The sequence below is a fragment of the Lygodium microphyllum genome, chromosome 22 (assembly GCF_053477565.2).
Source record: "Lygodium microphyllum isolate KBCC chromosome 22, Lygodium_microphyllum_v1.1.10, whole genome shotgun sequence".
In the NCBI taxonomy this organism is placed as follows: Eukaryota; Viridiplantae; Streptophyta; class Polypodiopsida; order Schizaeales; family Lygodiaceae; genus Lygodium; species Lygodium microphyllum.
The window spans coordinates 9,395,810-9,539,988 of record NC_141156.1 but is presented as its reverse complement, the minus strand read 5'-3'; the positions used below and the strand labels follow the sequence as shown (position 1 = coordinate 9,539,988).

The following is a 144,179-nucleotide window of genomic DNA, read 5'->3' as shown; positions in this document are numbered from 1 at the left end:
GATGGTGCAGCAGTGCATCCCGCCTTGTGTCGGCATACAGTGCAAGAAGGAAGGCTAGGGGGCCTTATGATGCAATGCACATGAACAGATCGTGCATTGTGCATTGAGAGGCCCATCCCGTGCATGTAATACTCTGTTCACACATCTCACCTCTCATTTGATTTGAAGGGTAAAACTTGTCACTCACCCCACCCTCTGTCTCACTCTCTTATAGATACAGAGGGCAGCCCATACACACGTCCCCATCGTGTTAGGATGAAAGCTCACATCACTCAAGGGATTGGTGATGAAGATCGTGTCAACTATTGTTATCATCAGGATATTGAAGACGAGGCGTACCCAGGGAGGCAACCAACAAGTCTGGTACTTCAATGATTTGTAAGAAAGATCGTCTGTTAAGAAGGGCAGACGAACTGATATTGCAGAGACAGTGCACCAAGGGAGGTGGCTTCAAATTACTTGTTGGAAGGTTCTGCTGATGAATCAACTATCCTGAACTGCGGGGTGTTACCACCTTTTTCACAGTCAGCTTCCCGCCCAAGGGTGTTTCCACCTTTTCTTAGAATGAGTCCTGTTATAACATGGAATTTCTTCATTTTCTCCCATAATAGTTTTGTCTTCTTTTCTCTCTCTCTCTCTCTTTTTTCGTTAAAAAAGAGAATGATAGAAATACCATGTGTTAGGACCAACCTCTCCACCGTTGATGGATCAAATGAGAAGAGAACAAGGTAGGGTTGAGAGATATCTGTTGAGGGGCTAGCAGAATGAGACTGCCTCATGAGGAGAATCATAAGGGCTATCAGAAGCACGAAGAGAATGACAGTGTGATGCCCAAAACGAAAAGGGTAGGTTTACTGTGATTGTCAAGATCCCAAGGGAGGGAAGTACTTCTTCAGGCAATAGCCATTGATTAGAAAAGGATCATCAGAGGCATCAACGGTCTGCACCTAAATAGAGCCATTATGATTGACAGCAAGTACCTTGTAAGGGCCCATCCACCATTGTTAAAGCTTGCCAGGAAACTTGCCAAATCTCGAATCATAGGCTAGGACAAGGTCACCTTTTTGAAACTCCTTGTGCTTGATGAAACTGTCATGATAGGCCTTGCGTCGCACTTAAGTGGTTTCCATACACTATAGGGCAATCCACCGTATCTCATCCAAACATTCCAAGTGTAGGAGGTGGCGTTGCAATGACTCATCATCTCCCAAGCGTTGTTTAAATTCCACTCGCAAAGACGGCAATTCCAGCTCAACAAGGAAGACGGCCTCTATACCATACACTAGCTGGAAAGGGGTCTGCCCTGTAGTTGCCTTATGGGAGCATCTATATGCCTAGGGGGCCTCTGTAAATCGATCGTCCCAATCGCGACGATGTGCGGTAATAATTCTTATCAGGATCGAGTAGAGGATGCGATTGGTGACTTATATTTGGCCGTTGGCTCTGGGATAGTAAGGAGTGGACTTGCAATGGCGGATCTTATATAGCTCCGTCAGATCCTCCATGATTTTGTTAAGGAAATGAGTACCTCCGTCACTTACCACCTCGAGGGGACTGCCAAAATAGGTGATAGTATTCTCGTACATAAACAGGGCTACGATGTTACCATCTTCATGCTTCAGAGCTTTAGCTTCACACCACTTTGTGACATAATCCGTACATACTAAGATATATCTCTTCTGCTTCCATTTGGTGGGTGGATCAATGGGACCCACAAAATCAATCCCCCACTTCTTGAACAGATTTAGGGGAAGAATGGGTTGCAATGGCATGTCACTTGTTTTTGTGGGTTTTCCCATTCGCTGACAAGCATCACATCTCTTACAATAGTCATATGCATCCTTGTGGAGGGTTGGCCCACCAGTATCCCACCAACAGAGCCTTAAGTGGCTGTAGCTTCTCCTACAAAGTGTCCACCACATGATTCATCATGGCATGCTTTCAATACTATACCGATTTCATCTCATGCAACACATCTTCTCAGCACTTCATCTTTGCCTCTCTTGTACAGTGCACCGCCTAGCAAAGTGTAGGGGGCTGATTCTAATAGAAGCTTCTTCTTCTCACGGCTTGAGATGCTAGGAGGATACTGTTGAGTTACCAAGAGGTTGGCTATGTCTGCATACCAGGGAGTAACTGTTTCAACTAGAAATAAGGAAGCATTAGGAAGGTCTAGACAATCATGTTCCTCTCTTGCAGTTTGAGGGATTCGTGATAGATGATCAGCTAGGACATGGAAACGGCCAGGATTAGTGACCACTTCAAAATCGAACTCTTGGAATAGGAGTAACCATCTCATCAATCGTCCTTTAACATATGCTTTGTTCATCAAGAAGGACGGGGCTTCATGATCCACGTAGAACTTGAAATGCGTTGACAATAGATAGTGTTGAAACTTCTCTAGTGCAAACACCATTGCCAAGCACTCAAGCTCTGTCACTATGTAGTTTCGTTCCCTATCAGTGACCTTTCGACTTGCATAATATATTGGTTGATCTAATTTATAGGGGCCCTTTTGACATAGGACAACACCTAGCCCTTCAACTGATGCATCTATGGGCACATGGAACTCCTTCATCCAATTAGGAGGCTGTAAGATAGGTGCTTGGATAAGGCACTATTTTAGGGTATTAAAGGCTTCTTCACAGTCTCATCAGTCCAAAGAAAATCTGCATCTTTCCTTAGAAGCTTGTGCAGAGGGGCTGCATTGGTTGCAAAATGTGCAATAAACCTTCTATAGTAGCCCACATGGCCAGGGAATCCTCTCAATTGCTTGAGGTTTGTTGGTGGTGTTAAGGCAAAAATCTTCTCAATCTTTGTCGGGTCTGTTGCAATCCCTTGTGCATAGAAAATATGGCCCAAAAGAACTCTCAATGAGAGACCAAAGACACATTTGTCAGGGTTGAGAGAAATCCCATACTCTCAGCATCTGTCAAAACATTGCTCTAGGTGTCCCAGTGCTCAAGTATTAAGCTATAGACACAGAAGTCATCAAGATATACCTCAATGAAATCATGCAAATGATTTTGGAAGGCAACCATCATTACTCGTTGGAAGGTGGAAGGAGCATTATAGAATCCAAATGACATCACTCTATAGGCATAGGACCCCATTCTGTGGTAAAGGTTGTTTTGGATTGGTCCTCCTCTACGATTTGGACTTAGTTATATCTGCTAAATCCATCCAAGAGGGAATGCAGCTCATGGCCTGCCACTGTGTCCAACAGTTGGTCTATAAAAGGAATAGGGAAATGATCATTCTTCATCTTCCAATTGAGCTTTCGAAAGTCCACATATATTTGAAGTTTCCCGTTCTTCTTTAGTACAACCACAATGGGCGAAACCCGTTCACTGTTAGCCACATGATAAATAAACTCAGCTTCAAGAAGCTTCAATAATTCGGCCTTCACCAGAGCTGAATAATTAGGATTCATACATCTTTGTCTTTGCTTCATAGGTTTGGCATCAAGCTCTAGGTCAATGTGATGTTGGCATACTATGGGGTCAATCCCCTTTAGGTCTTTGTACGACCAAGCAAACATGTCTAAGTTCTCCTTTAATAGATCTCGCAGGACCACTAGTTCTTCTGGAAGATTGAGACCCACTTTCAAGTGACGTTCAGTACCACCAGTATCCAGGAACATCACTTGTCTTTCATCTTCCACTTGGCGAATAAATGTCCCACGGATTGCTTCTGGATAGAGGTCTAACTCTTTCAAGGGAGTAGTGTCCTCGTCTGATGTTCCACTAGAACTAGTGTCCTCCTTCTGAAGAGATGACTCATTTGTCTGTTTAGATTGCTGGAAGGATATTAGAGCTTTGTTTGCTTTTGTGTGAGTGGTGCTTTTTTCTGGACTTAGGGATTCATCTGCAGAGGATGCGTCTAGGAATGTCACATAGCACGGACCTTCTAAAAGCCATGGCTCTGATGGCTTTGGCTTCTATTGGCACGGGGCATCATCATCATCTTTTCTTCGGACTAAATGGTCAAGGCGACATGAGCCACCGGTGAACTTAATTTTTATGCCTTTGGTCCATTTCTTATGCAGATTCTGCATACTTTGTGGTCCATTGGTCAACCCAAATGGAAACATGGTCATTCCCTCCAACACCTCGAGATCTTCGGCCTTTGAGGTCTCTGTAGGGACATCAACAAGATCATCCACTATCAAAGGATCTTCTTCAATTGCAGTTTCATAACCTACTTCGTTTTCTTCCTCATCATTTTCATCCTCTTCCTCTGGAGGCTTTGTCCCTGCTTCTGTAGAGGCTTTGTAGGAGAAGAACAGATCTTCTGCCTCTGTGTCTGTTTCTGCTTCTGCTTTTGTCTCTGGCTCTGTCTCTGCGACTGCCATGTAACAGGGAGAACAGTACATCCATGCTTCTATTTCACTATCAGAGGTGATTTCAAAAGTTAATTCTAGTTGAGGCAGGAGGTATTCTCCCATGGACAAAGACTTTGCTTCCTTTAGTAGTTGGCTTATAGTGCCCACTGTTAGGGACTGTGCATTTGTTTTCTTAGGAAAGATCTGTTAAACAACCTCTTCGTCTCCTGATGTACCATCTGTTACCTCATTGGAGGAGTTAGTTATGACTTTGATGGATGTGGATCCATTGTCTTTTTGCGATCCATACAATTTCAACACCACTTTGTTGGTCCTCTGTCTAGGGTTAGGGTTCCTTTGAACCAGTCTTGTCCTGGCTCTCGCTTCAAAAAGCCAAGGTCTTAACAACATCAAAGGGTATGAGTTCCCATAATAATTTGGTTTAACTACCAGATAGGTCAGCCAGTAATCTTTTCCTGCAAGGGTTATTTTTACGTATGGGAGGATGCCCAACGGTTTAATTCTGCTTTGGTCTACCAATCTGATAAGCCACTGTGTAGGTTGAATTCCTTACAACCCTAAGTCCTTCATTTTCATATCCATCATTATGTTTACTGATGAGCCTCCATCAATCAATGCATTTGAAATAAAGCATCATTCTATCCATACACTAATCTCTGGGGTTCCAGGATCTAAGAAGGCGTTAGCCACATCTACTTCCTTTACAGGCTTCGGGGCCATATTGGTCTTGGTCGCTATTGAAGGAGCAATCATTAGTCCACGTCTTCTTGTCAAGATGCTTTTGAATTTCTTTCGACAGCTAGGAGACAGCATCAACAACTGTCGAAATCCTAGGTTTGGTTTAAAGATGTCTAGGTCTTTTACCAAGTCATATTCTTTGATAGGATCCATGGGCTTTTCTAGCCTGCTGGGGAATGGAGCTACACCCTTTTTCATTTTTCCTTTTTCTTTTAGCAATGGCAACATTGGCACTTCTTCTGTTTCTGGAGATGCTTCTGCATCGTCTATCTCCTAGACCTCTGGTCCTATTTTTGGGACTGTCTCTGTGACTCTCTATGGAACTGCAGTGCTCTGGTACATCACTATTCTCTCTCGTACTGCTCTATCCCTTTGTTGGCAAGTTGAACTTCACAATCTTGGTAGGGGAATTGTTCTCTTTTTGGACAACTGGTTCCTTCTTCTTGGCGCGTGTGATAGTGGCAACTTCCAACTCCACCAAATTGGACGCAGACTCTTATATCTTCTGTTTGCTATCAGGGGCATTGGCCTTAACAAGGGCTGGACTTGGATAGTCCTTTGCAGTGTGGCCTTTTCCTTTGCATCGGCTGCATAAGGACTTGTAATCCACAGATCGTCTGGGGTTTGGACAATTCGGGGAGATATGACCCTTTTCTCTACACCTATAACATTCCACCTCTGATCTCTAACCACCGCCAGATTGTCGACTTCTGTAACTTTGAGAGGAAAACCTCCTTGGACCAAAATTAGGACCAAACTCCCTAGGCTTTGGTCCAATATCGTGTGTTGTCATTTTGGATTCTAGCAAGTTGAATCTTGCATTTTCATCCTTCTATCTTCAATAGCCTTTGTATGGTTCTTCTACAAACAGTAGGAATAGAAGTCTCTAGGAATTGTTGGTTTTTGGGTAAACTCAGTGGCTAAATGTCCCACGTGATGGCACTTTCCACACCATGTATTAGAATGCATCACATCTCTTCGAGCTCCCGCGGGAGTAGATATATTGGTGGTATTCACCTTCAAAGTCTGTAGCTACTCTGTAATCACATCCATAAGCTCTTTCTTGATACTTGCAACTGAGTTGGATAAGTAGTCCTTTAGATTTTCACCTCCTGAAGTCCTTGTAGTAGGGTTTTGGGAAGCTTCTATAATTACTGCATACACTGGTTGGGTTGATCCAGAGGGTCCTCTGTTCTGATTCTGATTCAGAGCTCCTATTGAGACTTGGGGTTGTTTATTCCAATTAGTAGGGTTCCACTGTTGTTGAGTCACCATTGGAGGAACTGTTTGAGGCCACTGTTGTTGTGGTTGAACCATCATTTGAGGCACTGTCGTCTATGGTGACCACAGTGGATTAGGTGCACTATACTATGGCACCATTTGCATTTGGGGATAGGGATAGGAAACTGTCCCTGGAACTACATTTGGTGGGTATACCATTCTTGGCATGGGAGGAGGTAAGACTCCTCTTCTTGGAGTCATTGACAACCTTGCTTCAACTTCGTCATACTATCTTGCACCTTCTACTACAGCTTGCAGATTGACTGGTCTTCTCAATTCCACAAACTTGCAAACTTCTGGTTGTAGGCCTCTGAGAAACACTCCTTTCTGGATACCTTCGTCCAAATGATGGTTAGTCCATCTCTTCAGCATGGATTCCATTCACGAGACATAAGCTTCTACTCTTTCTCTAGAGGACTGACTTAGGCTCATGAACTCCTCTCGCATCCGCTCTTCAAAACCTTCATGCCTAAATTTAGTGAAAAAGGCCAACTTCAGGTTGTCCCATGTGCCAAAAATTCCTGTTGCTTGTCTCTCATACCACTGAAACGCCGTGCCCTTGAAAGTGGCAGGGAATATCGCTAACCAATGCTCAGGGGTTCTAGCATTGTTAGCCACACATGCTACCATAAACTCTGCTACATGAAGATCAGGGTCTTCATTATACTCTCCCTTAAAAATTGGCAATGGGACTACATTTGTTGGCCTGTCATCAATATTTCCAGGACGAATTTGACTAGGAAGGGGACCTTGAGTCGCCATGGGGACGTCTGTAAAGAGTGCTTTTAGGGCGTCAAAGGAGGCTTCTATTACAAGCTTGTTCTCAGTCTTGATTATTGCCTTCTCTCTTCTCACGTACATCTGTACTCGTTCTAATGCTTGCCTCTTGATTGGGTCATTCATCAAGGGCTTGGCTCCAACCAATTGTTCAGTACTCAACAGAATAGAATTAGAGAGGGCTTCAATCTCTGGGGGATTCTCTGGCCAATGTATCCTCTACTTCCTTCTTTTCAACATCTCTGAATTCGGCTTTCAAACCACTACAGAGGGGAATATATTCCGTTTTGAAAATATCAAAACCCATTCTTCTTAGGATTGTTGTTGTGCCATCATTATAATAATGTCAACTTCTGAGGGTCTCAATAGTATATGTTGTGAAAAACAATCTGTCTACAAACTTCCAGTGGGTTGCTAATTGGACAAATAGAAGATTTTCAGGGCACCAAGCATCCCACGTATCTTGTTGTTGAGCATCCACGAACAAATTCCAACTCCTTGTTTTCGTGAACTTCCACTGACCATGACTCCTGAAGCTTCTTCACGATCTCCCACTTGATGATGTCTGGAAACTCCACAATGAATGCTAAATCTTCCATGGATAGTCATTCTCTCTGCTTCTGCTCTTCAATTTGTTCCCAAACAATTTGCCACCAAGATGGAAGTTTCTATTGCTTCAACAGGAAGAGGAAACAATCCACCACATAGAGCTTGTATCATGATGGTAATATGTTTTGGCCAATGTGGAATGAACTTCTTGTGGAAAGTGGCTTTGATAATAAGAATCTCCAACTCTTTAGTGGAAGAAGGAACTTTGCAAACATCCATTGAATTCTCCTCTTCCTTGCAATGTCATTTCCTTCATTTTCAGTCTCTTCTTATGCTTGTTGTTGGCAAGTTTCCCCGAATGCGAACCAAAAACTTGGAGCTCCAAGAGAGACACCAAGGAAAAGGGGATTCTACTGCAAGAAAAACTATCTTGTAACATTAACAAGCTTTTATTTCATTCTTTTGATGACCAAAACAAAGAAAACAACAAATCTTCACGCAGAATCATAGTAGATATCTCCCACAAATTTGATAGAATCAACCATGATCTTCAACGTCTTCATAAAATCCATCAATAAAACAAAGAACATAAAATAATACACCATTTTTTAATGAAAATCAATCACACAGTATTCATCTTCAATGTTTTCATAGTTTTCTTTCTCAATCTCTCATATACAGATACACTGTTTTGATGGAATTTGCTATCTCTAGCTCTCTCTCTTTCTATCAATAATACATCATCTCCTCACTACAATACTCAATAATGACTCTCAATAATCCTTCTTAGGTCATGGATGCACCTCCCAAGAGGTATGGGAGGTATGAAAGGGCACCAAAGCCACTACCATGTCTCTTCATAGCTCACTACTGTCACTGTCACTTCAGTCTTCAGCAGTTGCTTTTTCTATTTGTTTTAGCTCTTTTGAACTTAGATTCGTCCTTTCCAAAAGTTAGAAAACTTCTCCAAAGTCACACATACATTCTACAAAACACCTGCAGAAGATCTACATAACAAAACAGAGCAGAGACAGAACAGAGACAAAGGCTCTACACAGAAGGTTTATAGAGGGTTACAGAAGATCATCAGAGAATAGCAGATCCTCATAACTCATACTAAAACCATTCCAAACTATCAAAAACTTTTCAATAAGTCTCCAAAATATTTCAACCTTCATCAATCATCAAGCCATGCTTCATAGATAAGAAAATCAGAACAAAACAGAAGCTATACAGAAGGTATCATAACCAATCAGAACCTCAACAGAACCTATCAGAACATCACAAAGTCTCATATTTCTATAGAGAATCATCATGAAATTCCACAACATAATCAATATAATCCAAAACACTCTCAAACACTTCCATTAACAACCATACATCACTCTAAATCCATAAAAAATCAACCATTCAGACCTCAAAAACAATAAAAATCAGTCAAATTTTCAGTCTTCTTCCACTCTCAACACTACCACAATTAGCACAAGGTCGTGACACTCAGTTGGCAAGTGGTTTTTGCCACAATGCACACATTGGACGTGTGGGTGGGTTGGTCATCTCATCATCTCCTGTAGTTTGGTTATGTCCATCCTAATCTGTGCTAGCTCTTGTCCCGACTCAGTGCCCTTCTCTCTTTGTCCTGAGTGCTTGAGTCTACTCTCTCACTCAGCGTTGAGGCTCTCTTGGAACTCCTGGCAATGGACTCTTCTTGATTCAAGCCTCTGGAGCCTATTTCCTTGAGCTGGTCATCCACTCTAATAGCTTCTTCAAAGACCCTTGCCACCAGTGCATCTCGTTGCAAGCTTGAGTTGCCGGCCAAGGCTTTGTAGAGCTCTTCACTTCGTATTCTATTGATGAATACCATGGATACTGTCCTTTTAGTTGGTCTCTCACCCATCGGAATTCTCTTGAAGAGGCTCCTCATGTGGGTCACATAATCTTGAATATTCTCTCTCTTTCTACTTGACATTCATAAGTCACACCAACATGTTATCGAAGTATCTAGGTTCGAAAAATCTCTTAATGAAGAGATTTTTCAAGCCATTGAAATCGGTATGCTCCACAATATTTAGACTCATGTACCAAGTCTGACCCTTATCGCCTAAGCACAATCCGAAGGCTTGGGAGCATTGAGTAGAATCACTGAGGCCGCTGGCCTCACAAACCTACTCAAACTACTCCACAAAGCTGTATGGGTCGCCAGTTGCTTGGTATTCATCCAACTGCTTTGCTACCACAGGGATTTTCGATCGGCTCCTAGAGCCTTGGTTGACTCCCAACCCTATCAGTAGTGATGTTGCCAGAGCTGTGGCACTTTGTTCTGCAACCCTATTATCTAGCAGGTGTTTTTTCAAGAGTTTGCTCAGCATGAGGTCTCCTTCTAGTGCTCTCTTGCTTTTTGATCGATTTCAGACTACTAGGGCTAGCACTCTCTAGATTTCTCACATTTCTAAACTCTGGCGTAAAATCCTAGTTTGTTGATCCTGGTTGTATATAGCTAGGTCTTGTAGAGCTCTACAAGTCAATTTTCTTTCCTCCTCTCTATTTGCCATGATGTCCTTGACTGGTCTACCATGGTGTTCTAGTCGGGTTTGAGCATTGTATTTGTACACTAATTGTTGAACAACCTCATGAAAGTCTCCTAAGTTAAGCCCCTCGTTGCTTCTATGGCATGAGCTTCCTTCTTCCATATCTAGGACTTCTTTTTCATCCAAGTTGTTTATCAAGTTGATAAGGCCGGGAAAATCCACTTCCACGGTATTATCTATCCTTGTTGTATTTAGATTTTTGGTCGTGTTCTCCACTTGGTCCTACATTTGGGGATTCTCCCTTCTATGTATTTGGGTCTTCTCTTAATGGTGGGTTCCTTCAAGTTCTTAAATCCAGGTGTGTTCCTTATTACTTACAATCAGTCCTCCTCAACTTACCCTCAATTTGTGCATATGTGCATGTGTGTGCTCTTTTCTGTGCATTGTGCAAAATCAAGCTTTTAGCTTTTCTTAATTATGCTTCTGTGGGAACTTTCACTCAACCGCCAAGACCCACGGACCGCTTATTGTTTCAAGCGTTCCAAGCCGAGCACTAATGGCTACCTCTCACATAGCCGATGCGCCATCCATACAGGTGTAGTGAGCTTACCTCTATGCCGTTCGAGTTACCTCCTCTCCCGCGCACTCCGGTAGCTCCACGATCCAAGTGCAAGCTCCATCTTCAAGCTCCACACTCCAAGCTCCATTGCCACGAGCATGACAAGAGAAGAGAAGAGAATAGAAGAAGAGAGGAGAAGATGGAGAGCTTCTCCTCCTCGGTCCCTCGCCCTCACACACTCACTCCCTCACACTCTCACACTCCCTCTATCAAGCACAAGCTCAAGCAAGCAAGAAGAAGAAGAAGAAGAAGAAGAAGAGGAGAGCTGCTTTTGGCCACACACAAGAATGAGCTTCTCATTCACTTTTCAACTTTATATACAAAACCCTAAATCCCTTATGGGCAGTCATCCCCTTTTTTACATGGCCGGCCGTAGCCTAGGCCCTTTTTCCCATTGTCCTTCTATCTTCCTAGCTTCCTTTCCACCGCCCGTCTACATTTACAAATTGCACGGGTGAGAGCCCGGCGCTCCTTGAATTAAACCATGATGTGCTTGCGCTCTTTTACAAAAGTTTTGACTTGCACTTTTCCTTGTGCGCCTTTCTCCCTTATTTAGGACTCTTCTCCTTGTGCGTCTTTGTCTTCCATTTCTCTTTGCCTTGGCCTTTGTCTTTGTCTTCTGCTTTAGCTTTTCCGGATTTTCCACCTTTGTTCGTTTGAGGGTTAACAGCTTCGAGTGCTGGAAATCAGAGTGAGTGAAAAAACAAAGTGCATGTAGCTCCGGTGCTCTTGTCTACAAGTTGGCTTGATAGGGTCGTGTGTTTGGTTCCTAACTATTCTTGCCAACTTCTAGGGTTTTTTGCTACGCTATCTCGTTCAACTCTCGATTTGGGTCGAATTGGGGTCTTGCAATCACCCCACAACACCATACACCCTTTCAGACTGTTTCACCACAATCTCTAGGTTTGTAACTACCTGTGAGGCATTCAGTGGGTTCATCTGGCGCGGGTCACACTCCTCATTAGCTGGGATTCATAAAATTCCTAGGTTTTCCTTCTCAGATTGTGTCTGATTGTGAAAATCGGGCGTTCAATCTACTAGTGTTTGATTCTAGGAGTTGGATAGGGTCAAGTCCAATTGTCACAATCGGCGTGTGTGTATCCGATCGGACAACTTGAGTTGGTCTAGTTCTAGTGGTCTGATTTTTGTATGTCTATTGGGAGTCCGATCCTAGGGATCGGACGTCCAATGCAATAGTGTCTGACGGTCCAATGATTGCGGGGTGTCCAATTTCTAGAATCGGATAAGGTGGAGCGTCTGATCGAGGTATGTCCGATTCTTAGAATCGGATGGGTCGAGCATCTGATTGGATGAAGTGGTGTCCAATTTCTTCTCATCTGGTTCTTGAAATCGAATGGAAGCGGTATGTCTGATTCTCGAAATCAACCAAGATCGAGCATCCGATCGGACGGGTGTGCGTCCAATTTGGAATTAGTCCGATTTTCAAAACCGAACAGGGTGTCTGATAATCGGACCAAGTGGATTTGTCCAAGTCTGTTTCTGGGAATCGGACAGTTTACTCAGTTCGATTTTGGGAATTGGATAGGCCGCTCAATTCGATTCTGGGAATTGGACACTGTGGCTTGCGTCCGATTCCGTCGATCGAAACGCATGTCGATCACTTATTTGCCAAAAATCTAAACATAGATGTTGCCTCTACCCATAACAACAATCAAGAATCAAGAAGAGGTGTGGGCCAAGGGCATCCTATACCTGAATCTTGCACAAAGTCCCGATATGCTCCGATTGATCTGACGTATGCAAGCTCTCTCTCTCTCTCTCTCTCTCTCTCTCTCTGTCTCTCTCTCTCTCTCTCTCTCTCTCTCTCTCTCTCTCTCAAGGCCAGAACTGTAAATGAGGTTCTCCCTAGTCACTGAGGACCTTAAACCTTTGCTGGTCAGCACCTTGGCCTTCTCAATCACCTCCCTACTACCTGAGACCTATGAGCCCTCTCTTTTTCCCATTTTGCCCTATTATTGCCCTGTACAGCGCTATTTTACAACCGTGAACTGTAAACTTCCCACTCTGATGTCTCCTTCCTATCTGTTGAGATTCAAGCTCATAGTTCTACCTTAGTTGAATAAGGTTAAGTCCCACAACTTAACCATGATTAGATCTAGGTCTGTTGATCTTTGTATGTGTGTTGTACACATAGTTGACTTTTTGTGAGTGTGTTGAAGAAATGGGATGAACAAGGAGCATGTCTGCTACCCTACTTGCATGTGCTTTTGTCCATCTTTCTCTTGTTTTCTAATATGGTATCAGAGCAAGAGTTTTAAATGTTTGATTGACAGAAGGCACAATTGCCAATTCGACTAGAATCAGTAATGCCTCAGCACTGCGATTACACGATGAAGAAGACCCATAGCCACAAGCACATGTCTTACATGGCACCACTGAATTGTTGTTGCAGGTAGAGAGAAAGAGATGCATCACTTGGGAAGACTGGTTGGAGTTTGAGTGATGTTGCATGTAACTTGCCATCTCATAATTGTTGATTCAGTTTGCATTGCACTGGCAGAATTAGGAAAGTATGTTGGCTAAACGAGTTGTGGTTGGCCACATTTATAATCAACATCCCTACGATTAACAGCAAAACGATGTCTTTGGCATCATCAATAGCATCGATTGCTACAGCAGTAATAGCATCGATGCTTGCATAATCGACATCATGAGCATCTAAATGAGTGGTTTGGTGCATGCATCAGTGAAGAGAATCGGCAGTAAGAAGGCCCTTGTTGTTTTCTAGATTGATGTAGTAGGCATTGTCAAAATGAGTGCTTCTTAGTGCATCCAAGGGAATTGTTGCACTCTCCAGAGAAACACCCGCTGCCATTGATGGGCATGTTGCTTCCAAGGACTATTCGATCCAATGTTGGGTCAGCCACCATGGTGCCATTGTTGCTACCAAAATGATCACCAAAGGCACCACATCGAGCTGCCCCAATCGTGTGACCTCTCAAAAGAACCACTAAGACAGTGTGAGACAAGCCATTCCCTTCAAACACAGCAAGCAGATGATCCAGGCTAGAAGAGGGATCATGGATGTTGTTGGAGACCTCTAAAGACACTGAAATAAGTCCATCCAAACACCCAATAGACATGTTGAAATTCGGCCCTCCGAAAGGAACAATGGCATCTCTGACTAAGCAGTGCTCAATTTGACACTTCGAATACGGATACTAGCAAACCCTTGCACACAATCCCAAGCTTGTCAGTGGAGATGACCCAATTTTCCATAGTAATATATGCAGGTGCACTGGCTATAGACCCATTGTTGATGCATGTAAAAGCTTTGCTAGAGACAATTTTTGTAGATCATGTTTACCTTTTGTACAATAGGTTCTGAGTATTAACTTCAAGGATACACCCATTGTTGATGCATGTAAAAGCTTTGCTAGAGACAATTTCTGCAGATCATGTTACCTTTTCTACAATAGGTCCTGAGTATTAACTTCAAGGATACAATTGGCATCCTAGAATACCATTTGAAGCTTGTATTTGTCTTAGTTTTGTAGCAGTAGTGAACGTATCAAGCAGGCTTGAAGTGCACTAAGTCTAGCGTGAAATGTACTTGATTCTCTCTTATGCACTAGTAGTTGATTAATGGCAGCCATTGCTGATGAATGGCATACTTGTGGAGAGTATGACGACTGACTAAAGCTCTCATGGATAGGTCAGAAATGCTATGACAAATATGAATGTATCTGAGCAATCAGTTGAAGAATTTTTTAAGGGTCTATTTGCTGCATGTATTGGATCTTATGCAGTCATATAAACTAAAATTTGTGCAATTTCATAATTGAATGTCTTTGTGGAGTTCAGGGGTGCTGATTACAGATTATTGTTCGTCATTGAATGCTACATATGCCTACATGTCTACTCATCGGACAATGCTACTTGGTTGGAATGTTATTACATTTAGGTGCTTTGCACATGTTTGGAAATATATGATATTTTTGTGAACTAAAATCTACTAGTTTTGCAAAGTTGTTGGAGGCAGTGTAACTGTAGTTACATGGGAACAAAAGACATGTACTGCCTGAAAATGCAATAGTGGTTATTGCTGCAAGTTTACAATAAAAACTGGTTGCACTACAGGTCACTAAAGTATATTGCCTAACTACTGGCATTTTGAGATGACTGGTTTTGCAAAGCTAAAGACTTTGAAATGGCAAATACAAGAGAGAAGGACACTATCACTCAAATAGTTGGTGAGAAGCTGGACTACAACAATTTTGTTCCATGGAAATTCAAAATCCCTAGTTTCTTAATTGGAAGAGGCTATTGGGACCTAGTCACAGGTCATGAAGATGAACCCAAGCTACCGGAGGATAGACCTCCAACACAGGATCAATTAAAGGCACACTAGACTTGGTTGGAAAAGGCTAGCAAGGTCTTACATTGGCTGTCATTATGTGTGTCTAATACAAAAGCTATACAAACTGCAAACTGTACTTCACCAAAAGCTGCTTGGGACTTATTGATGAAGACTTATGGGCACATCACTCATGCGAGAAAGACACAACTGAAGCAAAAATTCAGCCACATATCCAGGATCGGAAGGTCTATTGAAGACTATGTGAGTGAGATAAGAACCATTGGAGAACAACTAGGCTCAATTGGAGTTGAAGTTGAGGATGATGATTTGGTGGCTACTACCCTCCATGGACTTGGACAGGAATATAAGCAGTTTGACACTTACATTTCAGTGCATCAGGAGCAGCCTAACTTTGATGAACTTGTTGCACTTCTATTGCATGAAGAAGTGAAACTTGGACTCAATACAAGTTCCAGTGGGTCTAAAAATATCATGGACAGCATCTTCTACTCAAATCAAAGAGGTAGAGGTGGAAGAGGAAAATCAAACTTTAGAGGAAGAGGTGTTAGAAATGCATATGCAACCCGTGGACAACAAGCTACTGAATGGCAAAATAAGCAACCTCAAGCAAATAGAGGTGCCTCAAATGCTCGTGGAAGAGGGGGTTATTCAACTAGAGGAAGAAGCACTTGGCAGCAGCCTCAAATGAGTCATGGACAACAATCAAATGCAAATAAGGATTATCATTAATGTGGCAAACAAGGGCATGTAGCTAAGGTTTACTACAAGAATCACAATGATTAGAGAGCAAGAGGGAGGCAACATGGTAATAATGCTTCTTTTAGTGATATGCAAGAGGATGATAGGTTGTTTGCTATGCAACTGTGAAGAAAGGATCGCCTACACAAGACAAAGCAAATGATGTATGGTATACAGACTCAGGGGCATCTAACCACATGACTCCTCATGGAGAGTGGTTTGACACATTGGTACAAGGTTCTCATGGATATATTTGCACAGGGGATGATACGCAACATGACATTATGCATATAGGTATTGTTCCCTTGATGATGCATGGTGATAGGAAAAAGAGTCTCTATGATGTGTTACATGTACCCTCCAACCAAAAACTTACTTTTTGTGGGACAAATGGCTAAACATAATCTACAAGTTAGATTCAATAGAGATGGATGCTACATTGAAGAGTATGATCAAGGATGCAAACTCATTTCTAAAGGCAAAAGAAATGGCAGGATGTTTACATTGGATACAAAAATTCTAGCATTGAATGCTGTTATGTACTCACATGACAATGTTGCAATAAGGGACATTGAGATATGGCATAAAAGGATTGGTCATGTAAATGTTCAAAAGATGAAGAATATGCAGCATAAGCAAGTAGTAATTGGACTTCCTAAATTCAAGCATATGGAGTTGGGACATGTATGTCAATCTTGTGAGTTTGGGAAGCAATCAAGGCTTCCATTTATGTTGCATGTAAGCACTACTACTAGACCATTACAGTTTGTACATTCTGATGTATGGGGACCCTCACAAAATGCATCTCTTGGGGGATAACATTACTATGTGTCATTCATAGATGACTATAGTAGGTACACATGGTTGTATGTGCTGAAGCAAAAGAGTGATGTCATGGATGCTTTTCAAGACTTCAAGAGACATGTGGAGAAAGAATTGACTTGCTACATCTCATGCTTCCTACATCTCATATGGAGAAAGAATTGGCTTGCTACATCTCATGCTTGAGATCTAATAGTGGTGGAGAATATGTCTCTAAAGAATTTGATCACTTCTTGACAGCCCATGGGATCAAAAGACAATTGACATGCACGTACACACCACAACAAAATGGTGTGGCAGAATGGAAAAACAGGGTGATCATGGAATCGGCTAGAGCCATGTTGAATGAGAAGAGCCTACCAAATGCATATTGGACAGAGGCTGTAATGACTATAGTGTATGTCATGAATCGTACACCAACAACAGGTATACATGAGGTGACTCCTCATGAGAGGCTTTATGGGATAAAGCCAGACATTAGCCATCTTAAGGTTTTTGGATGCTTGGCATATGTGCATGTTCCAAATGAAAAGAGGGAGAAGCTTGATCCAAAAGCAGAAAAGGCCATCTTTATTGGGTATGCACAAGATAGGAAAGCATATAAATGCTACAATCCTTCTACTCATGAAACATTGGTCTTAAGAGATGTAGTATTTGATGAGCTGAAATCATGGCATGAGAAGAAGATCACTTTGATGAATGATGATGATGTTTTTCAAGAGACTTATGTACATGCAGGTACAAATGAAAATGCAAAAAATTTTGGGCCTTCTTCTAAAGATGCTAGTACATCATTGACAAGTAGATTGAGGAATTTAGCATCTTTGTCCACTAGCATGGGTATGTTAGTGAGGGGGAGAAATGTGGATAAAGGCAAAGGCAAACTTGGTGATGTTATAGGGCCACTCACTTGTGGTTATGATTCACCTAGCACTGACATCTTGGATACTGAGTTTGGTATTCCATCAGTTGTGACTCCTGGTGTGAGACATAGATACGTACCACCTCATGAGAGAGGAGAGTCTCATACTGCACCCCTCAATTGAGAAGATCAGAAAGAGCCAGGAAGCCTCTGGATAGGCTTATATATAGTGGTTATACAGTGAAGCACTATGCATACATGGCAAAAGTCACTAGCTTCAAGGAACCCACAAAGTTTTTTGAAGCTATTTTGGATGATCATTAGTGTAAGGCAATGGATGAGGAATATTCAGCATTGGCTAAAAATGACACTTGGGATTTGGTTGATTTGCCTGAAGGCAAAATGGCTATTGGTTGCAAATGGGTATACAAAGTGAAGTGCAAATTAGATGGCACATTGGAAAGATACAAGGCAAGACTTGTGGCAAAAGGGTGTGCACAACAATATGGTCTTGATTATGAGGAGACATTCAGTCATGTTGCTAAAATGGCAACCGTGAGAACAGTGATTGCATTGGCAGCAACTAGAGGATGGAGTATGTATCAGATGGATGTGAAGAATGCTTTTCTCAATGGTGATTTGGTTGAGGAAGTCTACATGGATCATCAACCCGAGGGCTATATACATCCAGATTTTCCTACATGTGTGTAGATTAAAGAAACCATTATATGGGCCGAAGCAAGCACCTAGAGCTTGGAATGCTAAGATAAGTGCATGTTACAGAAACTTGGTTTCACTATGGGCAAGGCTAATCATAGCCTATTCACAAAGAAGACAAGGGCTGGTTATGTGATATTAATCATCTATGTGGATGATTTGATCATTACAGGTGATGATGTCACATGAATTGGAGAGATGAAGGAAATGTTGTATGCTGAATTTCAAGTCAAAGATTTGGGTGAATTGAAGTATTTCCTTTGGATTGAGGTTGTCTCTACACCTCATGGTACTTGGTTGTTATAGAAGTAGTGTGTACAAGCCATGTTAACCAAGTATGGTATGTTGGATTGCAAGTCATTGAGCACTCCATTGAAGCAAAATGGTAAGTTACTTGTAGATGTTGGACATGAGATTGAGAATGTCACTATGTATAGACAAATGGTGGGTAGCTTAATTTACCTTACCATTACTAGACCGGATCTTAGCTATTCAATTGGATTGATTAGTTAATTCATGCAGAAGCCTATGAAGCTACACTTGGATGTAGTGAGGAGGATCTTGAGATATGTGAATGCTACATCAAATTATGGTCTATTCTATGAGCATGGTAAGCCTTTGGAGCTTACAAGATATACAGCTACTGACTAGGCAGGAAGCACCTATGACAAGATATCTACTAGTGGGTATGCATTTTCCCTTGGTAGTAGTATGGTAAACTGGAGCAGTAAGAAGCAACCTATAGTTGCACTCTCTAGTACTGAGGCAGGGTATAGAGGTGCTGCATTAGCTACATGTAAGGTAGCATGGCTCATGAAGCTTCTTGATGATTTGGAAATGTTGGAAGTCAGGCATGTCACACTCTAATGTGACAACATGAGTAGTGTGCTCGTAGCCAGTAATCCTATCTATCATGCTAGGACTAAGCACATTGAGGTACACTATCACTTTCTCAGAGAAAAAGTGATTGCACATGACATTGATTTGGTCCATGTGAGGACAGAAGACGAAGTTGCAAATATCTTTATCAAGTCATTGGGTAAAGATAAGTTTGTGCATTTCAAATGACTTAATCATGATTAGTGATGACACTCAAAAGAAGCAAAAAAACAAGGCACAAAAAAATCCAAGCATGCATCATATTTTCATTTTTTGTCAAGAGAATAATACTACATTGTTACAAAATCACCAAAAAGAGATAGAGATATGAGGGAACCACATCCACATCCACACCATAATAAATAAATGGTATACACAAAAGTGTTACGTGCATGCATTTGTGAAAGGTAGGAATACTCAAAATTAAAGGCCAAAGGTCTTATAATATCAAATGTATCAAAAAAATCAAAGAAATAATAAAAATAAGAAGGGGTGTGCTTTTTGGGGAAGAGTGGGGTGGAGTGCACAAGTGGTTATGTGCCTCTTTACCTTCTCCCTCTCTTGTCCAATTGCATATTTCCTTTTTGGTGGTGCAAAAAGTTGTTCTCTCTCCTCTCTCCTCTGTCTTTTTCCTTTTGTTCTTGTATAATGGTTGAAGCTATGGATGAAGATGATGAAGATAACGAATCGGTTCATTATTAAGTGGAAGATTTATGGTTTCTTTTCAGTTTTGAGATTAATGGCTCAGCCATGTGCATAGATTTTGCATGCTTCTACCTTGGTTTCATATTCATTTCCTGCCGTGGGAGGGTTGTTATCATTTTGGTGCACAGCTGGGGAACAAGCTGATCTCAAATCTGAGTTGGAATGTGAAGGAGAAGAAGAAATGACAGTGGTAGAGAGAAAGAGAGAGAGAAGTAGGGCTTGTGAAGGCATTGAAGGAGAATTAGGAAAGAAAGAAGCAACCATAGTAGCACAAGATCAAGTATGTGCCATCAAGCTCATGGCATCCTTAATATCGAAGATCCTCCTTCCTTCTGGTCATGTCTGCTGAAGAAGAAAAAGTATTCAGAATCAAAAAGAAAATGCTGAGTAGAAAGAGTAGAAGTTTGAAGCAAGCCCTACCATGCTGCATTGCTGCATATTGTTACTTTAAGAGAGAGATGCAAATATGAATTGCACTTGCAACAAATGTCAAAGCCACAAGACCAAGAAGAAGAAGAGTAGCGATAAGGAAGCCAGCAGAAGAGTAGCGATAAGGAAGCCAGCAGACAACAAAATGTCAAGACGAGTAAAAGAAGAAACACAGGAAAAGAAAAGAGGGGTTCACCTGCGGTAGCAGAAGCAGTAGCAATTGGCCCCATGGGAGAAGGGGAATGAAGTCCTGGAGGAGAGGATGGCGAAGCCAAGCTTTCGAATAGTGCAGCCATGCCCCTCTGCAAGATTGCACTGAAAGAACTGGGGGGTGACAGAATACCGGCCTGAGTAAAGGCCGAGGATTTTTGGCTCTCCATGAGTCAGCCAACAATGGGAGTCAACAAGTGATGCCTTCGCTTGCGCCCTAGGAGTCTTGGAGCTAAAATTGTCTGGTCATGCTAACAAATTCTTGCTAGAAGCACCATGGAAACACACAGGGACCTTGTAAGCAGCCATTAAATTCTCTGCATATCAGCAGAGCAGCAGAGCTGAGAAGCAAAGAATCCTTGTTGCTAGGTGAGAGGCGGACCGTCCAGTGTGAGACACATGTACTCAAGTAATGTTGTGCCCCCTAATCTGAGGGGATGCCAGAATGGGAAGAAAGGCGGCAATGCCAAAAGAAGAAGAAAGAGAAGGGATGTATATCTGTGTGCATGTCTCGAACCACCAGTCTAAGCCCACTTAGGGCTCCTCCTTCCCCCAGGATCGTCAGATTTCCCCGTCAAATACTCCCATGCCACTGCCAGCTACATCGGGTTGCTCTTCAAATACTTCATTGCCCACTTTGGCAAGTCCTACGGTTATTCCCAGGAGCATTCCCAATGCCAGGAGCAAGACGATTCAGGGATAGAAGAACAAAAGACAGAGAGAGGCAGTCGCGGAAGAAGAGAGTGTGTACCAGAAACACAGATCATAGACATTTCTGCAAGAGAGAGACAGAGTGTGTGTGTGTGTGTGCGCGCGCGCACGTGCACCCCATTTTCCACAGGCTATGCTGGTGAAGTTGTAGTGCTCAGCTGGAGTTGCAGGTGCCTGGGCTGCCGACTTCGATCTTGCAGAATCTCAACAGAAGCAACCGTTGGTGTTTTCCAATGACACAGCTTTCCCATCCCTGGGAGAGGCCGTCTCCACCAAAATTCCCAAGAAGAAAAAGGGCCAAACCCTAAGCCTGTTTGAGTTCACCGCCGGTGTGTATGTGGGTAGACGCAGCGACGACTCAACAACAAAGCAAACGAGCGAGACAGAGAGAGAGAGAATCAGGCGGAGAGGAAAATCCTAAAGTCAAAGGAAAATCTTCGGACGTGACGTAGATAGGAATCCATGGCCTCCGGCTGCTCATTGACCACAACGATTTGGCTCCTAATGAAGACCTGCAACAATAGCATGATTAAGAGGAGACAAATTAACAATCGTTATCTACAGCACGAACATTGATTTGTGCCCAAGTGTTTCAAAACTTTGGTCTTGGATTCCAACTGTGAGGCAAACACCATGGCATCTACAATGTTTAGCCATAAGAAGAACGAAGCAGAAGAGAGAGATGGAAAGCTGTAGTAGATCATGAAGATGCATATGAGGAACGGAGAGGCAAGAGAGAAAGAATGTGCAGCAGTGGTGATGCACCTGCCCCAAACACGTCCTGCTCCCCTATTTTTGCCATCATCCCCTGTTCCTATCATAATAGTCACATAGGCGCATACCGTAGAGGAAGAAGGGCAAGAGAATAAAATTCCCCTCTTCATCGACCTCATCTTGGTGCATTCGCTAGGCCTGGTCGGATCTCTGATAATGCCTTACCTTCCGGCTATGCATCATCACCATAGCATTTTGCTATGAGATTATGCATGGCATTTTTTAGCAGGTCACAATTCTAGGTAGCAGGCTCACCAAGCTTCTCGCCACCTCTCATATCTCCCTTCTGAATGTGCATGGCGATCCTCATGCCTATCCTTCCTATCTCCCTATGGGTTTACCTAAATGTTGCTATCGTCGGCCTCAAATCCCAGTAGCTCACCCATTCTAACCTTCGCTTATCCTCTCCATGCGGCGTCTTGTTTCCCCTAACCCTAAGGCTTTCACCTAAACAAAAAGATAATTGGTAATATTTGTCTATTTTATTCAATAAACCACCTTTGAAAAAGGGAGGCCCTTTTGTAGCCCCACATTTGGCCATCAAACGAATTCCCTAGAGTACACATCTCAACAACCACAACCTATCACCTTACTTAGAATCCCCAATATCTTCCCCCTTTCATTCTCTCCAAATTCCCTTGTCCCCCACCATTCCTAGCTTTCCCTTTTCTTCATCTCACATTGGCAACAACCACAAGGAAGTGCAAGAAAAGGTTTGATAAAGAATAACTCTTTTAAAAACACACTCTTCCAAAAACCAAAAAAAAAAAATCTCAAGAGGAACAACCAAGCCCTATTCCCAATGTATCCTTGGGGCTACATGATCGAGTCTTATTTATTTCCCTATTGGGATGGAGTTGTGCTCATGATTCCTTGTGAAAGATAGAACCCTATCTTTTGGAGACTATACAAACTTTTCAGTGTGGGAGTATAGTGGAGGCAGGAGTTCCTTTACTCTGGTGGTCGTGGATTTGGAGTCCCATACCCTACTATGGCTAGGCCTCATCCTTGTGATTGAAGTTGTTTTACTAACAATTTTGGAAGTTGTTTATATTAGACAATGGTTCTTCATTGACAAGGTTCGCGAGGACGCTTCACATTTCAGTGTGGGAGGAATATGATGACGCTCAAAAGAAGCATAAAAACAAGGCACACAAGAATCCAAGCATTCATCATATTTTCATTTTTTGTCAAGAGAATAATACTACATTGTTACAAAATCACCAAAAAGAGATAGAGATATGAGGGAGCCACATCCACATCCACACCATAATAAATAAATGGTATACACAAAAGTGTTACGTGCATGTATTTGTGAAGGGTAGGAATACTCAAAATTAAAGGCCAAAGGTCTTATAATATCAAATGTATCAAAAAAATCAAAGAAATAATAAAAATACGAAGGGGTATGCTTTTTGGGGAAGAGGTGGGGTGGAGTGCACGAGTGGAAATGTGCATCTTTACCTTCTCCCTCTCTTGTCCAATTGCATATTTCCTTTTTGGTGGTGCAAAAGTTGTTCTCTCTCCTCTCTCCTCTGTCTTTTGTGCAAAAATTCCTCTTTTTCCTTTTGTTCTTGTATAATGGTTGAAGCTATGGATGAAGATGATGAAGATAACGAATCGGTTCATTATTAAGTGGAAGATTTATGGTTTCTTTTCAGTTTTGAGATTAATGGCTCAGCCATGTGCATAGATTTTGCATGCTTCTACCTTGGTTTCATGTTCATTTCCTGCTGTGGGAGGGTTGCTGTCAATTAGATCTAGGTCTATTGATCTTTGTATGTGTGTTGTACACATAGTTGACTTTTTGTGAGTGTGTTGAAGAAATGAGATGAACAAAGAGCATGTCTGCTACCCTTCCTGCCTGTGCTTTTGTCCATCTTTCTCTCATTTTCTAATACTATCCTATTCTAAATTTGACAAAGATCAAAAGCAGGGTACTGAATGGATTTCTCCTACTCAACCAATCATCAAAAACCAAAAATGCTTACTCATAACATGGATTAAAACCCAAAACCTTCTATCTATCTCAAGCTCCAACTCAAGGATGAAACCTTTACTTCGATACTCGATTTGAAGCGTGCAAGTGCTCAAGTTTGAATCCGTTTGTCCCAACAACGAAACCAAAATATAGTGGCGATCTCAAGCTCACCATCAAGACCCACGGATTGCTTATTGTTCAAGTATTTCAAGCGAGCACTAATGGCTACCTCTCACATAGTCGATGTGCTATCCTTCTCTACGAGTGTAGTGAGCTTATCTTGATGACCTGATTGAGTTTCTTCCTCTCTCAAGCACTCCGATAGCTCCATGATTCTTAATGCAAGCTCAAGCATTCTCAAGCCTCCATCTCCAAGCTCCATCCTCCATAGCCGCACGCGAGACAAGAGAAGAGAAGAGAAGAGAAGAGAAGAGAAGAGAAGAAGAAGAGAGGAGCTGGTCGAGAGCTTCACCTCCTTGATCCCTCACCCTCACACACTTACTCTCTTCCTCAAGCACACACAAGGAAGCAAACAGAAGAGAAGAAGAAAAGAAGAGAGAGTCCACTTTGCCACACATCAAAAGAATGAGCTCTCATTCGCTTTTTGAACTTTTTATACAAAGCCCTAAATCCCTTTTGGACGGTCATCCCCTTTTTACATGGTCGGCCATAGCCTAGGCCCTTTTTTCCATTGTTCTCCTATCTTCCTAGCTTCCATCCTATCGCCCATCTACATTTACAATTTGCACGGGTTGGCCAACGCTCTTAAAATAAATCATGGTGCACCTTGTGCTCTTTTAAAAAAGTATTGACTTGTGCATTTTCTTGTGCGCCTCTCCTTGATTTAGGACTTTTTTACACTTCTTGTGTTTCCCGATTTTTCTTGGCGTGCCTTCGTTCTCCATTCCGCTTTTGCCTTGGCCTTGTCTTCTGCTTTAGATTTTTTGAATTTCCCACCTTGTATGTCAACAATAACTAAAAGGATGATTGTATCAATATCCCATTACTTGGGTAGATGGACTACAATTGTAAAGTATCACCAAAATGATATGTTGATGCGCGTACCAACTACATTAGTTATACGAGTGCGAAAACATTCATCCAAATATGTGAGTGTCAACTTGTGTCAAGCTTAACATCTCAACATTGCATAGTATACTCTCTTGATGTATAGGCTAGATGCTAGATATAAAGGGTTTGCCTATAGTTGTAGACATCCAATTCTCACTTAATTTAGTTCTTATTTTCATAGCCTTAAAATTTGAGATTGTCCACTAAGTCTTCTTTGGTCTACACATAAATAAGTATCTTGATCTCTTTGAATAAAAGAATTGATGTAGATAAGGATAGCTTATCTTTTAGGCCTTTCATATCATTATAGCTGATGGCTATTGTAGTACTACTGAGAATGAATTTCAAGTACAAATTCTACTACATGGTTGCGGTGTTCTTGTAGACTATACCTTGCACACTAAGTGAGCTCTTTTCAAGTATTGTTTTGACTAAATCTAGATCAAATCTTGCCTTTGTCTCATGCACTTTATCTTCTACATTCTTTGTGATACATCATTCAATGCACTCCCAATCATGGTTTGTAGCTCTATGAAGAGTTGAGATGTCAAGCTCTACATGAGTTGGCATCCACTACGTACGTGCCTTGCTAATGTGGTAGCATATTATTCCTTGGCATGTTAGGTGGCTGACATGAGGATACGCAAATGATTCTACAGCTAGACTATACCCACATAGTCCATCCTTGGTTATGGGACATTCATTATGTCACCTCTTCTTTTATTAGTAGGGTTCGCACTTAGTGACCACATGTGTATATGTGTGGTACTTTTATACTAGTCTTTTATCATGTTATAAACTTAGTTCTTTTGAGTGGAAGAAGAAGGAAGAAGAAGAAGAAGAAGATTTTAGCCATGTCTCTCTATGTGCTCAAGTCTCCATTGTTTTATATGTGTGCTCTTGGTTTCATCGTCTCTCTCTCCTTTTGCCTATTTTCATGGTATTATAGTCACCCCATAGCTACACGAAGTTTGATTGAAGGCTAAGGTGAAGCCATTGGAGCATGAAAGTAAGAAAGTAAGCAACGAATAAGAAGTTCTTCCACCTTGATAGATTCTCCTTGGGTTATAGTTGTATGAGGCTCCTAAAGCTGGCAAGGCTATAGTCTCCAATGCATTGAAACTTAATGAGGTAGGGAGAACAATGTATATACTACATTTTAACCCTTTAAAAAATTTTCTCTAATTATTTTTGGCAATCTGAGGTCATTTTGACCTCCATTCTAGACCTATAAGTGTCCAATAGCAGTTTTTAGGTATACTACAATTTCTCTTGTATTATTCGTTTACAAGTGCATAAGTTATAGATTTTAAGTCTGTAAGGTTTCACACATTTGTTTGATTACAAACATAGAAGGCATTTGCATACAAATTGCAAATTGCAATTATTGTTATGTAATCAAGAAAAAAGGTTGCATATTTAGTTGTGGTGCACATTGTATTAGCTTACTTGTAGATTGAGGTTTTTTGCAAGGTTTCTGTTTTGTCAAAATGTTTGACAAATTCAACCAAATTGTCAACAATGAGAAGCTTGATAATAACAGTTGTCCTACATGGAAGTTGAAGATGATAAATTTCTTAAAGAGAAAAGGTGTTTGGAATAACATTAAAGGAGACATGGTAGCAGCATCCGAAGTTCTTGTGCAAAATACTAGTGCAGAACATGTAAAGGCTAAGAAAGATTGGAAGTAGATACAAAGTAAAGTCATGTATTGGCTATCTATCGATGTCACATATAGCATGATGGACTATTTGCAAATTTAAAATCCCCGCTATTGCATTGAAGAATTTTGCAAGGCTATTCGAAATAAACACAAAGGCCGAAAAGGTGCAACTCAAGTCAAAGCTGAACCAAGTGAAAAGAGTGACTATTAATTAATCATTATTCCTTGAAGATTAAGAGTATTGTGGGAGCTCTTGGATCTATTAGTGTAGCAATTGATGGTGATAATGTTGTGTGTGTATGCTTAGATGGACCTAAAGATGAATATAAGAGCTTCAAGTCATCTATGAATATGAGGGATGATATCCCTAATTTTGCAACTTGATTTCTATGCTAATACTTGAGAAGTATGACCTTGGCTTGCATTCCTCTACCTCTCAAAGAAAAAATAAGTCTAGATAGGTATTTTACTCTAGTAGCAAAGATAGAGGTCATGGTCGCAAAGGCCAAGGTAGTAATCATGGTCAAGGTTATTATGCACATCAAAATAAAGGAGGACAGTCCCAAGAAAGGGGGAGTCAAAGAGAAAAATTTGCATATTCTAATAGGCAACATAATTATAGTGATAGCAAAGAGTGTTGGCATTGTGGTTAGAAAGGCCACATTTTGAAAATTTGCTTCAAAAACAAGGCTAAATTTAGAAATTTAAAAAAAAATAAGATAATTAAACATCCAACAACAGAAAAAATGATGACAAAAGTGAACAATTATTTATTATGTAACACTTTGTGAATACTATGACTACTGATGGTTCATCAAGGATGATGTGTGATTTATAGACTCAGGTGCCCCTTACCACATGACTTGTCATGGATAGTAGTTTAGATATATGTGCAATCTAGAGTCTCCACAGGATATGTGGAGATGACAAGGGATGATATAGCTCGCCCCATTACTAATGTTAGAAATGTTCCTTTGAGTATACAGGATAGTAAAGCTAAGTACTTTGTTGATGTATTGTATGTACCAAATATTACAAAAATATTCGTTTCTATTGGTCAAATGGTAGAACAGGGATTGTAGATTTGGTTCACATCTGATAGCTGCTATATAGAATAGCTCAAAAAATTTTATAAGTTGATTGCAAAAGAAAAACATGCTCACAAATTATTTGCTCTTTATGTAAGTCTATCTAAAATGGATGCTGCCATGTTTCCATAAGGTTCAAGTGGTGGTTAATATTAAAAATTGACATAAGAGAATTAGTCAATGAATGTGCAGCACGGCTTGAAAGACATGTAGTTAAAATAGATTGTGAATGGCTTGCCTAAGCTTAGAGTTTATGGGATGCATAAAGTAGGTGAAGCATGTCAATTTGGAAAGCAACCACGCCATGCATTTTCACATGAAAAGCATGTATGCAAGAAGACACTTGAACTAATACATTCTTATGTGTGGGTTCCTACAAAGACTACAACCTTGAGTGGTTGCAAGTATTATGTTTCATTCATTGATGATCATACTCAAAAAGTATGGGTTTACTTTATGGGTGAGAAAAGTGAGACATTCACTCACTTCAAAAGCTTTAAGGCTTTGGTTGTGAGACAAGGTTGCATATTTTTAAAATATCAAATAGAGGGGGGAAAGATCTCTCCAATGAGTTTCTAATTTCTAAAAGAAAATGGTATACAAAGAAAGTATACATGTAAACACAATATTAGTAAGTTTGGAAATCTCCCAATTCCCATTTTTGGAATACTAAAAAGGTGGCATCCGGATAACATGTCCATAAGTTTCTCAAAACCATATAATGTGACCTATCATTGGAAAGCGCTTGAAAAATGGAATGTATTGAGCTACAGAGCGCTTTATTTGGAGTTACAGTGTTCAAGTTATGACAAATCCAAAAATTTGACCACTTGTCCCAAACTTATGGGAAATTCCCATATTTCCCAATATGATGTTTTACATGTACTCCGCAACAAAATGGAGTTTTTGAGCCAAAAGATAGGCATATTACAGAGGTGGCTTGTGCATTGATGTCACAAAGAAGCTTACCTCATTACTATTGGAATGAAGTAGTTGCTATTGTTGTATACATTATGAATAAGATACCCATTGTTGATCTTATAAATGGTGTGATATCTGAAGAGAAGTTTATGGGTAAAAAGCCAAATATGCCCCATCTAAAAGTATTTTGATATATTGCTTATGTGCATATTATTGATGAATTGCACAGTAAATTAAATTTTAAAGTAGAAAAATGTGTATTTGTTGGATATTCTCTTCAGCAGAGGGAATATAGATATTATAACCCTATTATACATGAGCTAGGAGTTAGTAGAGATATTGTTTTTTATGAAATACTGTGCAGAATACAGTTGGGTTTTATGAGCATGAGAGTGTGGCTTTGTATATAAAACAAGTCAACAGTCACAAACACTAAGTGAACCACAAGATTTTATTGATAGACCTTGGAGTGGTAGATTAAGGTCCTAGATTACTCCACCAAGTACATCATATATGTCAAGAAAAGATAAAGAGAAACTTGGAGACTTATCTATTATAGCAAATATATCATCATGTTTCTCTCGTGTTGATGCTGATTCAAATGGTTCTAAGCAAAGCTTGGATGAGGAATTTGAGATTCTATCTTTTAAAACACCTAATGTATAGAAGGCATAAGAGGATGCTAAAGCACTTGGTAGTGAACCAAGTCCACACAAGTCAAGTAGAGTAAGAAAGCCAACACAGGAATTGGAATATGATAGCTATGTAGTTCATCCGTATGCATACATGGCTAAGGTTATGTAGGATGTGGAGCCCACTTGTTTTGAGGATACATTGGGTAATGAGTATTGGAATCATGCTATGGATAACGAAATGGTTGCACTTATGGATAATGACACATGGGAGTTAGTGCATGTACCTAAAGGCAAGAAAGCTATTGGTAGCAAATGCGTTTACAAGGTCAAAAGCACAAGTTTGATGGATCTATTGAGTGCTATAAGGCATGACTGGTTTGCTAAGGATATGTGTAGACTCATGATATTAATTATGAGGAGACTTTTCCTTCAATGGATAAAATAGCCACTATAAGGGATGTCATAGCAATGGCTACACTAAAGGGTTGGATCATGCATCAAATGGATATAAAGAATGTTTTTTTATAGGGGGACCGCAAGAGGAAGTTTATGTGGAGGAACCACCTAGATGAGAGCTATCCAGATTATATATGCATGCTTCATAAGGCATTTTACGGGTTGAAACAAGCACCCATGGCATGGCATGACAAGATTGCAGAATACCTTGCCAACATTGGATTTTGTAGAGCACAAGGGTTGACCACTCACTCTATGTCTATGAGAGTGATGCAAGTATTGTGGTTATTACTATATATGTGGATGATTTGATCATTATGGGTAATAGGGAGATAGAGATTAACCATGTAAAGGGTCTCCTCAAGACTGAATTTGAGATAAAGGATTTGGGAGAGATACGTTATTTTCTTGGCATAAAGATAATCAAGACTCCAGAGGGTATATGGTTGTCATAGAGATAGTATGCATTGGATCCATTGAAGAAGTATGGTATGGTTGATTGCAAGCCTATTTCTATACCTTTGGATGTCAACATTAAGCTTAATGCACATGAGGGTGACTTGATTGACGATGTCACTATGTATTGAAAGATTGTGGACAACCTTATCTATTTGGTGATCACTAGGCTAGACCTTAGTAACATTATTTTGTATGTGGTGTCAATTTTGTTGTTGAAGAGTCCTACAATCAAGACTAAGATATTGAGAAATGATGAAAGTTTCAATTAATATTTTGGTGATGCAATGAGACCTTAGATGCATAAGAGCATTTGGAAAAGAAGAAGTTTGAAGGAAACTTAAAGAGACTTTATCTGAGCATGGAAAATGCACTCTCATCTACATGGGATTTGAAAGTTGGATCTACAAAGGGGGATACCCACTATCACAAGGTAAGACATTTTTTTATTGTGGTTTTTTGTCTTATGGATGAGTCCCTATGTGAATAGGGGTTTGGAGATTTAAAAGATTAATTTTTTAAAGCCTTAGTAAAGCTTATATGGATAGAATGAGCTATCTTAGTAGTGTGACATAGAGGGGAGGATTCAAGATGCACACAAATAGCAAATATGTCAATTTGGCTTACTGAAGAAGTTTGAGGACGAGATGAAAATGAGAGAAATTGATAGCTCAATTGTGACACAGGGTCCTTGCATGAACAACATGTGGTAATCCCATTCTAAGCACTACTATGATTGAGAAAGAAAAAAAAAAACTATATAAATGATGTATTCTATTGATGGTGGGGGTGTGGTGGAAGCTTGCAATGATGACTGAGCTGCTCAACGAGGGCAAGAACTACCACTTGAAGTGAAATATGAAGGTGTCTAAGGAAGCTTCTTGGAGCACAATAGAATGGTAGAAGACCCGAGTAAATTGTGGCATGAGATTTTAAGTCTTATACAGCTCAACTCTTTCCAAGATTATATTCAACTTTTCGTGCCAAGATTTGGGGAGAGAGTAGCCTCATTAGATGCTTAAAAGAGATAGATTTACTATAGAGCTTTAAGGATCCCTCAAGATCAAGTTAGAACTAAGACCAATTCCAACCTATGAAGAGGTAGTGAATCTAGCTAAAGAAAAACATTGGAAAATTACTCGCTTTGAACTACTTATAACAGAGGTACAAACAATGCTCCAAAGAAAGCACAAGGGATGCTCTTGGCTTCTGCTCCTTTTAGTCTAAATTAAGGTCCCTCCGACTAAGAAAGAAAATACATGAGTTGCTGATATGTTTAAAATTTTGATTCTTAACATTTTAGGTTCTATAGGTCAAGTAAGGTCAAGAGAATGGAAACTGGCCCATCCAAGATAAGGTCAAGAGCAAGGAAAGCCAAGAAGAGATTAAGGACCTACACTAGGAGGCTATCAGCAATGATTACCTTACTAGTTCTTCAATAGTTGGGTGTGGAGCCATACATAATCCAACTCTGATAAACCATCTCAAAGGAGAGGTAAAATGTTTCCTCTCCCAAACAACCTTACCAAACCATGCAAATGGTTATAACACTAGCAACAAAGATAAGCCCAATTTGAGTAGATTTACCCCTAGACAAAAACGAAAGCAAAAGATGGATGAAGCTCATCCAAATATCTCACCCATTCATCTAGAAGAACCCAAGGTGATGCCAAACAAGGGCCATATATAAGTGTGATGGAAATGAAACAAGTCAAGCAAAGAAGGGGAAGTAGCAAGAGTACCCATCAACTAGTAAAAAGAGAAGCAAACCTTGAAGACATTTTTCAACTAAATACTTACCTTTACGAGATGGCCGACTAGATTCTTATTTGCACATTGATCTTAATGGTTGAAAGGATGATATCATCTATGGTTGATTGATGGAGCTCTATTTGCATCTAAGGAGAGATTAGAAAAGACTTGTTTGTTCTCCTAAGGCAAAGAGAGGAAGACGGATTGTTAAGTCACATTCTATAGTAGACTTGCTAGAAATTTGCACTATCATAGATGCTTGGCATGAAGGGAATTTTATTTTTGAACAATGTACATAGAGTGGAGCTCAAGTATGGAAAGATTAGGGCTTGAGTGAAATGGGAAATTAGATTATAAAATTTTCTTGTCTAACTATTCCAAAGTAAAATGATTGGGTGTCTTAGAATGGTTGCAAGTTAGAGTCTTGGGTATAAGTACCAAAATAGATTATCATGTAATGCCCTAGGTTGGCCACTCATTTTGGGGAGGCCTTAGTTAAGGGAAGTGAGATATAGGTAAGATTGAAACAAGGAGATAATTACCTTTGTGGATAGAGAGGAGGGTTACAAAAATTCAATATGATTACAAAGAGCCTTGTTAAAGGTGAGGGGGAACAAGAAGAATAAGAACATAGAAGGGATTACTCATATAGACGAGGGAAGTAGTGAGGAAGAGGATAGCAGATCAAGCAATAGTAGTGAAGTCTCTATAATGCTCTTGGAAAAGGATGAGAGAAAAGATATTGGGTAGATAGAAGTACCTAAAAAAGGGACCATGAAATAAATGGAGTCTTTCTTACAACCAACAACAACTGATTCACAAGAAGATATTGAAAAAATCTTACCTATTAACTTGTCTTTTGTTGAACAAGAGCTTTCTCAAAGATGATATCTAAGTATCCTAAGCTATACATCACCTCATATGAGGAGGTTCAAGGATTCAAAGGTGAGGATCTTTGCATCAAATTGAAAGAAGGGACCAAGCTTGTTTGTCAAAGATTATGGCATTTTAGTATGGAGCAACAACTTGCATTAAGGAAAGAAATTGAAAAGCTATTGTTAACCCTCTCTAGAGCGAGCACAAGGACAAAAACATCTACCAATGATGGGCAGTAAACTTTTCCAACACAAATGCCATAACATGTTGCAAATTTATTTTTTCAAAAGATGTTATCAATGTGAAGTAGAGGGTTGAGGGCTCACTCTTGTGCAAATTGTAACTATTTTTATTGAAGTTGAGTGAATATCATCTAAAGCCTAAAGTGCATGCAATGTAAGGCGACTATAATAGTGGGATGGATGCCTTAAAAGGGTTGCTTATCTTTTCATGCACTTGAGAGACTAAAGGTGAGAGAGGCAAAGAGTGAGTGTGCTAGTGAGGAACATAGTGTTGAGAAGCTCTTGCATTCATTCTCTTGCTCTCCATCCCATCCTTTTGGTGAGTTGTGAGTGTAAGTGAGAGTGTACAAAGTTGAGTGAGGGAGTGAAGGAGCGAGGGACATGATACGTGAAGCTTTTTTCACTTATCCTCTTCACGTTTATTCTTAATGACTCCTCTTGTGTGTGGGCAACAACAAGGGTAAGAAAGTGAGAAAGTTAGCGTGCATGTGAATCATGGAACAAAGCTCAACAATTTACATAAAGTAACATGAACTCAACTACAAAACACAAATGACTTGGCATGTTATGGATGGTTGAGAAATTTTTCACTACCTCCTTGCCACTCCTTTCACTTTCTTTGTAGACAATCAAGCCTTGCTATATTTAGTGAATAAGTCGTGCACCACAAGACGTATCTCGAGATGGCTACTACTACTACTAGAATTTGATTTTAACATGGTTGTGAGAAAAAGAAATCAACACTATGTTGTAGGCCACATCTCAAGAGTGACAAGTAGAGAAAAAGCAACTAGGATTGACAATAATCCCCCAGATTCATAGTCGTTTATTCTACAATAGGAGACTCGATTGTTCAAAGATGACCTAATATGGTATTGGGTTATTGATATCAAAGATATTTTGACAAATGGATTACTTGAGGGCTCAATAAAAAAGGATCAACTTGCACACCCACTCATGCTATCAACTTATAACAAGAAAGTTGTGTAAGTTAGGAAAAGATGGATGGTTGAGAAGGTGCATATGCAATTGCAAGATAGAAGATGTGCTACTAGAAGCACATGTAGGAATAGCTAGAGGCCATTTTTATGCAACAAGCATGGCATGAAAGATTTTGCAATCCCAACTTTAGTGGCAAACACTATTTAAGGACACACCACAATTGTAAAACATTATGATGAATTCCAACTCATGAAGTTTCCCATCAAGAAAGACAAAATGGAGCTTGTGCTAGTTCTAGCCCATTAACATTTTGAGGAATGGAGAATTGACTTCATGGGACCTATCGAACATGTTATGCATATTTCCAAGCTAAATAAATCACATTATCCAATGGCTACATGCTGAAACAAGCTAAGGCATGAGCACAAGAAATAATGATCTCCTATGGGAATAGGTAATATCCAGATTTGGATGCCCAATAGAAATTGTAAGTGATTCAGGAGTTTTATAAATGTAGTGGAGCATCTACTCTCTACATTCCAAACATTCACCAAAAGTCAGAACCCTATTATCCTCCATAAGAAAATAACCAAATTGAACTAATGAACAAGACCTTGATCAATATACTAACTAAGACAATGTCTAGGTCATGGTCAAATTGGGATAACAAACTTATGCCAACATTATGGGCATATTGTGGTACATAAGATGGAATGCCTTTCAAATTACCTATGGCACTAATGCCATCGTGCTCTTTGAGTCTTTGATTCCCAACCTATGCATTGCAATAATGCAAGAACATTGGGAAGGAAACAACACCTAGACTCAACACCTCACAGAGTTACAAGTGCTGATGGAAACATGACACTTAGTAGCTACCCATGCACTCATTATAGAAAAAATCCATATGAACTCTTGGTTTAACAAGCACGTGTAGCAACATAGGGAGACATAGTTCTCCTTTATTCGCTCAAGGGACAATCAAAAATTGAAGCTTAGAATATTAGGACCCTATGGCATTCATGCCATCAACTGAACCAAAAATGTGAAGCTCAAGTCTCTTGACAAAAAGGGGATTTTTCACTTTAATGGAAGCCACATCAAAAAATATTACTCTCCTAGACATCTTGGATATAAAAAGCCTACAATACCCACCACCAGTGGAGGTGATCAAAACAAAATGATAAGACCCTTACAACAAGACCATAACAAACCACTGCAACAAAATTTTCAAGTCTGAGTAATCATAATAAGTAACATGAACAATGAAGAAGAGATGGCTACACCATCAACATATTTTCACCTTAAACTTACTACTTTGAAAGAAGTCCTAGTCAATGCTTTCACTAACAAAGGCTGAAACTAGAACACCTTGTTGTATAAGTTTTGGCATCAAGTAGGATATATGCCTCTACCCTATTGACCCACCCTAACCTTGCCCATGTTTGTACTACTCCTACCCACAAAAACATCTCTGCACACCTGAAATACAAAGGAAAAAACTAAGATTAAAACAATCGTCAGAGTTATTGCAGGGGGGGGGGGGGGGGGGCACATGGTCAATGCCACACTTGAAGAAGAGAGGATGAGACAAGCAAGGTGGTTGAATGTGAGGGTAAATGGTCTACCTAACAAGAAGGCTCATCATGGAGGATAGCAAGAATGTGTGCATACACCTTGGATACAAAGATGAAGATCCACTTCCCTTTACCAAAGCCTAGAGAGTTGGGAAAGAATTACCAAATCATTTAGAGGATTTGAGATTATATGGAGAGGATGGCCTTTGTGAGAAAGAAGTCCATACTAGATGGAAGACAACATACAGAGATAGCCAAGTCATCATTAATAGCAAGGCAATTGAAGAGGGATGTGTGGCCTATGAGACAGACACCCCTAGAGATATAAATGATGGTGTGGAATTGTGACGGCTCGCTTTGAACACACCCAAGGAGGATAGAGGAGGTGATGGAGAACCATGATGTAATGTTGATCATAGATGTAGATATCAACAACGGGGGTGCTTTGAATTCGAAAATGGGAAGAGAGGATGCTTGGGAAGAAAGGGGTTTAAGACATGTGGTTGAGAGGGAGGAGAGAAGGGGTTTAAGACATGTGGTTGAGGGGAAGAGGGGAGGAGAGAAGGGGGAGAATGCATATGGAGGGGGAGGGCTGAGTTTAAAGATGGGGAGGGGACAATAGTTGAAGCTAGTCCCCCCATCTCTTTATTTCTTTGCTTTTTCTTTCTTTCTTTCTTTCTTTCTTTCCTTTTTTGTTTGGATATGTCACATGTGAGGGGGCAAAACATGCTGGGGTGGGGGGATCATGGCAGGGTATCATTATAGTTCGTTGGTTGTTTTGGTACATATTATCTATTGATTTTAGGTGTGATCTTTGAGGATTATCAATGATTTCTATGGAGTGGATGAATCTCTCATTATGGTAGCTTGGTGTGTTTTAATCTCTAGTAGCTAAAACATATGATATGTTGAGTTTGACATAATGGGATAAATTCGTAAAATGCATGTCTATCTTTCCCAAAAGATAATGTAGTCTCTACACTTGCATGCTATTACAATACAAAATCTACTAACAAGGAAATGAAGACTTTCTTTGGTCACCTTTGACACAATATGGATGCTTTTGTAAGAACTTTGCATTGCGTGAATGAACCTGGTGGCTTTATTGCACCAAGTGTTTACTAGTATAGTGATTATCATCTTACAAAATTTTACATTGGTAATACACGGACTAACAATAATGTGCTTGGTTACTTGAAACGTATTGACAATTCACATTGCCACTTCATGGACTAATAACAATGTGCTTGCTTACTTGGAATGTATCTACGATTCGCATTGCCACTACATAGAGTAACAATAGTATGCTTGGTTTCTTGGAAACATATATGGATACTTGTACATTGATAGTTCATGGAGTAATAACAATGTGCTTCATTGCTTGGAAACATGTATGAATAACTACACATTGATAATACATGCAGTGGCAATAGAATGCTTGGTTATTATATCGGTCATGCATATACTATATTGGATCTTGATTGCATGCAATCATGCTACTATGAAGTGTTTCAAGATGGGGAGATATGTAACTAGAATGAGAGCTAATTCTAGTATCCCTTGCCCTTGCCATAGTAATCATTGCACCAATAGCAAAGGATTTAACATTGGACATGCAATGGACTAGTGCACATACTATGTGGTAGAAGGACAAGGCAAAAGAAACTCAGGAAATGTACAATTTCCAAAGAAACCTAGAAAATATGTGGCTTTTCTAAGGTTTAATGATCATTCATGCAATGGACTAGTGCACATACTATGTGGTACAAGGACAAGGCAAAAAGAAACTCGGGAAATGTACAATTTCCAAAGAAATCTAGAAAATATGTGGTTTTTCTAAGGTTTAATGATCATTTATAAGTTTCACCCTATGAGCAACTCAAGTTATAAAGCAAGTCTCTTTTTTACATTTTGTCTAGTGAGTAGCTCACTTAAGATCAATCATCCATTGATTAATTAACCCTTAATCAAATTCAAGCCTTTACTAAAAAGAAATTGCTCACTCATTGTTGACTTTAGCTATTTGGGGTTTCTTTCACTCATTTGAGTGGCCCAAGTTTAGAGATAGACATTCTTTTCTTCTTTATTACATAAAAATTGTAGGTTTTAGTCATTAAACATGAGCTGATAATGTGTATGGAGTGAAGATAGTCCATTGGGTAGGTTTATAGCTCCCTTTACAACAAGGTATGTAAGTTCAACACAAAGAAACTGAAATTCTCACAGTTTCATTGTGCAAAAAAACTCATTGTTTATGAGAGGAAAAATGTTGGATTGCATGGGGGCTATGTAGGATAATTGTCAGAGCAAATGCTCCTTAAAATTGGGTTGAATTGTGAGCTGTCATTTTTTGGGTTTGGCAGGTTGAAGTATTCATGTGCATTTATGAACGCTTAAAAGTTAGTTGGAGACCAACATGAAGGTGACAAGATCATTGAGCAAATATGGATTGGTCGTGTTGCATGAAATTGTTGAAGGTACCATCACTTGCAATATTTTGGAGCATTCAGAAGTGAGATTCTAGCTCTTCTATTGCAAGAAATGCATGAGAAAATTAGAAAATGCAAGGGATAACCTAATGGAGTGCATAATTAGAGTACTTGCCATTTTTTTAAAAGCATGAAGTGGATAATGGTTGGCTATGGAAACAATGAATTTTGAAGTGAAGGTCTAAATTCACTTATTTTGATAGTAAATTGTATGTGGCAAGGTTAGGGCAAAGCACTTAAATTGATTCACAATGAGAGATAAGGTTTGTATCATTTTTTAATTCAGAATTATATGTAAAATAGATTATTCCTAAAAATTGTGGACTTACATAGCTCAATCAAGTTTCTCCCAAGTGTCAATATCAAGGTCTTTTGGCTTTATGCTTTTGCATGTCAATGGCTTAACGTGCTTCTTTTGAACAAGACTAGCCAATTTTGTGTCTTCTAGTAGTTAAAATTGTTGTCATCTAACTTGTCAATGTGTTCATATGCATAACTATTGTTTTTGGGTACTCACAAAGCCAAATTAGACCTTGTACGCTTGATGTTATAAAATAGTGGAATGCCTTCAAATCTATTGTAATTTCTTATATTTACCACAATAGGACTTCATATATATCTTATTTCTTCATGTACATAGCTAGAGATTTCTACTCAAATCAAGTTTGTAATAGCAAGTCATTGCTAAGAATATTTAGATTTGTAAAGGAGGAAGAGATGAACACCAATCGCTAGAAGAGTGGAAGTGTTACATCCTCGTTGAGTATCAAGTGGTACTATGGATCCCTTGCTCTATTAAACCTAAATGAGTTTGATCCAATATTGACTCCAACTGAAATATATTAAGGTAAAGCTACAAGAACTCAAGATGATCCACCAAGTCACCCTTTTCTATCCATTTTAATCCATAGATGAATAATTCCAAAACTTCATCTAGTAGTGTTTGAAACTTTGAACTTCCTTTTCTTATATGCCAAGATCTACTTTGATGCCAAAACCTCATCTAATTCCTCAACCTCATGCTAGATTTTGATAATTTCTAAAAAGCACAAAGTGCATACACTTATAACCTTAGCTTGAGCGAGGGTTCTAGTCTTAAATCAATGAGAACTCCAAGTTTGGATCACCCACCATAGCAAGAGGTGTGTTTCTTGCTCCACCATAGAAAGAGATGGGTATCTTACTAGTTTTTATTCCTTTTTCCAATTGTACCCCCCAAACATCATTCAAGCGCCGTATTTTGCAAGAGATGCATTCTTCACTATTAGCGTGCCATCATAGGTTGTTCAAGACATTTGACAACATCCATAAGAGTATTTATTTTGGAAGGGCATTTAGTGGGATGTCAAAGATTATATCATATAATGTTTACCATATCAACAAAATAAAGATTTCACACTCCTACCCAGTGGTTTACTTCAACGATTACCCATTTCCTAAGGAAAGTGAAATGATAGAAGTATGAATTTTATCCGAAGATTGCTTACTATGAAGCATGGTTGAAATAGCATTTATGTGGTTGTGGACTAGTTAACTAAATTATCCCATTTCATCCCAACAAAGGCCCAATTTTCATGCAAAAAAAGTTGCCATCAATTCATGGAGGGTGTCTTCAAGCTTTATGGAATACCATTGAAGAACATTTTCAATCATGATATCAAGTTCATGGGAAACTTTTGGCAAAGCTTATTGACTTTTATGAGATTAATTTTGACTAGTGCAACCTATCACCCCCAAATGATGAGTAAATAGAGCACATCAACAAGTGGTTGGAAGTCTATCTTTGGCACTTTTGTCATGATAGGCCTTGTGGGACTAATGGCCACATCTTGCTAAATTTTGTTACAGCAGTCATCATACACATTGGCATGTCACCATTTGAAATGTTTTATCAATACAAAGTGCATCTACCCTTTGCCCTTTTCCATAAAGGCTTGAATCCACAAGACAAGGCTAAACTTGAGATGATGTAAGCATTGATGAATCAATGTAAGGAAAACATTTGCAAAGCACAAGATGTCATGAAAGCTTATGTGGATGAGAGAGGAAGACATTTGGAGTTTGAAGAAGGTGATTGGATTTTCCTAAAGGTACCTAAGTCTAGGTACAATTCTTTTAAAGGAGGCCATAACAAGCTAGCTCATAGATTCTACGAGCCATATCAAATCCCTAGGCAAGTTGGCCACCTTGCATACCAACTAAATTTACCTTCTTCAACACAAATCCAAGATTTCTATGTTTCCCAACTAAAAAAGTATGTGGATCCAACAATTCAAGTTTCAAGGGAGTTCCGTCTTATGGATGAAGGTGATCTCATTTATGAGCCCGAGAATATCATTGGAAATAGAGAAAAAATTTCGAGAAATCGATCAATGTTGAAATACCCTATCGAATGGCAAGGTTTACCTATGTAAGAGGCCACTTGAAAGCCATTGTTATATCTTGAATCTTTTCCTTGGCTTTTACATGAGGAAGAGTGAATTCATGAACATGGTACCATGTATAACAGTTGTCCTAACTTAATCAAAATGCAACTTTTATGATTGGAAGAGCTACCATACATTGTCTATTATATTGACACTTCATCTGCTGAAATTGTCATGTTTCTCAAAAGTTTGATGGCAATTTTCCATATGACAACCTTGTTTGAACAATTATAGCACTTCACAAATATTCATCACTCATAACTTAATAATTCAAGGGGATCTTCTTCAACATGAATACTTCTATTTCAGTGTGGATCTACATCATTCAAAGCTTTCCTTGTAAACTCACATTGAAATGCTTCCTAAAATTACAAAGCTTTAAGGGCAAAGCTTCTTTAGGCTGAATAGGCATATAATAAAGCACATAATGCATATACTTATAACCTTAGCTTAAGTGAGAAGTCTAAGTCTTAAAGCTAGGGTTTAGCACAAAAGCTTGAGATGTAAAGATGTGCGCATTTTTTTTCCACATTAATCAAACTATCATTGAGGTCTCGAAGTTTGGATCTCCCATCATGGCAAGAGGGATGTTTCTTGCTCCACCATAACAAGAGATGGATATCTTGCAAGTTTCCATTCATTTTTCAATTGGATTTCTCTTACATGATAATGACCTTCAAAGTTATGGTCACCTTGGCTATAGCTATTTCAAGGTTTCTTTGTGCACTTTGAATATCTATTAGTTCTAAGAACAGTCTTCTTTACACAAATACATCCTTTGGCACATCCCCGTGAAAAGGGTCTCAATAAACTTGTAATAGGAGTGTTCCTTACCTTTTATATTTTTTACCCTTGCTTTCCCAAAATACAACACCCAATCACCTTTTTGACAACTCTAATGCACCTCTACGACAACATCTTTGGAGTGCATGTTTAACATTTATCAAGATCAAGTATCTTATCCTTGGTTTGCAAGATAGGTGGAACTTTCTTTCCACTTCTCACAATCTCAAATGGAGCCTTAGAAGTGGAACTAAGCACAATGTTGTTGTATATAAAGTCAACCAATGGCAAGTATTGTTCCCACTATGTCTTATGCTTTATTACCTCAAGAGATTGAAATTTGTAAAATTTAGCCCCTTTGACTACCTATTTATTTATGGATGAAATGAAGATGTGAATTTCATTACAATACATATATTCTCAAATGGATCTCTATCATTGACAATAGATTTTAACGTGCAATGATACTTAAACACCTAATGTATAAAAATGTATGCCATGTGATCTCAACCGTGATATTCTTACAGGCAAGGATAAAATGTGCCTCTATTAAACCTATAAATGATAGTCTAAATCCCATCATTGCTTGTAAATGTCCTCGAAAATCCATAATAATGCTCTATTAAGGCCTATCAGGAATAGGCAAAGGATGCAACCGCTTTAGAACCTTTTGCCCATCACATTTGACATAATATACAATACATATATGAACAAACTCCTCAATGTCATGCATAAAATCTTGCCAAAAAAAAGTATTCAATTGCCTTGATTATAGCATCCATATCTCTATATCTTGCATAAGGAAAGGCATGATTTTCAATCAGCACTTTTTGACCTTACCTTCCCTATGACACACAACCAACCATGCATCATAAGAAAGTCATCTCTAAGAGTATATGCAAAGCTAATCATACACATTTAGGAAGGCTGAATTAGTAGCATATTGTTTATTCATGATATTCAACTCACTAATAAGCCATGGCAAGTACTTAATTTTGGGCTTCCTCAAAACTGTAGTCATGAATTTTTCTTGCCCTCAATATGGGTAATCTAAAAATGAAACATTGAGACTTTTCCCATCTCTGATGCTTCTCAAAGAACTTCATTTGAGTAAGAAAAATGTCTGTAAGTCTACTTATAAATTGCATGGTGAAATCAACCCCCCAAAGATGGTGTTCCTATATGAAAAGGCCATGAATAATAGCAAGTAATTCCCTCATGAACCTACAAATCCCCAAGAAGATAGTATGCCTCACCACAAACTCAAGAAATGTATTTAAAAGTTTCAAACTTCCTATGTTAACGAAGCACAATCCCTTACAAAATGTGGAACATTTTGCTACCCCAATGAGTCATAATAATTATCCCCAATCTACTCCTTGATTTTGGTCACTCGTGGACCCAAATAATGCCTTCAACCTTCCAAGAAAAATCGCTTTTATTATTGATGGTTGAATGTCTTTGATTGTGTTATCATTTCTCAAATTTACAGTGATAAGACATAATGCCTATCTCATTTCTTCATGCATACACCCAAGATAGGCTACTACTAATAGAAGTTGGGTTTACAACAATTATTAAAATTTGCAAAGGATGAAGAGATGGGCAAATGATGAGGAAGCAATCTTTGAATCCAAGCATAAGAGCATAAACAACAATTGCACACCATCCAATAGCACCAATATTAGATTGCATGCACCAATTGATAGCTAAAATGTTGTCGCCTACAACCTAGGCACTCATAGATCAGGTTTCCATCAACATAATCTTCATTAGCACGCTCCAATCTCTCTAGCACCATCATTCTCCACACCCGAAATGGTGTCCCTTGCTTCTCCAACCAACCTAAGCTGACTCCCCACAAGCTGCCCCAACCTTGCACAACATGTTCTCTCCCCCGAGTGCCAAGTAGCAAACATGTGCATTTATAACTCACGCTCTAGAAAGTAATTTCCAACCAATAATTGTGAAAACTAAAAATTCAATCGGCCCACTACCCAACCTCATTTTTGATTCCTAAGCACTTTGAGCACAGTGTTCAAACACTTATTAACCTTAGTCCAAGCATTTAATGTTTTAATTATCTAACCCCCATGACACCAAGATTGAGACTAGGCACCCGCTAGCAATTGTCCACCACTTGTGCCAATGTCCCCTACTATCCAAGCTAGGGCTTGTTGGTGACCATATCTCATACTTCAAAATAATCTTCCCATGTGCAAAACTTAAATTGTTCCAACGAAATAAGTTCAAAAGTTGCATCCCCACGACCACCGCTGTGAAACAATGCTCCATCACCTGGTCTCGTTCAACCATCAAAGCCAATAGCCATTCGCCAAAGTGGAAAGACTAGAAGTTTTTTGACCCATCCCAAGGAACCAATCGGTGTACCTTGCCATTCCAAGACTTGCAAACCTTAAATATCTCCACATGTCATGGGTGGAAGAACTCGCACCTCTCATATATGACCAAGGTCTACATCAATAAAAGTTCCGTGGTAAAAGTTGGGTATGGCAGGGAAAGATACAACCCGCTGCAGGAGTGGCAGTAGGGTCACTCAAATACTATCGAGAAGAAGCCATGGGGCTGTAGGGCTCATGAATGCCCTCCTCCCACCGGTCTTTCATTTCTTGGCATGGAAAAGTAAGCAATTAAGGTGAGGAAGTCCTAGTTACCGAAGTTATTCGCCACAATAGCCGAACCTTCCATCTGGCCAATAAAATGTCTGCAATCTAGTTTTCAAATAAGTACACAAGGTGCATGCGTATAAGAAAGCTAAAGATACAAAAACCAGACTGATTCAACAAAGCAAAGCCGAAGAAGCCTGCCTCTCTGACCAGCCACTCCATTAACACACAGACAATATGCTTCATTGTGAACACTCCTGTCACCCTATTTCACAAGAATTGTATGACAGTTTTACCAAGTTCCAATGTCTAATCTGTCGAGAACTATGATGAGCCGAACGGCATCATGATTGCTTACTAAAGTTTTGATAGTTACAGCCGTTTCTACTTAGTATATTTCTGCTTCAAAAATACATAAAAACTTAAAAGTCATGCCATGAGATTTGAAGAATAGATAAATGGTGAAATGAGCAGACATTCTTATCACATGACCGCTGGGATGCACAGAAAAGAGTAAAAACTAATACGTATTATCATACATTCTTATCTAGCAAGAAATCCAATACCTTCCTGTATCTACAAGCCGTCTAGCTTCTTCCCCTGCCCTGCCTTGGTTGTTCATGTGTTGAAATGGTTCAACACGTCTAGGACGTGCACAGACAGTGGACCTCAAACAGAAGTTATTCTTCTTCAAGGTATTAGAATTTGCCTTGAGTTGTCCACATATGTTGAAAAGGTTCACCACTTCTAGGACATCACAAACAGTGGCCTGAAACAGAAGTTATTCTTCTTCAAGGTATTAACCTTTGCCTTTGAAATGGTTTCCAAACAAGAACAGGGATTCAGCCATCTCTAGCTGTGTAAGAGCGGATTTTGAATATCATTTGACCTCTGCCTGTGAAGACAGTTATTCTCAACAATAGCAGCCACTTTGCTTGTAGCAATTCTCAACCTCAGCTGAAACAAATATCTAATGTCAAATGTCACATAAGAATTCGAAGTAGACCAAGCCCAACAGCAGTCAATGAGACGATCGTTCCTAGAAAGACACAAGTCACACCTCAATACATGTGAGCTGTATTCATCACCCTCATTTCACAAGTTCAGAGGGCAAAAATTACCAAAACAATAGGTTTACTTCTAGACTTACCAATGCCATACTTGATGACTTCATACTTGGCGGCCTCAACTTGAGTTTTCAAAGAATGGATTTCCTGATTGATGCAACCCATACAGTGATAAGCACAAGGACATCCTCGGGTTTAACAGAAAGCTTTCAGCTCACTACATTTTCTTACCCTGTCAAGCTTGTTTGTCAACTCTGATGTCTCAGCACTTTGTTGTGATATAGCTTCTCGAGTCCGCCTGTGGAAAACTTACATTAAAAATGGTTTCTAGCTCAACAGGAACAACCTAGCACACCTGCTCCAAAAAAATGGACTTTTTACAATTTTCCAAACAGCAATCAACAAAGTTAGCTTACCCCCTTTCTAGATTGATGTCCAGCCGTTGGTTTGCTGTAACCTTGTCAACTTCATACCTGCACCCTCAAACATAAAAACTTTCAAAAAACCTGCACAGGTAAAACATCAAAGGTTCCAAGTCCATAATCACACAAACTTTTATTCCATCATCACAAGCGAACTTAACCCAACTTTTGCTGTCCATAAGTCAATCCATCGCATGTCCCTCACATCATCTTATTATCTTTTGTGAAGTAAACAAGTAGCTCATTTTTTTCTAAGGCTACTATTATGAAGAGAACCCATTACAAGCCCCAGTACGAAAAGAACCCAACTTAAACATTTAAATTGTATACTGCATGAATCCATTAGGGGTTGCAACTGGCACAGATAATGCTGAAGAAAGATGCTGTGCTGTGGCAAAGCTGAAGTTTATGCAATGCTGAGGTTAGTGCAGCGATTCCTAAGAACTTGCATGAACCAAAGGAGCACTAAACATTTTCAGTTTTACTTTGACCCTGAGCTTGGATAAGATGCTAGAGAAAGATATGGAGCAGAGTGTCACGGCAAGGCAGCTCTCAAGGCTGAATATGTGTGAAGTGAGTGCAGCAATTTCCAAGTGTGCACCACCCAGAGGAGGCCAGATTCACTGGCATAACACACCCTCACTACAAATTATATTTCCTTTAACCAGCTATAGCTCAACAAAACAAGTGATTCGTAATTCAGAAAACCAAGCTCTGTCCTTCCTTTTGGATAAGATTCAGTACCTAAGTTGCTATTGGCACATTACAGCATGAAGCTGCTTTTTCTCTTAATGACATCTTCATAGTTATCTTGAAAGGTTGGTTGACAATGCCACTCTCTACAAACCTTAAATCACTACGCAATTTTTCAACATCCGTTCGTATCTTTTCAACATCACGCTGCAGCAGTGATACTTTATTTTCCTGCCACAATTACCAACATGCAATCCAAGTTAGACTTTATCTGAGTAAATAAATCAGAAAACCTTCAAGGTTTTGTGTAAAGGAACTCCCTCCCTCCACAAACATGAACAGCACAGGTGGGGGACTAGCTGAGTGCACGCACACAGGCACACACTCGTTTATTTATTTATGTATGTATATGTACATAAAAATAAGTAATTTATGCTAAACAAAGCATCTCAAACCAAACATTCTCCATATGTGGTATATGGATTGTTAGTGGTGGCACCAACAACAATAGAAGAAATCCAAATAAAATACGAAGTATTCAAACCAAATTCATGACTGGGCAGTTAGTTGAAATACTGGATCTAGATTGAGAGTGAGTCCTTCCCATAGTGCACAGCATGTATTCCTTATCGCAAGTTGAAAATGATCTGAAAGGGGGAATCCTAGGTCCACATGCAGATGCACGAGAGAGAGAGAGAGAGAGAGAGAGAGAGAGAGAGAGAGATTTTGTGCATGTGCATGTTATGTCCTTCAGATAGGTTCGGCACTACTTTCATGTTCCCTAAGGCTACCGCAACTTACACCATCTCCACCTCTTTATGGGCCATGCAACCTCTCCCCTCTTTGGACAAGGAAACCCCTTGGCAGAATTGGATGATTAATGGTTGGTCCTTTTGGGTCATGCTTCAGTAACTTGCTGATTCGTGATAAGGACTGGCTTGTTCAAAAAGGCAATACCACCTAGGGTCCCTAGAAAAGCCGAGTGTGGTGGAAATCTATGTTAAAGACAGGCTGGATTAACAAAACACCTTTCCAATCCAAGGTCTTCATTTGGCAAATGTTGATTGGTTTTCAACCCCTGCTATCGATTCCTCACTTGCCCAGTTGCCCCAAAGGTTTGGTCACTACTATTGGCTGTTTGGTTTCGAGTGGTTGGGCTATCAATGTCTCTAAAGGACTAGATCTTTGGACATCCCAAGTTTGTGGGCCACATGAACACTGACAAGAAATTGCTCTTTCCTTTCTTACGCTTCTGGGGTTATTGGCATATATGGACCATGAGGAATGCATTTATCTTTTATGCTTCATCAGGCATGCTGAGTCATTGGCAGCTAGACTTGATTGAGTTAACAGATATTCTAGGGCTTGGCACACTGCACATTTTGTAATCATGTAATCTTGTACTTTTTTTGTAATTAATACACCTTTTACAGGGAAAAAAAGAGATTTTGTGCATGTGCATGTGCATGTGTGTGCGCGCGCACATGTGTGTGTGGACTTTCCTGGGCTGGAAACATCATCTCCTCCATCGGTTTGGTGTGCTCTTTTCAGTCCTGCTGCCATTTGGGGCTGTCATGCCTGCTGCTGTGTCTTTGAGCCTATGTTCTAACTTCTGCTGCATTCTTGATTGCTTCGACTGTCACCATTCCTTTCTCCTTTGCTCTCCTTTTCAACTTCTGTCCTACTCTCACTTCTCTCTCTGTTCAATCCATTTCTTATGTTGCTGCTGTAAAAATTGTTTGTTGGAGATCAATGCTCCACCCTCAGATAACTATGAAGGTAATTGCTAAATCTATTTTTGTCAGCCCCCCATATGAGGAGAATGCATTTAAGAGCAGGATATTTACCTCATATGTCCAGTTTCAACACCGGATGGTGGCCAAATTTAGCCAGCTAGCTAGAGACAAACCCTAGAAGGGGTTGGCACATCGCCAACCTGGTTATATGTGATCCTCCAAAAACCCTAATTGGCTCCTACCAGCCTTGCATGGCATGTTCTCTCTGCACCTGCTGAGAGGCACACCTGCTAATGCAACTCTCAGCCTCTTAAAGTGAATTTCCCGCAATTATGAATTGTACAAATTCTGAAAGTTCACTTGGCCCTGGCCACAAATTGGCCACTACCCATCCACAAGTTAAAATGCTAGGTCCTTTGAACTTGAAACTCTTTTCATTGACCTTAGTTCTAAGCATCAAATGTTTACTTTTCTCAAGCCCAATGACATCACAAGTCATTTCCAAGAGCACATCTAATGCCTAGAGCCAAGACTATCACCAAGTACACAACATAACTTATCACAACTTTTGCCAATGCCCCCCACTGCCCAACTAGGGTTTTGGACTATCACCGTGCCCAATTTAACTTGCATTCACATGTATACCTTGCATGTGTGGAGCTAATTTATGCCAAGGCAATAAAATAAAAAAATTCACCTCCCAATGACACTAACAATGCAAAATGTCCACCTCTCCTGCTTCAAATTCATTGCTCTCAGCTTGCATGCAGTCAACTGCTTCCATCGCTCACATGCACCAAGAAATGGCCAGAAACTAACCCAAAATGGCTGCCCCAAATCACAGATGGAATGCAGCCCTGAATAGAGAGAACTGGATGAAAATGGCAGTTTTCAACTTCCAAACAGCCATGCTAAAATATTCCACATTTTTGCCTCATTCATTAAAATTTGGGACTGCCCAAAAGTTTCATTGTTTTAATCTTAGAAACCCACTTTTCAAAGGTTCTAAGTCTCTTCTTTGGTCCTGTCCTTGTGCCACAAGCCCTGGACTTTGCCCATTGCATGTCCAATGCCGAGATCCTCCACTTCCAATCACTTATTTGCTCATTTTCTGAGAGTTGGCTCTGACACCAACTATAACATGCTAGGTCTTGCATGCACAACTCAAAAAAATGATAAGAGAACCCAAAGGCACAAATGATCATGTAATATATACCTCTCATATATTACAGTAGTCTTATGGATATGTAAAAGGCATTGGCCCCCAACAGCATATCCACACTATGTTCCAGACCCGTGGAGTATCCAATACACTACTGGTGCTCTATATTCGCGAAGTATAGCAGTCCCCAGACTCCAATCCACATTCCTGCCCAATCAGTGGCAATCAGCCTTCACTTGTGCTCATGCAGTCATGCTATCCAGCACTCAAGATCTTGCAGAAGACTCATTGAAAGAAGACCATGATCAGTCAAAATCACAATTTCTACTGTAATCCAGGGCATGGGCATGATCCATGATGATGAGAAACACGACCCAACCACAACTTAAATAGCATGTGTGCCCTAAACTGTTGGACAAATATTATCTTGTTGCACTTTTAAATCAAACTACCAATGTTTTACAATTTTGTTTTGCCATGTCAACAAGACGGTGATCAACTGCCTAAATATTGCAGCCTACAAATCTGCTTTCACATGACCACTCACTCATTATTGGCAACTTGGTCCCAACAAGTCCACCATGCCACAGGTGCTTGACTAACCACATCATCAAGTGCCCTACAAATGGAAATCTCCAAGCTGGGATGGTCTCACAATGAAAATCTATTTGCCTTTTTAAAATGATGCGAGCACTATCTTGTTGATGTTGATAAATTATGCTTGGTAGCAAGCACAAACAATTACAAGCACAATGAAACATTGTTTGGTCAAATTGACCTCAATGAGGTAATTATGTGAAACTTTCAATGACTGGCTACTAATGACACTTCCAGTTGTGATATGCAAGTCCATTGCTGAAATGATAATTCACAGGAGGCATTTTGCATTGAGGGTCGCATCCAAACAGTTTTGCTCCAAGGAAGCAAATAAATGATGACACAGTGAACCCCCTTAATACCATTGTGGATGCAAAATAGAAGCAGCAACCTGTGTTGAATATGCAGGTGAATGTGGCGAAGGCATTAAATACAATCCAATGGGATTTTATATCCCAAGCCATGATGAAAGGGACTTGTCAATGCCTTGGAAGTTGGCTAGATCCGTGAGACCCTTGAGTACAATACTGTATCTATTGCTACACACCTTTGTTGTTTTTTATGGGCAGGCTCACAAATGCCGGATTGTTGTATGGGCTGTGATTGCATGACATAAAATTTTGTTTATGCTTGCTCTTTTTACGTGCCCGAAAATGGCTCTCTTTACTTGCATCTTTTGACTGAACTGCAAAAGATATAAATCTCTTCTCTGTCTCAAGCAATGGAGCGTTAAGAAAGACTCATAACATAGGAAAGCTCAGCACGTGTTAACGACATATTTATCTATACTCCAGAGACGCATGGAAATCTTGATACAATTGAGAGTTCACAAGCATTTGCTAGCAAGGAAGACCACTTTGCTGGCTATTTTCTTTCAGTGTTGGACAATCAAAGATTCCTTCCAACACAACCAAATAGAAACAATACTAATTACTTAAAGGAAGACTCATGACATAAAAAAGCTTAGCACATGCTAAAGGTAGCCTTTACCTGTACTCCTGAGATAAATAAAAAATATTAATGCATTTGAATGTTATCTAGCATTTGCTTGCAAGGAAAGCCACTTTGCTGGCTATTTTCTTCGAGCAAAAACAACCTCTGACGATAAAACAGCCTTGCACAATGAAAGATTCCTTCCAACACACTGACCAAATAGAAGCAATGATTATGGCATCAAGAAGAAGGAAAGACCCAGTGATAACATTGTAACAACCAACCAAGTTCGAGCAGACTAACTCCAAAAGAGTGAGGCAAAGCAATGTAAGTCTAATCCAAGCAAATAAAGTTCCTCAACAATTGTGTGTCCACTCCCTATTGAAGAAGCAGATATAGTGCTAGTAAAAAGGAATTGGGAGAAGGAATGCAATTTTGAATCCAGTAGAGCAAAATGATGGAAGCAACTGAAAGAGCCTTCTCCTTCAAGAAGAAGTCTAAAACCTGAGATACACTAGCAGGCTCTGGATCTTTCTCTTGGTTATTGCTAGGGTAACTATATGCTTCTTTTTTTGGCAAGTAAAATGCGGCTGATTATATTACTCAAAAAGACTGATTACAACAGAGTGCTCATGCTCAACAGACTAGCCGTAGCTGATGAAAGTCACAAATACATCATGTATACAAGCCTCTCAAGGCGGTCTGGGGGGGATGGGGGTAAGAACTTAGAAGCCATGGAGGGGGGGTGTATCGCCATCTGGGGCTGCCTGCCTGCATCACGAAAAATAGGTCCTGGCCCCCCCAAGTGCGCATGAAATGACGTCGGAGCTCCTGACGAGCCAATCGGCCGTAGAGGGAGTGGATAATGGAGGTCCAAAGCTCTACTAAGGTCGCCAGTGCTGAAAGTCTCTCTGCCGAAAGCCTCCTGACACCGTGCCTTCCAAATATGCCAACCACTAAGACTTCTTATGATCTCCCATACCTCAAAGCGGGCGGTCTGCTATGGGCTCCAGTACCTAGCGGATGGGTAGAACCTCCAAACCGACCACTGCGCATTACCCTACCTCGATAATGAATATCGTGTCCTACATCCCGGCCTCATACAGAAGGTGACAGCCCTGGCTGACTGCCTGCCAACAAAAGGCTCCCCATGAGATACATCCAAGGTTGGGAGCTATACGGCGAAGGATGCGGCATGCTCCTCTCCACACGAGCTCCGCTGCCTCACACAACCAAAGGCAGTGCTTTGGGGTTTCCAGAGGCTGTTGTGTGCAGCGCTTACAACCTCCCTCCTTCTGCATCTGGGCAAGCCAACTTTCCACCGCCAAGCCTCCATGTGCCAACAGCCATAACAAATACAATATCCTCCTTAGCCTCCAGCTATCCCGTAGGTGGCGCCAGAAGGTCCGTCGAAAAGGCTCCATGATATTGTGCTCCGCCCAGTGCTTGCTACGTGACGATGCCCAATCCATATCCTCCTGCATTAGTACATGTCTGCCAATCCTGGCAGTGTACTCCACGAACCTCAGTGGCTTCTTAGCGAACACAATGGCTAGCCATAGCCACTCTCCCAGATCCCACTCCAACTCATCAAGTGGCTTGCCCTCCCAGATCTAGAGGCGCCACTCCTTGAGCTCCGTCCAAAAGACAAAAGGGTCCAATTGCCATGTCTTCCCCTGCAAGCCAATCACCTGAATCCTCCTTCATGAAAGGACAGCTATCCCCTCATCTTGCTATCCTCTGTCAAGAGCCAGACGCCCCTCCTCCTGTACAGTGAAGGCCCCTGGTGGAGCACCGCCCACTCTGCCTGCCACCTGTAGGGGGATGCCTGCTAGTGAAAACCTAGCGGCCGATACCTCCCCGGCCCTATCGGCTCTTGTGTCTATCTCCCTTCTCCTCAACTCCACTCCTCTTTGATAGCCTGATACTCGCTGCAACACCTCCTCGTCCACCATTCTATACACTCCCACCATGTCCTGATGGTACTACCCGGGCCGGTCTCCCAACCAGCCCACTAGATGTGGGGGCGCTCGCCAATCTATGCTCCTGAAAGCCTAGGGGGCTTTGGATTAGGGCCTTACGAAGTCCTTGCTACACATGGAGTAAGCTGCGTAGGAAAGGTGATCTTGGGGGGGGGGGGGGGGGGAGGGGGGGTCTGGGCTGAACGTGAAGATCCATCTCAAGGACGGCCTCCATTCACCGCCGACCCTCAGTCTACAATCCTAAAGACCCTCCTACAATAGAACCTTCCAGGTCTATCCTCCTGGTGTGAGACCGCAGATAACTAGCTTGCCTAAGAGGGCCATACTCTGATACTCTGGGTTTATGATCCCAAGCCCTCCCTCTGACTGATGCAGTATGATGGTCGCCCACACCACCTTGGCCCTAGAATCCCTGGAGCCATCTGAGCCAGACCAAAGAAAATTCCACACTAGACGATGGAGCTGCACTACGTAGGATGAGGAGAAGCACCAACATGAGGCGATGTACCAAGCTATTGCTAGGAGGACCTGGTTAACTACCAGGACTCGGCCTGCTAGTGAGAGATGTGCCCTGCTCCAATAGGTCAACCTCCTCCGGATAGAATCGAGAACTGGAAGAAAGTATTGGGTGGGAGTGATGTCGAGTTCCACCTGGAACCCTAGGTAATGGAAGGTCTACCCTCTGCTCACCCATCTAAATCCTAGGTGGACACCCCAATCCATGCTAGAGTCCGGATCTGTGAGAAAACCAACCGACTTTCGCCAGTTGATTTTCGCTCCCTTTGCAAAACAGAACACCTCAAGAGCCATCATCACTCTCTCCAACATCAACTCATCATCCTCTATGTAGAGTGTTGTATCATCTACATACTTTGAGTCTAGCAACTCAGTCTCCTCTCTCACTGGAAGTCGAAGGCTACGTAATCCACTCACATGTGACCTGAGGAAGTGAGACATCGTCTCTGCAAAGAGTAGGAACAAGTACGGGCCAAGGGGCAGCCCTGTCAGATCGATCTCTCCAGCCAAAACTCCTCCCCTCGCCTACCGCCTATGAGAACGTTGCTAGTGACCGATCTATAAAGTGCCGAGACCCCGCGAACCCAAGCCTGGGGGAGACCCAATCTCACCATGGTGCCCTCTAGGAAATTCCAATCCACCCTGTCATAAGCTTTCTCGAAATCTAAAAGTAGTACACCCAATCTCTGCCCACTGTGTTGAGCCCACTCTGTCGCCTCAAAGAAGGTGAATACATTGTCTAGGAAGCTTCTATCCTAGACAAAGCCTGTCTATGCATCATGAATGATGTCTAGAAACACAGGGCATAGTCGCCTACCAATCATCTTTGCCAGTGCCTTATAGGCCACTGACAATAAGATGATCGGTCTCCATTGGGAAAGCTCCAACTCGTCTCCCCCTTTGGAGAGAATATTGATAAGGCCTGCCGAAAGACTCCTTGGCATCTGTCCTGAAGTGAAAATCTCCTGGAAGGCCATCAGTAGAGAGTTCTTTACCACTCCCCATAGGTAGTGAAGAAGACCTTAGAGAGGCCATCCTCTCCCAGGAATTTTTGTCCGTCCTGTGTCTGAAAAGCCTTCTTTAATTCCTTATTTGTGAAGGGAGCTAGGAGGGAGCATTCCATCTCCTCTATGACGAGGGACGGGATGTGATCCTAGACCTACTGCCAGCAACGCTATCCTCTAGTTGAGGCTATCTCCTGCTGGAAAAGACGTCTGTAATAGTCGGTAGCAATCTCCATCACCTCATCTGGGCTAAAGCGAATCCTCCCATACTGATCTCGAAGGCTGCGTATCTGCTCTCCCAAGGTGTGGGGCTCGTGTGCTTGAAAGAACTCCCTGCACATCGTGTACCCCTTCCACGCCCAAAGGGCTGCTGAGGTGCAGAATGAAAACTCCAAGCGCCTGTCCTCTAGGCCGGCGATGGCTGCTCGTGCACACACCTCCTGTGCGTGGAGGATGGGATCCCCTGGTGTCTCCTATAATAATCTCTGTGTGGCTACTAGATCCTGCCGCAGTGCTCTCTCCTCCTCCCAGCACTATTGCCTGGCCTGTAGGGCTTCCTCATGGCAAATATTGCTCGACACGGCTAGGACCTCTACAACCTCCTCAGGGATCTAGTCCCTTCTACCCCACTCCCTAGTCCAAATATACTCAAGCTAACTCTTCACCTCCTATAGATCACATCAGGGATCCGATAGGATCGTGTGTCTAGGGCAGATTCTCAAGGATCAAGTGTTAGGAGAACCGGGCAATGATCGGGGACAACATGGTGCATGCCAACTGCCCACCTGGCCTCCACGAGAGCATCCCCACTCTCCTACATAGAATCTGTCCAACTGCTCCAACAAGACTCCACCTAGCCACTTGTAACCCCAAGAGAAGTCCAACGACCTCTCCCTCCTGTGGAAGGCTGGGTAGCATCGGGTGCTCCTACTGCCAGTAGAAAGACCTCCCATGTCTCCTACTCCTCCCCAACCATACCTTGGTAGTTTCTACCTCTGCCCTACTAGTCCTCTAAAGCCTCCAAGTTGTTGAAGTTTCCTCCGACAATCTAGGAGTCCACCATTAAGAGTCCTTCCACGATCTCCACCCAAAACTTGCTGCGTGCCCTAACCTCAGTAGGGGCATAGACATTGAGGACTCCCATGCACGAGTCCCCAATATCCAATCTAATCCATAGAACCCTCCCTGCCACTATTGTCCCATGGTCTCGTACATAGGCCGTGAGACTCAGGCCAATAAAGGTGCAAACACCCCCACTCCTACCATGGGCACCGATGGCATGCTCCCGGTAAGTGTGAGCTGCCCAGGAGTACCTACCCTGCCCGCTGGGCTTGGGCGGGAGTGAGCTTGTGCTCCTGTAGAAGTAGAATGTAAATCTGTCCGACAAGGGCAGTTTGCAGCTCCTGCCGGGCAATCAACTTCCTAGAACCACATGCCCCACTATAGTGGAGACTATTCACATTCCATGACGCAAGGTGTAAACTCGTGGGGAAACCTATGACTGACAGAACACTACTAACGAAGAAGACGAACTATGAGGCATGCGTATACGCTTCACTGTCGGCCTAGAAGGTGAACTCCATTCCCCCATGGTGGCCCTCGGGCGGTCCATAGGGGTGATGGATGCGCTTGGTGAAACCACCAAGGCATCTATCAACCATGCTGAGAGCGAGACTCCACACACTAATAGAAACGGGCCACCTGTACCAAGGGCCACTCAATCACATCCATCAACACTCTCCATTGTGGAGGGGCTCGAAAGATAATGCTAAGATAAGGTATGTCAGCCCCAGCCCACCAGTTAATGTCCATCATGCAACCTGGCCACTGCTGGGAGAAAAGTGCTAGTCCACCTTTTCCCATCCGCTGGGAGATGTGGTCTGCCACCTAGCTCTTCACCTCCTGTGCTAGTCCTTTGCATAGCTAGATGGCGGGGTGATGGTGGGGAGAGGGAGAATCTAGGGATGGTGGGATGGTCAGATGCACCCGGCAGGGGGGTGGATGTGTGGGCATGTGGTCCTGCCGGGGGGCGACGAGGAAGGGGCCGCATGGTGCTCTGCTGAGGGGGTGACGCTCGCCCTCTTGCACCCTGTTGTCGTGGCTGTATCTAAGGGACTGGCTGCGGCCCCTCCTATCATCTCCCTCTTTGTTGTCTCTAGACCCATGTAAAGCCGTCCGCATCCACCTGTGAGTCTGTCGACGAAGCCGCCTTAGCTCCGAAGCATGTACACTCTGCTGCCATATGCCCAAAGTCATGGCAACATAGACACTGTCTTGGCTGCCCAATCACAATGACCTGCTGCCTGAAGGAGTATCTGTCTGCCTCAATCTCTAGAAACTGTGGTATATTCTTTGTCTCTTTCACTGCCACCCGTACCTTTGAGACTCCTGCGCCTGTCATTGCGTCCGCGAAAGAGGCTGGAAGGACCGTGCCGAAGAGCCATCCGAAGTCTTCCATAAGCTAGCAATACTTTATCGCCAATCCGGAGAATAGTAGGGTCACCGAGTGTCTAAGAAAACTATTGTGGAGCACGAATGCCTCCACTGTGAAGCCATTGTACCAAGGGACCATACGTATGACCCCCTCATGGAGGCATAGGGTGAGCTAGCCAGTAGCTCACGTGCTGCGTCCACTAAGGTGAGTCGTACCATGAAGATCCCTTGACCCATTAGAACTACCTCCGCTATCTGCGTTGTGTTGATACGCAACGTGGAGTGAAGCCAATCCCAAAGCTGAGCCCTTGATGGGAAATATCCTACTACCTTACCAAAGATTGTTTTTTCTTTAACCTCCAGCTCAAATAGGACGACGCACAAGGTGTTTGACTCGAGGGCACTCGTAGAATGCATTGACGTCTGACCAGAGGTTTCCATTGCGTGTTCCTACTAAGGACCTTGACGTCTAACCAGAGGTTTCCATTGCGTGTTCCTACTAAGGACCTACCAATCTCGCTGCTATGCTACCGAGGAAGGAAAGGGGGTACTCGGCCGACGGGGCAATGGTGAGGGAGACGGAGGTGGCGCTGGACAAGGGAGCCATTGAAGCAACAGGTGGTGTGGCCAATACTCGGCCGGCGAGGCAGTGGTGAGGGAGATGAAGGTGGCGTTGGACGAGGGAGCCGTTGAAGCAATAGGGGGGGGGGGGGGGGGGGGGCACGGATAGTTGGTGAGGGCGAACACAAGCGATGGCGGAGGCATAGCCCAACATAGCACACGCGACGGTAGGAGCAGACAAGGTAACAATATGCTAAAGGAGAACCTGCTTAACAAGGTGGACATCACAGTTGCCTTGGGCAATGGACATCACTTATGACCAAATCATGCAGCTGTGTCCTCAATTGTGAAGGGAATGGAACAACCTAGTCAACCCACTAAAACAAAGAACAAGGTAAAGTGTATAGTCATGGTGGTTCTCAAGCTTGTGTGATTAGTTAGACTATGTGAAACGGCTCAATCTTCACATTGCTTGTGCGTAAGATTTTAGAAATCCATCCTGCAAAACATGCTTAAGTAGAGTGTTTGATATAATTTTAAAAACTTTGAAAATTACAGTATTGGGATGTCTATGGGGTTGAGTGCTTTCCCTCTTATAGTAGGGAGACAACAATGCAAATTTTGAAAGGTCTGTTTTTGAATTAATGCTAGAATATACTTTCAGCCCTCAAGGAATTTGAGTTCTCATTTGCCATTGTGAATTGAAAAAGCAGTAATTATTTGAGCATATCCATGCCTCTTCTCTCCCATTTACCACAGGATTTCCAGTACTGTATGCTTGTTATATATATATATATATAGAGAGAGAGAGAGAGAGAGTACTTTATGGGTGCTATTGCTGAGAAACCCAAGTTTTCACATGTATGAGAATTGGATTAAGCTTCATAAACTTTTAAACGTGAAGACTGTTTATACTCTTTTGACATTAATCTATCATTAGAATAGAATCTCAAAGTATGATGCATCAAGCATAAGCGTGTAATAATCACCACTATTGTCTGTTTGTGACCCTCAAGAGCTTGAAAACTTAACATTGCAAGAGATCAATTGATTAAATAGTTTACCTGGACATTCTGAATTTCTGATTTAACTTTTGCCAAGGCAGCTTCTTGGGTCATTTCAATCTGCAAAATTAGCAAATTAAAAATTAAGAAAGCATATTTCTACATAGTGCTTCTAGAATCTATCTCCCATCCTCCAATCCATAATGAGAAGTGTTATGGACTGAGATTTATGAAATACTGAGCACCAACAAGAGAGAGGAGGAAAGATCTGTAAGCATCTACTAGAAACCAAACTGGTCTATGATACAAATTAGTATGTAGCAGGTCCATGTCTAGAGTATCATGTAAAAATTGAAAACAACCAAAAGCCAGCCAAATGCATCCCACGTCTAGTCCTTGTCTAGCATGCTATAAGAGTCAACTGTGATGAATCATAAGTAATCTATAGACAAAATGTAATATATTGTAAATCGGGCAAGGAGCAAAGAGGGCCATCATATCCAATCGTCTTATCGCATTTGATCAATGTATGTATGCTATGGGCATGTGATCTGCATCTAGGTAGTCCAGGACCCTGGGTCTCTTGGTGACCCTAATATCTAAGGCTCTCTATATTGCAAGCCTCCCCTACCAGTGGATGAGATGGGAGAAGGCACTATGGTGAGCTGGTGCACCTGAAGAAGATGATCTATGACTGCAGTCTCTGGCTTCGCCTGTGAAGAAGTCCCTCTTGATGCCTCTAGAGCTTCAGGCCAAGCCACATTTGATCAAGGCAGTTTACCAATTCACTAAGCGAGCCAAAACTGTCTCTAAACAAACAACAGTATCGCCCCCAATATCATAGTATACTAACATCTGCAGATATACTGCCTTCTCTGCCTCTAGCTCTCGAAGGCAAAGCCTACATATCCTACCCCCTTTGACCATCCATGTTGCTCTGCTTACCTCAATCTCATGAAGAATGTGATGATATTCTCATCTAGAAACCTCATAGATGCAGCTCGGTGCATTTGATAAGGTCATATTCTGTAAATTTGAGAAAGTGGTCTCTGTAGTATTGAATCCTGGTGGATAGGGGGCCCCACTAAGTCTCATAGCAAGGTGGTAATCTCTCCATGCCCAGCCCATAGAGTACTAAAAAATACCAAGACAGTGGCAGCCATGCATAGCAATACTCTACAATGTCTCTAGTGCTCTGTGTGGCAGCATATCTCACATCATGGATCTCATAAGGATGATATAGGTGATGGTCTGGAATAGAGTGTCCACTAGCATGGGGGTGCTACAAGCTATGCAATCTCATGTGGTATCAAATCTTTACTACGAATGATTGTGGAAATCATAAGGATATGAGATCTCTTGCGATGGTCTCAAGACTCAAATAAAGCCTGCACTAGCACGGGTGCTACAAGCTATGCTTCAATCTCATGTGGCATTGAAGCTTTACTATAATTCCTTGTGGAGATCATAAGGATATGAGATCTCTCCATTTATCTCCAATCATATGCAGAGAGGCTAGGAGCCTGTATAATTGCTACATAGATCAAAGCAAGACAAACTAATATACCAATCCCTCATACTTTTGTGTAACCAACCTTCTACGTATCAACTATTGCCATGCTGTGGAGCCCATATAATTGCTACATAAATCAAAGCAAAACAAACTAATATACCAATCCATCATACTTTTGTGTAACCAACCTTCTACATATCAACTATTGCCATCATGTATTGGCTCAATGATCAAACCAACTTCATGCTCCCAGAACTTGAAATATGATTTGTATATTCTTTTGAGTATTTAAAAATGGTTATATCCTCACATTTTCATTCAAGGATGAGCTTAGTTGGGTGGTCAGATTGACCAAAAAGCCCAGCCAACTAAGACTTTATCACTTGGTAGTCACATTGATTACCATCCTACGTAATGTTGAGTGGTCAGATTGACCAAAAAGCCCAGCTGACTAAGACTTCATCACTTGGATGGTCACATTGATTACAATCCTGCATAATGTGCAATTTCAAGAGGCAAAGCTAGATGCTCATGATCAAAGCAACAAACCATGAACCAACACAAGGTTGCATTCCATGTGCGTACGGAACATCCATACAATACCCTTCTGTATATTCATTCCATATGGTTCTATACAATACTCATGCATTCGTGCAGTTGACCATTTAAATTGACCGTTGTGCCCTGATTTAAAAATGTGGCCGTTCCTGAAGTGATCTAACTATTTATTCCAACATTTTTTCTCTTCCTCCTACCCACTCCTACTGTTCTAAACTTATCTTCTAAGTTCCACTTCTCATTCAAACTTCTAGTCTGCTCCCTCACCTCAACCCTTATAAAAGGGCAGCCCTCTTTTCATCTCATCAACACAAATCAGCCTTCATCTTCTTCAATATTTCTCTCTTGAGGTCAAGCCTCATCCACCTTCCATTCAAGCTTCATCTACACTTTAACCTATTCTCCCTCTCCCTCTCCCTTTCTGTGAGAGCGTGCAATGGAAGAAGGCACATGAACACAGAGAGAAGAAGACAGCAGGAAGATGGAAGGAAGACATCTGCACCGACTAAAATAAATGTTGAATACAAACAGGACTGATCAGTCCCTGCACGCAGCCTGAAGTGTTAGTGAGGCCACCAGATTTTGCTGGGAATGATGACAGCAGCAGCAACACCGGAGACAGAGGAGTATGCCCGGAGTCGGAGGAGCAGCCTGCAAAGGATGATGGCCAAAGTGGGGAGGGACCAGCTATAAATAGTTGAAGTCCCCCAAATCTGGCCAATCTAATTGGGCCATAAATACGGCTGACCAGCCAAAATAGACCATAGGACTGCAATAAATGCAGTTTGACAGCATTTAAAATGCCAAAATAAGGTCATGGCGTACTGGACAGTCTATGACCAGCAAGAGGTGCAAACCGACTGACTGACATAGGAAAAAGGGCCTAAAACGAGAGAAATGTATGCTAAAATGCCAAAGCTCCCATGTCTCCATCAAACTCCAATAGGAGCTCACAACCAGGAGATGACAGACTGACAACACTAAAAATAACATGCTAACACCACCTCTCAAATCCTGGGAGTGTGTGTAAAGGCCCAACAATCTCATGTGATGAAGCATAGAAGCCTAGGGCAAAGGCTTCGTGAAGGCCACTACTAACTTGGAATCCACGATCTACAATCCACTATCTTAAACACTCGATTCTTCACCAAGAGCAAGGGCACTCTTAATTGTCCACATGCAACTCTATAGATCCTATCTGAAAAAAGCCAATTTGTGCCAACAAGCGACAAAGCCAAACAAGCTCCATAGCAGTAGAACGAGGGCACGATACTCAGCCTATGAAGATGAAAAAGCCACAGTAGGCTACTTCTTACTACTCCAAGCGATAGCTCCTAATCCAAGAGAGAAGGCATAACCAGTAGTGGACCATAACGAATCCATATCACCTGCCCAATCAAAATCACTTCACACTAAAAAAGTAGTCCCCCTCTCCATACATGATCCCGTAGGATCAAATCCTTTGTTAGATAGCGCAAAACACACAAAGTGGCTCACCAATGAGCCTAAGTATAAGTCTTCCCAAAAGAAGACAACAAAGCCACCACAAAAGAGATGTCTCATCGAGTGTGGATCAACCAAATCAAAGAGCCAACAAGGCACCTATAATAGATGGCTTCACTAAGGAGATCTCCTATAGCCAAAAGCTTGGACTGTGGGTCCATGAGGCAAGTAGGCCGACACTCGACCATACCAAACTCCGAAAGAAGCTCAGAGATTACATGTGCTAGGAAATAAAAATGCCATGTGCCATCTGATAGATCTCCAATCCAAGGAAGAAATGTAGGATCCCAAGATCCGTCATGTCAAACTACTAGCCCAATATTTGCCAAGTATAATCAACCTCTTGTGTGCCACTCCATGTAATAATGAGATCATCAACACACAAGTTGGCCATGACGCACCTGTCCTAGGCTTGTAATAAAAATTGGGGTCATGATCGGATCGATGAAAGCCATTGTCCAGGAAGAATCGATCAATCCGCTAATACCAAACCCTAGGAGTTCTCCAAGACACCATTCAAAAAGGCCGACTTCACGTCCATCTGATAAACGGGCCAATGGTGATGGGTGGCCAAAGCCACGATAACTCGAATAGTAGACAGCCGAGCTATCCGTGCAAAAGTCTCAAAATAATCCAAAATTGCCCACGCCGAGCGAATCCCTTGACAACAAGCCATACCTTATACTTGTCCAAGGTCCCATCTGCAAGATACTTGGTCTTGAAGACCTACTTCACATCAATCACCTTTCACTTTTGCAGATGAGGAACCAACTCCCAAGTCTGGTTTTGCTCAATAAAATCGAGCTCAGCCTTAATAGCACTGCGCTAAACATCCTGAGCCTCATCAACAGTAGTAGGCTCCTGGTCCTAAAGAATCTAAGACATAAGAGCATAGTTCACACAAAGTGAACTATCCCTTCAGGCTTGTAACCTAGTTAACATGTATGGGCTAAGAGGTGTCTCACGGAACTCAGTAATCCTTGAATCTTGCATGAGCCACTGATACCACGAAAGAATGGTAATAGGCTCATCCTAGGTGAAGGAGACCGAGAAGCCTCCAATACTTGTAAAGCACCTATCTATGGAAGGGACTCCCCCTCACTAAGGGAAGGTGGATTCTCCTCACCCGATGAAGAAGACTCCTCCTCAAAAGGATAAATCTCCCCAGAGGAAACCTAAGGGGACAGAGAAAGGGTAGTAATACCCAATAACAAAGGAGTAGATGAAGGAGCCATCAAGGGTGGAAGGGGAGAAGGTAAGGGAGAAGGGAAAAGACGGGGAGGAGTCACAGACAAAGAAGGGATGCCAAGGGATAACTTGGAAGGAAGAGAAGGGGTTGATGGTAGGGAAGTCAATTGAAGATGAAGAACCACATGTAATTAAAAGTGAGAAACTAAAGGCCTCTTCCCAAAGAAGGCTTAGTAGAGAGTCATATCCTGCAATGCCAACGTAGGTGACCTATTACAGATATGGATAGCAATAGCCACTACCTCACCCCATGAGGGTTGGGAAAAACTCTTATGCTTCGACATCAATCAAGCCATCTCAAGCATGGTTTGATTGGCACGTTTCACCACACCATTTACAAATGGTGTATTTAGACGGAAATATTCCACCTTAATATCTTGATCCTTGCAAAACTCAAAAATAAGGTTAAAACAAAACTCACTACCATGATCAACTCGAACATTGCAAACTTTAAAGAAGGTTTGCTTCTCCGCAAACACCTTCCACTCGTAAAAACAGAAGCAAGGTAACAGAAGTATACCTTGCTCTTGTACTCCAAGAAATAGGGCCATGCATAACAACTAAAGTCATCAATAATCAACATAAGGCTACTTTCTTGCTATGCACTTTGCTTAAAAGTTGGGATACTTTTAGGACATCTTTGAGTAACTTGAATGCTCAGCTGTTATATTCTGATGTGGAGAGTTCTTTGCTAATGGAAGAATTCAATAGGCAAAATAATGCAACAAACAAGTCTTCTAATGCATTGCACACTAGAGACAGATTTCAACAAAAGAGCAGTTCTGAAAATAGAGCACGCAACAAGTCTCGTGGCAAAAATGTGGAGTGCCATCATTGTGGCAAAAAAGGGCACTACAAATGGGACTGTTTTCAATTGAAGAAAGAGAAAGGCAAAAACAAAAACATTGAAGACAGCAAGGCTAAGAAAAAGAACGACCAATCTGTAAAGAAGAGCAATGTAAAAATAGAAGAGGTCAATGTAATCACTCATGAGAATGACAACGACGATAATGTACTTCTTGCTTTTTTTTTTAGTACACGTACATTGATTGCAGATTCTGAGGATGACATGCATACTTGGATACTTGATTCAAGTGCATCCTTTTATGTCACACCGCATCATGAGTGGTTTTTTTATTACAATGGTAGTGCACATGTTGTTCTTCACTTGGGGGAATTATGTATGTAAAATTGCAGGCATTGACAGTGTGAAATTGGAATTTCAACGTAGCTCCGTGTTTGTTTCGCATAGTGTGAGACATGTACCTCAGCTCAGGAAGAGCTTAATAAGCACAAGGCAGCTAGATGATGAAGGCTATCACACCACCTTTGGGAATAGTAAATGGAAAATTTGTAAGGGCTCCAAAAGTGATACATTGTATCCTTTGCATGTATCTAGTATGCCCAACCATGTAGTCGCCATAACCGAGCAGCCAAGTGTTTCTTTGTGGCATAGTCAGATGGGACACATGAGTCAAACAAGAATGAAAGTGCTTTCTCGCTTGGGTTATTTGCCATCTTTGAGGTATACTAATTTTGAACAATGTGATCATTGTATTTAATTTTATGGTAAACATGCTCAAACGTCACATAAAAAATCTCTTTCTCTAAAGTCTTCACCCTTAGAGTTGGTACATTCAGATATATGTCAAATGCCAAGATTAACTCTAGGGAAAAAGAAGTATTCCATTACCTTTGTTGATGATGCCATACGTAAAGTGTGGATTTATCCAATCCATCGCAAGATGAGACCTTGGATAAATTTTAAAAATTCCTGACACTTACTAAAAATCAGGCCAACAAGACATTAAAGTGTCTTCGCTCTGACAATGGTAGGGAATATATGTCCAAAGCCTTTCAAGAGTTTTGTGGCAGCAAAGGGATTAAAAGGAAACTCGCCACTCCTCATAATCCACCCCAAAATGGTGTTGCAGAGCGTATGAATAGGACCATTCAAGACAAGGTCCATACAATGTTGTAACATGTTGCTTTCTTCCAAGAAGATCGCATGCACAAACAACCCGAAAAGACAGAGAAGGTCACAAGGGTTGTATTCTAAGAGGATATACCGATTGGACAGCAAAGAATGCCCGTTAGACAGCAACAGATACCTACTGTAAATGTCCCTGAAAATACATGGAATGATGCTGAAAATGATCAATAAGATCTTGCCCATGATGTACCACAAATTCAGTAAGAACAGACGCCTTTGGAACAACTAGAACCAGCTGTACGGCATGCTGAACCTGCAGAACAGCAAGCTGTTAATGCAAATCTGCAAGCTGAACAACCAGTAAAACTTGACCATTCGGTCCGTAAGTCGACCAAAGTGCAAAGGCAGCCAAATAGGTTTGTTCTTGGTGTCAATTATGGGGCTGATTATGTCATGTTGACAAATTATGGTGAGCCTCATGCTTCCAGGAAGCAATAGACTGAAAAGATAGCAAGAAATGGCATAAGGCTACATTGTCAGAGATGGAATCTCTCATGAAAAATTGCACTTGGGATTCAGTGCATTTGCCTAAAGGGCAAAAAGTCCTACCATGCAAATAGGTTTACAAAATGAAAGTCACTTCTGGTTCTTTGCCAAAGTACAAGGCCCGACTGGTTGCTAAAGGATACAAGCAAGAACATGGAATTGATTGTGATGAAATCTTATCTCCTGTAGTCAAAATGACTACGTTGCGAACCATCTTGGACTTAGTTGCATCTAAAGATATGGAGCTCATACAGATGGATATGAAAACCGCTTTCTTACATGGTGATCTGCATGAGGAGATCTATATGCAGCAACCTAAGGGTTTTACTACACAAGGAAAAGAGCACATGGTATATAAGCTCAACAAGAGTTTGTATGGGCTAAAGCAAGCACCACGAGAATGGTATCATAAATTTGATACATTCATGCAATCTCAAGGATTTCATGGCTCTCAAGTTGATCACTGCTTATACACCAAGAAGATAGCAGATGGCAATCTTCTTCTCTTGGTTTTGTATGTGGATGACATGCCGATTGCAAGCAAGGATGTTGATGCCCTGGACTCCTTGAAATAGAGTCTACACAATAGCTTTGATATGAAGGATCTTGGTGAGGCCAATCACATTCTTGGCATGCGTATACTCAACGACAAATTGAAGGGTCTTCTTTATCTGTCACGGCAAGAGTATGTCACTAAGGCAATGGGAGTGGTTAACAGATACATGGCATATCCTAGCAAAAAGCATTGAAAAGTAGTAAAGGGTATCATGAGATACCCTTGAAGTAGAGTCTACACAATAGCTTTGATATGAAGGATCTTGGTGAGGCCAATCACATTCTTGGCATGCGTATACTCAACGACAAATTGAAGGGTCTTCTTTATCTGTCACGGCAAGAGTATGTCACTAAGGCAATGGGAGTGGTTAACAGATACATGGCATATCCTAGCAAAAAGCATTGAAAAGTAGTAAAGGGTATCATGAGATACCCTTGAAGTAGAGTCTACACAATAGCTTTGATATGAGGGATCTTGGTGAGGCCAATCACATTCTTGGCATGCGTATACTCAACGACAAATTGAAGGGTCTTCTTTATCTGTCACAGCAAGAGTATATCACTAAGACAATGGAAGTGGTTAAGAGATACATGGCATATCCTAGCAAAAAGCATTGGGAAGTAGTAAAGGGTATCATGAGATATCTTAAGGGCACCAAGGATTTGTGCATTTGCTTTGGTAAGCAAAAATCATTTGTTGTTGGTTCACAGATACAGAACACGATGTGTGTGTGGTTCTCTTGCAATGACATCACTATCAATTGATTCAAGGTCCACTCCACAAGCTCATGGATTTAGAGAGAGAAGAGATTGATTCTCACTCATTGTCAATCTTTGACTCATTAGCCCTATTCACTATACCAATCCTCCCCATGCTTCTCTCTTTTTTTCGTAAAACCCATCTCTCTCTCTCTCTCTCTCTCTCTCTCTCTCTCTCTCTCTCTCTCTCATACACCTCACTCTATACATTTGCAGATACTTCTTCATGTGTGAGACCGCAAAGAGAACATGACACTAGTGGGATGCCCTTTGTTATTTGTTTATCTCTCCCTCATAGATTAGCAACTCTAGACCTGAATGATGTGGGGATCTTGCAAGCAGGATCATGGGCTAGTCAAGTGTGTCCTCTATTGGTCATCCTGACTACAAGAAGTCTACTTCAAGATATGTGTTCATGTTTATAGATGGAGCAGTCTCTTGGACATCCAGGCTGCAAAAGTGTGTTGCATTGTCCACTATAAAGGCAGAGTATGTGACTACCACTCAGGCATGCAAAGAAGCCTTATGGCTTTCACATCTGGTGAGAGAGCTTGGTGTTGCAAAGGTTCCTATCCTCCATTATGACAATCAAAGTGCTATCATGCTAGCACAGAATCCTATCTTTCACACAAAGACAAACCACATATAAGTGAAGTATCATTTTATCAAGGATGTACTTGATAGCAAGAGCATTGAGCTTGTCAAGGTACATACAGATGATAACCCTACAGATCTTCTCACAAAGGGTCTTCCAACAGAGCAGTTTGTTCATTGCCGTCAAATGATGGGGGTTGGATAGTATATGTGCATTTCAACTTTGTACATACATAGACCTAGTTGATTCTTTCCTCTACCTTCAGGCACGTTGCCTTTAGGTGGGAGGTTCTTGGGAATAAAGGCTCATTGTGCCTTTTACAATGTTCGGGTGTGAATGCACCCTTACACTCTTGTACTTCATATATTATCTAAACCTAAAGTGGTACACCCGACATTGTACCAAATACTAATTGTGTCATGCTCTCACTCCTATTGGTCACTCTTTCTACTCTTCTTTCAACACTCAATCTATATAGCACTCCATCTTGATCCTAGCTAGGCTATCATGAACCAACTCAAGCAGTGTAGATGCCCTTTGAGTAGCAACTTGTGAATGAGGTTGCCTTACTGCTTGCCTCTCAAGTAGCTAGGGCATAGTATGTGAATGGGAGGGAAATCTGGAAGGGCCTCAACTATCTTCCTTCTCAAAACCTGCCAAATAGCATCAAGATTCAAATGCCCATAACGAGCTCGCCAAACCAGTACAAGCTCGTGGAAAGACATGCATCTAGGGCTATGAGTGTGTAAAGTCTACCATGTGATGTAACTATCCAAAGAGCAGCTCCTGAAGATGTATCCTCCACCGTTACTGCATCCTGGGTAAAGATGACTCAGGTACCTAGCTATATAAGACCATAAACAAACAGAAAGTTAAAGCCCAAATCTAATACATAGAAAACTTTGGTTAAAGAAAAATGTTGATTGGACAATAAGGGAATGGTCCCTACTCCCCACACAAGAACTAAAGAGTTGTCACCAATGGTGACAAATCCCTCTCAGGATCACATATCCAAAAGCCAATACTGGTCATGTATCATGCGGGAAGAGGCCCCACTATCCATGAGCCAAGGATTTTTCTCAAAAGAATAAGCACGAGCTGTATCCTTCAACTTAAACAAGTGTACGAAGATAGACTCAATGGTAGCAGGTGTAGCCTTTGGATCCTTGGACACCTCCTTAGGTTTCAAATGGGGGTACTTCTGCCATCACTTCTCCTCATGATGAGTGCCCTTCCCATACTGTGGACACTTGGGCTTCTTCTTCTTCTCATCCTTGAAATCGTCCTTCTTATCCTCCTATTTCTTAGCCTACGGCTTCCCTTCCTTCTTCCCGCCCCCAAAACCTACAATGAAAGCCTTCGTGGAGCCGGAGCCACTAATCCCCACCTGTTTGAGACGCTCATCATGCTCCAAGTCAAGCAGTAAAAGCTCCTCCCAAAGAAGCGTATCTTGGATCCTTGAAGTCAAAAGGCTAGTGTAGAAGATATCATACTTAGGAGATGGTAGCTGAGTCAACAGAATCATCGCCATATCCTCCAAAGATATTATACTTCCGAGGGACGCAAGCTCGTCCCACATATCCTCTAGTTTGTTGATGTGATCCTTCATAGAAGGAGATGTTGAAAAATGATAGCCAGCTATGGAGGAGAGAAAAGAGAGACAATGAGAGTGTACTGAAGCAAAAGAGTAGAGTGTACTTGTTGAACTGAAAGAATAAGGATAAAAGGTACAAGATAGGTCTAAGATAGACCTAGCTCTAACTCAATTAGAGTTAACTAACTCTAACTCTAACTCTAACTCTAAGTCTAAGAGTGGTGACACAAGTTATAGCTTTAGTTGTGTTCATACAAAAAACTGAAAACAAACTAAAGACTAAAACATTGGGCATTGCTCATAGAATTGGCAAATTTTAACACCCACCTGCAGTGCTAATGTGGTAAAGTACACGAATAATCAATCACCAAAGGGTAGCAAGTTTAAGTACTTGCGAAAAGCCTTTAACTTCTCACAAGGTAGTGCCTTGGCAAAAATGGATGCTACATTTTCCTATGTAGGAATATACATCAAGCCAATCTCTCCTGTATAGCATCTCTCTCTAACATAATGGTAATGCACCCCAATATATTTCATGCAAGCATGAAACATAGGATTTCATGCCACTACCATAGTACTCTGCTTGTTAGAAAGAATGGGTGTAGAACCCTCCAATGGTAAATGTAGATCAGGCAACAATCTGCACAACCGTACAAATTCCACTGTTGTTGTGAAGCTTGCCCTCTACTCAACCTCACAGGACGAGGTAGCCATTGTAGATTATTTCTTGCTTGGCCATGAAATGCATGAATGGCCTAGAAAGAAACAGTATCCAATAGTAGACTAGCTAGTGTCTACATCATCAGCCCAATCTGAATCACTGTAAGCCTGTAATTACAAGTCTCCCCCTTGGGAAATAATAATGTATGTGACTGAGTACCTTGCAAGTATCTGAAGATCCGCTTAACAACTTGCCAATGTATAATCCGTGGGCTATGCATATACCTACTCACTTGAGATACTACATACCAAATGTCAAGGTGTGTGTTGCAAAAATAAGTAAGACAACCAACAACCTGGCTATAAATTGCAACATCAGACATCTCTTCACCATCATACATAGACAACTTTAAGCATGGCCTCCATAGGAGTACACATAGGTTTATAATCTTGCATATTAAACCTATGTAATAGTTTATCCACATATTGTGACTATGACATGATGATACCATGCTGATTTTGCATGAACCGAATCCCCAAATAATAGTGTAGACAGCCCATATCTAATATAGCAAATGCATGTTTTAATTCAGCCTTGAAATCTGCAATTTTTGCTTCTGAAGGTCCACCGCGCAACATGTCATCTACATAAAGAATGATAATCAACAAGTCCCCCCCTTCATTCTTAATGTACAAAGTGGGAGAAATTGAACTGTTTTTGAACCCTTTGCTAGCCAAATATGCAACAATTTTAGAGTACCATGCATGAGGAGATTGTTTAAGACCATAAAGAGCTTTGTTTAGTCTGCGTACCATGTGCTCTTTCCCCTTTACCACAAACGCTGGAGATTGTGGCACAAACATCCTCATGCAAATCCCAATTCAAGAATGCTATCTTAATGTCCAACGGATGTACCTTCCAACCATAATTTGCAACCATAGCAATTACACATCTCACCATACTCATACGAGATGTAGGAGCAAAAATCTCTTCATAATCTATGCCCTTCTTATGTGCGTAGCCTTTTGCTACCAATCGGGCTTTGTACCTATTAATGGTACTATCAGCCTTGCATTTGAGTTTAGAAACCAATTTTATGCCAATGGCCTTCTTGCCGAGTAGTAAATCCACAAGATCCCATGTAAAGTTAGTGGCAATAGAGTCTAACTCATCCTACATGGCCTACATCCAATGTACATCTTACTAAGCTTCGTCCAAGGAAGTAGGCTCATTACCATCCAATAGTGAGCTCATAAATACATGCTTATCACAATCATCTACTTCCACCAAGAAACCCAAGGTTGACTACTTTTGCATGTTTGGTTGAATAGCCTATGCACATGTTCCGAAAGAGCTTCATGGAAAGCTTAATAACAAGGCTGTAAAATGCATAATTACTAGCTACAATTCGAAAAGCAAGGGCTATCGCTTGTATGATTCATGCACAAAGAAAGTTTTTGTCAGTGGGGATGTCATTTGCTGAAAATGCTGCATTTTCACATTATTAGTCTGAAATGTCAACCACCCATGACATTGGTGATGTCTTTGAGGGTCTCTTGTCACTTTCTTTGGAGTACGAGCCTAGTGTAAATGGCCAAACAAACATAATACAACAAGTTGTTGCTGCATCATATGTGTCTGAACAGCAAGGTATTGATGATGGTTTGCCACATGCAGTGGAAGATGCAATACAACATGAAAGGGCTGTTGTAAATGCAGCAAAAATAGTCTTGAGATGGCTGTTACAAACTCTCGAGGAGAGTAAAATGGATGCTCCTTTAGCTCAACACACTAGAAGGGTTGCTAGACATGCAACACATGATTTACACACTGAAGGCCTTTTAACCAAAATTTATGAGACAGCCCCTTGCTTTTGAGCATACAACGAGTCATCTCCATAAGAGTGTGATTCTTCCTTTCGGCAACACCATTCTACTAACGAGTCATTCTAACAGTGACTTGATGAGTAATGCCATGATTAGGCAAATAAGTCTCAAAAGCTCGAGACATGTACTCCCCCCCCCCCCCCCCCACCTCTATCCATGTGAAGGGTCCACACTTTCAAGCCAGTTTCAACCTTAAGCTTTGCAACAAGATGTTTAAAATACATAAACACATCAAATTTTGCTTTCAATCCATACACCCATATGTACTAAGAGTAGTCATCAATAAATGTAACAAAGTAAAGATGACCTCCAAGTGTGTGTGCCCTCATGAGACCACAAACATCAGCGTGAATAGGTTGCAATTTTTGGGCAGCACACATTGCACCATTCTTTTTTAAGGCAATATGTGCATCATGCCCAAAATACATCCCTCGCATGCATGAGGAGGTGGAGTCTCCATTAGAGGCAATGCATCTACCATATGATATCTCCGAAGGGTCATCCAACTCCCAAAACTCATATGTCCATAGCGGGTATGCCATGGCTCCGCAATCTATACAGCAGGTGACATAGTGACTGCCAAAGCATCATAAGACTATGTACTATAGGTATACAAGGTCCTAGACAACCTGAGTACATAATCCATCTCCCTGTCTCTAACAATGCATTTGTCATCCTCAAAGATAACCTGAAAGCCATGCTTGTTAAAAACAAAGATAGACAACAAGTTATTTGTAATGCCAAGGCACAAATAAGACATCTAAAAGCATGAAGTTAAAACCATCTGCAACAGTAATAGTGACTATCCCAATGCCACAAGCATCATAGCCGTTGCTATTCGTACATGTAACACACTTTCCAACAAGGACTGAATGCAAAGAGAAAAATAAATATTTCCTAGAAGTGATGTGCTTTGAAGCTCCACTGTCAAAATACCATGTTTGCTGCATTTCGACAGCATTAAGTGTTGAATCAGCCATTGAAGAATCACAACTACAAGTCAAAAATGCATAGTCCTCCTCCACAAATTTGGCTGAAGCATCACCATCAGTAGATTTGCAAGCTGATGTCTCTCGGACAGCCAAACTTTTTGAGTTAGACATTCCCCGAACATGCAGTAGATATAGCAGGTTTTCTAGGCAACGATTGGTACAAGAGTGCCTCGTGGCAGCTGCCACATGTCAAGCGACAGCAGCATACAAGCTAGACAACTGGTTGGCCGATTTGCTAACCAATCGATTGCATTTAAATCAGTCAACCTACTATTTTTTGGGTCCTTTTGGCTGGCCCATTTATTGGCCTTGGTTTTTGCAATCTTAATTAGTTGTGCTCGCAGTTCTTAGATTGCAAACCATGGAGACTGCCCTCAAGGCTAACGAAGATTGAGATCCTTTTGATGGTAAGATGTACAAGTTGAGGAAGGCTCTCTATGGCCTTAAGCACATTCCCCATGCTTGGAATGAGAAGATTGACTCATTTCTCCAAGCGAAATTGAGTTACTTGCATTCCAAAGCCGGCCCCTAACTTTATGTACACACCTCAAGTGGAGGTCAAGTGTTGTTTGTCCTTTATGTGGATGACTTGATTGTGACAGGTGACTATACTCAAATGGTCGAGCAGACTAAGGCAGCACTTCATGAGAAGTTCGAGATGACAGATATGGGACTTCTTCACTTCTTTCTAGGTCATGAGATCTACCAGACTCCGAGAGGGATCTTTATTTCCCAGCACTGGTATATATAGGAGCTCTTGACTACATGTGAGATGGAGGGATGCAAGTCTCTTACAACTCCTATGGACCCGAATTGAAAGGCTACAACTCATTCTGATTCTCCTTTGGCGGATGCTACCCGTTATAGGCAATTGGTTGGCTCCTTGATCTGGCTCCTTAATACTCGTGTTGTTATGCTGTAGGTGTGTTGGCCGGGTTCATGAGTGAGCCCAAGATTGTGCATTTGCAGGCTATTCAAAGGATTTTGTGATTCCTACAAGGGACTCCTGATCTTGGGATCTATTAGCTGGTACATGTGCTACCAACTTGGTACTTACAGGATAGAGTGATTCAAATCGGGCTAGTAATATGGATCATCAGAGGTCTACGACAGGTTGTTGTTTTACCTTAGGTGTTAGTGTTGTTTCATGGAGTAGCAAGAAGCAACCCACGGTTGCCCTATCTTCGACAGTGGCGAAGTATCAGGCAGCGCTTTATACTACATGTGAGATAGTGTGGCTTGCTTGGCTGCCCACAAAGAGGTTCTATTGTTCTCCGATGTGACAATGAGAGTTGCATTGCCTTGGCCAACGATCCTGTGTTTTATGCTTGGACAAAACATATTGAGATTCTATACCATTTTATTCAGGAGAAGATTCTGAATGAGACCATTTTCTTGGTCTATTGCAAGACACAGGACAACCTTGCAGATCTGTTTACCAAGGCACTTTCTCAGGCTTTACTTCGACAACAATCCAAATCCCTTAGCCTTCTGTTGTGTCCAAGGTCTGAGAAGAGGGGGTGATAGAGTTGGAAATTCCCCGGACAAGCAACAACAAGTGTAGCAGGTTTTCTAAGCAACAACTGGTACAGGAGTGCCATGTGGCAACTGCCACTTATCAGGTGACAACAGCATGCAAGTCGGACAGCTAGACGGCTAGTTTGCTAACCAATCGGCTGCATTTAGTGCAATGACCTACTATTTTTGGGTCTTTTTGATTGGTCTATTTATTGGCCTCGGTTTTAGCAATCTTCATTATTTGTGCTCCCAGTTTTCAAGCTGCAAACCGTGGAGACTACCCTCGAGGCTGACGGAGATTGAGATCTTCAAGGTGGAGACATACATAGATATTCTCTCTGCACCCATATATACTTATGCATTGTGACATTAATGTAACATTAAATGTGATATTTAATGTCACATTCCATATTTATGACCTTAATGTGACATTAAATATCACATTTAATGTCACATTACGCCGCGTGAGTACCAGGCGCCGTGAAAACGCGACGGGCCGTGAAGAAAAATAAAAGGGAGAAGCGCCACGTCACATTAATGTGACACGTTACGTTACGGGCAGGGAAAAACAATTAGACAAGAGGCGTGGAACCAGACCAGGCGTGGGGTCGCGAGGATCAAACGTGGGGTCATGAGAAAACGTGACTCTGTCACGACTGCTGTTGACGGGTAACTGCGACTGCTCCTGAGATGGACATGACTGCGACTGCTGTGAGAGGGGGACAGAAGAATGTCATATACGACTGAAGTCAGGAAATTGAATTTCCAGCATGATTACTTCACTGTTCTAATTCGGGAAGATACAATCTGTTTCTTACTCTTCGAGTTTCTTTCCAAATCAACAGCCACTGCTTGCCATTAAAAATCAGGGAAGTATTTTACTTGTATGCAAATTTCTTATTTTTGCTTTCCAATTCCAGTGTATTAATGGCAGAAAAAGGGAAAGAAAGGATAATGGAAAGTTCTAGTTCCGGGGATCAACCTATGGTAGATCCCCATGAACCAGACATACAAGAAGAACTTCTCATTTGGAACACTTACAATTAGTATTCCAACTGTTAAGAACACATTTCCTTTATGCGAAGAAAACTAAATGTGAATTCTTTGCACAAGAGGTCAAATATCTAGGGCATATTATCTCGAAAGAGGGAATCAACATGGATCCAGAAAAAGTAAGGGCAATTATTGAATGGCCACCTCCAAGGAACCTGGAAGAGCTGCAGATCTTCCTAGGTTTATCTGGATTTTATCGTAGATTCATTCGAGATTATGCCAAAATAGCTGTTCCAATGACAGACCAACTTAAAGGGAAAGGGAAAAGTTTTAATTGGGGAACAGATCAAAATGAAAGTTTTCAAAAACTTAAGGTAGCCATTGCTACAGCTCCAGTATTATTAATAGTGGATCCCAACAAACCATTTGTGGTTGAAGCTGATGCCAGTGATAAGGCAATAGGCGCGGTCTTATTACAAGAAGGTCGACCAGTTGCTTTTGAAAGCAAGAAATTAGATCGTGCAAAACAGAATTATTCTGTTTATGAGAGGGAGCTATATGCAATAGTACATGCAATGAAGAAATGGAGGCACTATTTGTATGGTGCCAAACTTTTGATTTTATCAGATCATGAAAGCATTAAGTGGCTTGATGATCAACCAGATTTACACGGGCGTAAAGCCAGATGGGCCGAACTCCTCCAAGAGTTCGACTATGAGATCAGATATAGAAAAGGAAAATATAATATAGTAGCTGATGCACTCAGCAAAATGCCCATCATTAATGAATTGAGTTTTACTCAGTTCACTTCCAACTTGCTTGAATCTTTAAAAGGGAAATGCCAGGTTGATCCGGTATATTCTAACATATGGGAAGCAATAAAAAATGGGGATCCAACTGAAAAGTGCTTCTACTGAGGAAGGAATATCTGAGGATGTTCAACAAGGAAATGGAGCATCAGGGGTTGCTCAAACTGGATTCAAGTGGAAGAATTTTACCATTGATAATGGTTATTTACTCTACAAGGGTAGGGTATGTGTCCCAAAAGATACAGAAATAAGGCGCCAGATACTCTTTGAGTGTCATGATACCCCTAGTGCGGGACATCCAGGAGTTAATAAGACTTATAGTCTTATTAAAAGGCAGTTTTATTGGCCTGGAATGAATAAGGACGTCCTTGACTATGTGGTCAAATGTAATAAATACCAGGTTAATAAAGCTGAAAAATTAAAAATGGGAGGACTTCTCCATCCATTAGAAATTCCTTCGGGAAAATGGGAGAGTATCTCCATGGACTTTATTGTTGCTCTACCTAGAACACAGAGGGGGCACGACTCTGTGTGGGTGATTGTGGATAGGTTAACCAAAATGGCTAGGTTCATTCCAACTTCAACTGATGTTAAAACACCAGAATTGGCTAGATTGTTCGTAGAGAACATATACCGATTGTATGGCCTTCCGGCAAATATAGTTTCTGATCGGGATAGAAAATTTGATAGCCATTTTTGGCGTGCGGTATTTAGGAAATTGAATACTAAACTTAGCATGAGTATGGCGGATCACCCGCAAACAGATGGGCAAACTCAAAGGGTTAACCAAATTCTTGAAGATATGCTTAGGGTATATGTAAGTAAAAGGCAAACTAATTGGGAAGAGTATTTGCCGATAGCAGAGTTTGCATATAACAGTGCCAAGCACTCTTCCACTGGATATAGTCCATTTATGTTAATGTATGGGTTTCAGCCCAGAGCTCCTTTTGCAGTAGGACTGCATAAGGAAAGGGTTCAGGCACCTAAAGATTTTTTTGGAGGATATGAATAGTATGTTAAAATTTGCTCAAGAAAATATTAAAAAAGCTCAAAATCGAGCTAGAGCATATGCAGATCCTCACCGAAGAGACATCTCCTTTGAAGAAGTAGAATTGGTCTATCTTAAGGTGCCTGAACAAACTAAAACTATGAAAAAGGGACACTGTCCAAAGCTTTCACCAAGGTATTGTGGTCCTTTCATAATACTTAAAAGGGTGGAAGAATTGGCTTACAAGCTCCAACTACCTACTGGTAGTAAAATACATCCAGTTTTTCATGTAAGTAAATTAAGGAAAAAGCTGGGTGATTTGGATAATCTAACCTTAAATGATGATATTGAGAAGTTATTCTATGACCAATCTAATCCACATGAACCAGAAAAAATATTAAATGTTCGTAATAGACGAACGAGGAATACTATTTATCAAGAATGTTTGGTTAAGTGGAAAAATTGTTCAGAAGAAAGCTCAACATGGGAGCGAGTAAGTACTTTAAAGAAAATGTTTTCCGATTTATAGTTAGACCTTCCAAGTATCGTTTTCGAGGACGAAACCGATTCTTAAGGGGAAGGAAATGTGACATTAATGTGACATTAAATGTGATATTTAATGTCACATTAAGGTCATAAATATGAAATGTGACATTAAAAGTGCCATTTAATGTCACATTAAGGTAAATCTAGGGGAACATGCACGAGAATGACCGTCCGGGCTCTTGGGCGCCCGAACGGGGTTAAGGGGAGCCTAGAGAGTCCAGGAATAGTAGGACTCCAGGAAGTTGACGTCTAGCAAAGGAATCCAAGTGAGAGGGCCAGCACGGATCTAGGCGTGGTTGGGAGGAGAAGAATCACTCGTGCTCAGAAGTTTTTTCATGGTTTTCTCTCTATCTTTACGAATCCATCTTACATGCATCCTTATACAGCATTCTTTATTGCAAATTTTCTATGTTTCACTCTTCCTCTCTCTCTCTTCTCTCTTCGTTCACTCTTTGTCTTGGTCATTCGCTTCAGCATAACTTCACTCTATCACAAACCACTGTCATTTTTCTTCTCTTTGGCTAATCTCTTACAACATTCATCAATATAGCAACCTAGCTTTTGCAATAATGAAATTTTCTCTTCTTGTTAGACTATTCGATGTCATGAACAACCTTATTTGATAGCTGTCCAACATCACCCTTTAGCTGATTTTTCGCATTTTGCTTGACTTTTCCTTTGCCTTTGAACTTGGAAAGCATAGTCATATCTCCTGAATGAAATGCAATATTCTTTTGCGTTTGCTTCTTTTGCAAAAAGAGGCCTTCCAACTCCACAAATGTAAGGGGCTGCTGCCCTCCCCCCCCCCCCCCTTTTCAAAGTCAACATCAAAGAGGTGTGGAAACCAAGATACGACTATGGAAGAGAGTTCAATGTAATGTTTACCAATTCAACATCCTAAATGATTTCTTTCACATTGAGCAATTGCTCACACAAATCGTGTATGTGAGTAAGGTAATCTGTCATGATATCACCCTCATCCATGTTCACATTGGCCAACTCTCGACAGAGATAAGATATTTTAGCCTCGTTACAGGTTGCAAACATATGCTCAAGTACATCCCATGCTGATTTTGGGGTTTTACAAGACCGGATCTATGGAACGATTGATCTTTTCACTGACAAGGCAATCAAAGAAAGTGCATGTGCATCTTTTGAGTCCCATCTCCTCTGATCCTCGATAGGAAGGGAGGGAGGGGCAGCAACACTAGCAACCTATCCTCTACCGTTACGCTGAGATGTTTGAGGTGCAAGACCTCCTGGTCTCTACAAATCACTTGTAACATAGTCCCATGAGTCCTTCGCTACAAGAAAGTTGCGGACCATAAAACTCCGCCATTGGTAGTTTGATCCATCAAGTTTGTCCTCCTGAGTGAGGACACAAAAGATGTTGCTCTGATCATTAGTCCATTGACGTGTTATGCTATCAATAATGGACAAAAATCTATAGCCAAATACTCCTCTGTTGAAATATAGATTGTACTCAAAGTACCAAAAATCCCCTCATGATTATGCAACAAGTACCAAACTATCACACAAATGCCAAAGCGTATCCAATTTGACCCAAATCAACACGTAGCCAAGAAATAACAACAATGCACTACTGTACCACACCTACCTTGTAATGCATGCTCTCAAAAGCATAAATGACAGCAACTTAATGCCAATTCTTATCAAAATTTACTGAATTTTCCAAAATTTTCTACTCAATATGATTATAACAGCAATTAAATGCTATTGTACCGCTTGTTTGCTGCCTTGGAATGTGTGTCAAGTAAAATCCCCAAATGTCTTCCTAAAATTTCAAAGAAATTGAAGAAATTTGTATCTTACAGCTTGAATTTCTGCAATAATGTCACATCCAAGTGCGTGCCAACAACAAACAGCAGCCGGAATTTGCTTCATGATGCATGTCAAAGCCTCTAGGACAAAAAGCCCCAAATTTCTTATCCAAATGTCAATGAAATTGTGCAATGTCAACATTTCCAACAAAGATTCAAATGTATAACTGCCAATCGGGCAAAAACCCCAAAAAATTTTGTGGAAATATCAAAGAAATTGTAAAATTTCTTCGAATTGGTTATCAATTTGAACTCCAAGAGTAAAAATTAATAAAAGCCCCAAATTTTGGGTGGCACAAGCTGAGATTCAGAAAGAGATTGCCGAAATGGATAGGAAATTGCAAAAGTTTTGAAAAAAAACCCCAAATCTGAAAATTAGGGTTTCTACACTTTTTAGGGATTGCAAAAAATCGTAGGCAAGGCTGAGAATATGGTAGGTAGAGGTGAGAAAATAAGGGGTAGAGCTGAAAACAGCAATAGCTCCTCCAACACAGTAGCTCCTCAGGCTGTGTGTAGGCTACGTACAGGACTGCAAGTAGAACTGCATGCAGGCTAAAAACAACAGCAGCTTGTCCTTCTCTTCCTCGCGTAGAGTGATGGTTGATAGTAACACGACCTTAGGCAGGGTGGCACCAGCTAACAATGGCTGAACTGAATCCACATGTAGAACCTACTCTGATACCAAATGTTGGAAAATGACAGCCAACTATGGAGGAGAGAAAAGAGAGACAATGAGAGTTTGCTGAAGCAAAAGAGTAGAATGTCCTCTGAACTGAAAGAATACGAATGAAAGGTATAGATAGGTCTCAGATAGACCTAGCTCTAACTCAATTAGAGTTAACTGACTCTAACTCTAACTTTGAGAGTGGTGACACAACTTATAATTTTAGTTGTTTTCACACTAAGAATTGAAAAAGAACTGAAGAACATTGGGCACTGCCATAGAATTGGCAAATTTTAATAGAAGAGTCATCAACACCAAGCATCCGAAGCTTCTTTTCCAAGGAGATCCTACAGGCAAACATCTTCTAATGGTAAAGAGACACGAGCTTCTTCCACACCTCTGCTATAGACTTCAATCTAATTCTTTTCTTCCTCTCTCTTCCGAAGTTGTAGAACCTTAGCTTCTTTTAGACCTTCTTGATTTTCACTACTAACAAAGCTAAAAGAGAGTCTCTCTCTGTTTTTGGGCGAAGTATCTCGCCATCAAATCAAATAGCATCATGGCTATGGTGATTGTGGTCCTGTAAACTATCTCTTTTGTAAGGGAAAGAAAAAAAGAAGTGAAAAAAAAAGCCAAAATTCCGTTAAATTTTCCATGAAACTCAATTCCTCACTCTGAGAAAAAAACTCTTAGCATTTTATGAGATTGCAGTCAAAAGTCTTAATCAAATTCATGCCATGTGATGATTAACCTACCAATTCCTACCTGCAAGTAGATCTGTCCACTATCCACATTAGAGATAATTTCTTTCAAGTATCAAGCATGCAAAAGGATTAATCTACTAATTTAGGTCACCAAAAGAAATTATGAAGCAAATAAGGAGTAGAATCTAATGAACCAAGACGAAATCTTGTAAACTCATAAAGAGAAAGGATCGTGCTCAAGAGTTGAGCGGATCCCAAAGGGCTGCACGATCCATTAATGACCTATGTGTGGGATCTTCCACAAGCCCAAGAATAGGGGACGAGAAACTCCCAAAGGTTGAAGGTGTCAAGAATGCACTCCACCTTACATGACCATAGACAATAGTTGAAACCCTCCAACTTGTCTTCTTTGGGCAAAGAAGCACGAGCACCTTTACAATAGGTGCCATGCAAGGCTTCTTCAAGCCAGTAGGCCAAGCCTTATGAGAAGCATCAAGGGAGGGAGGAGGAGAGGGGTGCTCCAAACGAGGAGTCCGAACAGGGGCTCTGACCTCCGATAATCTTGTCGTCTCTCAAAGGAATGATGAGAGATCTCATCCTCTAAGTCAATAAAGCTGAAAATTTGGTGTCGAAACATGTTCTAAACTTGCAATCACCCACAAAAGCTATGTTTGAAATGTCAACGGCACTGAAATAGAAGATAGTCAACTACAGTTGAGATATAGATGTGCCGCCTACACCCAAATGTTGTCACCTACAATCAGGGATTATCGCCATGTAAAAATGGTCAGCAGAAAGCAATAAAACCTGTGTTTGGGCAGCCAGAGGCTGTCGCCAGAAGGAAACAACAGTCGTCTGGGTAATAGGTGGTGTCGAATTCAGCCAAATGCTGTCGCCTTTACCCAAGAAGATTGTGTTTGCAGCAAATGCACATCTAAAGGGGGGCTACCTGACAATCTGTGGTGGTCTCCACAATTAAAACTGTCTTTGTGATCTCTCATTAGGCAATGATACCAAGTGAGAGTGCACAATGAAAGAAGGAACACAAACACAGAGAGAAGAAGATAGCAAGAAGGTAAAGGAAGAAAGAAATCTGCACTAACTAAAATAAATGTTAGGTACAAACAAAAGGACTAATCAGTCCCTACACACAACGCGAGGCGTCAATGAGGGCACCATATCTAATTGGAAATGATGATGGCAGATGCAGCACCGGAAAAAAAGGAGTATGCCAAGAGTCAAAGGAGCACCATGCAAAACTTGATGGCCAAAGTGGGGAGGAACTAGAATACAAATAGTTGAAGTCTCCCAAATCTAGCTGACCAGTCAAAATAGGCCATAGGACTGCAATAAATGCAGTCTGATTACATTTAAAAAAGCCATAAATAATGTCATGGCATGATGGACAATCCATGACTAGTAGGAGGTGAAAACCGAGTGACAGACATACGAAAAAGGGCCTAAAACAAGAGACATACATGTTAAAATGCCAAAGCTCCCATATCTCTATTAGACTCTAATAGAAGCTCACAACCGAGAGATGGCAAATTGACAACACTAAAAGTGACAAGCTAATACTTTCATCCACACCTTCTCTTCCTCTCCTCTCCCTATTGTTGTCCCTCTCCCTCTCTCACTTTCATCCACACCCTCTCTTCCACTCCCTCTCTCCCACTTTCATCCATACTCCCTCTTCCCCTCTCTTTCCATGATCTATCTTTAAATTGCATACTTTATATGTGCAAGCTGATTTTATATCTCATTGTATATGTATTTCTTAATAAACATATGAGACAATGTATTGTATTCTTTAAAAAATGTACAGAATTCAAACCACCTTCAACCAACGAACCTATACAATGAAGCTTTTCCAAAATCCAAATTTGGTGACTCCTATAGTTTAGGAGGTTATTATTTTTGGAAGTTACCCCGATGGAAATTTTGTTCACGTTAAAGGTTCCGGAATTTTGCAAGGACCAATTTTGTCTTCAACAAAGCTATTTTATTTTCTCAATGAGTTGTAGAGTAGAAGGTCTAGAAACTTCTTTCTCTAGTAAAACATGTGGCACGCAAAATAGGACATGTGTCTCTTTGCACACCTATATATTGGAGGTCTCCCTTTTCACTTCCACAAGCTCTATCAATGAACTTTTAAAATTTCAGCCATGTGCTATATAGACACCTATCTAATATTCATCCAAGAAGCACTTTCAACTCAACTTTATCACATCAAAGCACAAAAGAAGAATCGATTTGCTGCCTAGTGTATGCAGAAATTAAGGTTTCAAAACCCTAATTTTCAGATTTGCAGCAAATCAACCCCATTGTATATGGTTCAAGCACTTGTGCCCATGGTCTATCTCAATAAACTCCTATATAAAAGGAGGAGCCAATCCCCTTCTCATCATGGTATCCTCTCTTTTTTCTTTTCCCATGAAGATGATTGAATTAATAAGCTAAAGTATTTACTATGGGCTTTTTGGCCAGCCAAGCGAAATCAGAAACAGTCAACAAATACTAATGAAGCCAAAAGGTGACAAAATACAAAGCTACAAGGACAAGAGGAAAGGATCATGAAGTGGGCAAGTGAGCACAATAGAGGGGTCCTCTCTCTCTCTCTCTCTCTCTCTCTCTCTCTCTCTCTCTCTCTCTCTCTCTCTCTCCAATTTCACGGTGAGAATTGATCTAGTTGGATAGCTCAAAGTGTTGTCATTATCACGTTTTTCCCCATGCTTACATTTGTGTGGGTTTGGGCATTGTGGTATTGTCACTCCATTTGTGTAAGAATGGTATCCCTTCATGTGAGAATGTTCTATGATGCTTGTCTAATAGAAGAACAGTTGCCTATGCTTGTAAATGTAATACCTAAGTATACATATAAGTGTGTCACCTCCACCTAGCTACCTCTAAATGTGACCATTGTCCCCATCAATACAGCAATAAAGTGACCGAATGTAGACAGCTATAAGAACCTACTAACAACAAACGCAAGGGTTGAGGATGATGACAATAGCTTCCTAATGGCATTTGAATACTCAAAGACTAGTATAGGGAGAAAAGACAAATGTGGGCAGTTGTTGGAACAAAAAACACAAGCGACAGCAACACATTGACTAGGCGTCACATTGGGTGACAACAACTGACATGGGCAGACCTCCAACCCTGTGGGCAACAGCTCCACTTCTGGTAGTACCAACTCTGAAAGACCAACATCTACTAGGGGCGAAGGAAGGAGAGGAACAATAGTAGGAAGGATAGAGGGTCTAACTAAGTGACCAATAATGCCCACAACATATCCTATTTATAGGGTATTTTGTTGTGTCTATCCTATCATGTGTGATAAGTGCCATTAAATACAAATAAATCCTTTTTGAAGATGTAAATGGAAAACAAATTAGGGAATTAAAGCAATACAATTAAATGTTCATGCCTATGATGACCTTGATTGCACGATACCCCCACTCGAGCTCAAAAAAGTGCCCTAAGAGGAGAGAGAGATTCTCCACCTAGGTGCAACTTTTCAATGCATGGCAAATACATAACCAACAGGATCCCCATGAAGGACACTAATGTGACAAGGTTTTCAATGAAAAGGGTAATCAATAGGTGAAATAACAAAACTCAAGCCCAACCACCACGTCCAAGGGGTGATGAAGAATGCAAAGGCTTTTCACCAAGGTGTGTGATGCACCACACAATGGGTAGTGATCCCAAGCCCCCTTTGAAAGAGAGAGGGAATCCAAAAACTCATGAATCACCAAGGCATGGGCTAAGAGAGAAAAGGGAACAAGGTGAGGGGGGGTGGGCAAGAGAGCTCAAAAGAATGAATGCTGAAGATTGAGATCACAAGATAGAGTATGTACATGGTGAGTGACCAAAGTATGCACTCCGCTTGCCCTCACAATCTCTCTAATGAATGTACATGGGCATATGGGGTAGGCAGCTATAAATAACAAGCAAAAAAGAACATAATGATCAGGTTGGCCAGGCTAAAAGAAGCCAACCTACTGGAACAAATGCGAAGCCACCTGTTCAACCTGCTGCTTGACTCCTTGAGGACCTGCCGAACTACCTATCTTAGCCAACTAGCTGCCTGCACTGCTCAACTATTCCACCCGCCCACGCTGCCTAAGCGACTGTCTGACTGTCCATCTGCCTGCTGCATGTCCACAGGATAATCCTCTGACAAGTAGGACTATCTCATGAAGAGGGAATGATTGTTGTGAGTACCGAAGAAGGTATCTAAGACTGCAATAGATCAGAGGCCTGACAGCTCCAAGAGGCATCTTCCCAAATTTGAGAGGATATGGATGGGAGGGACAGGCATTTAAGCTTCACATAGAAAGCAAAGAAGGGGTATCACAAATGACCTCCTCGATGCTCTCATTGGAATTGATAGTCGTGGAGTCATACGAGTGAGTAGGAATGTGCAGTCCTAAAGGAGCCACAGGCGGGCCACAACTTGTCTCTTGATGTAATAGATTGGATCGTTGAAGGTGGTGGCAAAGGACCACTATCTCTCAAAGGAGTGGACTATGAAGCCGAGGGTCGTGGAAAACACTAAACTCCAGAGTAGGTGAGTTGAACCTCAGTAGCTCATTGTTGTGGTTTCCAAGAGGGCTTGTCACCTCGTGAGGTCTTGATCTATCGCCAACATCCACAAAGGCTACAGCAGGCTGTGTTTTCATTATACAACTACCACCTACATCATCCTCCCCCTCTTCTGCCTACTGCCCATCTTTTGAAGCTGCCTATTGTGTTTCATTTTCTGTTCGGTGTACAACACACTCTCCGGTTCATCTCTGCCCTCCTCCATTTTGAGACACGGAGATTCGAGGCTTTGTATGCACTCTTGGATAGTATGTTTACAGAATTGGGCATTCATTCTTTATGTCTTATATCTGAGTTTCTCCTCACCTTTGAGTTCTATTGTTATCACTTTGCATTTTGCCATATACTTGTGTTTACCTTTTGTGCTGGAGTATTTCTTTACATGATATCAGAGCTAGGCCCTGGTCTAAAAGCTTGAAATAACTCCACACCACTTCAATCTCCCAAAGAACATATGCTAATGACTAAACAAGATTGGTACTCCCAACTCACTCTCAAAGATTCTGACACAAGAGGAAGAAACACCAGCCTACCATGGTTCTTACTAGCCATGCAAGATCTCACGCCAAATATGATTTGATTCTTAAGCATCGAGCGTAGCAAGCTGTTGAAGGCAAATCTAATTATATCCCTTTAGATTTTGTATGCAAGGAGTGCTAATGGCTGAAAACCTGCAGAAGAGGGATAAGCTGAGTGGCCAGGCAGTCTCCTATTTATAGTTGTGGATCCTCCCAAAGTTTGGGTGTTTGCTTATGGAACATAGAAACTTTGGTAAAGTTTTGAGTTTTGGGGCATGTGTAATGCACCTTTTTGAGCTTAACAATGCAGCAGGTGAAAAATGCAACAAAGTGATGACAACAGCTACAGCTGATAACACCAGCCTCTAGAAGCAAAACACAATGGGCACCAAGATAAACATTATTTTTGTACCCTAGGCTATGGTTAATATTGTAGCTAATGAATTACTATGTGAAAAGTGTGCTGGCTACAAGACCAACAAACCAGAGAATGACAAGAAAGCTTTAAAGGCTGGTAATGATGGAATGGTTTCCAAGTCTGCAGCAAATACACAGCAAGGTCAAAATGGTAAGTTATGGGAGCAGTGTGAAGCTCTCAAGGCTGCCAACAAGCATTTTATTTCAGAAGAGCAGCCTCCTCACGTAGATGGCCTTTTGTGGCACCATCATATATAACGTCTAATACTCGGCCTCAGCTCAAAATGCAAGAAGTTACAACAATCTCCTACTTTTGGCTATACTATGATATGGAAGCCAAACAAAGAGAGAGCATGTAGCTGCTATGAGAGCATTAGGTATCAAAGTCTCTAGCCTAGTCACAATTTGTATAGGCTTGCAAAGTTAGCCCTTGATTGAAATGCAAGCCATAAAAGTAAGTACCGTGAATATACCTCAAAAACACACATACAATTGTTCTAATGAGATATCTTTGGAAGAAGTTTCCCAACTACTTGATGTATCATGGTCATCAAAGGTGGACCATCCAAATCATTTGTTAGCTTAAGGGTTGGAGCTGGCACCTGGTGAATGCCTTCAGGGAAGAATTCATCCATAAATTGAAGGGTTTATTTTTGGTGTGACACAAAAATACCATTGGAGTGTTGCGCTACTCCATGCCCAAGAAATAAGATAGCTATCCAAGATTGAGCATAGAGCTAAGATGTGCCTTAATGGAAGGAAAAATGGGAAGAGTTTGAGCCTATGAGAAGTAGATCATCTACAAATAAAAGCACATAGCACACCCCATTGTGGAGAGAGATGAATGTTGATCTCTTCGCACCATATCAACTGTTGTCCACTCAACTATGCTATCTTCTCACTAAGCCAACAATCGCCCTCTTGGTCATGCCTATTGAAGTCCATCACAACAATCTACACTTGCTAGCTCCACTGGAACCCAACCTATTCAACAGAGTTGGCTGCAACAAAAAGTGCCATAGCATTTTCATGCAACACAATCTTGTAAGATTAATGCATGCGCTGCTGTGGTATCTAGTGGTTGATTCCTGCCAACACAAAATTGCATAATTCCAAGGTCACACTACCTATGCCTGAACCACATGGTAGCAATTCTGCCATCCGGTGTCATTGACCTATCTCGCTCCATGGCTGCCCTGCTCTGTGGACATCATTGCCGCCTCTAGTCTGTCATGCATCAACATGCCAAGAGGTGTCCTCATCGCATCGCTAACTTATCGATTCTCTTTCTGCCCACAACGACCGACAGCCATGTCAAATCTGACACCCTGTCGACTTTCTCCCAACAGCCTTGACATCAGTTTTACTTAAACTTTGGTCTTACTATTATCATACTTAGCCATAAAAAGCCTCTATTCACACAATCTGCCCCATCTAAGCACATTCTGCTGCACATTGAAGACTTCCTTTAAGGGACTGTTAAAGCTCATCTCCATCGAGATTGAAGACAATTTCTCTTATTTAAATGCATTTAATGAGCGAATCTATTCATATTCTTCTGCTGTCCACATTATCAGAGCATTTCAGCCATTAAATCTGATTTCAGCATATTGCTGTTGAGTAATATTTTATTTCTGAAATTTATTATTTTCATCATACCTTTCTCTCTCCTCAGCAGGAAAACAGCAAGAGAAAATTATTACATTATCCAACTCCATTGGCACCGCCAACATCTCTTCTATCAATGATTCGTCAATATTCTAGCATTTATTTTCTCTCACTTCACTTGAAAATTATTATTTTATTGCTGATTTCCACTCATAAACAACAATCATAATGATTTGTTGGGTATGCTTGGCACCGACGACAAGCTCGACGACACCAATCACCCAAAGTGGGCTTACATGACGTGGCATGTTCTTGTCACAGAATTTATGGCATATTGTCAGTGGCACCGAGAAAAGGCCATCTTCTCCAACACTGGCACCACCTCCCATCTCCACATCAAGAGGTGGCCCTCATGATGCCAAATCATCTTCCTCTTCCACATTGCCTCCCACTCAGAAGCAGATTTGATGGGATGGCCATGACACTGAAGTGCATGCCCTAATCACTTTATCCGTGAAGAGAGGCATCATTCCATACATTTGATCATGCAAGATAGCCAAGGATGCATGGGATAAGCTTACATAATTGTATCAAGTGCGCAATGAAGTATGTGTTACTTACCTACGTAAGCAACTAGAAGACGTTCACATGGAAGGAGGTTTTACTGAGCAATTATTAGATATTGATGAAGTGGTCCCAAATAATCAACTTGTTTCTATCACTCTTAATGGCCTACCAAAATCATATTAAGGTTTTGCTACCACTTTGCAATTGGTAACTATGAGCAACCAAGTTGCCTACAATTTCGACCAACTTGTCTCTCTCTTATTGTAGTAAGAACAAAGCCGTCTCAACCGCAATGCTAACAGGGCAACCAAACAAGTCTTTCCTACCCACCATCATGGAAAAAGTGAAAATCAAGTAAAGAACAAGCATGTTTGTCAGCAAAAATACCCATGTTATTCATTCATTTTCTTCATCAAATAATTCCTCCAAGACACCTTCCCATGCTGGCCCATTCTCTTCCAACCCTTCCAAAGGTACATCCAACAAACCAGAGAGATTCAATTACTGTCAAAAGACGAGGCACAACATCATAGAATGTCATAAGCAAATTGCATCAAAGAAGAAAAAGACAAAATCCAATCTTGATATCCCCAACGAGACTACCAACCTCACCAAGCACAAGGAACACACTTTCTTCATTGAGTGTCATTATACTCCTCCAAAACATAATGCTTGTTCTTTTATCATGGATACAACTTCTACTTGATATTTCAACAGTGGTGTTTCTAAACACATCAATTCTTGTTGAGAATTATTCTCATCCACTTCTCATACACCTAAGGGCCACACAATCATGTGCAAACAATGCCTCTTATGCAATTGAAGGCATTGGTAATGTAGAAGTTAGTACTATTCTTGGCACTTCCATGACATTACAAGATGTCTTTTGTGCCAAGCATTAAGAAGAACCTTCTTTCCATCTCAACCATTGCTACTTTGGGCTTTCATGTTCTCTTTGATGGTCTTTGATGTGTGTTTTATGATGATTGGATACCTTTTTCCATCGTATTGACTAGTACTTTCACATCTGAACTTTCACATCCTATTGACTAATGATCAACAGCATGCTGAAATTTCTCTTGATCATGCTCCTTCAGCAAGTGATCCTTTTATGAAGCATGTTTCTTCAATGCCACATAATTCAAATTTGCAGATTTTATTGCATATAATGATGATTTTTTTCTTATTGGAATCAATGCTGTCCAAATTGGAGCATTATAGCATCATTACCAACAACCACCTATTGTCATTTATATTGGTGTTTGAAACCAACCTTCCTTCTTGAAGAGGGTGGTAAAACCTGATCAAGCACTTAATTACAACAATTAACAAATAAACATAAACTGAAATACACACCTTACCATAACATTCTTGGACATCGGCACCCTATTGACCCCAAAACTAGCGCCCCTTGTAGTATTTCTTTAATTTGTATTGCTATTGGATCAAGTAAAACTAAGAGTTCTTGATCTCCTCCGCTGATCCAAAAGCCCATTCTTGTCACAACAAATCAGCAAGTCTTTCGAGTAATTTGCCCCTTGATCTTCACTCAAGACTTGTACAAATTGGACCCCCTAACTAGCCAAATCCTGCCCCAAATCAAATGGGATAGGGTGGCATTAGAAATGCCTCGTAATTCCTTGAATTCCTACTGCTGATTTCAGTGTACAATGCCTCTATCTGCTGGCACAAGTCCCAAGGTGGTTACTAAACCCTAATTTCTGCTAAAAATTAGGATTTGCAACAGAAATCTCACTACTGCCTACCAAATCTAGCATTGTAAACTGCCTATTTCAGTATGCAATGCCTCTATCTGCTGGCACAAGATCCAAGGTGGTTACTAAACCCTAATTTCTGCAAAGAATTACGGTTTACAACAGAAATCTCACTGCTGTCCACCAAATCTAGCTGAGAATACCTTCAAATGCCTAAGAAATTCTAAGATACTCAAAGAATGGATTGGAAAAGATGAGGAAATGCTGAGGAGAGAGAAAATTTGGAATTTGCACACGGGAAAACGCTCAGAATTGCTTACTACCTGCTTTGATCTGCAATAAATAAAATCGCTTTTCTCTATCCTTAGGTACTTGCGTTTTTAGTATTTCTCTCTCCTGCACTGATGTATGCATCAAATCCAACCTTCTTTGGTTGCGTTTGCTTGTGTTCAATACTTAAAGGCTGCCTTTGCTACAATTCAGGAACCGTTCAGAGCACGACACACTCTATAGCTCATAACCTTTGCCTTGATTCGAGAGAGATGAGTTCAAGGCTCAGTATTCACTACATAGTGTGTTTGTTGCATGAGCACTGCATATTCATTATTCATTCACTTTATTACTCATTGTGTTCACTGTCTCTAAGTTACCCTAACCCTAACCCTAATTGTGTTCTAAGGTTATCAATATGTGCTTTGTCGTACGATCGGTTTCATTATTTTTGCATTTAGAGCATTTCTTCACAAGGGGCGCCAATTTTGGGACCAACATGATGTCCAATGTCTAATTATTTAAGTGATAAAGTGTGTATTTTCACTATAGGTGAATTTTATGCTTGTTGTAATTAGTACTAAATGAAACCAGCCTTCCTTCTTGGAATGGGTGGTAATAACCTGATTTAAGAGTTAATTACAGCAATAAATAAATGCACCTAAAATGAAATACACACTTTACCATAACATTCCTGGACAGTAGACTCCATATTGGCCCCAAAACTCGCGCCCCTTGCGGTATTTCTTTAGCTTTCATTCAATTGGAAGGAGTACAACTTGAGATTCTTCAATCTCCTCCTGCTAACCAATTGCTCTTGCTATCAAAAATGACCAGCAAGCCTTTTAGGTCATTTGCCCCTTGATTCACCCAGGACTTCTTTTCCAATTTGACCCTTGGCTAGCCAAATGCTGCCCCAAATCAATTCGGGATGGGCTACCTCTTGAAATCCCTTGATAATCTTCAATTATCAACTGCTGATTTCAATCCCTTGAGCCTTCAATCTCTGACATGGATCCCAAGGTGGCTGCTAAACCCTAACTTTTTGCTATAAATTAGGGTTTACTACATAAATTACAGATCAACCCACCAAAAATGGCTGAGATCTCCTCCGAACAGCTAAGAATTGCTGAGAATGGCTGAGCATAGGCTAAAGGAGATAAGAGAATGTTGTAGAGAGAGAAATTTCTGAGATTTGTCGCGAAGAACTGATCAAAATCAGTTGTTGCCCTACTGTACCAGCCCCAAACGAATGCACCAACAACAATAGGAGCATCAAAGACTGTGATCTTCAGGAGAAAGTGCATCAACAGCAATTGCCAACTTCCCAAGGTCAAGAATATGCAATCTCCATCACCAAAATGGTCTCCAATGGCTAGGAAATGGCCCCAAAAGCTGGCAGCAATAGTCCAACAGCTCCAAAATGAAAAAACCAAATTTCCCTCTCCCTTCAACCCTATTTAGCCTTTCCCCCACTTGCATGGAAAAGTTTTGCCAAGTGGCAACTTTCTTAATCCATTTTCAGCAATTTCCAGCCATTTAATTAACTTTCAGAATTAATTAATTCTGAAAATTAATTCAACCCTTAATCCATGCCCAAAAAATTGACCTTGCCCGTCCAAAAATTAATTGGCTAACCCAAAGTGGTCCCATGCATTAATTGACCCTTGAACATGCATTAATCCATTAATTAATGCCTAGGCCCTAGTGTCACCACTGACACTTAATGGCCAATAATGGTCCTAGGGGCAAACTAACACCATAGTTCACCTAAGAACCTAACAAGTATAACTTGTTACAACTTTTACCTTTGACACCCATCTTTTTCACAGGGTCCTTGGGCCTTCAACTGTAAAAAAAGTAGCTTGCACCTCACATGTGCAACACGTGCATCTTTTAATTGCACATTTGATTAATCATTTAACCAAATGTCAATTAAACATAAGCAAAGCATCAAATTTTCACGTCCTCGTGACAATTAAATCAAGTTATTTACCACCCTATCCAAGGAGGAAGGCTACTTTCACATCACTAAGCACGAACAAAGCCCAACGTGAAATCTGATACCATGTCAAAAGTGGATGAGCAATGGAAGCGTAGAAAATTGTTGTAATAGACTATGTAACACAAGAGTGAAGAGAAAAGAACAACACTCCAAGAAAAGAACTCAAAAAGAAATAGATGCTTGGGAAATGGAGTCCATATACCAAGGCATAAGACAATGTAAAAACTATGTGAGTCACCGGTTGTATGGGCACTTGCACTGGCTCCCTCTCTCCACCAGTCCCTACCATGGAAGTATGCGAAGTGATACAATGAATGACACAGGAGGATTGGAGCGCCTGAATAAACAGGCCAGAAATATGCCATCAATATGATCAAGTCGACCAGCAATACATGCCTAAATCACCATCAAAATGACAACTAAAGAATGCCTAAAATATCTAATTGTGCCCGGCCAGTGGAACATGCATAGATTCACTCATGAGCTGGCATATCCGCTAACAGTTCTGTGCTCAAGGCCACTCAAGTGACAAAGAGCACTCTAAGTCCCATACCATGTGAAGACTAAGTGGTCTAACAAAGTGCACAAGATGAGAGTTTCTTGAATCACAAATGAATGCTAAAACAGCTCAAACAATTCCTTTTAAGTGACAGGATCAGTTATGATTTCAAGGGATCATTGACTCATAAGATCACTAGAACAAAGCAAAAGGCTAGCCTTCTTTTGTTTTGCTTCCGTGGCTACTTCCGATAGTTCTTTGAGTCATTGCTAAATCTGTCATTTCAGCACAGCGGGTTCTTCATTGTTAACACAGAAACAACTAATGATAGCACTCTCAAGTGACAATAAGTAGACCTACATCACCTTAGCATTAGCCAAGCTGTACAAGCACCAACGGGCATCATACCTGGTCATAAGCCTATACTTGTGTATCATTCACTTAACTTATAGCCTGACAGAAAAATATAGTCTTCTTGCCAAAGTTAAGTGACCTAGCTTATCAACTAAAAGAAGCAACAGAAACTCCCACAAGACCACAAGTTCTCTTGCCATGTACAAGCCAACAAGTCTTGCATAAGCCAGCTTTAACACTATGTTTAGTCTTTAGTGGGCATCAGAAAGAGGCATTTGGTGAGCCCATTTTAGGGTATCTCCAATTGTCTTATGTCTCACCCCGAGGCTTTTAGGATTTCTTCACTTGTCTCGTCTTGACCCAAGTCTTACATAAGCTCCACTCTGCTCATGGTAGTTGTATTGCACCATCTTGCATCCTTGGAGAGAGGGAGACTGGAGGCACTATTGTTGGTCATCATTGTACCGGTGCCCTACTAGTATTGTACTACAAATTTCATGCTTCATATTATGGATTCCACTGCGCATTCATTCTAGGTTTCTTCCATTGCCCATTCATTCTAGGTTTCTTCCATTGCCCATTTATTCTCAGTTTCTCGTGTTCATGCTTTCTTTCTTCCTATTAGTGTTCTTACTTTGTCTTTTCCACTCCCAATCATCTACCCCCGTCCAATAGAGTGTTTGTGCTGTTTGAAAAAAGAGCCTTAGTAGGCTCTCAAAGAACCTTCCTCCTTGTCAATAGAAGGTGCCTGCTGGTTTGTTGGTTTTTGTGCTGTTACGGACAATTTCATGTCTGAAACCTCTATGTTTCCTGCTATGGACTCTTCTACACCTATGTTTCAGCCTCCTACCGCTTCCAACCTGGCTCTAACCTCTCTTCTTGCTGGACATCCTGTCTCTGGTGCTGGACCACCTGTTTTCTTAGCCTCCAATGCTGTTTTCCCTGTGTTTTTGTCTGCTGGTTGGTCATTTGGGGCTGGAACTGCTTCATGAAGATCTGTTTTGCTGTTGTCTGCTATGCTGAAGACTCAGACATCTTGCGTCTATGACCTGACATCATTTAATGGCTGGTAAAACCTGTGTTTTTGCTAATCTGCACCCTCCACTTTTGTGTTTTTGCGTTTTCAGTATTAGAGAGGGTCATGCATTGGTGATTGTGATTCTTCACTACATTCAACCCACTACTCCATTCCTATCTAATCTTGCATGCTCTTGTTTGATTGCACTGATTTTGACCACAAAGTTCCTCAGGTATCTCTCTCTAACTCCTCCAATCTTCTTTCACTCTCATGGCATCCCCATTCTACTAATGAAAAGCTTGAACGAACTAATTACTCATCTTGGAGTGGTGTTCTAGAGGCTTGGTTTGAGCAGATACAAGGAAGCATGCCATCTCAAGCTGCTGCTCCAAACATTCAAGCTTTCACAACTGCAAAGAGGGGTGGCAAGAAGAAGAAGGTAAAAGTGCTACTCTATAGCAAGAAGGGTATCTCCCAAAGGATTGTGAGAAGCTAGCAACTTTTCAAAAGAAGAAGAGGAACAAGGGCAAGGGTGACTCAAGCTCATCATCATCCTTAGACCTTGACTTCAATTCCAATCATATGACCAAGGTTCCAATGATTGAGGAATCTATTTTCCAATCCTCGTAAAGCCATTGGCCCTCACAAGTTCCTGGGCCAAAGAGGGATGGTGAAGAGGGTGTTGTGGTGCTTGTCAACCTCAAAGATTTCTTGATGCTGTGGAGCATGAGAGAGACTTGTAACATATCAAATCAGTCTAGTAGCTCAAAATCCTAGAGTTGATGTGGTCCTGTGAGAGTGCGCAAGGGAAGAAAGAACTCCAACATAGAGGAAGAGAGAGAATCCACAAGAGCAGAAGAAAAGAAACCTACACTGAACAAGGAACAAATGCTAAATACAAAAGGACTGATCAATCCTTGCACGCAGCCCGCAGCATCAATGAGGGCACCAGATCAAGCTGATGATGACGGCGGCACTAAAGACGAGAGTGTGCACCTACCAAGAAAGAAGGGAAGTTGATAATCTCACTGACTGCCAAGTGGGGAATGGCTATAAATAGCCAAAAATCCCAAAAACTAGTCGGCCTTAGATTTGGGGCCAAAAATATGTCCAACCAACATTTAATGCTCGTAAAAATGCCAAAAACGCTCAGAAAAATCCCAGAAAGGCTAGACAAAGTCTAACAAGTGAGGCAAGCTGAAGAATGCAAAAATTGCCTTGGGAAACGCACATAAAATTCCGACTGGAGGAGAAAATGCACTAAAATGCAATAAATTGAGTACTTTAGAATAAGCTACCTCCTCTGTCAAAACAAGTGATAGACAGGTCAAAGCTCCTAAAGTCCTCGTCTGACTTAGACTGAGGCTCACAGGCACGAGATGACAAGGCATGACAAACATGACTGCTAACACCCCCTCTCAAATCCTGGATGTGGCGGAAGGCCAAGGGAGAAATGTTGGCGAGAAGAATGCCAATATCAATGAAGTCTATCAATGAAGATTGCCAGTGAAGAAGCTCCTCACAATCCTAGAGAACCCCCTCTGAAACACTAGGGGCCGCCAAGAAATCCATAGACATCACCAAGATCGTCCCCCTCTGAAAGGGATGGGGGGTACAAGGGAACCATTGGAGGAGAGGGTGGGGGATGGAAAGGAACCTGTGGAAAAGAGGGTGCACAAGCGAGAACAGGTGTAGCAATAAACAACTGCCTCGGAGGTACCTACATAAGAGAAGGGAAATGGAGCCTGTAAACCTCGCTCTCCTACTAACCTATCGTGATAACAACCCCTGTAGAAGAATCCTCAATACAAACAACCTGCTTGGTGAATACAACCCAGCTACCAAGCCTTGTAAGGCCATAAACTAAGAGAAGTGGAAAGCCCAAGTCCGAAACATTAAGAGCCTGTGAAAGCAACCTTGACGTGCAGTCGAGAAATAAAGGCAAAGTGCCAACACCAGAAATAGGCACCAAAACAATGTCACCAACAGTGACTAAACCCTCAAAAGGACATAGACCCTGCAACAAATCACCTTGTGGAGTCATATGACTAGAAGCTCCACTATCAATCAACCAAGGCCTCTCAAAAGATGGGGCAACCACACTCAAGAAGGCTCCTCCAAGTTAACAATATGAAGGAACATTGACTCATGGACAACTGTTGGAGTAGAGGTAGAAAGCTTGGATGTTTTAGGCCCATCCTTCGCTCCCGAACAAAGGTGAGGGTACTTCTTCCAACATTTCTCCTCTGGATGTGTCCCCTTCCCACAACATGGGCATTTAGGCTTCTCTGAGTCGGAGCCCAAACTTGAAAAACTCTCTTGTCTTTTGGCCTTTGACTTCCCTTTCTCCTTCGTCCCCCCTCCTCAACCCACAACAAGAGCTTTGGTGGGATTGATCCACTGGCTACCTCTTTGGCGCGTTCATCATGCTCCAAAACAAGCGGGGCAAGCTCCTCCCATAGAAGCTTCTCACATGTTCTCAATGTAAGAAGGCTAGTATAGAAGACACCAAACCAAGGAGATGGCAACTAAGTCAAAAGAATAATGGCCATATCCTCTGAAGAGATCAGCCTACCATGGGAGGCAAGCTCATCCCTCATGTCCTCCAACCTATTGATATGATCTTTCATGAAAGAAGAATCATCGACAACAAGCATCCATAATTTCTTCTTGAGAGTAATCCGACAAGAAAATGTCTTCTGATGGCACGAAGAAGCAAGCTTTGTCCACACTTCCGCTGCTTTCCATAACTTGCACATATGCACTAGGACAAAATCCTGTAAGCTCATAAAGACGAAAGACCGAGCTTGATCCCATAAGGCTGCACGATCCATCGATGATCCAATAGTGGGATCCTCCACTGAACAAGGAATAGGGTGGGTAACAAACTCCCAAAGATCAAAGGTATCAAGGATACACTCCACCTTACATGACCAAAGCGAGTAGCTGGAACTATCAAGCTGGTCTTCTTTGGGTAAAAAAGGAAGTACAAGCACTTGTATAAAGGATGCCATGGAAGGCATATGAAGGCTAGCATAACAAGCCTTCTATGAAACATGGAGAGAACAGGGAGGAGAGGATCTCATACAAACGGGCTAGGTGACCTCTAGTCGTCGCGTGAACTAGCATGAAAATCTCTCTCTCGCTCACAGGAAGAAACAGAGACCTCATCCTCTGAGTCACCAAAGAACTGGTGATACGACATCTTCATATAAATCTGCAAAACACCCACAAAAAAGTTGCATTTGGCTACAGACAACCACGAGACAGAAGGAATCAGCTATAGGATACAGAGAGCTCAATATAGAAGGTCTGCCTAAGGGAGAATATACTATTGGCTGCTCACAAAGGATGCAAAAGCACCAAAATGCTGATGTAAATACTGTTGCTTGCTCCTAAAAGGTTGCGTTTGACTGCAAAAGGTAGTCACCTGCTACTAGGAGCTTGCGTTTCAGCAAACACAGATGTGGATAGCCTCACAAACTCTGTCACTCTCACATGCCATGTGAGAGTGCGTAACGGAAGAGAAACTCGAATAGAGAGGAAGAGAGAGAATGTGCAAGAGAAGAAGAAAAGAAACTTGCAATGAACAAGGAACAAATGCTGAATACATGAGGACTAATCAGTCCCTACACGTACCCCACAACATTAGTGAGGACACCAAATCAGGCTGATGACGACGGCAGCACAAAAGTGTCAGAGTGCAACGATGCGGAAGCGTGGGACCAAGACTGAGAGAGAGAGAGAATGCAGAGAGAAGAGAGAGAAAGAGACAGTGGAAGATGAAGATCTGCTGTATAAAGTGTGCTGTATACAAAGATATGCAGATTGTACACGGGCGCAGTGCGCGGGACTGCGTGTCTCAACCTCGACGGTGCAACCTGCTGCTCACCTCGAAGTGCGATGCAGTCTGCACGATCTTCAGCCTGAAATTTGCAAACAGAGATGTAATCTGCACAAATCTCCAGCCTGAAACCTGCAATCAGAAGTGAGAGAGACTGTGCTGGACATCGGCTATAAATAGCCAGGAAATATGCACCAAAAAAGACAGGTCGGCTGCATTAAATGCAACCGACTGGTGCAGTACTGTCGGACTGCCACATGGCAGTATTGTCGGACTGCCACATGGCAGTCCGACTGGTCAGTCCGACCAGTTGGCGTACAAGATCTGACATCGCTAACACCCCCTCTCAAAGCCTGGACGGGGCAAAAGCCTGAGGGATCTGGCATGTCTCCGAAGTAGAGCCTGGGGAAGCGCCTTTGTAAACAAATCTGCAAGATTGTCCTCCATCTTGCAGTACTCCACAACAATGGTCTCATCCAAAAGCTTCTCTCTGATGAAGTGGTATTGGATCTCTATGTGCTACGTCCGAGTATGGAAAACAGGATTCCGTGCCAAGGCAATGCAACTCTCATTGTCGCATTGCAGCAAAGTAGGACGAGTCTGGGGGCAACCAAGCTCCTCCAACAATCTCCAAAGCCACACAGTCTCACATGTGGTGGAAGACGCGGCCCGATACTCCGCTTCAGTAGACGAAAGGGCTACCATGGGCTGCTTCTTGCTACTCCATGAGATAACACCTACACCCAAGGTAAAACAGTAACCTGTAGTAGACTGCCTATGGGCCACATCACCAGCCCAATCCGAGTCGCTCCATCCTGCAAGTACAAGATCTGAACCACCTGTGCCTGCTGGATAATGAATCCCTAAATCAGATGTCCCTCTCAAATACCAAAGTATCCTCTGGGCAGCCTGCCAATGCACCGTCTGAGGTTCACTCATGAACCCCGCCAAGAGACCAACAACAAAACAAAGATCAACACGAGTGTTGAGGAGCCAAATCAATGATCCAATCAACTGACGATAGCGGAAAGCATCCGCCATGGGAGAAGCTGAATGTGAAGTGGCCTTCCAGTTCGGATCCATAGGAGTAGAAATGGTCCGACAATCCTCCATCACAAAAGAAACCAAGAGCTCCTGTACATATTCTCTGCTGAGAGATGAAAATCCCCCTTTGAGACTGATAAATCTCATGGCCCAAGAAGAAGTGGAGTAGACCCAAGTCCGTCATCTCGAACGCCTGATGTAAAGCTGTCTTCGTCACTTTGACCTTCTGTGCATGATCACCTGTGACAATCAAATCGTCAATATACGACACAAAAAGCACACAACCAGCCTCGGAAGTGTGTACATAAAGCTGCAGATCGGCCTTGGAACGCCAATATCCCAACTGTGACTGAAGAAACGAATCAATCTTTTCATTCCATGCACGCGAAGCCTGCTTGAGGCCATACAAGGCCTTCTTTAACCTGTAGACTTGCCCATCTTAAGATCCAAAGCCAGGAGGCTGCTCGACATAGATCTCCTCCTTCAAATCACCATTAAGGAAGGCCGACTTCACATCCAACTAATAGACAGGCCATCTCCTATGGCCAACCAAGGCAAGAACAGCTCGAATAGTCGCCATACGAGCAGTGGGGGCAAAAGTGTCATGACAATCAATCCTTGGGCGCTATGCAAAACCTTTAGCAACAAGGCGAGCCTTGTGCTTGTCCAAAGAACCATCGCTAAGGTACTTGGTCTTGAAGACCCATTTGACGCCAATCACGATGAGCCTTGGGAATGTAAACATAGGCATCACACCCAAAAACCTTGAAATAGGAAACATCAGGCTTAGTCCCAAAGTAGGCCTCAAAAGGTGTCATCCCATCAACGGCCGAAGTGGGAGATCGGTTAAGGATATGGACTGCAGTAGCCACAACCTCGGCCCACAGAAACTTAGGTATCTGTCAATGCTCCATCATGGTGCGCGCCATCTCAATCACACTTCGGTTCTTCCGTTCAAGAATGCCATTTTCTTGAGGAGTGTTGGTGTTAGCAAAACTCCTGGTGAATACCTTTATCTGCACAAAAACGAGCAAACTCATTAGAAACAAATTCACCACCCTTGTCGAATCACAAGGTCTTCAATCACCGGCCTGATCGATTCTCCTCAAAGAGAAGCCAATCCTTGAAGTGGAAGAAAGCCTCCAACTTCAACGCCAAGAAACAGGCCCAAGTCATCCTGTTGTAGTCATCTACGATCAACATGAAGTACGAGCTTCCTCTCAAGGACTCGTTCCTCATAGAGCCACAAAGATCCGTAGATACAAGCTCCATCGGGGAAATAGACCGCCACGAAGCTTTGTTGGGAATCGCATCCCTATGTTGTTTCCCACGAATGCAGAAGACGCATGGTTGTTGGCTCACCACTATGTCTGGCAACCCTCGAACAAGTTGTCCAACTAACGCCCTCCGAAGATAATCATAGTTGAGGTGACCAAACCGAGCATGCCATAGCTCTGACTATGTCTGAGAGGTAAAAAGAAGAGTAGGGAGAGCGGTAGAAGATGTCAATTTGTAGATGCCGTTCTCCTCATATCCTGATGAGAAAACCTTCCTTGACCCACGATCAAGGACTCGCACTGAATCACTGTCAAACTCCACCAAAAGTCCAAGTAAACAAATCTTATGAACTGAAAGTAGATGATACCCTAAACCTGGCACATGCAAGACCTCGGAGGTATGGGTACCACCACATCCATCTAGAGTAAGTTGCATCTCACCCCGTCCTGCAATAGACACCGAAGAGCTATCTCCAATGAGAATCTACCCACGGGAAGGTCACAACTGGGCAACATCAATTGATGAAGGAGTCGTGTGCCGGGAGGCACCACTGTCAACGATCCACTCTCGAGCCTGAGAAACTGTCATCGCAGCATCAGAAGCAATCAGTGTAGAGTCCTCAATGACAACTAGATGAAGAAACGCAACTGATAAAAGTGCAACCACCGCTCCAGAATCCTTCGTGTCCTTCTTGTTGGTGTCCTTGTCTTTGTCAGGGCAATCCTTATTCCAATGGCCGGTCTTTCCACAAAGATGACATGTGGATTCTTTGTCCTTGTCCTTCTTTGACTTGTTGTCCTCCTTCTTCTTCTTTTGGTCCTTCCCCTTCTTCTAAGAGGCTTGACCTGTCAAGGTTTCTGACTTGGAAGCATGCTGTCCCTTCAATTGTTCCTCTTGGTCCAGGACCAAAGGAACCAGCTCTTCCCACCGAAGAGTAGACTCTCGCCCCGAAGCAATAAGGGCGGAGTAGAAAACACCGAATCATGGTGACAACTGGGACAAGAGTGTGATCGCCATGTCTTCGGAGAAAATCGGCTTCCCCGCATTCTGAACCTGCATCTGAAGCTATCTAAGCTTGTTGATGTGCTCCCACAACGAAGAAGACTTCTTCACGGACAAGGTCCACATCTGCAGCTCCAAAGAAACCCGCTTCATAAGGGTCATCCGATTATACATCTGATTAAGCTCCAACCATATCTCCCGAGCCACCGTCAAGTGCTCGATGTGGGCTATCACGGCTGCAGTACAAGACAAAAAAAGAAAAAAACAAATCCGAGCATTCAGTTTGTCCCAATGAGACTGTGCCTTGACCAACTCCGCACGAGCATCGGAAGAGAGTTTGGACTCATCTCTTACCGAGGGCCGGTCGATCTCCTGTACAAGCTCTGCCAAATCGTAGGACTCAAGGATAGCCAACATCATCACGCGCTGGATACGGTAATTGTCGCTATCGAGCTTTTGATCTGCGGGAAGAGCCGGTAAGACAGTCACCTTTTGGTCCATGATCGTCTGGAACTCCAAGTCAATCTCTATAGACATCTTCACCTGTAATGCCTTCACAAACGCAAAAGCAACCGCCTCTAACTGTGAAAACGCAGCCTGCTAGGGCTTTTTCTTCCGCGTCCCGAACCTTCTTCACCCGCTAGAGGCGACGAAAAAGCAAAACCTGCACTTGAAAGCTGAAAACTCAGCCTTCCTCCACTTCAAACAGTAGCAAACATCAGCAAAGCCATCAACTGGAATCCTTTCCCGTACGCCCATGCTCGCTTCAGCCTTGTTCCGATGCGCAGCCCTCCCGCTCGCCCTCGAACGCTAGAAACACAGCCTTGTGTCGCGATGGAATCTCCTCTTCAAGTTGGTTCTTCACTCAATCAACCCTTCTTCACTGCTCTGATACCATGTCAAAGTGCAGCGATGCGAAAGCGTAGGACCAAGACTGAGAGAGAGAGAACGCAAAGAGAAGAGAGAAAGTGACAGTGGAAGATGAAGATCTGCTGTATACAAAGATATATAGATATGTACACGGGCGCAATGCGCGGGACTGCGTGTCTCCACCTCGACGGTGCAACCTGCTATTCACCTCGAAGTCCGCTATAGTCTACACGATCTCTAGCCTGAAATCTGCAAATAGAGATATAATTTGCACGAATCTCCAGCCTAAAACCTGCGATCAGAAGTGAGAGAGACTGTGCTGGACATCGGCTATAAATAGCCAGAAAATATGTGCCAGAAAAGACAGGTCGGCTGCATTAAATGCAGCCAACTGATGCAGTACAGTTGAACTGCCACGTGGCAATCCGACTAGTCAGTCCGACCTGTCGCCGTACAAGATCTGACATTGCTAACAAAAAGACAAAGGGAGATGATAGAGTCAAAGTGTGCACTTGCCAAGGAAAAAGGGAAGATAATAATTTCACTCAATGCCAAGTGGAAAATGGCTATAAATAGCCAAAAATCCCAAAAACTAGCCAACCTAAAATTTGGGGCCAAAAATATGTCCGACTAGCATTTAGTGCTCGTAAAAATACCAAAAATGCTCAAAAAAATCCCAAAAAGGGTGGACAAAGTCTGGCAAGTGAGGCAAACTGAAGAATGCAGAAACTACCCTGGGAAATGCACATAAAGTCCCAACTAGAGGAGGAAATACACTGAAATGCAATAAACTGAGTGCTCTGGAAAAAGCTACCTCCTCCATCAAAACGAGTAATAGACAAATCAAAGCTCCTAGCGTCCTCATCCAACTCAAACTGAGGCTCACAGGTAGGAGATAACAAGGCATTACAAACATGACTGCTAGCAGTCCAAGTCCATGATAAAAGGTTTGGACACCAAGCGGTGCCTACTCCTAGTTTATTCTCATGCGGAGGAACACTTTCACAGTGTGGCTAAGGGAGGGGAACCCAAGGTCATGATAAGGTTCTATAGTATAGCAATGCTAAGCATCGAGATTTGACTATTTCCCCTTTCTACGATCAAAGGTCTAGGATGTTTGACATCACTGTCAGTGCCTTTCCAAGGTATCTTGGTGGTAGCTTGATCAACGGTTGCTTGGGTATCCATGGTCCTAGTTGGTTGTCATTGTTTCTATGTATTATGATGTCACAACTTTTGGCAAATCATTATTGTGCTGTGGAACATGGTGGTGGTCCCTAAGGGTTCATATGTTCCCTATCATTGTATTTTTCATTATATTGACCACCCATGATCCAAGACAAGGCGTTAGTTTCGTATGTATCATAGGCTTTAGCAGTATGTGTAGCCTTTAGTTGGGCACAAGACAAGGCAACTTGGAAGGCCCATTTTAGGGTTTCTTCAATTATCTCACATCTCATCCCAAGGCTTTTAGTGTTTCTTCACTTGTCTCATATCTCACTGTGAGGCTTCTATATATGCTCCACTCCACTCTCACATGTTGTGTCCCATCATCTTGCATCCTTGGAGAAAGGAGACCAGAGGCACTACAGTCGGTCATCATTGTGTCAGTGCCCTACTAGGATTGTACTGCATATCTCGTCCTTCATCTTGTGGGTTTCATTACCCGTTCATTGAAAGTTTCTTGTGTTTATGTGTTATTTCTTCCTATTGTAGTTCATGCTCTCTTTGCCACTTCCAGTCATCTGTGCATTCTCACACAATATACTATCAGTCTGACTGTGTAGATGCAAAAAATGTAGTGCAGAACTGCTTGATTTGGTCTGAAAATACGAGTGGTTACTAAGCACTACGCTGATCTGTGTGATTGACCAGTCCCACCAGAAGGTCTGTATTTCCTGTCCAAAACAGCATCCAACTGCTCATCACTGCAGTGAAAGTACCAATAGGTGCAGAGTACTCTGGTGTTCTCCATTTCACCTTAACCTTCACAAGGATAAATAATCAGCTTTGATTTTCAGAGTACCTCTACAAACAAGTAGACTTGATTAAATAGCCATTGCGGGGCTATTGAGCAGAAACACTTTCAATGGATCATAAAGCTGTTCAATAATGCAGTCACTTCCACTCAATCTAAACATCATATGTCGATGATAACTATTTTGGACTTGTTCGCATAGGGAAAGGCAACTAACCTTCTGCAAGTCTGGCTTACAGACAAAGGTCTGTGCAACATTGTTCATGCTGTCATTGAGAACTTCTATTATAGCAGCGGTTACAGCTTCTGCTTGAGTGGGAGTCAAGCCCTGAGACTCAAGACGACGGACCTGAAAAGACAAACGCCATATCCTGTTAATCAATAATGCCAGTAACAAAAGGAAAGGAATTCTAACTATGCTTACGTATACTACACCATTCTCACATGACAAGAAGGTGATCCTTATTATGTTTCCATTCCAAATTCAATAAAAGAGGAGATCGCAATATAACAAAATGAAACGCACTATCACTATGCTTACATCTCCAGACTGTCTATCACCAGTATAAGCACGTTGAACCAGAGGGGAAGAAGCAGAAGAGAAGAAAATAATGCAGAAGATGAGAAGTTCTGTTCTCGTTTCAAAATCGCATATCAGGAGATGAGATGTTCTATTCCTGTTTCGAAATTCCATAACGAGGAGAGATTTTTGGCGCGAAGAATGATGACTTACCAGGGCCAATGTGTCAACGAACAAGACCTTCTTGCTGGCCTTGGACGCGGAGACGAGCTGCGAGAGATGGCGCAGGTAGATTCCGCTCAGTGGCATAGCAAATGCGGGATGTAATCAATCTAACGAAGAAGCAAAAGGCAGGTACGACAGCTCCGGCCTTTCCTTTCCGATCAGAGAAAACGAAACGAAGATTAGCACATGCGAAGTCTCCCGGTGTCCTCCTGTGGATTGTTTGGAGAGGCTAATCATCTCGAGTTCCTTATAATTAGGTGTCTTTACATACGGGCCCGTGCGTAGCTTCCTTATCAAGAAAATCTGGAGCGGAGTCCTAATTTATTTTGGCTCTTGGTGACCTCCATGAACCTCCGTTTTTTGTCCGAGGTTTATTTTTTCCCCCAAGTTTGATTTTGAATTCGAATTTTGATGATGATGAAAACACATAATCATTGAGGCAAGTTGAGGTCACTTTAAGGCATTAGGTCATTTTTATGCATTATGTCTCTCTCTCTCTCTCTCTCTCTCTCTCTCTCTCTCTCTCTCTCTCTCTCATTGTCTCTTTCCCATTTTGACTCCCGTCACTTTTGAAGGTGGGTGGGTGGTGCAAGCAGCAAGCTTGTGATCGTGGAAGCGATTGGTGTAGACAAGTTGGTGGTCTTCTTCCTGAGTGTGGGGCACATGGTTGCAGGCTGGCTGGTTTTCTATGCAACTCTCTCTCTCTCTCTCTCTCTCTCTCTCTCTCTCTCTCTCTCTCTCTCTCTCTCTCTCTCTCTCTCTCTCGTGGTGTCATGGTTAGTGTCGGGCATGGCAAAAGACGGTGGCTGGCAATGCCATAACGGAATGGCAGGACAACAAATGATGGTCCAGAGGGGCCATAGTAGGGCAAATGTGGCAAGACAGCGGACGACGTGGCAACAGGACTGTGTGAGGCAAACATGGTGGGAGGGTGATGACGTGGAGAAAGAGAGAGAGAGAGAGAGAGAGAGAGAGAGAGAGAGAGAAATAATATTATTATTTATTAATCTTTAATAATTAGATTATTATTGTTATTAATTATATTAATCATCGTTTCATTATTAATTAATTATACTAATTATCATTATATTATTTTTTAGTAGTTATATGAATTACTTATATTAGTTATTATTATGAATTATCATTTTATTATTAATTATTAATTGAGATATTATTATTAATTAATTATTAATATATAATTACTTAGTTCGTTATTAATAATTGGTTGATAGTTAATAATAATACTTAATGACATAGAAAACCCCATTATTGACGTTTTAAACTTAAGTAGTTGTTTAGTGTGTGAGTTATAGATTTATTAGCAAGAGTGGAGAATGTTGCATCGTCCCAGGGCATGATTTTCTAGGGAAGGATGTTGAGTAGTGTGCACAACCAATGAGACTTTTTGTCCTAGGGGAAAAACCTAATTTCAATTAAAAAGCCAACTCACTAGTCATTATAACATTAGGTACACCAAAAGATCAATCCTAAACTTTGCTCATTGCAATTCCTGAGGTGGGTATAACTATAAAGAACTTTGAATCGGTCCACGGGTTGTGAACAAAGACAATTTGCCAAACTTAAGACTAAGAGAGGGGTTTTGCATCATGATAGATGTATTCATAGGGATGTTCAAATGAATACATCCATTATGACAATAACTCTAATCTCTCACCTAGGAAGCCATGGGAATTTGCTTGAAATACTCTAATTGCACCTTGAAGACCCACTTGAGTCCTGTATGTGAGATAAATAAATTGAAACCTCGCTCCAAATGCTACTTGTTGCTATAGCAAATCCTATCGCAATTAATCATACAGTCAAAAGCACATGTGTCTTAAAATTTAACGCATTGGAAGTTAATCTAATGTCATCTAGGATTTTTCACTATTTCTAAATTTTAAGAATAGTTGATATGCACCTCAATGTTGATGCATGTGTTTTGTGCAACATGGAGGCTTTTCTAGCAAACAAAAATGTGTCTACAGCAAATGTTGTACAATACACTCCCAATGTACAAATGAATATGCGCAAAGTGAAGGAGATTACAAGGAAAAAGGCAATTTGTCGTGCACTCAAGCATGCTAGAGGGTATGATAGTTCAATTGGTTTCTTAAGAATCATGCATCACTTGGACGGGATTGAGAAGCAAGTGAAGGCACTATTTCGGCATCAAAGAGCTTTGATTTCTCTTGGTTAGAACATTGGTAACTATCTACAGAGGATTGAGAAAATATTGGAGGAGAAATAAGAAGGAACCTTGGTAATGGGGTGAGGATACATGATGAGTTAGAAGAAATCAAGGGTTATATAAGGGAGATATATGACCATATCCGAAAAGATTGACCACATACTGGTCTTTGGATGATCATGATGAGAATATGAAAAAACTTATTGACAATGCAGGTCGTATAGAGTATAGCATATGTGAGTTAATTGCTCACAAGAATGAGAGCTTGGTCGCACGGGAGAACATTTCCCTTGATGTGCAACTTGCTTATTTGAAAGTTTGTCTTAATAGGTTTTTGGCAATGTTGACCCAGACGAATCACCATGTAGGGTCATCCCCTTACATTGGAGAACATTGCCCTTGATGTGCAACTTGCTTCTTTCAAAGTTTATCTGGATAGGTTTTTGGCAATGTTAACTTGGATGAGTCACCGCATAAGCACATCCTTGAATCCATGCTTTACTTAATATATATAACCTCTACAAGACTTCTTGAATGAGTTATTGTATTTGCTTTGATTGATGAAAATCTCCATTTTGAAAAACACTGTCTATCTCTTCCAAATTATAAAAACTTTTAATACCATTTTAATAGTTTCTTTTTCCATCTTTTGCCTTGGCATTCATTCACTTTCGAGCCTTGAACACATTTGGATCTACAACACATTCAAGCCTTTGGCAAGACCTACATCCATTAGTAAGGCTTGGAGAGAGAGAGAGGGGGGGGAGGGAGGTTAGACAATGCTTAGTTGGCCTTTGTTAAGTGATGTGTGTGCATGTGCTCATGCATGGCCATATAAGCATTTGCTTATGTATGTTGGACCTAATGCATGTGTATTCTTTCATTTTCAAGTCTAGGATACCCTCTAGACTAGCATATCTTCAAGTTTGAGTGATGCTTGCTAGGCCTTAAACGAGTGTCATATACTCGTGAGTAAATGGACATCCATTTGAGGGAGGGGGATTATTAGTTAGCCTTTGTTGAACACCACGTATGCATGTGCTCATGCACGACTATTCTTTTACATTTGAGTCCAGGACACCTTCGATTTAGGGTTTTCAGTTGCAAATGTGTTTATCGATCGTATCTTCAATGGCTTTGAGATTTCTCTATTGAAACTCTTATACTCTCTTAAAAGTTTCGTGTAGTCATTATGGAACAAAGCAAAGCCACGGACGATGTTCCACACATAGTGCACTCGACTCCATTGAATGCAATTGATTCAGTGGAATTTAAAAAACTAGCAACAACATCGTCCCTTGGATGGTTGCCTGCTTGGAGCCGTTCGCATGTGTATGGGAGATAGTTATTCTAATTGTATTTATGTCAAGGTATTGTATACTTTTTTGGGAGAGAGTCATTTGTATATTTTGTTGTAGCCAAAATGTGGAGTCTAATAGAGTAAATAAAGTTAATGTGTGAAAGATGAAAGAAGTGGCAAGGCAACAAGGAACACATGTTGCTAAATCTACAAGGATAGCAAGGACTCAAAGAAACATGGAGGTTGCTTCAAGTTCTTCAGAGTTTAAACGTCTTGAGATCAGGATGAATGAGTTGATGAAATTGCAGATGAGTTTATGCATACATATCGATCATGCACTTACCATTTACTCTGCAGAGTCACATGAATAGACTAAAGGTTTGTATGGTGTTTTGTGTGAGACAAAGCACACCCAGGGTGTTCTTCAACAAGTCTCGAGTGGTTTGGGTGGCGAAGTAAGGGAACTTTCAAGAATTGTCTCTAAGACAAGCAGGTTGATGAATTTGTTGGAAAATGATATACAAGCATCATTTTGGGAGCTTGGAGATAACCATGAGCCTATGATATGCCAAAGGGGTTGTCAACTTTCATTCTTGTGGTTTCAAATGAATGTTAATAGGTTTAATGCCTTGCTGTAGCAATTGAGTCATCAAATGAATAGTCACAATTGAGGAGGACTTGCTCTGGATGAAGCATATGATCTATTATTGTCTCGCTTATATTATTTAAAAGTGCTTGGGTCACCACTTTTTTGTGATAATGTGTGCTTCTTTTTTGTGAAGCCTACATTGGTTTTGATGTAACGATGCTAATAAATTGAGTAAGGTGTATTGGGTACCTACCATGTGATGTGTTGCCTCTTTCTTAAGGTTTGATTTGTAGAAAGAATTATCGTGTCTTACAATGTAGATAGAACTTTCTTGATTTTTACAATGTAATCCATATGAGAGTAATATTCTCTATAGAATACTTGGTGTATGGTCTAATTATAATATTTGAATATTCCTCTCTCTCTCTCTCTCTCTCTCTCTCTCCATCCAATATTTGGTTCAATGTATAGGGACTTGCATTGGATTGGAATAATATGCATTTTTTCTCTTTTGAACAGTTTGTAAATATTAAATATATTTTTATTTTTAAGTATATGTTTGTTGGGTAAACATGAGTGTCTGTAAGTTGAATGTCCTATTGCAGTAATTGAGCCATCTTGTTGACAGAACTTATTTAGTGGAATCTCTCTCTCTCTCTCTCTCTCTCTCTCTCTCTCTCTCTCTCTCTCTCTAAGTTATGGTTTTTTTTTTGCCTTTTTTATTTGGGTTTGGGTTAATTTTGATTCTGACAACACAAGCATCTTAAAGTGCATCAACATGTGCTTTTTGTAATGTTGTGTGCTTTCTTTTTATGAACTTGCATCTCATGGGCTAAGAAATTATGTAGCACTTTTGATGTGACAAACTTGAACTAAGCTAGAGTAGATGTATCAAGTTTAAAGGTTAACTTGTAGAAAAATTTATTACCTCTTTCAATTTGCGAAGAAATAACTCTGTTACTATTTTCATTGTGGAAAGTATAATTCTTGAATCTTCGTCAAGTCTCCGGTAAGTAGTGGCATAATTTCATGTTAAATGCATATGAGTTGGTTTCTCTCCCTCCCTCCCTCTCCCTCCTCTCTCTCTCTCTCTCTCTCTCTCTCTCTCTCTCTCTCTCTCTCTCTCTCTCTCTCTCTCTCTCTCTCTCTCTCTCTCTCTCTCTCTCTCTCTCTCTCTCTCTCAGTCTCAGTGCATCCATTGCATTTAGAAAAGTAATTGATGATGAAAAAAGCTTTGAGGATCATTTAGATGTCTAGTTTATACTTAGAGAATTGTGTTTGCATTTGCATGCAAATCATCTGCATAGAATTTAATGTTGAATAATATAAAATGCATGTGCATTCATTTGGGTCTCTCTCTCTCTCTCTCTCTCTCTCTCTCTCTCTCTCTCTCTCTCTCTCTCTCTCTCTCTCTCTCTCTCTCTCTCTCTCTCTCTCTCTCTCTCTCTCTCTCTCTCTCTCTCTCTCTCTCTCTCTCTCTCTCTCTCTCTCTCTCTCTCTCTCTCTCTCTCTCTCTCTCTCTCTCTCTCTCAACTCTTAGTGACACCCATCTATAACATTCGAGGAAGTTATTAGTGTTGGAAATAATTGAAGAATCCTAATGTTTTAGGTACATTGCGCATTCATGTTGAAGAATTATATATTTGGGTTTGAGTTACAGGCTTTGGGGGATCGCTTACTAAATAGATATAATATTTCTTCAGCTCTCTTTGGATTGGATATCTAATTATATAGAATATAAAAATGTATGATTTTGATTTTGACTACTAGCATTCCTTACGTGTAGGAGCACTGTGTTGATTTAAATTGCTACTGTATTTTGAATTATGTGATTCTATATTGATTCTACTTTTAAGTCTTTTTGAAAATACTAATCCCAATCAAGTCTCTCCTTGAAAGAATTCATGGCCTCTCTTGACGTGCAAAATTTGTGAGAATCCATTCAATATGGGATTTTCTCATCGGACAACTAGCAAAGATTATGTGTTACGTATTCATAGGCATAGGCTCAACTCTACATGGCATAGACGATGACAAGTTGCTAGGCTTAGGGCTCAAACGGCAAAACATGATTGGAGGGGGCACAAAGAGATGTGTTCTACTATAGTTGGGTGCATAACATTTCACAGGGAGGGGATCTAAATCATGGTAGCTTGATTCATGCAAGAGTTCAGAGTTTGATGTATAGTATGCAAAATATGCCTTCTCATATGGTAATTTTAAATGGAAATAAATGAATCGATTGAGCAATCCCTTCCATAATTTCTTTTTTCTATGGGTGGTGATGGTTGGCATGTAAAGGTACCTTATAGTAATGTTAATATTCCAGTTAATATACATGGATTGTCTAATAAGGACTGTGTTACTCAAATGCAATTTTATGCATTTCGACTACAAGTGCGTGAGGACATTGAGGTGTGCATGTTGCATGGTGGTCAATTATTGCAACGATTTATTGTTGATGCTTATTGTAGTTTAGAGTAATGTAGGTTGGCTTGTTGTAGTCAAAATCAATCAATTTTACGCTCAAAAGTTTATGAAGGCTTGGTTGATATGATGGGAGTGATGGATGATGGGCCAATGCAATTTATTGGTGACTCTGTTGGTGGTTTTATCATCTTCTTTTACTGGTGGGCCAAGAAACATGTATCGGTTGTATCAAGATGCCATGGCTACAATGCAAAGTAAGGGGAAAACATGATCGTGCAACCATTACATTTTTTGTTGGAAACTCAGGGTTGAATGGTATGAGCATCCATGAAGTGGATGAGATCAAGATTTTTTTAGATGCATAACATGTTTCTACTTCAGAAGCATGTTGGTGATAAATTACGATGCATTGCACAATGAGAAGCTTGATATACAACGATTGTAGGTACACTTGCTTGATGAGATTTGTGTGGTGTTTTAAGATACAAATAATATATCAGATGTTATGCAAAATGAAGATATCAAGAAAACTACTCTTATAGAATGGTTTGTGTGCAATCGTATTCATCTAGAGGCATTTGCTATCAAGACTTCCCAGTGTATTGGGTGTGAAATCCACAACAAAAGGTGTGGACAAAGAGAAAGCATGGAAATACATGTGGTCGAATATACTTTGTGCCACCTACTTCTAGTGAGTGTTATTACTTGCAAATGCTCTTAATAGTGTCTTGAGGATGTATGTCTTTTGAGGATTTTCGTACTGTTGGCAATGTGATATACAATACTTTTAAGGAAAGCTACACTGCAAAGGGCGTGTTAGAGGGTGATGATGAGTGTGTTATGTGCTTGGAAGAACCTGGATTTGTACAAATTGGTGCCTAGTTGTGTGCTTTGGTTGCTATAATTTTGGTCTTCTGTGAGCCTACACAACTTGGTTAGCTTTGGGATAGGTTTATGGCACCAATGGTAGAGGATATTATGTATAAGTTACAACTAGAACATGTGTAAATATCTTTTGCATCTTCAATATATTTTATAGTAACATGGGGGAAGATTGTTTATCTTTGATGAATTTCCAGAACCTCATTGAATAGATTCTCAATTGTGTGCTAATCCTCTTTTAGAAGAAAAATATCCATATTATATACTGGAGCAACGTAGAGTTTGTGTTTCTATGGAGGCAATGTTGAATGACATACAAAGAATTGCATATAATGCACTTATATATACTGTTGGTGCAAACTCTGTGGATGTTTTTTTAAAAGATAGTCTCGGTAGGTCTGGAAAGACATTTCTTTACAAGTGTTTGCTTACTAGGCTACTACGCAGTGATCAATGTATAACATTAGCCACAACATCATCTGACATTGCTGCTTTGTTTCAACATAGGAGGGCGGTTGTACCGCTCACTCAAGGTTTAAAATTCCATTGGATTTACTTAATTGATCCACCTGTAATATTCCTATTCAGAGCAATCTTGCTCAATTGTTGAGATGGTTGAGCCTTATTTTTTGGAATGAGGCTTCCATGATGCACATGTTTGCATTTGAAACAGTTGACTAAACTTTAAGAGATATTATGAGTTGTGATAAACCATTTGGTGGAAAGATCACTTTACTTGGAGGTGATTTTAAATAGATCCTACTCGTCATGATGAAGGGCTCCCGTGAAGATATTTTTAATGTGACACTATGTTACTCTCATTTATGGCAATATGTTAAGGTGCTAAGGTTGTCTAGGAATATGCAAATATCAAATGTTGGTGATATAATGGATAATAGATTTCTTAGTTGGATTTAAGGGATAGGTGATGGAGTTGGTATTACAAAGAATTGTGATAAGCTACATATTTCATCTAGCATGGTATTAAAAGGACACTCTATCGAAACCTTGATTGATAGTGTGTACAGTGAAGTTTCCATGGTGAGAGACTTTGGATCATATTTCAGTGAGCGTGCTGTACTTGCAATGCGAAATACAAAGGTGGCTTCTTTGAATCATCATGCATTGCAATTGATGCCATGAGAAGTAATATAGTACTATAGTGCTGACTCGATTGCAAAGATGGATGATAGCTCATTTTTATACTTTGTAGAGTATTTAAATACAGTAGATCTTGGAGGTGGATTTCCTCCCCATCTATTACTGCTAAAGATGAATGCACCTATTATTCTCCTTAGGAACTTAAATCCAGGAAAAGGTATGTGTAATAGTACATGGTTGATATGTAAGGCATTCAATAAAAAGGTGATAGATTATGAGATAATAACAAGAGCAAATGTAGAGAAACGAGTTTTCATTCCTAGGATCACTTTTATTCCTAGAACTTTACAATTTCCGCTTAATATGAGGTGGAGGCAATTTCCTATTCGACTAGCATTTGCTATGACGATCAATAAGTCACGGGGCCAAACTTTGTCCTGTTGTTGGTCTTTACTTTAAAGACACATGTATTTACACATGGACAGTTGTATGTTGCATTTTCAAGGGTAAATTAATCATGCAATGTGAAAGTCTTGCTAGATGAGAATGGAAGTATTGTGAATGTCACGACGACAAACATTGTGTACAAGGATGTACTTCAGAAGATGCAATAAGGTGTATTACTTTTTTTGCAAAGATGCATTTTTTGAAGGGACATGGAATGATATGCTTGCTTTTTTGCAAATATATATCTATTGAAATTTGACCGCTTTATAGTCCCTGGTTAGCACATATGTGAAATGGCCTTTATGCTATGTTTAGTTGACATATATTGAGTGGTAACTAATTATTTCCTACACTATATTTAAGTGTTTGCTCAACTTTTGCAGATGCCTACTCCAAGCTAGGGCTATTATCCAACTTCTGAGTATCAGAAGGAACTATAGTGTATCTTGCCTGTAGTGACAATGCATGATATTATAAGAAGAATGCTTGCAAGGATCATTGAGCATTTATATGATGATGTCAATATAGAGATTTTACTTCTAGTTTTTATTGAGGCGGTGCATTGTGGATATACTTAGTGTTTTTTAGTGCATATGGGTGAAGTTGAATAGGATAAGAGGTTTCGCATTTTGTATGTCTTTTTTTCATGGTATGGTGCAATGTTATTTTTAATTGTAGCATCTAAGGATCGTATAGAGCTACTTCTAGATATCATGCAAAGTAAGTATGGGTAAAGTTTACAAGTCTGGTGCATAAAAGGCATTGTATACATATATGAGTCCCTATACACCTAAATGTAAATGCATGTCTATCCTTTTACTTACGCATGTGTACACAGAGAGAAAGAGAGAGAGAGAGAGAGAGAGAGAGAGAGAGAGAGAGTGTGTGTGTGTGTGTGTGTGTGTGTAAAGAGAGGAGGGGAGAGATGTACAAATGGTGTGGGAGAGAGAGGTCATAAATTGAGGAGAGGGATAAACAAGGGGAGGGAGGGAGAGGTGGAAAGGAGGGGAGAGAGAAAGCAATGGGTGTTACAGAGAGAGGAGAGAGATGAAAAGGAATGAGTGTGTGTGTGTGTGTGAGTGTAGTGGGAGCTTACGCTCAACCACCAAGATCCATGGACTGCTTATTGCTTCAAGCATTCCAAGCGAGCTCTAATGGCTATCTCTCACCTAGCCGACGCCCCATCGAACCTACGAGTGTAGAGAGCTTACCTTGATGCCGATGTGAGTAGCCTCCTCCCTCGCACACCTCGGTAGCTCCACGATTCTTGATGCTAGCTCAAGCATCCTCAAGCCTCCTCCATCTCCAAGCTCCATCCTCCATAGCCATGCGCGCGAGAGAAGAGAAGAGGAGATGGTGAAGAGCTTTACCCTCTTGATCCCTCACTCCCACACACTCACTCCCTCACACTCTCACACTCCCTCTCTCAAGAGCACACACAAGCAAGAAGAAGAGAAGAAGAGAAGAAGATTGCTCTTGGTAGCCACACACCAAAGAATGAGCTTCCATTTACTTTTTGAACTTTATATAAAAACCCTAAAATCCCATGGACACCCATCCCCTTTTTTATTTGACTGGCCATTGTGGCAAGGTCTTTTTCCATTTCCCTCTTTTAGCCTTACGCCTCTAGCCTATGCCCGTCTAATATTTTACAGTTGGCATAGGAGGGAGCCTGGTGCTCTTTTACAAGAGTTTTCTAAGTTTTTTGAGGTGCCTTTTATTTAAAATTGTGCCTTTGGTCTCGGCTTAGCTCTTAGAGGTCGCTTGCGTGCCTTTGCTCTTCTTCCATGCTTTTTCCGCTTTTTCCTTCATTTTCTGCAATTTTTCGCAATCTTCCGCCATCTCGACTTGGGGTTAACATTTACCCCCTCCGAGATGGGTGCCAGTCCCATGGCACTTCTGTGTTGTTGTAGGGTGGTAGGCAATTGGGCAATGATGGTGTAAAGGGAAGGGCCGCATGTAAATTCAGCTGCGTGTGGAAATTGATGTTTGTCGGGGAAGCCAGATGGATAGCGAGTGGTTGACGGGGGCCTCCGAAGTTGGTGGTTTGCCGCTTGTGTGATGCCTTAAAGGAGAAGATGCAATGCTCTTCCTAAGGGGAGTGTCTACCTTACTGTTGTAGTGCAGTGTGCTCGTGCTAGTGGAACGGGGAGGTGGGTCTAACCACAGGCAAGCCTGGTTGTTGTCCCACACTTGAGGATCCCATTTGTGTTAAGGGAGGTGCGGTGCAAGTGGCTTAGGGTGACAGGTCTAACCATAGGCGAGTGTTAGCTCCCTAGGTATGTCTTGCCCTTTATGTGCCCTAAGCATGAAGTGGGAAAGCAAAAAGGACTAGGGGGTTAGGAGCGGAGCCGGCCGATTGAGGCCGCCGGGCACGCCTAACTTGAGAACCCCTAGGTGCAGTGATAGTGCTCTATGTGGTGTTTAAGTGCTTCTGCAAGTGAGTGCTTGTGTGCCTTTCCTTTCATGTTATTCTTTTCTTTGCTTCTTTTAATTTTTTTTAAAATAACAATTGTGGAATGACAACCATGCCTAATTGTCTTCATCTGAATGAGAAGGGGAAGGGGGTCGGATGGATTTGCTCAAAAACTGGCGACTTTGCATGTAATCTTTCAGATTCATGCGGACATGAAGAGAAGTGGTGGAGAGGAAAGGGTGATTGCACCTAGTGAATTGGCTGTCATTCATATCTTCTAGGAGGGCTAGGCAAAAAGAGGGGAGGAGACTAGCCCTTATCATAAGACGAGCCATGGCGTAGCTGTCAATAGCGTTAGGGTCAAAGAAGAGGGAGGTAGGCCACGCTCTTGTGGAGTCGGGTCCTGCTTAAGGAGTAGCCTAAGTAACCTAAGATAATTACAAGTTGTTACAAAGGCGGGGTCGGGGCATGAGGAGAAATCCGCAGGAAAGCGTGTCATAGAATCATCTAGGCTTTCGAAGATAAAGAGAAGGGCATGCTCGAAGGATACTACATTAGAGTTATAAATAATAGGGAAGTCGTACCGCCCGTGGAGGGTGGCATCAAAATCCACCCCTACCCTTCGAGGGTATGCCATGTAGGTAGGATTGTTCCGTTCAAATGGCAGGGTGTTACAAAATGCGATCTAGGCGAGCATACTGATGTCCCATACTCGCCTCCTCCACAGGGGTTGGCTTTTGTAGCCCTATACAGTGTGTGGGACTTCAAAAACTTTGTTCTGCCAATAATCAGCCGCTTTTGTGCCCTAAAAGGTTGGGATTTTTTCTCGCTCTTCTAGCCATCTTTGCCCCAGCCGGCCCATGCGATCGCCTCATCCATCACCTTGAGTGGAAAGACCCTCCGCAGACTGTTGGGTAGGAGAAAACTAAAGGTGAATGGATTCTTTACTTGTTCTTGTATCTCCCATAGCACCAGTTCTGTGTGGAATCCCGCGGGGATATCATCAGGGCAAGGTGGAAGGGGTGCGCACGGCAGCACGGTTGGTTTGGCTCTCAGCTGTTTTCTGGCTTTCTCTACTAGCTTTCTGCGTCTTTCCCTAAATGCGGCTTTTCTTTCCGCAGATGGGTTCCTTGTGGTGGCTCTTGAGATTGCGGCGAGGGGGGTTGTGGGACTACATCCTCCCTGAATCGGTTCATGTCAATTTCAATTTCTGCTTCCTCCCCCTGCCGTTCTCATTGTGGTGCTTCCTCTTCAAATCCGAGGGCGTCGATTTCCTGGGGTTTAAGCCGGCCAGCAATAGGTATTTTTGTTGCTCAACCTAACCTCCGCAGGTAAGGGTGGCATCTGCAATCCATCATGTAAGGCTCTGCATGTGATGCTGAGCTTCCTCTACGTCACCTCCAACAACTCTCCTTGCATTGAGTGGGTGGTGTCCAGGATGGTGTCGAGGAAGGCTTTCTGTTGAGTACTGAAGGCCACTTGGGCAGCTTCTGCCTTGCTCTTTGCAATGATTTTCTCCTTCTCTACCAGAGCAAGGCGTCGGGCCAGTGTCTTCACCCTCTTTTCATTGTGCACAGCCCACTCCTCTGCTCTTTTGTTCATTCCTTTCAAGCTCTCTCCTTGCTTTAGGGTTAGTATCATGAGTTTTTGCTCGTGGTCCTCCAACTCCCTGACCAGTCTCTCTTGCTCTTCTTTTTCAGAGTTTAGTTGCTCTGTCAGGCACTCAATTTCTTTTTGCTGGTCCTCTATGTCTTGTTTTCTCTCCTCGTCTCTCTAGCATGCATCTCAGCCACAAGCGCATCCATTTGAGTAGATTTCATAGTGAGCTCTTGGTATTGCACTATCAGGAGCTTGTGCTCTCTTTGCATTTTCACTAGCTCCTGTGTTTCGTTTTCAAGCTGCTATCTCCAGTGTTCCTCCCTATCATCCTTAGCCTTCATTTCTTGTTTGAGATTTGCGATCTCCCTTTGCTACATGGCTATCATCCTCACTTTATCCAACTGGAAGGCAGCTACTGATTCCTTCTTAGCTGCCAACTCAGCCACGGCTATCTTGCGTTCCTCCTTAGCTTTCTCCAATTGGGAGAGTAGCTTAGCGACGTACTCGTCGTAGTTAGCCGATGGCGTCATCATTGTGTGGATGGGTGAGGTTGAGGCTTCTACCTTCTGCCTTTTAGGATCTTGCCTGGATTCTGCATCAGTAGTAGCTGGCCTCTTTTGTCCTGTGGTCGTGGTTTCTGTGCTCTCTCCCTGGGTCATCTCTTTATTGATGAAGTATTGTATCCATGCCATGAAATTTGACATGTCGGCACTGGTCAGGATGTTAGGGGTGATGGCGATGGGTTCAGTGGAAGGCACCAGGAGGGTAGGAATTGGATGAATTGGGGCCTTGCCCTTGCACTTAGTGAGACTGCAAGTGGCATGATCTCCGGCACCTGTGTGTTAGACCCTGGCCTTTCTTCTCTCTGTGGGCTCCAGTTTCCCAATTCATCAGCTTGGCTTTGTTGCTCGATGGATCGGCATGTGGCTTCAGCCATGTCCTCTTCCTCCTTTCTTCTTAGTTCTTCCTCTTTCTCATCCGCCTTTCTTCTCCTTTCCTCCTCCGCTTTTCTCTGCTCTTCCTTCTTTTTCCTTTCTTTTCTTCTCCTCTGCTTCCTGTTTCGATGCCTTCTTTGCTTTCTGTAATCCTTATTTTTCCTTCTCTTCGTTTTGTCTCTTCTTCCTCTCTCTCTCCTTGGCCTCTTTTAGGGACTCTTTCTTTGCCCTTTCCAAGTCTTCTCTCTCCTTCTTTCTGCCTTCGTCATCCTTCTTCTTTCTCTGCGTTGTCTTCTTCTTGGGCTTCTTGGTTGTCTTTTTGCTTGTCTGTCCTTCTCCTTCTTCCTCTGTCTCAGTTTTATTGGTGGATCTATCCTTGTCATGGTGAGGAGGCAACCTTTCTAGCGTTTCTCCTTCTCTTTCTTTTGCATCCTATGCTCCCTTCACTGCCTCCTGGATGAGCACAGTCAAGACACCTCCATACTCGATGAAGGAGGCTTTGGAGGAGGCTTTCTTTCTTTCTGTAGCTTTAAAGACTGGAGATTTTTCCTCATGCTGGCACACTTCCTAGGGCCAATGCTTTGGTTGCCTGGTTGGAGCCCCAAGAGGAACACCAAGGAAAAGGGAATTCTCTTGCAAGAAAATCTATCTTGTAACATCAACAAGCTTGTTTATTATGTTTCATATGATCACAATGAAGAAAAGAACACCAGGCACAACAAATCTTCATGCAACATCATGTAGATCTCCCACGGATTTGATAGAATCAACCATATTCTTCAATATCTTCACAAAATCCATCAATAGAACAAAGAAAGCAAAGAAATACACCATCTTTGAATGTAAATACATCATATAGTATTCATCTTCAATATCTTCATAGTCTTCTCTCTCAATCTCTCATATACAATCACTCTGTTTGAGTAGAATTGGCTATCTCTGACTCTCTCTCTCTCTCTCTCTCTCTCTCTCTCTCTTTATCAATAATACATCATATCCTCACTACAATCTCTAATATTCACTCTCAATAATCCTTCTTAGGTCATGGATACCCCTTCCAAGAGGTATGTTTGATATGAAGAGTCACCAGAGCCACTACAATGTCCTTTCATAGCTCACTACTGTCACTTCACTCCAGTCTTCACTTGAGTCTTTAGCAGCTACTTCTTTCATTTGTTTTAGCTCTTTTTCACTTGTATTCACATATTTCCAAGGCTAGAAAACTTTCCCAAGCTACACTCTCATCCAACAGAACACATATAGAAGCATACAGAACAGTCACAGTACAGTACCAGAATAGCTACAGTACAGAGATAGAAGCTCTACAGAAGACCTACAGAAGGTTACAGAAGGTCATCAAAACCACATAACTCATACTCAAACCATTCCAAACTCTCAAAAACTATTCAATAAGCTTTTACAAGATCTCAATCCCTATCAATCAATACCCCATCCCTCCTTTCAGAGAGAAAACAGAACAAAACAGAAGGTATACAGAACCAATCAGAACCTATCAGAACCTCATATCTCCACTAATAAACATCATGAACTCAATAAAACCATTCTAACCTATCCAAAATACTCTCAAACCACTTTCAAACCAATCAATCATCTCATAAAATCAACCATTGAGCTCTCAAAAACAACAAAAATCAGCCAAAAAACAAGTCATTTCAACACTCAACATATCCCCACACTTAATAAGGAAGCGTCCTCATGACCCAGGAAAAAAGGAATACAAGTTCATTCAAAAGCTCAACTTTGATCTTCAACACATCTTTAAAAACAGTCCATCCAACCACGACCCCATCACCTGTATCTGATATAAAAATACAACGAAAGGAAAACCCTTTATACATTAACACTTCTTATCAAACTAAAAATCACAACAAACTTGTAAAGGATATAAGAGGTTTCTTCATCTTTTTCTGCATCATCATCTTCAACTATCCAACCACGACCCCATCACCACAATTCTTCAAAATGTAGCTCGCACGAAAGCCAATCCAATAGGCAATCACCACGATCTTTTTACATAAAATAATCCACAACACAAACACTACACAGAATACAACCATTTGAATGACTCCTCCAAAAAGAGAGATTTTCATTAAAAATCATCCACCATACATTGGAAAGGGTATCAATGAAGATGATCCCTCTTGAAAGATTGATGATTTCGGAAACGATCCATAGACAAAGATTCATCTACAAATGTCTTGGGAGGATTTTGAAAAAACTGAAGACAGCACATCCTTTCCAACAGGACAAGGTATTTGCTAGGCAAACAAAGGGCATGAAAATACAATATATCCAGCTGCTGGGAATCAATGCTCACATTGACATTCATGCACAACTTTGGAATAGGCTTGGAATGATTATGAGAATGCATATGCATGTACGCCAGATACCAAGCAAAATGAGCAGCTAATCTCACTGAAGGATCTATAGATTGTGAATACTGCTGAGCAAAATGAATATAGTTCTGGTATGCTTGACTGGCAGTTGTCCATTCTCCTGGGATTACTGGCCAATTTATCTAAGGTCCTGTAAGGGAATCATTCGAGCTCCATCCCCTTCTTCTGGAAATTTGATGATCAAACCCGTCATAGTCACTAACCAACAGAGGTGGTTGAGATATAGAAGTGGCAGGAGAGGGAAGTGGAATAAGGAAAAGTGGATGAAGAGATGGGTAGGAAAAATCATAAAAGGAAGAACGACTTAAAGAAGGAGTGGCTAAAAATTGTAGGGAATCACTTAAGAAGGGTGTTAACTGATAAATAGGAAAGGTAGAATGTATATGAATGGATGGTGAAGGACATGGTGGAGAAGGGGAAAATACTCTATCCTCAATAAAAGAACATTATATAAAGATGGGAATTTGAGGAAAAGATTAAGGTTGGAAAAGAAGGGGTAAGATAGTGGTGGAATTGGATTGACAAAGGGAAAGATATATATCATATCGGTGAGCCATTTGTTGGTAATACAGTAGGGTAGGAATAGAAGGTCCTAAGATAGATCTTCTCTGATAGGCATAAAAAAATGTAGAATCAAATGGATTATGTTTGGAAAGATAAGCTACGAGATCCACCCTCATTTGATTAGTGCTTTGGGCATAGGTAGGGGCTGTGTTCTGTCTTTGATTTAAGACCACAGAATCAATCATGGTATGCCAAGAATTATCAGGGCAATTAGCCACTTTGGAGGAGTAACTCTGAAACATGTCAGTTATCCGCAACTCCAAATGGTTGACATACAAAACAGCTTGTAGAACTACGTCTCCCACATACCAAGCCATATCCACCTCATCTGGAATCAACAAGTCTCCTCGGAGATACATATATGACATCAACATGGTATCTGTCGTGACAGAATCTTCAAACACCATCCTGATCACCTCTGTCAGCAATTCAGTAGACCAAGCCCCACTCCATCCATCCTCTGGAATAGGTAAATCCATCGTGGAAAGCTTCACGTAGAAGGCCAACTTCTATAATTGATAGTGGACAAAGAAAGAATGGTCTGGTGGAACATATTCCTGAAACTGCTCAAATGTAGACCATAGCAAATCCATCCTAGATTGCAATCTTTCCACTTTATCTTGGAATAGAGGACACAAGGTAGCTTTTTTCTGAAGGGCAGCCAAGTCCTGCTGTGAGAGAGAAGGGATCAAGGGAACATGAGGGCTTGGAGGAACAGACCGTGACTTTGCCAGTTGATCTTGCAACTGCTTGATTTGGGAGACATGTGATTCCACTGTGTCATTAGCAGTATGTAAGGCTGAAAGTTTGACATCTAAAAGAGTTTGGAACTCTTGCGTTTCTCTGGACATCCTCTCCTTCTCCTCTGAAAGGCTAGTAACCTCTGATTGAGCCTCTGTTAAATTGAATCTTCAAAGAAGATATCTCATCTCTTTGGGTTGCAATCAGGTGGGTTTGTTGCTCCATTTGCTTAAACAAATATGCTAGGGTATCCTTAGCAGAGGCTAACTTGGATGTTGCCTTATGCAACTGGTCCTTAGACTGCACTAGTTCTTCATAAAAGGAAGCGTATAGCTGTTGAACACAGGATGTCACTGACAATTCAATGGAACTCTGAATGTCTTTACATAGGAAAGGAATTGCATCTCTCGAGACTAGACTGTTCAGTGAGGGGACTGATATATCCAATGAACCTTCTCGATGTGCTCTGAACAGGTTATTACATGTGAGATAACCAGGGAGATCACTGCCAGAAGTAGCAGGAATGGGCACTGAAGGAAGAATTGAAGGAGCTTTATCCGCTATCCACTTCAAGCGTTTGCGCTGTATGACCAGGGGAGGCGGAGAATCATCATCCTCTATATCAATTGGTTCTGACTCATCTGAAGGTGGAGGAGGAGGAGGGACTAGATCAGATGGAGGAGGTGGAGGCACACTCTTCTGTAAACCTGAATAGGTCAAGAAGGCATACGAGTACGATCCATAGGTGACATTGGTAACATTGCCACTGGTGACTTTGACGAAATGTTGATCCATCTTAGTGAGTAGGTAAGTGCTCTAATCAATAGCTACTCCTTTTAACACCATCCTTGAAGTTGTAAAAAGCTCTTTGGACAAGTAATGGGATGGCGTTTTGGCAGGCATAAACTTGTCCTGGAGAAACTGACAGACCAACTTTCACACAGGATCAGTGATCATGGAAAAGGAAACTCCTGAAGAGTTGATCACCTTCTTAACATCCAGCATTTCCTTTGTCTGCTTTTGTAACAGCTTCAGAATCTCTTCGTTAGAGAAAAGCTGGCGAGTGGTAACAAAGGGTTCACCTTTGGAGGGAAGAGACAGAGCCTTCCCTAGGCCTCGAGGTGTCAAAGTCATAGAAATACCCTGGACTAGTCCCGACTTCTTGCTGTAGGAGGCCAGAAACTCGTCACACATCGATGGATCCTCTAGAAGCAATGGAAAGGAGGTAGCCACAAAAGCAGCGAGTCCCACCTTCGTGAGAGGCTCAAAATTGAGTAGGGAAGAGTAATCCCTACTGACTAGTGGGACATACTGGATAGGGGGAGGAGCGTGAGAAGGCGCCATTCAGATGGGTACACACGTACCACAAACACAGACAATCAAAGAGAATGCCTGCAAAGCAACATATAAAAATCAAGGATAAGATATCAACCAAAACGGTGAAAACGTGACTCGACCAACTATCCCCAAGCAAACCACATCCTAGAAAAAATTCGACATGACCTCTAGACATATGCGACCGAAAGCTTCATGCTATGCAACATGCAAACACCCAAATTCCCGTATTAGGTAATAAAGAAAAAACGACACACCGTACCCTTAACCGTAACAAACAAAACGGAATCAAAACATGACAATAACCCAGACATAGCAAGACCACAACTTTTGATAAACAGGTGTTTGACCATGGAGAGAACTCCGAAGACTTCGCGTACCCATCCCATGAAACGAAATCATTAAAAAGGGGAAATTAAGTGCAGTGAGGGGGAATTAATTTAATGAAGGGCTCATTTTAATAAATTATTAAGAATGGGTGAATTGTTATTAAGTGATAAACCTTAACAAGAAAATGGCAGTTCCTTCTTAAAAATTAAATTACCAATTATTAGGTTAAAGTTGTGCTTTAATTCGAATCCCGGACTTCGATACCCAGACTGGGTCTCTAAATGCAAGTTCATTTTTAAAAATTAAGGTGATGTGGAGTGCTTTTTTGCCAACGCGTGCTCTTGTGACGGCTGGTTCATTTTAATTAAAAATATTAAAGTGCCTCTTTAGCGCACTTAGCGCGTGCTAAGTGAACGACGGGTTAATTGTTATTAAAAAAATGGTGTGTTTAGCGCGAGCGCACGTGCCATGGTGGTGTTTAGGGTTCTTTTTTTTTAAATAAATCGTGGGTTTTGGGTTAGCGGGAAAAAAAATAGAAAAGGGAAAATACATCGTAGTGGTGTATGTGAATGCAAAGAATGCGCTCTCCTCAATCCAAAAATGTATCTGGATTTGTTTCTAGATGTTTAGTTGGTGTTTGGATAAAAAAAGATTTTTTATTTTATTTTTGTTTTTGTTTTTGTTTTGATGAATTTAGGTGTTTAATGAAGTATTTTTACAGCTTAAAAAATAGTCCACAATAAGTAAAAATACTAATGGAATTTTTTGGAAATTAATTTGAAATTTGTTAGCATTTTTAATGAAATTTTATCATTTTTTGGATATTTTTAAAAAGAAAATTGGAATTTTAAAAGGGTAAAAAATGTTTTTTCTAAAATTGACAGGTTAGAAAAAATGTGGCAATTTGCTGCAAAAATAGTGGGAATTTTTCTAGATTTTTTTGTATTTGTTTGTGAATTTTGAAGTGTTTTTTAATGATTTTTTTAAAATTTTAATGTTTGTTTAAAATTTTAAAAGAGTTTATAGGTTTGTGAATTAAAAATCTGGGAAAATACCTAGAAAGAGGCTGCGTGGCAGCTGCGTGTCAGCAACCGGCTAACAAGCTCTCGCACCTGATCCCGCATATGAACAATCTCAATCACCCACACGCGCGTACACACTTGCGCGTGTGTCTGCGTCTCGAGGGTGTCGGCGGGTGGGACGAGGGTTTATGGAGGGGGTGTGGTGAGGTTGCTGCGGGAAAACAGGGGTCATGGAGGGGTATGGTGAGCCGCTGCGGGTCTGCAGGGTAGGACAGGGGGCTTATGGGGAGTAGGGTGGTTGTGAGTGTGGGGTGAGGGTGGGACTGGGGGCTTGTAGGGAGGTGGGGGGTGTGTGTGGGACTGGGGGCTTATATAGAGGTGGAGTGTGTGTGTAGTGTGTGTGTGATGGGGAGAAGGGGGCTGAGGTAGGGGTGGGGGGTTAGTGGGTGGGGTTAGGTGTGTAATGGGGGGGAAGGAGGGCTTAGATGGGGGTAAGGGGGGTGTTAGGTGTGTAATGGGGGAAAAAGGGGGCTTAGGGAGGGGGTTAGTGGGGTGGGATGTGTGTTTGGGACGTCGCAGGGTCAAAGGCGGTAGGTGGGCAGGAGGACCGCGTCAGCGGGCGGGCCGGGAGGCAGCACCGTCAGCGGCTGGGCGGGCTCCACGTGGCAGGGTCGCAGACGGCACGGGCGAAGGCGCTGCAGAGGAGGGTGGCGGGGAGCTTGGCGAGGAGGGATGTGGGACGTAGGCGCCATAGGGCGGCGTCAGCGGCCAGGGCAACCACGGGCGGCGCGTCAGCGAGGCGCCACGTCAGGCGAGGGGGACTGCAGAGGACACTGTCGGTGTGGGAGGGAGGGCGGCACGGTCTGGAGGGCGGGGAAGGAGAGATGGAGGAGGATAGGAGAGGGAGAGAAGCAGGCGGGAGAGGAGGGAGGAGAAGAGAAGAGGAGGGGAAGGAGAAGGAGGAAATGGAGGAGGAGGGATGGAGGGGAGCACGCAGAGGGAGAGGGAGGGGAGAGACGGTTAGGGTGGGGAGGGGTCGGGGTAGGGGTAGGGGGGGATAGGGAAGGGTGTGGAGGGGGTAAGGGCACTCATGGGGGGAGTGCCCAAGGGAAAGGGTAGGGTAGGGGCCCAAGAAGGTGCCCCAGGGAGAAAATGGGCGGGGGGCCCATGAGAGAAAGGCATATCCCTGTCCCGCTCCCGTGCGCAGGGCAGGGTAAAAAAATTTGCCGTGATGGGATTGAAAGAGCGCCGAAACGTCGGGACAGGGCACGCGGACGCGACGGGGCACGTTAAGAAGCGTAAAATCGAAAATGGGCGCGTTTACGCGCAGGACGAGTTGCGTGAAAACACGTAAAAATAAAGAAAATTTAATATCTCCCAATCCGGACGTCAAAACGAAATGTTGTAAAAACAAAAAGTGGGTAGGATGACAGGGGGAAGATAGGGAAAATCTGCAATGGGAGTTCCGAGGGGGTCAAGGGCGTTCACGTGCGAAAAACGTAAAAACGGATCAAAAACGTAATTAAAAATTAATATCGAAAGATCCGGGTCGCGGAACGAGGTGCAGGAAAAAGGAAAAATGCGCAGAAAGACGTGCCCGACAATCTTATCACATCAAAACATAATTCTGACTGAGATAAGACGTGTTCACATGGGAAAAACCCAAAAAATATACCCAAAAATGGGATCAAAAATTAATATTGGACGAACCGTCCGCCAGAATGTCATGCAGTAAGAAGGAAAAATGGCCGTAGGAAGGGATGGCACAGGGTTGTCACGTCAAAACGCAGTTTCGATGGAAGTAGGAAGGGTTCACATGCAAAAAACACCAAAAATACATCCGAAAACTCATTGGAAAATTAATAATAATAAATCCAGAAGGCAAAAATGGATGAAGAAAAAAGGAAAAAGGTAGAGGAAGACACGATGGACGTGGCTGTTAAACCAAAATGGTATTCCGACACAAACAAGGCAGGTTCACATGGAAAAATGTCAAAAAGACGCACGAAAAAATCTTAAAAATCGTAAAATTAATATTGGACAAACCGTGCATCAAAACGACACGGAGTAAAAAGGAAAAATGTCAAGAGGAAAGTTATGGTCAAGGCTATGATGTCAGATCATTGTTCCGAAGTAAGCAAAGCGCGTTCACATAGAAAACCAGCTAATGTGCGCGAAATGCTGCAAAAATTAATAACTTGAAAACGGTGCACTGGAACAGGGGTAGGTAAAAATGAAAAATGGTCAGTTCAAAGGGAGGAATAGGGCTATAAGGTTAGATGTGGACTTCGGTGAACGTAGGGTGCGTTCACATAGCAGGACAGCAAAATAAGGGAATTAAGGAGAACTACAAGGGAACAGCCCCGAGGGTGGGTGGAACATAAATGACTGGGTGGGAAGGGACCCCATTAGGGTAAAAACAAGGCATGGCAAAGAGACATTAGCAAGGTGAGGCATATGCAGAAGGATATGCAATGTAGACGTGCAGGGATGCGTCCCCACACTTAAGACCTTAATGGATAGGGTTAACCGAGCAACAGGGACCTAGGACCACATAACAGACCATCCACTAACGTCCCCACACTTAAAACATGAACATTACTGAGAAACAAAAGGTGTAGGGTTAGAAAAACTTGGCCCATGTTATTGAGGATCAAGATTGATTGTCGATGGCACGTCATGCATTGTTGTCGGCTACTGCAGGAGGTACCAAGGCATCTTCACAGCACACATCCGTCATGGCAGGGACCACGCGGCAGCACCTAGGGAGGTAGCTGGTTGAAGGAATCGCATCGAGTTGATGTCGAGGGATATTACACTCAACTCACAATCACTCAAATGGAATGAAATAGCAGTCACTCGCCCCAGGACTAATATCACTCGAGGAAGAATGATTGAAACCCATATCTCGTACCTGGTTTAGAAATCAACAAGGGGATGGTGCAGAGGGAGTATGCCAGGGTGCACAGTTGATGGTGCATTAGCGCGTCCAACTCGTCTGGCATAAGTGCAAGGAGGAAGGCAAGGGAGCCTTACAGTGCAGTGTACAGAACAGGGTGGCGTGTCTTGTGTTGATGGCATAGACCCATCCTGTGGGTGCATAGGGAAACGGGAACATACCTGACTCCAAAGGTCGTAACGTCCCTCAATCTCACCTCTCGGTAATTGATTAAAGAAACTCCAGTCACGCTCAGCCCACCCTCTATCTCACGCTCTGTTGATAGATACAGGGGGGCAACCATGTCCTGAAACCCATTGATGTTATCCTAACGGTCACTTGTGCAAAGGTTGTATGCCTTGTGCGCATTTGATGGTGCAACTGTGCATTCCGCCCTATGCCGGCATACGGTGCGAGAAGAAAGGCCAGGGAGCCTTATGGTGCAGTGCATAGAAACAAATTGTGCTTTGTGCATTGAGAGGCCCATCTCATGCGTGCAACACTTCATTCACACTTCTCACCTCTCATGTGATTTGAAGAAAAAAGACTGGTTACTCGCCCCACCCTTTGTCTCACTCTCTGTTGATAGATACAGGGGGCAACTCATACTCACTTCCCCATCCGGTTAGGATGAAAGCTCACATCACTCAAGGGATTTTCGATGAAGATCACGTCATCAGTTGTTGAAAAGGCGTACCCAGGGAGGTAGCCATCAAATCGAACTTTGTGTCGGATAGGAACATGGCGTCTGCTAGAGGACAATTAGACACTCTGCAGAGAGACCCAGGACACAGCGTACCAAGGGAGGCAGCTTCGGAACTGGATCCTGGGGATATCAATTGATGAATCCACTTTCTGGACTGCTGGGTGTTGCCACCTTTTCCACAGCCAGCTTCTCGCCCAAGGGTGTTTGCCGCCTTTTCTTGGAGCGAGGCCTGCTATGATAGGGAATTGCTTCCTTTTCTCCCATAACAGATTTTTTTTTTTGGTCTTTTTTCTTTTCCTCCTACTCCCGAGGGTGTTTCCACCTTTTCTCAAAGAATAGGTCGGCATGACAGGGACCGAAGTCCTTTTCTCCCATGACCGATATGTATATATATATATATATATAATTTTTTCTCTCTTCGAATTAAGCAAGGGAATGGTAGAAATACCATTTGTCAGAACCCACCTCGCCACTGTCGCTGGTGGAAAATAGAGGATAAAAGATCAAGGCTGGAAGATGGGGTTGAGGGGACAAAGGGTTGCGTCCACCTCATCAGAAGTGGCTGAAGAACGGCTATTAGAAGTAGCATCATAAGAGTGAGAGTGCCATGCCAACAGGGGAAAGGATCAGATGACCATGATTGTCAAGATCCCCAAGGAGGGAAGTACTTCTTCAGGCGATATCCATTGATCAGGAAAGGATCATCAGAGGCATCAACGGTCTGCACTTGGACAGAGCCATTAGGGTTGACAACAAGTACCTTATATGGGCCCATCCACCGCTGTTGAAGCTTGCCAAATCGTGAATCATAGGCTAGGACCAAATCACCTTCTTTGAACTCCTTGTGCTTGATGAAGCTGTCATGGTAAGCCTTGCGTCGGGCTTGCGTGGCTTCCATGCACTGTAGAGCCATCCTGTGAGTTTCGTCCAAACATTCCAGGTGCAGGAGACGGCGTTGCAGTGAATCATCGTCCCCCAAATGCTCTTTGATGGCCACTCTCAAAGAGGGCAATTCCAATTCAACAGGGAAAACAACTTCTGTACCATACACCAGCTGAAAGGGTGTCTGTCCTGTTGCTGCTTTATGGGAGGTTCTGTACGCCCAAAGGGCCTCTGTAAGTCGATCATTCCAGTCACGACGATGTGCGGCAATTGTTCTTGTCAGGATCAAGTAGAGGATGCGATTCGTGACTTCAACTTGGCCGTTGGCTCTGGGGTAATAAGGAGTGGACTTTATTAATGAAATGAGTGCCTCTGTCGCTTACCAGCTCTAAGGGACTGCCAAAACGGGTGATGATATTCTAGTACATGAACAGGGCTACGCTGTTACCATCATCCCGCTTTAGGGCTTTAGCTTCACACCACTTTGTAACATAATCCGTACATACGAGGATGTATTGGTTCTGCTTCCTTCTGGTGGGAGGATCGATTGGGCCTATGAAGTCGATGTCCCACTTCTCAAACAGCTTCAAAGCAAGGATAGGTTACAGTGGCATGGCACTTGTCTTCGTGGGTTTCCCCATTCTTTGACAAGCATCACATCTTTTACAGTAATCATAGGCATCCTTGTGAATGGTAGGCCACCCGTATCTTGCTAGCAGAGCCTTCCTGGTTGTGGCTTCTTCTACAAAGTGGCCTCCACATGGCTCGTCATGACAAGCCTTCAGAACAATCCCAATCTCATCTCCTGCAACACATCTTCTGAGCACTTCATCTTTGCCTTTCTTGTATAGTGCACCGCCTAACAGGGTGTAGGGGGCTAATTCTAACATAAGCTTATTCCTTTCCCGACTAGAAATACCAGGAGGGTACTGTTGGATTGCCAGCACATTGGCAATGTCTGTATACTAGGGGGTTAGAGTTTCTACTAGGAATAGGGAAGCATCAGGGAGGTCTGGATCATCCTGCTCCTCGTCTGTAGTCTGTGGGATACGCGACATATGATCAGCCAGAACATGGGAACGACCAGGTTTAGTAATCACCTCAAAGTCAAACTCCTGGAATAGAAGGAGCCATCTCATCATTCGTCCTTTCACATCTGCTTTGTTCATCAGGAAGGACACAGCCTCATGATCCACATAAAATTTAAAGTGGGTGGACAGGAGGTAATGGCGGAACTTCTCTAGGGCAAACACCATTGCCAAGTACTCAAGCTCTGTCATTGTATAGTTCCGTTCCCTATCAGTGACTTTTCGGCTTGCATAATAGATCGATTGATCCAACTTCGAGGAGCCCTTCTGGCAGAGAATTGCGCCTAAGCCTTCAATTGATGCATCAGTGTGTACATGGAACTCCTTCGTCCAATCAGGAGGTTGTAGAATGGGTGCCTCAATCAGACACTACTTCAGAGTGTTGAAGGCTTTGTCACATTCTTCCATTCAAACAAACTCTGCATCTTTCCTCAGAAGCTTGTGCAAGGAGGTTTCCTTTGTTGCAAAATGGACTATGAACCTTCTGTAGTAACCCACATGGCCTAGGAATCCTCTCAACTGTTTGAGGTTGGTGGGTGCTGTTAGAGCTGCGATCTTTTCGATCTTTGCAGGGTCTGTTGATATCCCTTGTGCAGAGACAATGTGGCCCAATAGAACTCCGGAAGAGACCCCAAAGATGCATTTGTCGGGGTTGAGGGAAATCCCATACTCCCGGCATCGGTCAAAGCATTGTTCCAGGTGTCCCCAGTGTGCCCGGATCAAACTATAGACACAGAAGTCATCCAAATGTACCTCAATAAAGTCGTGCAGATAATTTTGGAATGCAGCCATCATGACTCGCTGGAAAGTAGCAAGGGCATCGCAGAGCCCAAATGGCATCACTCGGTAAGCATAGGTCCCCCATTCTGTGGTGAAGGTTGTTTTGGATTGGTCCTCTTCTGCAATTTGGACTTGGTTGTATCCGTTGAATCCATCCAAAAGGGAATAAAGCTCATGTCCTGCCAATGTGTCCAACAGTTGGTCTGTGAAAGGGATAGGAAGTGATCCTTCTTCATCTTGGAATTCAACTTGCGAAAATCCACACATATACGAAGCTTGCCATTCTTCTTGGGTACAACCACGATGGGTGAGACCCATTCACTATTTGCCACTGGATAGATGAACTCGGCTTCCAGAAGCTTCAGCAGCTCTGCTTTCACCAATGTGGAATAATTTAGGTTCATTCACCTCTGTTATTGCCGTACTGGCTTGGCATCAGGCTCCAAGTCAATATGATGCTGACATATTGTGGGATCAATCCCCTTTAGGTCTTTGTAGGACCACACAAACACGTCCAAATTTTCTTTCAACAAGTTGTACAAGGTTGATAACTCCTCTTCTGGTAGGCTGCTACCCACCTTCAAATGGCGTTCAGTGCCATCTGCATCCACAAAGATTAACTGCCTTTCACCTTCTACTTCACGGATGAAGGTCCCACGGACTGCTTCTGGATACAGATCTGACTCCTTCAAGGGAGTGGTGTCCTCTTCTGATGTCCCACTAGAACCAACTTCTTCTTTTGGTGGAGACTTAGGTTGCTCCTTGAGATGTTGGAATGAGATTAGAGCCGTTTCGGGTTTGGTTTCACAATTAGTTACCTCTTGGCTTGAAGACTCATCTTCTGATGACACATCTAGAGATGTCACATAACAGGGACCCTCTGAGTTCTGTTGGAATCATGAGATTGGTGCTTGTTGGCATGGTGCATCATCATCATCTTTCCTTGGCAAGGATGGTTGAGGACGACAAGAGCCACTGCTGAAAGATGGCTTGTTCTTCTTAACCCATTTCTTATAAAGATTTTGCATATGAGAAGATCCATTTACTAGACCAAATGGTACCATCGCCATTCTGTCCCATAGCATGATCTCGTCTGCTTCTGATGCTTGTGGAACTTCTTCTTTATAGATATCTTCTTCGGGTGGGATAGATTCTTCTGGCTCACTTTTATAGCCCTCTTCTTTCATATCATCTCCACCCTCTTCTGTCTCTGTCTCTATCTCTGGCTCTATTTCTGTAGGAGCTCTGTAAGAGAAGAACATGTTCTCTATTTCATCTTCTGCCTCTATCTCTGGCTCTGCTATGGCCATGTAACAGGGAGAGCAGTACATCCATGCTTCTATCTCACTGTCAGAAGTGATTTTGGAAATCATTCTTGGTTCAGGTAGAAAATATTCACCCATTAATAATGGCTTTGTATCTTTTGGAAGTTGGCTTACAGTATCCACTGTTAAAGAACGTGCCACTGTTTTCTTGGGAAGGATCTGTTTGACAGCATCTTCGTCTGCTAATGTGCTATCTGTAGCCTCATTAGGGAAATTAGAAGATAATTCCAAGGAGGTGGATCCATGTCCTTTTTGAGAACCATATAGCTTCAGCACCACTTTATTGGGTCCTCTACCCAAGGTCAAGGTTCCTTTGAACCAATCCGTCCTTGCTCTGGCTTCAAAAAGCCATGGTCTGCCCAGTAACAGAGGGTAGGATGTACCATAAGAGTTTGGCTTCACTACCAGATAGGTTAGCCAATAATCTTTTCCAGCCACCACTGTAGTCTTCACATATGGGAGTTTGCCCAAAGGCTTGATTCTTCTCTGATTCGCTAGTCTGATGAGCCATTGGGTTGGTTGCACACCTTGTAGGCCTAGATCCTTCATTGTCACATCCGTCATAATGTTCACTGATGAACCACCATCAATCAGTGCATTTGCAATAAAGCAGCCTTCTATCCACACGCCAGTCTCTAGGGTACCCGGATCTAGGAAGGCGTTAGCCACATCCACTTCTTTTACAGGCTCTGGAGCTTTGTTGGACTTTGTTGCTATTGAGGGAGCAATCCTTAAGCCACGTCTTCTTGTCAGTATACTTTTGAAACTTTTTCGGCAACTGGGAGACAGCATCAATAATTGTCGGAATGTGAGGTTTGGTTTAAAGGTATCTAGATCTCTGACCAGATCATATTCCTTAATAGGATCCACTGGCTTCTCTAACCGGTTACGGGATGGGACAACACCCATTTTCATTTTCCCTCTTTCTTCCAATAGAGGCATCATGGGAACTTCTTTTGCTACTTGTGGCACTTCCTCCTCGTCTATCTCTTGGATCTCTAGTCCTGTCTCTAGAACTATCTCTGTGACTCTCTATGGCACTGTAGTGCTCTGTACGGCACTGTTAGGCTCTGTTCTGTTCTGTTCTTCTGGTGGAAGATTGAACTTCACTGTTCTGGCAGCAGGATTATTTTCTTTCTGGATAGGTGGTTCCTTCTTCTTTGCACGCGTGATGGCAGCAACTTCCAATTCCACTAAATTGGAGGTAGGCTCTTGGGCCTTGGCCGGACTATCAGTAGCACTGTTTTTCATTGGGGCTAGGCTTGGACAGTCTTTTGCAGTGTGGCCTTCTCCTTTGCATTGACTGCATAAGGGCTTGTAATCCACTGACCTTCTGGGATTTGGACAATTTGGTGAAATGTGTCACTTTTCTCCGCATCTGTAACACTCCACTTCTGATCTTTGACCACCGCCAGACTATCTTCCTCTGTAACTTTGGGATGGAAATCTTCTAGGTCTGAAATTAGGACCAAACTCTCTAGGCTTGGGTCCAATATCCTGTGTTGTCATTTTGGATTCCAGCAAGTTGAATCTTGCGTCTTATTCCTTCCGTCTCCTATCATGCATCTCCTTTAGAGAGCAAATATCCTCTGTATGGTTCTTACGTAAACATTAGGAACAAAAGGCTCCAGGGATGGTTGGTTTTCGTGTACATTCAATGGCTAAATGGCTTGCTTGATGACACTTACCACACCAAGTATTTGACCGCATCACATCTCTTCCTGCTTCTACAACGTTGGATATGCTAGCGGTATTCACTTTCAGCGTCTGTAGCTGCTCTGTAATCACATCCATCAACTCCTTTTTGATATTTGCAACTGAGTTGGATAAATAATCCTTCAAGCTTTCTCCTCCTGAGGTATTGGTAGTAGGGTTTTGAGGAGTCTCTGTAATCACTGCATAAATAGGTTGGGCTGGTGCAGAGGGGTCTCTGTTCTGATTCAGATTCAGAGCTCTTGTTTGAATGGTTGGCTGTTGGCTCCAGTTGGTAGGGTTCAACTGTTGCTGCTGATTTGGTATTGGGGAAATTGGTTGGGACCATTGTTGTTGTGGTTAAACCATCATTTGAGGCATTGATTGTGGCCACTGTGGATTTGGTGCACTGTACTGTGATACTGGGGGCATTTGTGGATAGGGGTAGGGAACTGTCCCTGGGACTGTATTTGGTGGGTACATCATTCCTGGCATCAGAGGAGGTAGGACTCCTCTTCCTGGATTCATTGCCAATCTAGCTTCCACTTCATCGTACAGTCTTGCACCTTCTGTTGCAGCTCGCAGTGTGGCTAGTCTTTGCAGCTCCACAAACTTACGGACTTCTGGTTGTAATCCTCTGAGAAACACCCCCTTCTGAATGCCATCATCTAGATTATGGTTAGTCCATCTCTTCAGGATGGATTCCATTCGTGAGACATAAGCTTCTACTCTTTCTCCAGAGGACTGACTTAGGTTCATAAATTCCTCTCGCATCCGCTCTTCAAAACCTTCACTCCTGAATTTAGTGAGGAAGGCCAACTTCAGGTCGTTCCATGTGCCAAAAGTTCCTACTGCTTGTCTCTCATACCACTGAAACACCGCGCCCTTGAAAGTGGCGGGGAATATTGCTAGCCAACGTTCAGCGGTTCTGGCATTGTTAGCCACACATGCTACCATAAACTCTGCTACATGAAGATCGGGGTCTTCATTGTACTCTCCCTTAAAAACTAGCAATGAGACTCATCAATATTTCCAGGACGGATTTGGCTTGGAAGTAGACCTCCAGCAGGAGGAGGAAGGGCTTGGTGTGCCATTGGGACTTCTGTAAAGAGTTCCTCAAGGGCGTCAAAGGCGGCTTCTGCTACGAGCTCGTTCTCGGCTCTGATTTTTGCTTTCTCTCTTCTCACGTACCTCTGGACTCTTTCTAACACTTGCCTCTTTATTGCGTTATTCATCAGGGGGTTGGCTCCACTATGTTGTTAGTGCTCCACAGAGGGTTAACAGAAGGCTTCAGTCTCTGGAGGACTGTCTTGCCAACATTTCTTCCACTTCTTCCTTTTCAAAGTCTCTGAATTCTGCTTTCATGCCACTACACAGAGGAAGGTATTCGGTTTTGAAGGTGTCAAAATGCATACGTCTGAGCATTGTGGTGGTGCCATCATCATAGTAATGCCAGCTTCTGATGGTTTCAACAGTGTATGTTGTGAAGAACACTCGGTCTACCAACTTCCAGTGGGTTGCCAATTGGACAAATAGAAGATTATTAGTGCACCAAGCATCCCACGTATCTTGCTGTTGAGCATCCACGAACAAATTCCAACTCTTTTCCTTCTTGTCTTTGTGAACCTCTACAGACCAAGACTCCTGAAGCTTCTTCACAATCTCCCACTTGATGATGTCTGGAAACTTCTCAATGAATGCCAAATCTTCCATGGATGGTCATTCTCTCTGTTTCTGCTCTTCAGTTTGTTTCCAAACAATTTGCCACCAACATGCAAGTTTCTGCTGCTTCAACAGGAAGAGAAAATTGTCCACCACATAGAGCATGCATCATGATGGTGATGTGTTTCCGCCATTGTGGGATGAACTTCTTGTGGAAAGTGGATTTAATTATGAGAAATTCCAACTCTTTAGTGGAAGAAGGAACTTTACAAACATCCATTGAATTCTTCTCCTCTTGGCAATGCCAATTCCTCCATTTTCAGCCTCTTCTAGTGCTTGTTGATGGCAAGTTCCCCGGCTGCGCAACAAAAACATGGAGCCCCAAGAGGAACACCAAGGAAAAGGGAATTCTCTTGCAATAAAATCTATCTTGTAACATCAACAAGCTTGTTTATTATGTTTCATATGATCACAATGAAGAAAAGAACACCAGGCACAACAAATCTTCATGCAGCATCATGTAGATCTCCCACGGATTTGATAGAATCAACCATATTCTTCAATATCTTCACAAAATCCATCAATAGAACAAAGAAAGCAAAGAAATACACCATCTTTGAATGTAAATACATCATATAGTATTCATCTTCAATATCTTCATAGTCTTCTCTCTCAATCTCTCATATACAATCACTCTATTTGAGTAGAATTGGCTATCTCTGACTCTCTCTCTCTCTCTCTCTCTCTCTCTTTATCAATAATACATCATATCCTCACTACAATCTCTAATATTCACTCTCAATAATCCTTCTTAGGTCATGGATACCCCTTCCAAGAGGTATGTCTAATATGAAGAGTCACCAGAGCCACTACAGTGTCCTTTCATAGCTCACTACTGTCACTTCACTCCAGTCTTCACTTGAGTCTTCAGCAACTACTTCTTTCATTTGTTTTAGCTCTTTTGCACTTGTATTCACCTCTTTTCAAGGCTAGAAAACTTTCCCAAGCTACACTCTCATCCAACAGAACACATATAGAAGCATACAGGACAGTCACAGTACAGTACCAGAACAACTATAGTACACTTACAGTACAGAGACAGAAGCTTTACAGAAGACCTACAGAAGATTACAGAAGGTCATCAAAACCACATAACTCATACTCAAACCATTCCAAACTCTCAAAAACTATTCAATAAGCTTTTACAAGATCTCAATCCCTATCAATCAATACTCCATCCCTCCTTTCAGAGAGAAAACAGAACAAAACAGAAGGTATACAGAACCAATCAGAACCTATCAGAACCTCATATCTCCACTAATAAACATCATGAACTCAATAAAACCATTCTAACCTATCCAAAATACTCTCAAACCACTTTCAAACCAATCAATCATCTCATAAAATCAACCATTGAGCTCTCAAAAACAACAAAAATCAGCCAAAAAACAAGTCATTTCAACACTCAACATATCCCCACACTTAATAAGGAAGCGTCCTCATGACCCAGGAAAAAAGGAATACAAGTTCATTCAAAAGCTCAACTTTGATCTTCAACACATCTTTAAAAACAGTCCATCCAACCACGACCCCATCACCTGTATCTGATATAAAAATACAACGAAAGGAAAACCCTTTATACATTAACACTTCTTATCAAACTAAAAATCACAACAAACTTGTAAAGGATATAAGAGGTTTCTTCATCTTTTTCTGCATCATCATCTTCAACTATCCAACCACGACCCCATCACCACAATTCTTCAAAATGTAGCTCGCACGAAAGCCAATCCAATAGGCAATCACCACGATCTTTTTACATAAAATAATCCACAACACAAACACTACACAGAATACAACCATTTGAATGACTCCTCCAAAAAGAGAGATTTTCATTAAAAATCATCCACCATACATTGGAAAGGGTATCAATGAAGATGATCCCTCTTGAAAGATTGATGATTTCGGAAACGATCCATAGACAAAGATTCATCTACACATGTCTTGGGAGGATTTTGAAAAAACTGAAGACAGCACATCCTTTCCAACAGGACAAGGTATCTGCTAGGCAAACAAAGGGCATGAAAATACAATATATCCAGCTGCTGGGAATCAATGCTCACATTGACATTCATGCACAACTTTGGAATAGGCTTGGAATGATTATGAGAATGCATATGCATGTACGCCAGATACCAAACAAAACAGAAGGTATACAGAACCAATCAGAACCTATCAGAACCTCATATCTCCACTAATAAACATCATGAACTCAATAAAACCATTACAACCTATCCAAAACACTCTCAAACCACTTTCAAATCAATCAATCATCTCATAAAATCAACCATTCAGCTCTCAAAAACAACAAAAATCAGCCAAAAAACAAGTCATTTCAACACTCAACACTGGTTGATCGTTTTTCACACGTACCAGTTCCAGTCTACTTCGTCTAGGGTATGGACTGCTACATTCTCCAACACATGTACGCTAATTCGATGCATCAATGAATTGTAGCGCTAGCTGGAGAAGACCACATGTATAAGCTTGGCTTGTATCCTGGCTTATGCATCGGGGATGTCTTGGATGCTTATGCCGTCATTTGTGAGCACATCTTCCTTCTTCATTTTAAGCATGGCATAAACATCCCTTTTTTGTTTCCTCTCCATCTTTGGTACCAACCCCAAAGCCTTCTCCACCAAGGCTGGGTCTAAGCGGACATGTACCTGCTTTGCATCTTCTCCTCTGCCCACCATCACAGTACCACATTCTTGATTTGGGTTGTACGTTCTGAGGAACTCCACGCACTTCAGTTGGTCCAGCTCTTGCGAGAACTTTTCAAGATACTTCGTGAGGTTGCATTATTCAACCACCCTCCTGGCTGCTTCCTCCTTGGTCACCACAACTTCTATGTTGTGGATGGTTCGAAATTTGAGCTGGCTGAAGGCGCGGTTCTCTAGATGGATGCGGTATTTCTCCCTTTCCTTGCCTGTGAATGGGAGTTGATGGGCGCGGTCTTGTTGCGACATTTTATGCTCCTGCCATAAATCGTAACTTTCATTAGTACTTTCCATATATTAATTTGCTGATTGTTGGAAAAGAAAAACTCTATGCTTTTTGAATGAACTCATTAAGAAGCAATGTAGATTTTCCTTTTTAGACTTGGGATTTTTGCCCTTTACTTCAAAGTTTTCATGCCCATTTTCCTACCCCATCCGTTTTTTCATAATATATGTTTATGCTTTTCATTGATTTTACTTTGATTTATCCCCTTTGATTCATTTCTCATCATTTCTCATCTGATTCATTTCACCTTACCCCCTCCCCTTCCTACTTGAGAAGAATCCTTCCTAAGATTGAGGATCAAAAGGTCAAGGACTTTTGGCATGTTGGGGTAGGAGTTACTTGTGAAGGAGCCAAATATAGAAATTTGGATTGTATTCCAATTGAGCTGCGCGGTCCAAATCAAAGGGTCAAATTCCCATGTGCGTGATGTATGTGAGAACATCTGTGAGGAAGTCACCTGAGTCGACACGACTAGCAATGTGTAGCTCTTCCTCGGTCAACAAGCGATCGAGGTAGGGGTGCCCTTTGAGGTGTTCTTCCATGGGTCGGCCCTGAAGAGTGGTTAACACTCTATACGAGGTGGGCGCGATGTAAGTGGGATCATACTCTGCTGTTTTGATGGCGCGGCGTTGCTCAGCGTTGGTCATTATGCGACATCCTTCAACTTCCCATTGCAACCTAAGAGCGTACCACTGCCTCAAGAAAGGTGATCCAGTGTCAGCGAGGTGTGATAACTCTGCGATTTCTTGGTCAGTGATAGCAGAAGTGGTTCTGGATCGTATGACGTGATAAGGTGCTGTTTGATGGCTTGCTCCTTTGGATTTCGCTGTTAATCAACTCAACAACGAAGTAAGAAGCTTTTGCGAACGCAAATTCAAAGGTTTCCCAAGAGCAAGGCATATTTTGCACTTCAGTTGCAAAGTGTTCTTCTAATAGACCTAAGTCCAAGCGGTCGTAGCTTAGCGTGAGTGACATGAAAGTGTCATCTAATCTTTTAATACAATCCACCACGTCATCCTCAATGTTCTCAGCGAGGTCGGTGGCTAGCGCTAAAAAGGATTTTCATTCATAGGAGGGCGTAAGGTCGACAGAGGTGGTTGGGGTTTGACAGAACAAGAGCTTTTGACAACGAAGATGGGCGGTTGGGAGGGTTCATGAGTTTGTGGTTGGGCCGCTTGGATGTTGAGTGGATTAGAATCAGCCATGATGGACGGGCTGTTGCATTCAGGTTGGAGTTGGGGAGGCGGGTTGACTTCGGCGGCGGGTGATGACTCTTGTGTGACGGAGCTTGCGGTTTGGGCCGGTAGGCTTGTGGGACTCTCGTGGGCCTAGGCTTGGATGAGGCGGATGGTTGTGGTTCAGGAGAGCACTGTGGTTTGTGATTTTGAGGGTTTATGGGACGCGGTTTGATCAAGCTTGAGGGCGGTGTATGAATGGTACCCTTGGCCGTGTGGGCCTTAGGGATCCACAGCCAGGTATTTCCCTCGTAGTAGCCTTGCGTACGTAAGAGGGCTTTAGGGACTCATCTTTGCTTGATCATGCGGTGCTTTCCGTGACTGCGTCTTGGCCTCCTAGGCTTATAGTTTTTGGTCGTATGAGGATAGGGGCGGTGACTCCTAGGCGGCGGTTGCAGCTCCTTAGGCTTCCATTGAAATCTAGGCTGTTGAGCCTTATGTTTTGGTACTGTGGGTTGTGATTCTTGAATTCTGGGAGGTGGCGGCCGCGCACTACCCCCCTCCGTAGATTTGGTCATGGAGAATTCTATCGGTGGCTTTGCGGACGGTGATGAAGTAGCGCAGCCCTTGCTGAAAGTTGTGACAATGCGAATGTTACCTATTGCGAGGTGGATGCGCTGCTACTCATAATCAACATTGCAGTGAGTCTGATTTTTGAAAGTTCATCCTAGCAATGACTCCGTGCCTGCGTCTTTAGCATTTGGCAACACGTAAAAAATCATTGCGACAGTCTCAGACTCGATAGAAATGGCTACTTTGCACTTGTCGAGGAGTGCATAGGAATGGGCCCCATAGGGACTTAATTTAGCATTCGTGGGTTGAAGTGGTGGGCTGCCAAGTTTGGTCGAATGATCATGAGTTAGGACATTGAAGTCTGCTCCCTCATCGATCAAAGCGTTGAAAGCGCATGTTTGTTTTGCAGTGACCGTTATATGGAGGTATGCGAGTTCTACAGCTTCCTCATCCTCGTCATCCATCTCAGTGATTGTGGCCACTTGTACTTTGACAGGCGGTTCTAACATCGGGGGCTCGTGCAAAGGATGGGTGGGAGGGTAGTACTTCTTGACACGACTGCCATTGAAGAAGCCTATTCCCAGCCAAGCCTTGGTCTATCTCGGTGGCCTTCCCCTTATCTTGGGATGATGTGATTGATCGCTCACTAGAGACTGATGCTCTCTCTGAACCTTGCGATTTTGTCTCCTCTACGTTCGAGCTCCTAGAGTTCTGCTCTTTCCGCTGATCATCGACTCTGATGGCTTCCTCAAACACTCTAGCTACCGCGTCTCGCTGCAAGCCTGAATTGCTTGCCAACGCCTTATATAACTCCTCGTCTTGAATTCTGCTGATGAATACAGTCAAAACTGCTCTTTGAGTTGGTCGCTCACCTAAAGGGATTCTCTTGAAGAGACTCCTCACATGGGTTACGTAGTCGCAGATGTCCTCCTCTTTCTGCTTGACGTTCATCAAGCGTACTAGTAGGTTATTGGAGTATTTGGGCTCGGCGAATCTCTTGATGAAGAGATCCTTGAGGCCATTGAAGTTGGCTTGCTCTACATCATCTAGGCTCGTATACCATGTCCTACCCTTGCTGCCTAGGCAAAGCCCGAATGCTTGCGAGCGTTGAGTTAGGTCGTTGAGGCCATTGGCTTTGTAGACTTGCTCAAACTGCTCAACAAAGCTGTATGGGTCGTCATGGGTTGGTACTTGTCGAGTTGCTTGGCAATGATCGGTATTTTGGATTGGCTCTTTGAGCCTTAGTTTGCCCCTAGTCCTGTGGAGCAGCGATGTTGCTAGTGCCGCGACACTTTGTTCTGCAGCCATGTTATCTAGCAGTCGCTTCATGAAAAGCTCGCTCAACGTCAAGTCGCCCTCTAGGGCTCTCTCGTGATTTGTTCGGTTCCTACCTGCTAAGTTCAACACTCGCTGCACCTCGCGCAACTCCATACTTTGCCTTTAGCTTCTAGCCTACTACTCCCTATTGTATGTGGCTATGCCTTGCAATGCTTTGCGGGCTAGCTTTCTCTCCTCTTCTAGATTTGCGATGATAGCGTCTGTTGTCTTACCGCGGTGCTCATACTGAGCGTGTGCGTCGTAACTGCTTACCAGCTGCTACTGCTCAATAGCATCTAAGAAGATGTTCAAATCGAGTTCCTCATTAGACCAGCGGTCTGAGCTTTCCTCTACCATGGTCGAGTTGTCTTGCTCCACCAAGCTGTTGATCAGGTTTAGTAGACTTGTTAAATCCACGTTATTGGTGCCCCTTGCTTGGTCCTAATCTATGCTTCGATGGTTTGTTTATGTCCTGGGTCCTCTCCTATTGCTGGGTTCCTTGAGTGGTTTATCTGAGTGAGTTCCTTTAGTTATTGAATACAAATCTCAATTTATGATCACTCAGTGCATGTGTCATTTCTTGTGCACTTGTGCTCAATCAGGCTTTTAGCTTTCTTAAGTGTACTTCAAGTGCGGAAGTTCAATGTAAGTGCAGCAAGCAATTCCTAAGTGTCTTACGCACTTTCGCTTGTTTCGGGCCTGATAGGCTTGTAGATCAATTCTCCGCTCGTTTTGTCAAGGTTTAGGGTTTTTCTCGTATGTCGTCTTGTTCATTTTCGGTCAATCAGGTTTTACCACTCAATAGTTTGCATCTAAGTCCTTGGGTCTCGCAATTGCCTACTTCTAGCTGCTAAGCAGTTGCGCACTACGATTTTTTTCTATTACGTGTGCCAGAATCAAGTTTTGAGTGCCCGAAGCGTTTCGACAGTTTGCGTTGCTGTGTATTTGCCGGGTTAGGTCAAAATTTTGAAAATTTTGATAAAAAGTTGCACTCAGACCAACTGGTCCGAATTGTAAGGTCCGAGTAGGTCACTCGGACGGGCCGAGGCCCAAATTTCATGGTTTTACTCGGACGGTTTTGATTCGGACGGCCGAATGGAAAATTTCGGACAAGGTGATTCGAACGGACTGAGTGTCACTTGGGCCGAGGGCTGAATGTGGAAGGTGGCCGAGGGCCGAATTTGAGACTCGGACGGGTCGTTCGGGCGGGCCGAATGGGTTGACTTGGACGGTTTGCCTCAGAGGGCCAGGGTTTGGCCGAGTGGGCCGAGTGACAGGGGCCGAGGGCCGATTTTGGAACTCGGCCCAGAGAAGGCTACTCGGACGGGCCGAGTGCGGCGCGCGCAAATAGCACGAATGCAAATTTGATCGATTCACAAGATGTAGGCAAGCACCATGGCCATGCACTTCTGGATCCTATCTAGGGGACTAGAGGGAGAGATTCATATACCTGAACGGGCCGCTAAGCGTGTCGGTGATGCAATCGAATCGATGCGGGCTGGAGCTCTCTCTCTCTCTCTCTCTCTCTCTCACTGAAATGGCACAAATGAGCTCTCTCTTGGCCTCCTGGCTCTTATACCCCTTCCCAAGTGTAGTGTTGATGCCCCTAATCACTCACTTCCTGATCTTAGGCATCAATAGCGAGTGCTTTACCAATTTTTGCATGATTTTTGCCCTGTTTTGAAACAGTAAACCCTACCCTTCTCCGGTTCGATTTCCTAATTCTAACCTATGCTAAATGCAACAAAAATCAAAGGCAAAAAACTGAAATAGATTCTCCATGTTTTCCACTCATCAAACAACCAA

General features: G+C 42.0%; 1 protein-coding gene across 1 annotated transcript; it reads right to left on the bottom strand.

The window, feature by feature from the left end:
* Positions 1-44,381: 44,381 nt before the first annotated feature.
* LOC148016882 (uncharacterized) lies at positions 44,382-105,163 on the bottom strand. Its single transcript, XM_087663164.1, has 8 exons — positions 104,859-105,163; positions 104,343-104,474; positions 58,182-58,241; positions 46,348-46,424; positions 45,495-45,551; positions 45,310-45,376; positions 45,162-45,225; positions 44,382-45,050 (listed from the first exon to the last, which is right to left on the bottom strand). Exons 1-8 carry the CDS (start codon positions 104,952-104,954, stop codon positions 44,995-44,997), a joined length of 609 nt encoding a protein of 202 aa, XP_087519290.1. The 5' UTR covers positions 104,955-105,163; the 3' UTR covers positions 44,382-44,994.
* Positions 105,164-144,179: the final 39,016 nt, after the last annotated feature.

Coding starts and splice junctions, on each gene's coding strand:
- LOC148016882 (XM_087663164.1), bottom strand. CDS start 104,954: ATGCCACTGAGCGGAATCTACCTGCGCCATCTCTCGCAGCTCGTCTCC. Junction 104,475..104,858: donor TCGTTGACACATTGGCCCTG/GTAAGTCATCAT, acceptor TTGTCTTTTCAG/GTCCGTCGTCTTGAGTCTCA. Junction 45,226..45,309: donor TGACAAACAAGCTTGACAGG/GTAAGAAAATGT, acceptor TGCATCAATCAG/GAAATCCATTCTTTGAAAAC.